This window comes from Zosterops lateralis, assembly GCF_965231275.1.
Source record: "Zosterops lateralis genome assembly, chromosome: 22".
In the NCBI taxonomy this organism is placed as follows: Eukaryota; Metazoa; Chordata; class Aves; order Passeriformes; family Zosteropidae; genus Zosterops; species Zosterops lateralis.
The window spans coordinates 2,537,108-2,679,744 of NC_139782.1; the positions used below are offsets into that span (position 1 = coordinate 2,537,108).

General features: G+C 43.5%; 6 protein-coding genes and 1 long non-coding RNA gene across 11 annotated transcripts; 3 read left to right on the top strand and 4 right to left on the bottom strand.

The window, feature by feature from the left end:
* Positions 1–2,657: 2,657 nt before the first annotated feature.
* On the bottom strand, positions 2,658–4,396 carry HIPK4 (homeodomain interacting protein kinase 4; the record flags this gene model as incomplete). Its single annotated transcript, XM_083876977.1, is given in 2 exon segments — positions 2,658–2,947; positions 2,950–4,396. Coding segments are annotated over 2 exon segments (1,737 nt in total).
* Positions 4,397–6,468: 2,072 nt separating this feature from the next.
* Positions 6,469–28,210, top strand: LOC310918108. Its single transcript, XR_014591589.1, has 3 exons — positions 6,469–6,770; positions 27,531–27,648; positions 28,097–28,210. It is a non-coding gene; the product is annotated as an uncharacterized lncRNA (long non-coding RNA).
* On the bottom strand, positions 17,568–22,982 carry SRM (spermidine synthase; the record flags this gene model as incomplete). Its single annotated transcript, XM_083876927.1, has 8 exons — positions 17,568–17,924; positions 18,512–18,634; positions 19,471–19,616; positions 19,925–20,008; positions 20,724–20,877; positions 22,318–22,410; positions 22,573–22,693; positions 22,837–22,982. The coding sequence occupies 8 exons, from the start codon at positions 22,980–22,982 to the stop codon at positions 17,907–17,909; spliced, it is 885 nt and encodes a 294-aa protein (XP_083733053.1). The 3' UTR covers positions 17,568–17,906.
* On the bottom strand, positions 24,659–39,580 carry EXOSC10 (exosome component 10; the record flags this gene model as incomplete). Its single annotated transcript, XM_083876880.1, has 25 exons — positions 24,659–25,336; positions 25,899–25,972; positions 26,628–26,689; positions 27,153–27,333; positions 27,886–27,959; positions 28,172–28,259; positions 28,691–28,765; positions 29,388–29,483; positions 29,793–29,914; positions 30,078–30,156; positions 30,703–30,753; positions 31,360–31,471; positions 32,208–32,258; positions 32,543–32,691; positions 33,267–33,423; positions 34,128–34,318; positions 34,632–34,775; positions 35,206–35,316; positions 35,454–35,529; positions 35,805–35,916; positions 36,664–36,829; positions 37,212–37,316; positions 37,761–37,884; positions 38,473–38,609; positions 39,452–39,580. The coding sequence occupies 25 exons, from the start codon at positions 39,578–39,580 to the stop codon at positions 25,306–25,308; spliced, it is 2,697 nt and encodes an 898-aa protein (XP_083733006.1). The 3' UTR covers positions 24,659–25,305.
* Positions 39,581–40,681: 1,101 nt separating this feature from the next.
* MTOR (mechanistic target of rapamycin kinase) lies at positions 40,682–104,880 on the bottom strand. Of its 2 annotated transcripts, XM_083876878.1 has the most exons (59): positions 104,830–104,880; positions 103,601–103,764; positions 103,135–103,243; positions 101,615–101,847; positions 101,062–101,262; positions 100,225–100,359; positions 99,522–99,797; positions 99,108–99,216; positions 98,105–98,291; positions 97,794–97,922; positions 96,729–96,973; positions 95,988–96,203; positions 95,138–95,343; positions 94,506–94,628; positions 94,101–94,190; positions 93,921–94,013; positions 93,291–93,425; positions 92,828–92,957; positions 92,389–92,639; positions 91,485–91,526; positions 90,330–90,416; positions 89,664–89,831; positions 88,753–88,865; positions 88,119–88,281; positions 87,766–87,858; positions 86,950–87,096; positions 85,991–86,133; positions 85,241–85,403; positions 84,988–85,133; positions 68,898–68,973; positions 66,882–67,021; positions 64,341–64,441; positions 63,427–63,542; positions 62,013–62,090; positions 61,523–61,630; positions 59,366–59,491; positions 58,592–58,723; positions 55,384–55,499; positions 54,012–54,129; positions 53,022–53,228; positions 52,437–52,537; positions 52,010–52,106; positions 51,286–51,384; positions 50,605–50,727; positions 49,813–49,995; positions 49,132–49,266; positions 48,670–48,844; positions 48,053–48,188; positions 47,245–47,392; positions 46,446–46,568; positions 45,920–46,002; positions 44,888–44,960; positions 44,312–44,386; positions 43,688–43,823; positions 43,315–43,380; positions 43,044–43,124; positions 42,684–42,764; positions 42,155–42,260; positions 40,682–41,667 (listed from the first exon to the last, which is right to left on the bottom strand). In XM_083876878.1, exons 2-59 carry the CDS (start codon positions 103,718–103,720, stop codon positions 41,652–41,654), a joined length of 7,608 nt encoding a protein of 2,535 aa, XP_083733004.1. In that variant the 5' UTR covers positions 103,721–103,764; positions 104,830–104,880; the 3' UTR covers positions 40,682–41,651. The 2 variants fall into 2 exon arrangements, with proteins under 2 accessions (XP_083733004.1, XP_083733005.1); XM_083876879.1 differs by lacking the exon at positions 91,485–91,526.
* On the top strand, positions 77,391–84,122 carry ANGPTL7 (angiopoietin like 7). Of its 2 annotated transcripts, none has more exons than XM_083877046.1 (5): positions 77,391–77,960; positions 79,616–79,719; positions 80,038–80,232; positions 81,402–81,600; positions 82,646–84,122. In XM_083877046.1, exons 1-5 carry the CDS (start codon positions 77,582–77,584, stop codon positions 82,813–82,815), a joined length of 1,047 nt encoding a protein of 348 aa, XP_083733172.1. In that variant the 5' UTR covers positions 77,391–77,581; the 3' UTR covers positions 82,816–84,122. The 2 variants fall into 2 exon arrangements, with proteins under 2 accessions (XP_083733172.1, XP_083733173.1); XM_083877047.1 differs by having other exon boundaries at positions 79,619–79,719.
* A 313-nt stretch (positions 104,881–105,193) lies between the features above and the next one.
* Positions 105,194–112,416, top strand: UBIAD1 (UbiA prenyltransferase domain containing 1). Of its 3 annotated transcripts, none has more exons than XM_083876729.1 (3): positions 105,194–105,548; positions 106,267–106,816; positions 108,339–112,416. In XM_083876729.1, exons 1-3 carry the CDS (start codon positions 105,498–105,500, stop codon positions 108,824–108,826), a joined length of 1,089 nt encoding a protein of 362 aa, XP_083732855.1. In that variant the 5' UTR covers positions 105,194–105,497; the 3' UTR covers positions 108,827–112,416. The 3 variants fall into 3 exon arrangements, with proteins under 3 accessions (XP_083732855.1, XP_083732857.1, XP_083732856.1); XM_083876731.1 differs by lacking the exon at positions 105,194–105,548 and adding an exon at positions 106,012–106,117; XM_083876730.1 differs by lacking the exon at positions 105,194–105,548 and adding an exon at positions 106,020–106,127.
* Positions 112,417–142,637: the final 30,221 nt, after the last annotated feature.

Consider the following 142,637-nt stretch of genomic DNA (forward strand, 5'->3'; position numbering starts at 1 on the left):
CTGCCTGGGCTGGCTGGGAGATATGCAGTGTGTCCAGGCTGGCCGGGAGGTGTGCAGTGTGTCCAGGAGGTGTGCAGTGTGTCCGGGACGGCCGGAGGTGTGTGCTGTATTCAGACTCTGCCTGGGGCATCCCTGTGGCGTCCGGAAGCTCAAGGGAGGAGGATGCAAGGATGAAGAAAGGGAACTCCAGAGAGGAGGAATAAAAAGTAGCAACAGCTGCAACATTGCAACAGTTACCTCGCTCTTTGCCAAACATTTCCAGTGCATGGCTTCTGCAGGGACCTGTTCAGTATTTGTCCCCAAGCTTGCCAGCATAACTGCCGGTGACCATCAAAGGCTGCAGACATCTCAGAAGAATGTTGACCATGAAACCTGACATTTACAATTGAAATAGTAAAACCATCAAACCAAACCCAGTCCCAAGTGGTGCTTCTGATTATTCTACAGAGAGTTCGACCATGCGAGGAACAACAGCAGTTGTGGTTTTTGTTTTTGTTTTTGGGTTTTGTTTTTTTTTTTTTTGTTGTTGTTGTTTTAATTTGTTTAACCCAAGACATCTTTTGTGAACACTCCCCTGTGATGCAGAAAGGTGGGAGCTTTGTAAACCTGTATTGAAAGAGCAGGCAGAGATCTCAGGGGGAAAAAAAATTCTCAGGAACAGTGTCCCCAGGGCTGCTGGATCAGAGGCTGAGCTCCCCTGTGTGTGGGTCATGTTCTCCCAAGTGCAACATCCAGGGAGAGATGTGTCTGCAGGAGAGACAGGGACAGCTGCAAACATGGACACTGACAATCCCCATCAACAGGGCTGTTTGCTTAAGCAGGTGTGTTTCCACTCTTTTTACTCCTTTTGGTGAAGAAATTGGTTTCCTGGCAGACTTGGGCAGTGGAGTTTGATTAAAAAACACAAAACAAACACAAACAGTGTTTGCTTGGGGGTCAGTGCCTGTCAGCACAGAAAGTCTAAAATTCTCAGTGACCAGGACCAGACCATGGGTGGTTGGTTATTGGGTTAAGAATAAAAATAATTTAGGTTTAATTTCTTAATTGGACAGTTTATCCTTAAAAGGCCTTGTAGAGAAAGAGAGAGAAAGAGATAGGGGCCGTTTTTAGTTTGGTAGCTTGAAGTGCTGCAGAACTCACGGCTTATGAAACTGTAATATAGATAAGAATTAATAAACATCTGAGTCTGAACAAGGAATACCATCACACACATTTAATCCCAACCCTGGCAAAGAGAAGATAAACACAACAGGTTCAGTGCTTCTGGGTGAGTCACCACCAGCAGCTGCTGGCAGTGCCTCTGGGGCTGTTCTTGGGTTGTTTTGTCCTTCACCAAAAATCTCCTTGCAGAGACATCCAGCCAGTCTTGGGACTACTTTGTGCAGGCAGCAAGCTCAGTGCAGGTGGTGAAGCTGAGGGAGAGTAGAGCTGCCCCTCCACGCCACCAGCACCACCCAAGAGCAGCCACAGTTTGCAGCTGTGAGCAGGAAACAAAATGCCAAGTGCTGGTGGAGCCTCTGCAGGTCCATTTGAGGCCAAGGAATACAGACCACCTGAGGAACAACTGGGTCAGGCTGTGCTGGATCTGGCTGCCCCCACTCCAGTTTGGGGAATGTCATAGGGTGAGTGAAAGCTTTAGACAAGCTCTGCCAGTTTAAATTTAAGAAATTACTCTAGCCCACAAGTTCTAAGGATAGCAGATTAGATCTATTTATAAAATGAGTTAGTAATTAAATGGACAGGAGATAACATGAAAGATTTTAATGCAAGTTACTTACTATTCAGTATAAAATTAAAGGAACTTCTAGTAGATTATATAGAACAGTGCATGATATCAAGGTACCTATATTAAAGCTAGCAAAAGAAATAGTACTGATAACTTATCATCTTAACAACCAAGATGATGATAATGTACACAGAGTTCTTTTACTTAACCTCCAGAGGAGTAATTGCAAAGCAGGCATCCCTGTTGTGGGGAGAAACTACACACATTTCCAGAAAAATGTGCAGAGGATTTTTGCTTTGTGAAAGTTTGGTGTAGTTTTTATAGTTTGTGAAGTGAGTTGTCTGTCAGTCAGAAATCCAGCTTATCTTGCCAAATTTCACTTCAACAGTGAGGTGTTCATTGGCAGCTGGGAGATGCCAGGCCTAATGCTAACCCCATGGCACCAAAATAATTCACACAAGACGGCTTGTCCTGTTTATCTGACCAGTTAACAAGCTACAGGTAAGTTTTTGTGGGGTGTGGAATGCCCTGATACAGGGGAAAAACCAGAAAACACAAATTTTCTGGGGTTTGTGTTGTTGTTGAGCCTGGAGGTGAGGTCCTCCATGCTGCAATGGTGGAAAGTGCCAAGCCTCTGCCAAGTGCTGTGCCAGCCCTGGGTGAGAAGCTGGGACACCCCTCAAGTCTTGGCAGTACCAAACTCCCTCAGCAAATAATCACTTGAAATGCTCATTTTTTGGCAGAACTATTTATTTGGGGTCAGTGTGAGAAGCAGAGCCTGTAGCATCTGGCACAGTATGTTGTGTTGCAGCCCTGGTCTCCACCAGCCAGGCGCTGGGTTTTGGCCGTTGGGTTGCTGGAGGGTGAGGAGGAGGAAGGTCTCTTGCAAACTCTGGGCTGCTGCAGTGTGTGCAAGGGTTGCTGTGGGCTCTCAGTGGTGCTGCTGGGAGTGCCACTGGCTCTGTGGCAGGAGGAGCATGCTGGGCACTGCACAGCCCAGCCTCCGGAGCCCATTCTCCCAATCCCTGGAGGCCTGGGGTTGCACCACATCACCAGAGCTCTCTGTGGTGGGGAACAGGGGGGAAAGCATGGGGAGGGGGTGAGTGTTGCCTCCTTTTTCTGGGCGCCTCGGGCACCTGCGGACATGTGGCACCAGGAAACCCAAGTATGTAAGGGACTCCAAGCACCCTTTGTCCCAGAGTGCCTGTGCCCAGGAACCCCTCCCTGTACCTTGGCATAGCTGTAGCATCTTCCAGGCTGTTCCATGATGCCACCAACAGCTGGGCTGCCACTGCAGTGGCTGTGCTGTTTCATTTTGCTGGGAGACCCCAGCACAGACAAGTGGCCGTCGGTGGGCTCCATCTGGGGACACCAGTTATGGTGACAGTACTGGCTTCCACAGTGGGTGAGGCCGGGGGCTTGACAGATGTCCTGCTGACGCTTGTCACCAGTGTCCCCAGCTGGCTCAGCCAGGCTGAGCCCATCCATCTGGGCAGTGGCCTTCTGGATGCCTCCCTGGCTGGCAGGGATGAAGGCACCTTTCTCTGTGCTGAGGAAGAACTTGGCCATGCTGGAATCCTTACAGGATGCCCTCAAGTCTTCCTGACTGAGCTGGTAGTACTGGGTGGCCTCAAAGCTGGCCTTCACCTCCTGCATGGAGATGAAGGGATGACGAAGGGCAGCACTGGGTGTAATTCTCTCGTGTGAATCCCAAGTGAGCATCCTCTTGAGCAGCTCCACCATCCTGTACAGATCACAGCGCTTGGCCAGCTCCTCCTGGTCAGGGTCAGGCATTGGGCACACATTCACCATTGCCAACTGATCCAGGGACGAAAAGATATGCTGCTTCCTCTCCATGGGCTTTGCCCTCACCTTCCCTGGTGGTTTGAGCTGCCAGGTACCAGTGGCACATGGCACACGTTGGAAGAAGGACCGTGTCTTCTGGGCAGCACAGAGCAGCTCGGCCCGGGGCAGCCCCAAGGTGGAGCAGATGTAGCACACTTGTTCATACTCATCATTGCCAGGGTAGAGTGGCCAGCCCAGATGGAGCTCAGCCATCACACAGCCCAAGGACCAGATGTCCACCTTCTCACAGAAGGGCAGCCCCAGCAAGATCTCGGGTGCCCGGTAGAAGCGGGTTTGAATGTAGGGCTCCTGCACATGGCAGACCTCAGGGAGGAGGATGGCCGAGCCAAAGTCAACGAGCTTGATGCGGAATGGATAACGTGCATGGTCCACCAGCATGATGTTCTCTGGCTTAAGATCAGCATGGATGATGGAGAGCTCCTTCAGCTTGACCAGTGCCACCAGCACCTGCGCCGCGATGGTGCGGATGTGCCGGACTGGCAGGGGTGAGAAGTTGTTCTGCTTTTGGAAGTCAAAGAGGTTTTGCTGCAGCAGCTCGAAGACCAGGTAGGTCCAGACCGTATCACTGAAGGACTCGAGGAAATGGATGATGTGAGAGTCCTTCGTGTTCCCCTCCCGCAGGGCCTGCAGCAGCCTCAGCTCATTCTTCACTATCTGGCCATTGTGATCACAGTTCTTCAGGATCTTGATAGCCACCATGTCCCCAGTGCTCCTGCAATGTCCCTGGATCACCTGTCCAAAGGTCCCCTTCCCCACCATGGCCATTATGTCATAGCACTCAGCACCTACCACTAATGTCACCATGGTGGGCTGTCTCCTCACCAGAGGCTCAGGATCCTCCAGGTCAGCACCCAGTGGGAACTGGAGACACCCAACTGTCCCAACCCAACTCAACCCAACCCAACCCAAGCCAACCTCACAACACTGTGGGTTCCAACATCCCCATGACAACACATAATGTCACAACAGAAGCAACCTGGGTGGAGGAACCCCCTGAAACCCAACAATGCCCCCCCCAGATCCAGCCCTGCCCTCCCCAAATCCATCCACAAACCCATGAACACATCCCTGGTCACCCCAAAATAGATCCCAGCCCTCTGAAAACTCATTTTCAACCTCCTAACCCCATCCACCTCATTTGGTCATACTCATCATTACCTCATCCACCAAAACCCATCCAAGTCCTCCATGATCCATACACAGACACAGTTAAATAATACTGGGCCCAGCAGTAAACCCTGGGGACACCATTAATTATAGTCTTCCAACCAGACCGTGTGATCATGATCCTCTGGGCTCTGCTCTGCAGCCAGTTCTCAGTCCCCATCACTGCCCTCTCATCCAACTCACACTGAGTTTTCCAGAAGGATGTTGTGAGAGACAGTGAAGAAAACTTTGATATGCACCATATAGAAAAGTCCTCCTTGTCTTCATGGCACAGGCTCAGGACTGACTTGATTTGAAACACTAAACCAGCTGAGACTTTCTCTCTACCATGGACCAGATTCTGTATCAGTTCTGTAGACACCCTGACAGACCTTCACAGGCTGTGTCCACTGATGTCATCTGTAGGAAAGGTTTCTTGTTTTCTCCTACTCATCTTGCTCAATTTCAAGGTCAATCTGGGTTTTCCAAAGAACCTGCAGAAGAGAAGTCTCTCCTTATGTTCACTATATCTTCAAGGAACTCAAGAGCTCACACTGAGATGATACCATTTAGGTTTTCTCCTTGGGATACAGGAGAAATCATGTTCCTGGATTTTCTATAATAACAATTCCCTTGTACACATTAGTGAAGAAAAACCAAACTGGGAAAATTGCATCTGATCCAAGCTCTTGAACAAGTAGAAAAATTCAACAGCATCAGCCTGTAAAAATCCAAGGACCTTTCAGTCTGTTAGCCAACACTGGCAGTGCTCTGCCAGAGGGAACTGTACAAAGACCAGCAGTGCACAAATGGTGTGCACCTATCTCAGGGGCACAGATCAAATGGATGTCATTTAATGCCAACAAAACCTACAAAATTGTACAGCTGTGATTCCAGACATGTTAGCTTTACAACAGCCATATTAACCTGGTCCCATACTGGATACTCCTGCATTCACTTGAGATTCTGGAGTTAAAGATGTTTAATTTGCTTACACCTCAGCCAAACATGCTGGTGGTATGTGAAAGTACTGAGCAGTTGCTCTTGAAACAAAGAAATTCACTCAACAGCAATGAATGTCACTGTTAAGCAGGCATTCTTTATTTACAGGGCTGGGGCTGAGTGCTCCCAACCACTGGATGAATTAATGCAGTTTATATTTACAAGGCTGTTACATATTCATTACCCAGAGAAAGAAATCAATAACATAAAACAAGTCTATTTTATAAAATAGTTAGACAAACCTGCGTTAACTATTCACGAGCTTTGCTGCCATCTACTGTCCTTTAGTAAGAACAGTCCCTCTTGTGGTCTGGTGATCATTCCATAATCTTCATCATTTGGCCTTTAATTGAACTTTCTGAATTGGTGCGTGCCCAGTCTCTGTTATTTTGTTTCCAAACAACAAAACTCGTTCTTTCCAGTGTTATTTCCTTATCATCCTTGATGGCTTCTCAGCCTTGAAGGCTGGTTGTTGATTGGCTGCTTATTTATTTTAAGTAATATTTATCCTCTCTACTTACAAAGACATTACTTATTTGGTTAAATTTTTCCTGAATGTTTTTTAGATCCTAGTTAAACATAATCTACAGATCCTGTTCTTCAACCTGGCTCCCTTTATCTTTGTTATGTGGTAGGGCAAAAGGTCTTAAAAACATTTTGTTAGTTAATTACAGATTTAGTCACTTATAATGAGAACCCAGCAACTGTCTTTCACTCTTAGCATTGAAACAAGAGTGGAAGTAGTAAAGAGGGAACAGAAGTACACGGGTGGGAGAGCTGGGAGCTGAATGCTGGCAGTAAGGGAGAAAGCAAGGATGTTGTGTGTTGATTCTTCTGCACTTTGGTGCCACACAGTGGGAAGCATTGGATTGGCAAGTGAATGGAGAAGAGGTTTGGCTCACTGGTTTCCCTGGAAATATCTGGAATTTTCCATTCTCTATTCTCTGGAATTTCTCCTGTGAGCAGGGACACCACCTTGGCAGCTACTCCCGTGGAGGTTAAAACTATGCACTTCATTGTCGTTTTGGTGGTAAGTTACATTTAATTCCTAATCAATAGTATTTATTTTGCTAGCTTTAATATAAGTACCTTGATATTGCACACTGTTTTATGTTAAGCTGTAATCTTATAAGGTTTTTTGTTAATTTTAGTAAATTTGGGTAGCAAGTAGCTGTTGGAACCCTGGAGGCTGGGAACTTTGGGCTTTCTGACCCTCAGGCAGGCACTACATTTGACCTGAGGCCTTGGAGAATGTTTCCAGAGTTGAGTGGTGGCACTGGGGTTATGAGTGTGTAGTTTGAATAGAAGTGTGTGATATCAGGGTGCAAAACTTAGAACTTAAGAGTTTAGAATACAGTAATATATATAAAGCAAGATGGAGGAATTGGGGTGTAGGCTAAGTCTTCTTTTTCTCCTTCTTCTTCATGGGTTTTGGTGGATGTTTTGTGGTTGGGTGGAGAAATCTGCATTGTGGACCATGGGTACTTGGTTGTTGGGTTGGAAGTAAAAATGGTATGGGTGTCATCTCATTATTGGACAGTTTGTGCTTGGGGGACCTTGGGAAGTGTTAGGAACAGAGCCAATTTCTGCCTTGTTAGCTAGAGCTCACAACTTGTGAGACTGTGCTATAGATAAGAATTAATAAACACTGAGTCTGAACATGAAACTGCATCTCCCAAGTATTAATCCCGGCTCTAACAGAAGAAAAGAAGATAAGAAACCCACAAGTAGCTTTGATTAGGATCTCTCACCTGTTATCTCCTGTTTGTTTACTGAGCACTGTTTATTGTCTGCATCATCATGGGTACAGCCTCGAATGTAGGGCAGGGACGAGAGCCAAAAATGGGCCAAGGATCCAGGGTTATCTACCTGATAAAAGGGTGTTTCTGAGGGTCAAGGTCCAACAGGGATAGGGAAATGCAGTGCAGAAGGGGTGGCCAGGAACTAATGGGGTTACAGGGGTGTGGTACTGGGGCAAAAATAACCCAATGGGGTCCAAGGGAAGGGAGAACATTCTAGGAGGTGTTCATATATGGGACCAGGGTGACATAAACCTAACAAACCAATGAAACAACAAAACCTAAGAAATATTAACATGTGTCTGCAAAGGCCCATGGGAGGAAAGTTCTTCTCACCCTAACCTAACGGAGTATTTCCAGAGTGTCAGGCTTTCTTCTCTGCATAAAAAAAAAGTCTTTCATGGCCAGGCACCCAGGGCCCAAAGTGGGATGCTGCCTCCTAAAATTGCAAATAGACAAGGATTGCTCCCCAAAGAAAGCTGCCAGGACCAGGAAGTCTGGCTGGCCTAATCTTCCCAGGGACCACCTCTTATCTACACTTGAGACACTGGAGCACCAGGATTTCCTTTCTCTGGACAAGCACTGTTCACTGTCCACTGTCCTGTCCTTCACAGCAAACACAGTGGAGGGAAGTGAGCTTCTGCTTCCTAAAACTTGAACATCAGAGGTTTGCTCCCAGAAAAAAAAGCTATCAGGGTCTGGATGGTCTTGGCCTCCCAGGGGCTGCCTCTCACACACACAGAAATGCCAAGATTTCCTTCCTGTGGGAAAGAACTCTCCTGTATGGGCAGGAGTTTGTTACCCAAAGTGGGATTCTGCCTGCTAAAACTGCAAACATCCAGAGACTGCTCCTAGTGAAAAACTGCAAAAATTGACAGGTCTGGCAGGCGTTGGCCTCATAGGAAGTATCTCACAGCTGAGTCTCCCTGAGTGTCTGGTGTCTCCCTGAGACACTGATGCACACAACTTTTTTTTTCTTTGGAAAAGTGTGGTCATTTTTGGCCAGGTGCCCATTGCACAAAGGGGGATTCCACCTCCTAAAATTGCCAACATCCAAGGACTCCTCCCAGAAAAAACCTGACCAGCAGTTCTGGCTGGCCTTGTCCTTCCAGGGCTGCCTCTCAGCTGCCCCTGACACACTGGAGCATCAGGTTTTCCTTCCTGCAGAAAAGAGCCATCCTTGACAGCATGAATCTGTGGAGGCAAGTGGGATTCTGCCTCCTTAAATTGCGACTGTCTGAGGATTGCACCCCAACAAAAACTGCCAGGGACCACAGGTTTGGCTGCTCTTTGCCTGCTGGGGATTGTCTCTCAGCTGCCCCTGACATACTGAAGTGAAGAGGTTTTTTTCGTGTGGAAAAGAGCCAGGCACCCAGGGGCAAAAGTGGGTTTACACGTCCTGAAGTTGTGAATGTTCAAGGATTGCTCCCAGATAAAAACTGCCAGGACCAACAGGTTTGGCTGGCCTTGGTCTCCTGGGGGCTGCCTCTCAGCTCACCCCAGGGCACAGGGGTGCTGAGTTTTATTCCTGTGGAAAAGAACCATCCATCATGGCCTGGAGACTGTGGACGAAAGTGGGATTCTGCCTCCTAAAATCCTGAACGTCCGAGGATGGATCCTAGGAGAAAGCCACCAGGACCAGCAGGTCTGGCTGGTGTTGGCCTCTTGTGGTCCAACTCTCAGCTGCCCCTGAGGCATTGGGCACAGGGCTTCTTATCCTGGGGAAAAGAGCCTTCCATCACCCATGGCCTAAAGTGGGATCTGCTTCCAAAATTCTGCACATGCCAGGATTGTTCCCAGAAGAAAGCTGCCAGGATCAGTGGATGTGGCTGGCCTTGGTTTCTCAGATCACCTGGTCACCTCTCAGCTGCCCCTCAGGCAACAGGAGGCCAGGCTTTCCTTCCTGTGGAAAAGGGATGTCCTCTGCTGCCAGGTGCCCATGGCTGGACTTTGGATTCCTCATCCTACAGCTGTGATGGTCTGAGGGCTGTTCTCAGATGGACCCTGACAGACCAACGGGTCTGCCTTGGCCTCCCAGGAGGCTGCTTCCATGACTCTATGGTGCCAGGAGTAATTTCCTGGGGAAAAGAGCCATTCTTCTTGTCCAGATGCCCATAGCCAAAACTGGGATGCCAGGATGGCATCCACTGTCACCTGCCTGGGAGATGCAGAGGCTGAGCTGATCTCATCACCAGCCCTTCCTCCAGAAGCATTCATCCCAAGGCAGGTGCTTCCCTGACCCCAACAACAAGTGACAGTCAAAAGGTAAATCATTATCCTAATTTAGCACCAAAAGAATCCCAAAACCAAAACCCAAAAAACTCCACCAAAACCCCATAAAAACAAAACAAAACAAAACAAAACAAACAAACAAACAAAAACCCCACCAAAACAAAACAAACCCCAAGAAAAAACCCAAACCAACAAACCTACAGAGAAGTGACTTGGCCAGGAGATGCTGTGGCAGAACTAAGAACAGAAGGCAGAAAAACCTGTTTGTCAGTTCTACCTCTTACCAGCATTACCGTTCCTGGAAACAGTATAATGGAAATTTGCCTGCAAATAATGCAGCTCCTATTGCCAGTTATACCACCCCAGATGCTCTTGAGGGAAAAGATTCTATCACTTCCCTGCATGCTGTAAAAGAAATGCCAGAATCTCTCATTGGAAGATAGAAAAAAACTGTTCTGAGTCAGAGTTTTGTGGGGACAAATAACATTCTAAGTTATTTCCAGATATGAATTTACCTCAGAAAACTTTGCAAACCTCCTTGTTTCTTCCTCTCTCCATGTGGGAGCTGCCTTCCATGCACCACATCCAGATAAAACATTAGCTGTTTCCTTTTAACCTGATGGTGCTGATTTATCAGGGTTGCTGTGCTAGCCCTGTGTAATGGATTCTGCCAAACACTGCCCACTCTGCGGCTGAGAAGAGCAGTGAAGCACCAGAGTCCAATGAGAAGACAAACCACAGGGTGTTTTGGGCTGTGATCCAGGATGTAACCAGGGGTGTGTACTCTGTTATCACCTGCTGAAACCAGGTAGGGAGATGTTAATGGGCAGCTGTTAAACCAGCTGGGGCAGTGTTCTTATCTCTCCCAGACCCATCCTTCCTCCAGGGGATCTCTGCTGTCCATGGGCCATCCAGGCTCACTGCAGGGCTGATACAATTCCATCATCCCATGGGGAGATGCTCCACCCAGGGGGAGGAGCCCAGCATTCCCACCTGGATCAAACCTGGCATTCAGAGCACCAGCACAGCCTGTTTGCACTGATTCCCAGAGGGAGAGCAGACCCATCTCAGCACCACTGGGCCCTTCTACAGGATCATCTCTGCTCCAACAGAACATCTGTTACTGCAGGAGGATTTACTTGCACTGGTCCCAACACCCTGACCAACAGGGTGTCAGATCATATTGTGACTCTGTCAGTTGTTTCTAGGATTTTTTTTTTTGTTTGCTTGTTTCTTTTTGTACTACTACATTTGTATTTTTAATATTCCTAGTAAAGAACTGTTATTCCTATTCTCATATCTTTTCCTGAAAGCCCCTTTAATTTCAAAATTATAATAATTTTATAATTTTGAGGGGCTTTACATTCTCCATTCCAAGGGAAGCTCTGGCTTTCCCTGGCAGACACCTGTCTTTCCAAACCAGGACACAGGGATATACCAAATGACCCACGGCCAATTTGATTCAGGAGAGGTGCAAGTGAGAGAAGACCAAAGGAGAAAGGACACCTGGCTGCTCAACAGGAATGAAGGGCAGGTGCCCCAGAGTGAGATGTGCCTGGGCTGACAGGGGTGTCCCACAGTGCAGGACTAACCCTCATGGCCCCAAAGGCAGGCAGACAGCTGGAGCAGTGCAGGCAGGTCTCCATGCTGGGGGCCATCTGCTTGTTCAACAAACAGCTCTGTCTGCCACTTGGAATGGGCTGTTTTCCATCGTGCTCCATGGAGCCAACAGGGTCACAAGTGTGACAATGCTCCTACCAAAAAGGAGATGATGTGCTGAGCCAGAGATCAGCTTTTAGGGAGACCCACAAAGGTGTAAATCAGGACCAGGCTGCTGTGAATCTGTCCTGGAATTAAAGGGCAGTAATAAAAATCACTGTTACCTTCAGATACAGCAGCACAAAGCCTGTGGCTCTGCTGACCAGCACAGCCAAAACCTGAACGTGTGGCCTGGGCAAGGCTGGGTGTCTCTTCCCAGCTGGGAGGGAGTGAACAGGGTCACATCAAAGCACTTCTATTCCAGTGCCCACAGAAGGAATGGATCTCTAAATTCAAACAAGTTCCCCCTGGCTTCTGCTACAGATTCTCTCAATACTGGGCACCTCTTTTCCAGATCCCTCCACATTCCCCAGTGCCCTTCCTTCCCTTTCCTCACATTCACTCTGCTGCTTCCCCTATGTTAGTCTGTCCTCCAGTCCCTTTGCAGATGCTGCTGACCACCTCCCCACCACAAGATGTAACACCATCTCCTCTAAAGGAAGTAAAATAACTCTCTGGGGATAAAACTTTCTCTTTTTTGTAATCAGATAGAGTTGAATGTACAGCACCAGGATTGTTCTTTATTGCTGCTGTTCCTATTCCATGTTCATTAGCTGTCTGACCTTTAAGAGGGCTTTTTTTTTTTTTTTTTTTTTTTTTTTTTTTTTTTTTTTTAATGCTAACCCTTAAACTCTTATGACCCTGTCCAGGAAATGGTAAAGGTCTTCCCTTGGAACAATGAACATTTCTGATTAGTCTTTCCTCTTACCAGTTTCTCTGTTATCTGACTCTCCTTTGGAAGTCATGTCCCTTAATGCTCTCCTGCCCTCACAGTTGCACATGGCCTGAGTGGATTTCTGGCACCTCTGAGGCATTTCTCTGCCCCTCAGAGAGGGCAGATCTCTCTGAAATCAGTACACCTGTGAACACAACCAGAGGAACCTGAGGTGGGCATGCTCCAGAAGGAATTTCTGCATTCAATAAGTAGAAAATGCTTGTCTCTCCAAGGATTTTGTCTCAGTTAGCATGGCTCCAGCAGAGATGCAGAGTGGGTTCAGGAGTACAGCAGAAAATGCTTCCACATTCACTTCAGAGAACTTCCATCTTTTTGTGATGAAGGCTGCACATACAACATGCAGCGGGAGAGGTTTTGTCATTCAAGAAAAAGCCTCTGATCTTTCCTCAGTATGTCTGTGACTGAGCAGCAGCAAAGACTGGGCACTCCAGGAACACAGGAGCTCACTGTGTCTGGCACCAAATGCCACACTAAGGAATGAGGTAATTTCTCAATTCTCTCCTCTGTGGCCTGGACGTTTGCTGTCTTTTGCCTGGTCTGGGTTCAGGTCACCATGTGTTGAAGCTCGTAGCAGAACCACACCAAACCTCCAGAAGTTTCTGGTTCCCAAAGGCAAGGCACTCAGCTGCAGCAGAAGGAGGAGTTAAAACACCTTCCTGTCATTGGAACCCTTGCTCTCTGCCCTCAGGTTACAAAGGCAAATGCAATAAATAAAGCAATAGTTAGCTGACAGTTGTAAGCCTTCCTGGAAAGGGAAACCAATTCGTTCACAGGCTTGAAATTACAGCTCATTAAAGACGCCAGGTTTGCAGTTTTGCCTGGCACTGTTCTCCCCAGGCCCTGGAGGAGAATGCAGAGGGCTGGTTCAGCCATGGCTTTTCATTGGCACTGATCTAACAAACCCAGGGAAGAGATGGCAAGAGCCACATCCCTGCTCAGAGCATGTGCAGGGAGGAGGAGGAGGAGGATGTCTGGGTTTGAGCAGGGGAGGAAGGACCATGGGGATGCTGTTATCACAGCACTACAAGCCTGTCACAGCTCTCTGGGGAGGGGGTTATGCTGCCTTCTCTGTCAACCCAAAGGGACTGCAGGAGGATGAGGGAAGGGCAAGAAAAATGCTCCACCTGTATGCTCAGAGCCTTCTGTTATTTGACTGCAGGCAGTGAAACATTTCAATTATTCCACCAAAAATCTTCATCAAAAATAACTACTCACCATGAAACACTTCAATTTAAGAATATATGCTTTCCACTGGAACATTTTGCCTGGCTCCACACAGGAGGCATTTCAGGCTGTGCAGTCTGGGATTATTGTCAGCTGCCATGCAGTCATGACCTCTGCTACACCAGACTTGTCCCACTGGTGGCAAGATGGGCTGGACAAGAGTTGGATAGAAACATTCCTTTCCCACCTGGATTACCAGAGGGATTGTTTATGCACTAACCTGGTGGGAATTCCAAGGCCTCACCAGGGGTGTTAACACATGAGACTGTGAGCACTAGAGAAGGCACTGCTTGGCTGGGAGAGCCTTAATCAGGGACTGCAGATAGTGTGGGGTTCTGGTTACTCCTCTCCTACAGCTTAAGGAGGCAAAACACATGCAGGGGCATGTTACACATCATCCTGTTCTTAACATAGAATTAGATTTGTTTAGAAAATTCCTTCCTGGAGGTGCCTGGCTGTGAGTAGCTGCAGCAGCCCTTAAGTACCAAGGAGAGGCCTCCTGTGGGGTCTCTGTGGGGTCCCTGCTTCAGCAGCCCTTGGCACTTCAAGCCCCACTAGCCATGGGGCTGTTGTCATTGAAAAGTCTGCACTGAGATCCCCAACATTTGCCATAATACCCTCATCTTTATCTGCTTCACACACCACTGTGCTATAACTGCAGTTTCATGGCTTCACTTTCCCATCTTCTGCACATTTTAAAAGCAATAAACTCCATCCAGTTTCCATGACTAGGAAAGAGCATTCCCCACACTTCTCAGTATTTAACTTTGTCAGATTTCTCATCTTTGTAACAGCATTTTGTCTGGCTCCTCTGCTAGACCTGAGCTGTTGTTTCATGGTGTCCACACTATTCCCTCTTCTTCCCCTTTTGACAAGGGAACTTTCCTCTACCTGACCCTGGTAGCACTTTGTAATACTCTTTGCCTGCTTGCTCACTGAGACTGCTGCTCTGATGAATGTCATTCTTCAGCAGCCTCTTGCTCCAGCCAAGCTCCATCAGTAACTCAGCCAGGCCTCAGTAACATCAGCTCAGGGTGAATATGACACTCATGCCAATTAACTGACTCAAAGGGCTCAAGAGATACAGGCAAGAGGTTTCTCTCAATTTTAAAAATTATCTTCTGAACTTCTTAAAATTGAGTTTGTTCAGTGAATAAAGCACGGAACAGCTTTGACACAGTTCAAAAGGTGCCAAGGAACTTAAGCAATGGATGGGCTAAAGCCCATCAGGCTCCATTCCCTTGCCTGTCTCCACCTGCTCTGACATTATATTTTACATTACCTGGGACAAAGCCTATCCCTGTTCTGTGCTCCTGGCTTAATGAGATGCTGGAACACGACTGCAGCATGTCTAGACAAACATCATCATCTTGGTGACTCTTTGCTTACGAGCAGTCTTGCTCAACCAGCCTCAGGCAAATGGCAGCCAAAACTCTGACAAAGGTTAATGTTTTAGCTGCCCACCTGGAGACACTGCAAAAGTGCTCAGTGCTCTACATGAGACCAGTTTCCTCTTGTAGAGGAATTTCCAGTGTCTCTTCAACCCCCAGTGTCCCTTGGCCACCACATCCTGCAGCAAAACAGCTCAGACACAGATTTGGGGAGGGGATGTTCAATGTGTAGACACAACTGCTTTGCAGCTGCCAAACACCATCCCAGCAGCTCACAGGGCAACAGACCTGAGGCAGGGATTAGCACAGGGGTGATTTTTAAGTCCTTAAGCTCAGAGCTGCTGAGGTGGAACCAGCTATAGCTGCACAAGCCCCTGCTCCCTCTCCTGCTGCATTCATTTAATGAGTGCCTGATTCAGGCACTGGATCTCTGCATCTTCACACTGAAGGCACTGAAGTGTTTGGAACAGTCTGTGGGGTACAGTGGCTTAGAATCACTCAGAAATTATATAGATATAGATAGATATATAGATATAGGGGCTTGTGGACAGAGTTTGTATGACTTGGATGGGAAAAAAGTCTTGTCTTCTGCTCCCATCACTGGCCACTTGCTGAACTCAGACATTTGGAGAGAGCTCAAAGAACCAGAAGGAATAATTTGCTGTGTGGAGGCCAACAACAGGTTTGAGGAAGCTCTTTCCCTCCTGGGCATTGTTGTACTCACCAAGGATGGGTGAAAGGCTTGAACTTGTTACCAGTTGGGTGCTGCTCTAAAGCCTTCCTGGACTATAATCCTGGTCTTGATTCCTGTTCTAGGGAAAGTGCCAGAGCTAATTTTCTGTCAAGGGTGAAGGGCTGAGTGAGGTTCAGGTCCCACAGGAATTGAAACAGGAGGAGCCTCCATTAGTGGTCTGCTTCTTATAAAAACACAAGAGTTGAGCAATGAAAATGCCTCATTAACCCAAACTAATTGTGTGAGATAGAAGACAGTCATCCAGACAATTGAGAGAAAAATAGGTGTTATCTTCTCAACACAAGAATACAGAGATCTGGACTCTGCACTCAGCAGTGCTTTGCAAACCCTTGAGACCACGAAGAAACTGTACCAATACTGGTGGTAGAAGGCTATACTGGGAAAGAAGTGCCAAGTCTCATCAGAAACAGGAGGAAGGACAGTACTGACCCCACAAATCCTGTGCTGTGGGCACACAGTGGCTGGATCACCTACACTGTTTGTAGGGTCACTGCTATGGCAAAGCTCAACTCCAACCCTTGCTAAAATCTGCTTTTTCTTGTTCTCTCTTACCAATCCAAAAAGCCTCTCAGAAGGAGCATTTTTGTCTTTTCCTTGTGCCTTTCTCCAGCCTACTCAGCTGGAGCTCAGGGGTTCAGCCCTCAAAGCCCCTGAGCCACCACACTTCTGCAGTGGGAGAGAGTGCAGCTCAGTGGGGCCAGGACTGACAGAACTGCTGACAGCAGCAGGGAGATGGGCACCTGGAAAACCACTTGGAAAACTGCAAAAGGCAGCATTCGAACTGGAGAACAGCTTGGAAAGCAGGTACTGAGTCTGCAGCACAAAGGATGGCAGAAGCTGGAGGAGCTACTGGGCAGCTACACTGCAATACAAAGGGATCACTCTTCAGAGCTTAATTTGGTAACTTGCCATCCCTGAAGGTAAGTGAGAGAGGAAGTCAGGCCAACTAGAGAGTGCACCTGGAAGCACAGCAAACCTTCAGGATCTCCTTCTCCCTGCCCCACTCTGTCCCCAGAGAACACTGACCCACACTGATGTCACCTTAACCAGAGCTGAGTGTTTAATTGAGTGCAAGGGAGTGACAGTGGCACAGTGGCTGTGCTGGGAGGGAGATTCCCACTGAGCAGGGGTATGGAATCCTCAGAACAGGAGTAAAGAAGTGAGGGCAGATCCACCTGACAGAGTACAACGAAAAACAACTTATGCTGCAGGGGCAGCATTGGAAATAATGATGCCTCCTAAGGATTTGCAAACACTCAGGCCTGAGGCATCTCAGCATGACTGAGGTGAGAGATTTGTCAGCACAACTGACTCCCCAACACCAGTACTGAGCATCAGGCAATGGAGCAAAGGTTTGCTCTATACATATATATATATGTATATGTGTGTGTATATATATATATGCCTATCACCACATTTATAAGCATTCTTTGGAACATCTCTGAATCTCTGAGGGCAGAGGTAAGAACAGGAGTCAGCCTGTTGGCACCTCAGCACTTCTGTTTCTAACCAATTAAAAAATTAACAATGAAAAAAAAATAAAAAAAAGCCAGAAGACTGCTGCCAGCCTGCCTGGCTGGTGTTTAATACTGCTACTCCATCAGGGTTGGAGGGAGACCTTTTGTGAATGGCAACAGTTTGCACTGTGACTTCTCCAGCTGTGCTGCAGAGCAGTGCAGGAGTCACAGCAGGGCAGTGGGACACAAAGGCTCAGACCTGTTACCAGTCCAAATGTGTCAGCAGCAGGGAGCTCCCATGAGGAGAGAGTGAGCTACCTGTGCACAAAGCTCTCTCTCTCTTTCTCTCTCTCTGTGCTTAAGGCTGAGTCAGGGACCCTTTGAACTCTTCCCAGACCACCAGACAGAAATACGTGTCAGTTATAAATACATCATGTTAGTTGGGGGGTGTGGAGTGTGGTTGGGATGGGAGAATTTAGATTGGGTGCAGGGAGGAGAGAAAGGAAAAAGACATCTTACATTTCCAGCACTGGAAAGAACAGTTTTGACCTCACGCAATAAAGTCACTGGACCTTTTCAATAGTCTGATCTGGCTTATGCCCCATCATCTTTAACACATCAGAGGGAATGTTGGCTGGCCAAGGGTTAAACAATCCCACACAGTGGAGAGCAAATCTGCAGTCTGCTGAGAAGATCCCAGCCACATCACTGATGATCTCAGAGTCCAACTCGAAGGAAGGAAGCAGCGTCTCATCTCACACGTCGCTCAGGGCCTGCAGAAAGCCACACACAGACTGTCAGGACGGGGCTGCCCCAGCACAAATGGGAATCACCACCTCTAAAATACACCTGTGCTATTTGCCTTCACCCCTACCACACTCTAAGGAGTTTTTTCTGGAACCTGCAGTTGCAGCTCAGTGTGGAGATAACAGAATAATGTGGAAATACAGACTATCCTTCAAAAAGCAAGACTGAACTGTGCTGGAGCATCCCTTCTTTACCCTCTGGTTTGCACTAGAAATCTGGTTTTCTGGTTTGCACTAGAAATCACAAGCACATTTTATCTGAGACTTTTGAAGCTTTCCAGTGGGAAACACCAGTTCTGCAGGCTCTTGGACCTGGCCTTGGCAGGTGAAGTAGGAGTGATCTGTCATCAAGGCATGGGACATCAGCCCAAAGAACAGCTCCTAAAGGAACTCCAGCCTTCCCTGACTGCCCCATACTCTGCTCTGTCATACAAAATGCTCTCCTGCTCTGACTTGCCCACAGCAGCCTTTGGGACTGCAGGAAACCCTCAGTGCTGTCTACTCCCACTCCTAACTCATCCTTCAGGGAGGTGTTGTGGCACAGCCTGCCTTACCTTCCGTGCAAACTCTGGCAGGATGAATGCTGCCCTGTGGATGTCAGAGTTGTAATATTTCAGACTCCTCTCCTCCACCTGCTGCTGCGAGAGCTGCTGCACAGGCTCCCGGAAATTCGTGTTCTGCAGAGACAAAGTCAGGTAACTCTGAGTGTTTGGGTCAGGAGCCAAAGGCTGTGTGACAGGCATCCTCTGCATGGCAGAGAACTGAGATGACTCACAGGAAAACAAATAACTTTCTGTTCTAGTAAAAGGTCAGAGGTTCTGCGCAGCCGCAGTACCAAGGGCTGGGGTTTATGCTCTGTAACTCCTGTGACCAGCACTTGAGCACAGATGTCAGTGCATGAGGTCACACTGCATGAGCCCCGTGCCAGATGAAGCTGTGAGGGTGCCTGAGCATCCAAGAAACAAGGCTTTGCTCCCCAAAGGAGAATTCACGTTTGTGCTAAGTTTGGCATGGTGCATGCTGCCAGCATCCCAGATTAATCACTTACAGCACCAGCAATGCTGGCACCCCAAACCCATCTGGCAATCACATTGAGGCAGACTGAGAACAGAGTAAACTTCAGTGGCCTGACAGAGTTACCAGCCCAGATCTTAACACCGACTGTCACCTGGAGGCCCCTGAGAGCAGATTACCAGCCACAGGCTGATTCTTAGCAGGTAACAGGTAACCTTTTAACAGTCAGCATCAATGAGCTTATCAAAGCCTTATCATGCTGTGGAAATCAGTAATGACTTCCTCCCTTTCAAGTTTATTGTACCAGACAGGAAACTATGACCATTTCCAAAGCACCTGGTCTACTCTGTCCTTCACTCAGCACTGAGGAGGCTGCACTGCAGAGCCTCAAGGCCCCACAGCTGGGAGAGTTCAGTGGCACAGCTCAGGCTCTGCAAGGGCCAGCCTCAGGCAGGCTTCTAGGGAATGGCAAAGGGCACCTGAGGTGGCTGAGACTCACGGGGTTCTTGCTGCAGAGCATGAAGCCGATCTGGCCGCTGGGGTACGTGGGGATGGTGCAATAGGCGTATTCCACCACCGGGAACAGCGACTTGCAGAACTGACGCATCTCCTTAATGAGATCCAGGTGCAGCCACTGGCACTCACCTACCAGGAGAAAGGAAGGTGCAAGGTGAGAGCTGCTCCCCTTCCCTGCACTGAGCTGTGCCAGGTTAACAGTGGTGCCAAGTCTCAACCTGCACAGCTCACGTAGTTTCCAAGACAAGACAAGACCCTTATGCCGGTTTTGCTAAGCCCAGTCCAATAATTAATGAGCTGACACAGACACATCAAAACCTCTGCTTTAGCTGGGAGAGGACAGGTTTCACTCCCTGCATCACATCTCCCCAAGAAGAGTCCCCTCTGTGGCTCACACTTGGTGTGAAAAGGTCTGGCATCAGGGACAGCAGCCTCACCTTGGCAGCAGAGAATCCCATCCTCTCGCAGGGCTGTCTTCATCAGCTGGTAATAAGATTCTTTGAACAAACTTTCTGCAGGACCTGGGAGAAAGGTGAATAAAGGAAGGTTTTGAGCCCAGGTGAACCCCAGCCTGCACCTAGCAGGGCAAAACAGTCAGGATTTTACCTTTGCTAAATAGCAAGCCCAGGTCCTCTATTAAACAAAGTCTAACAGCTGCCTCCTGCTTCATGGAGCATTTTCTAAGCAGAACTCCTGCTCCAAACTGCCTTTTAGAGATGCCTGTCTCTGTGTTGACTAGAGCAACACTGAAGGTGACTCAGACTCGTTGATGGGTTCCTAAAATGAGGTGCCATATCTACATTTGGTCCCTCCCTACCCCAGTTTCTCCCTTCAGAAATACAGCAGCCTCACCACAGCTTCTTCAGGGCAGGGGCTGCACCAACAGTGTGTGAGCCACTGCTTCACCAGCAGGTCTGTGTGCAAAGCTGCCCCTGCCAGCAATGGTGCTGCATCCCCCACGGGATTGCTGGACTCAGGGAACAGCTCTGCCAGAAGAAATAGTTGCTGGAGTTGAATTTTGAGGAGAGAAATGTAACAGCTGGCTTGAAGGGCTGCTAATACTATTTAATGGTTTCCATCCTTCCCTTTTCCTACTAAAAGAGCCAAGTAGGCAACAGTCTTTTCACTTGAAAGGCTCCTGAGCAGGCTGGCATAACTTCCAAGAGGTAGGCAGAAGAAAAAAAAAATGAAGGAGGTATATGGAAAGCAGTGCCCTTTTATGGCTAGAGCTCTTACCCATGGGGTCAGACGAGTCTGTGATAATCACATCAAAGGCTTCTTGATTCTGTTTCATGAACTCAAAGCCATCTCCCACATGCAAGGTCAGCTTAGCACTGGAGTACCCCACTGCCATCCCTGGGAGGTATTTTTTAGACACTTGGATCACATCCTGCAACACAGAGAGCACAAGTGGGTCAGAGGCTTCCAAGAAGCTGCTTCTCAGTCTGCTGTGCAGTTGTGACTGGAAGAGCAGCACAGTGAGTCATTTCCCTCCATACCTTCAGCTCAAGCCTGACTTGCCAGTGAAATCCACAAGAGCTGCCAGCACCATCAGCCAGCAAAGCTACTCTCAGCCTTTTCCTGCAGCCTCAGGGCCCAGTGACACTGCTGGTCTGTCCATGCTCACACCCCAACAATGACTCTCACTCAGCAAAAACCTGGAGCTTCAAAAGCTCCCTGAGGAACTGAGCAAATGTATCACAGCCAAGACTGCTCTGTGCTCCTTTTTCCTACAGAACATCACCTCCACAGGTGATCTCAGCTAAATCAATCTATTTTTCTTCCTAAGCAAAACCATGCCAGCAGGTTTCTGAACGTAAAATAAGAAATATCCCCATCTCTGCACTATAGCCATTTTATCAACCCCCCTGCAAGATAAGAGTTTTCTCTCTAAAATCATTAGTCAGCCACTGCCCTGGGCCCAGCAGTTGTACTGAACACTACCAGCCTCTCACAGCTGGCAAAACAAAAAATAATATGCTGGTTTCAGGCAGTGCTTGTTAAAACCAGGGACATTTGCCTCCTTAGCTGCAGACAGAGCACACAATCTCAAACATTAGTATCTCCTGTTCTTAACAGAACTTTAATCTCAGCAAAACTTTCTGAGAAAGTAAAATATCAGGCTGAGTAAAGTAAAGCAGAGTAAAGTAAAGTAAAATAAATAAGGAATGTAAAACTAGCTGAGAGGAGGGCTGGGAAAAGAGTAAATTCAGTGGTCTGACAGAGTTACCAGCCCACACCCTGACAGTGACCCTCAGAGGCCTCTGGAGCAGATCCCCAGTCCCAGGGGATTCCCAGCAGTGCCCACTTTGTACCAGTCAGCAACAACAGCCAAAGCCTCAACGTGCTCTGACTGGTTGTGATTTCCTCCCTCCCAAGTTTGTTGGACCAGACAGAAAATTACGACCCTTTCCAAAGCAACTGGCCCATCTATCACAGGAACAAATCCCCACTGCTTATTCCCTGATTTTGGTTGCACGAGACTGTTCACCAAAATCAGCCTCGGGCAGGAGCCAGGGGAACCTTGCCCGGCAGCGAGGGAGAGGGAAAGCAGCCCCTGCACAGAGCCAGGCCCTGCTCAGACCCCGCGCTTGGCCCGGTCTGCCCGAAGGGCCTCAATCGCCTGTGTGCGAAGGGAATCACATGGAGGAGCAGCCCCGGCTGCCACGTCGATGGCTCGTCAGGCAAAGAGGTGGCGCTGTCATTGTCACGCCAGCAGAGCCGGCAGCCAAGGCTCCCTCCCGGCGCTGACGAGACACGGCAGGTGAAAGCGGCTCGGGGATGCTGTGAGCTCTGCCCGCCCCGGGCCCGCGGCTCCCGCCCAACGCACCTCATCGATCTCGCACTGCACCACGGACTCCACGGTGGGGTGTTTGACCACCTCCCGCAGCACTCCGCCATCGCCGCCGCCGATGATCAGCACCTGCGGGGGAGGGCAGAGGGGGCTGTCAGCGGGCCCGGCGCGGGGGGTTCGCTCTGCGGCCGGGGGAGAACGGCGGGGACCGGCGGTGCCCAGAGCGGGGACGGAGCGCGGGGCCACGGCAGGGCCGGGCCGGGGCCGCAGAGCCCCCCGGGCACGACTCACCTTGCGGGGGTCGGGGTGGCTGCAGAGGGGCAGGTTGGCGATCATTTCCTGGTAGGAGAACTCGTCCCGCTCCGTGCACTGGATCACCCCGTCCAGGACCAGGACGTTGCCGTAGGTGGTGCTGGGCAGAGCGGGGAGCGGGGTTGGAGCCGGCTGGGGCCGCGCTCCCCGCCCCCTCCCCGCGCCGCCGGGCTCGGGCCCCATCGCGTGGCGCCGACCGGGCCCCGCCATCCCCCCGCCGCCCCGGGCCGCCCCTTCCCGCACCTGCGGAAGACGAGGATCTCCTGGTAGCGGGAGCGCTGGTGGTGCAGGAGCTCCTCCACCTGCAGCGACATGGCCTGGCCGGGCCAGAGGCGGCAGGTCTCGCGGAACCAGCCCTCGCGGATCAGCGCCGCCGCGCCGCGCTCCATCCCCGCCCCCGCCCCGCGCGGAGCGGCCGCTCCCGACCCGAACCCGCGCTGGGCTCGCGCCGCCGCCGCCGCCTGACCCCGCCGGCGCGCGAGCCGCGCGCACCGCCCCGCCCCCGCCGCCGCCCGCCGCCATTGGCCCGCGCCGCCAGTGACGTCGGCGCCACGTGAGCGAGGGGCGGGGCCGCCGCGCGGAAAGGGCGCGCCCGGCGCGAGGCCTCGCTGGGCTCCGCCCCGCCCCGAGAGAGAACGGGGAGAGAACGGGGAGCGCGGGGTGATGGGCCTGGGGCTTGTGTCGGGTTTCACAGCTGGGGAGAGCGTCAGTGAGAGAGCTGGGCCTGCTCAGCCTCCAGAAGAGCCGGGTGAGAGAGGGCGCCTCGTTAATGAGTGTGAATATCTAAAGGGAAAACGGCACGAAGAGGGAAGCAGCTCTGCACGGTGGTGCCGACCACTGGGACATCAGGAAACAGGCAGAAAGTGATGCACGTAAAGTCCCAGCTAAACATTAGGAAGAACTTTGCTGTGTGGGTGACCGAGGCCAGGGATGGATTGCCCAGAGAAGGTGTGAAGGGCTTTTCACTGGACGTATTCCAGACCCTTCTGGGCACAGTCCTGTGCCATGTGCTCTAAGATGACCCTGCCCGAGCAGGGAGAGTGGAGCAATGACTTGCTCTGGTCTCTACCAACCTCACCCATCCCGTGGTTCTGTGGGTCTCACAAAAGCAGACTCAGCTCTAGTCCTGGCAGGCCCAGCAAGGCTCAGCAGCCTTACACAATGTGGTGTGTGCTGGGAGGAACAGACTTTGGAGAAATGCACCAAGAGTAGTTCTCCAACCAGGTTACACAAACACCTCCAACAACTGCTGCACAACAGTAAAACAACCTCACAGTAGGGGCCTCCAATGCTACAACTCCACAGGCAAAACCAAATGAATAAGCATGTATGTAGTTGTTAGTCACTTCCATTAAGGAGATTTTTAAAACCTCTTGCTGCTCATAAAGGGAAAACAGAAAAGGACTAAAATTAGGATCATCCTTGAAATGTCACTTCCCTTGGAATTTTAAGTAGAGGATTTAATTTATTAAGTAGAGGATTTAAACCACAGAGATTTTAATATCCCCAGAGGCAATGGGGCTTTTGGTAACACTTACTTTGTTCTTCAAGTTAAAAAAGTAACAAGAACTGGTAAAGCTGACAAGGAAGGAATTGGCAGCCCCTGCAAATGCACTTGGAGACAATTGCTATTTAACAGCCTCTTTACAAAAACATTCTCCAATATTCAGCCATGCAAGCAGATTTTATAAGCAGAAACAGACTGTTCTGTCATTACAATGCTGCTTAGCTGGCACTGTTCACACTAAGATACCTGAGGAGGAAAACCCCTCCTCTGTTCCTTCCACTCTCTATTTCCCAGAGACTGAAATCAAACTAAATCTCAAGCCTCCTCAGTCTTTGTAAAATAAAGCTCTGTTAAAATGTCATGTTCCCTACCTCTCCACAGCAGAATTACCAGCTGTCAGAGGTCTACATGAGAATAAACTGTCACTGACCCATCAAATATTGGATAATGTTTCTGATATTCTTTCTACAAAGACTTAAAGATAACTCACTGTGGGTATTTAAAACTTGGACATGTTAGTTCAGCTGTAGAGATTCAGCTGCAGCACAGAACCCTCTGCCTTTCCCCACCACATCTCTGCCAATCCATGTTTTTCCCTTCTGCCTAAGGCTCTTGCTTTTACTCTGGAACTTTATGGTGAAAGCATTGGTCTCCTAAACATCTTTATTTATTAATTTTTTTTTTCTTCCTTAAAATACACAAACACTGAGAGGTAAACACACCCTTTTTCTGTATCACCTTGTCTTTGTGCAGTTCAATTTGTAAGCAAGGTCTACCATGAAAGACACTCTGGCCTCATTTTTTTCTCTGAACTGCTGGGGTTTGAGTCACATCTGCTGCATCTCTGTTATTTCTGTGCTACCTTTAGAGATGCCAAGAGATTCCTCCCATGCTCCAATGACATGCTGGTTCTGCAGCTCCAAGAAGTGACAAGTTTAGCCTAATTGTGTTTGAGGACACAGGATAAACTTTCAAAATTATAAACAAAGCAACACTGTGAGTATAATTAGAAAAAAAAAAAAAAGCAATATGAATATAATAAAAGTGACAACAATGAAGATGGTTTTCCCTTTTGGAAAAAAAGGATTTTAATGATTTTAAAAACTTTCCTGTACAAAAACTCATCAATGACTTGGCATTTTCTTTCCCATGGCAGCAACACTTCTTTTCATTCAGCATCAACTCCCACAGGTCCTGTAACAAAATTATCTCTTTGGCCAGTGGTGTGTGGAACCCCTGCAAAAGAGTTAAACAAACACCTTAACTCTTGCTCTAAATTCACTCAAGACTGAAAACTGATGATGTTACAATGATTCTATCACGAGAGGGTCCTGAGGCAGACAGCACCCTTCTCCCTCCAATGCTGCCCTCAGGTAGTGTTGCTCTTTTGTGACAAAGTAACACACAACAATCAAATCCTGCACTAAACACTAAGTATCTATTCAGAACAAGAATGTCCATACTGGCAGCACTGTTGTTCCTCCCAAGCTGGGCAGATGTTCTCCCCACTTCCACCTATCTCTGATCAAAGAAAGCAACACCCACACCCTTTAGCACAGCATTTTACCTCAGCATTTCAAACCTCCCACCCAGACTTGTCTTTGATTGCATTAATCCTAAATTGTTGGTGGAGTTTTTCTTTTTTTTTCCTTTAAACTGATGTCAGGGTGTGATGCAACCTCTTCCATTAAACATGTGCTAAAGCTCCCAGAGCAGCAGAGGACAATAGCTCTGCCCATGGCTCTGGGGCAGGGGTGTACAAACACTCCAGCTGGATAAAAGCAGACTAAAACCACACCTTTCAGCTTTCCCTGCCAGGTACGACATGCTCCGGTTTCCAGACTGGTGAAGTTTGTTAGCTCCAGCAAATTTCTGCACAAACAAATAAACAAAAAATCATCAGTGAGGTTCCTCCTAAGTATATTCCATGAGATTCATGTGCTGCCAAATCTTTCCAACCTCACAGAAATCTGCTCATTAACTTCCCTGCGTATGTATAAAAAAGCAGCAAAAAACATGTGTCTGTTCATCAACAAGCCATGATGTGATTGTTTATGGGTTCTTTTCTTCTTTTCAATCTCAATTAGCAGTAAGTTAAGCAAAAAAATCTCAGAGCAGAGACTGTTCCAAATAACACTACTTGGAGGAGTACAAGAGCAATGTGCAAGCCTGACATGTCCTGGTGTCAGGAATGCCTGTGATTTTTGAGAATTTAATTTGGTACTGGAATTTGTGGTGGCTTGCTGTAGTCCAAATGTACAGCTTGTGATGTAGAGAGGCAGAGGTGTGAGCAATGTATGAATAGGTGGGAAAAAACAAGAGAGTCTGAGGGACTCCAAGGAAGCTCCTCCCGAATGGGAAGAAATAATAATACAAAGCAGGAACTTGTGATTGGAAGCTGCATCTGAGCACCTGTTAGAGAACATTCTGCAGATGTAGGAGATGCCATGTGCCCTCCCAGAGAGCCCCTGGCTGGGTACACACAGTTGCCCACATTTCTGTTCCTCCTTTCATGGCAGGCCCATACCTTGCCTGTGTGAGCTTGCTTGGCAGGATCAAATTGCTGTGACTGTTTTGATTTGCTGCTTCCTAACAGAGAGAGGAGAGAAGATGTCACTAAAATTTTCTACAAAGAACAATGCATTCCACAGTGTTCCTCTGGTGATGTGGAGGCTTCACTGCAGTCTCCCACACAGTAAAATCCAGAACAATCTTTTAAGGGTGGGAGATATTTTTGAATAGGTGCTTTTTTTACAAAGGAGTCAAATCTCCTTTGCCTCTTAGTTCCAGGCTCCAATTAAACAGATAAGAGAAAATAAACATCTAAATGCACAACCCACTTGGCCAATTGTTTCAGGATTTTGTTTCCAAATCAGTAAAGGGATACTCAAGTGTACATTCATCAAGTCAATTTCTTGAAGAATTTCTGCACTACAAGGTAAGCATGTAACAGTCTGGATTGCATTGGCACCCACACTCACACAGCCTTCTCAAGGCTCAGCTGGTAACATTTTCCACAACTGCAGCACTCTAGCAAGGGATCAGATCTTACCTGCAAACACTTTGAAGTTGGAATTGCTGTAATCAAAGGGGGTAAACTGCCTGGGTGCTTCCAGCTCCTCTGGTTTCTGGGGGTTTTTTTGCCGTTTCTTTTCTTGTGTTGGCAACTCCGCCCCCGTTTCTGCTCCCACTTCACTTGTGTCTCTCTCCCTCTTCCTATTAGCTTGTTCCTGCTATGAAAACAACCCACAGAACAGGAAAAAGGGTAAGTGGAAGAAAGGAGAATAAAACATGTCATTGGGTAAATTAACTGCCCAGTGGAGCCAGGCTTCAGTGACTGCTCTTGCCTTTTGCAATTATAGCATGGGGAGAAAGCTCTGTGCTCTTCCTGGAGCCTAAACTATTATTTCTTTTCTTCTCCTCCCATTAGGGACTTTTATGAAAAGCCTGATTGTCATTTCACAGGATATGGGGAGCTGAGATCTGCTGTGGCCCCACTGGTGTATTTGGGGGAACCTATGCAGAACAACTGAGGAACTTTAAAGGAGGTGAGGAGCAGAGGTGCATCAGTGGCAAACATTTCCTACTGAACACATGGAGGGATGTGATGATGTGCTCAGCACAATTACCAGGAGCCTGTAGTTACACCTGGGCACCACAGAGAGAGACTACTAACAAAACCCTGTCACCCAGGTATGTCAGTTACAGGGCCCAGAGTTTTGTTCTGAACTATGTTTTAACAGTCAAGATGAGCAATGGCTGGAAGGAAGAATTCTGTGACATACCATGGCTTGCTGACGAAGAGATACAACGTTTTCTGCTGCCTTGTTATTCAACTTCTGTGCCTGGACATCGGCAGCTATGGAGACAAACAAGCATTACTGTAAAAAGCAGGAATAAGTTAGCCAGGGGCTTAGAAAAAGCAAGCAAAGCAGCTTGTATCAAGTCTCAAACTAAACAAGAGTACAAATGTCAACAAACAATGTCATTCCTCAGGAAATCCATCATCTACAGGAAGCCTTGGGAAAAGCATGCTGGCAGACACACCAAGGAAGGGAAGAAAGGCTGTACCTGGCTGCTGGGCTGCTTTCTTATTGGTTTCATTCTTGGACTTCTTCTGTACTGGTGCCTGACTCATCAACTTCCATCGATTGCTGATCTGCAAGGAAAAAATATGACCTGGAAACATTTTCTTTAAAGTTTTATGGAAAGAAGTTGTTTATAAACTTGCTAACACATGCTGGTCTTCATTAAGAGTACAAAAGATCAAATTCAACTGTAAAAGAGATTAAGATCTGCTGGGTGAACTAAACCCAAATGTCTTAAAAGTTGAAAGCTGCAAATAAGCCTTGAAAACAAATGCAGACACTTCAGTAGAGTTTTCAGCTTTGACAGACAGGGACTATACAGCAGAATATCCCCAATCCCTGGTTCTTCAAAGGATATGAATGTCACAGAAACATGTTAAGTTTCTCAAGAAGTACCCAAGGAGAAAAAAAAAATCTACATTGCTGAGGCTCCCAATGGAAAATAAACTACTTATTTGTTTCTTTTGTATTACTTGGCAGGAAACTTTAGCACCAGACTTACTTCATATATTTTTGATGATGGGTCAAACTTTGCAGATTGTGAGACGTAGGCAGAACTCTCCTCTGGAGGTAGATACTGTAGAAAGGAAAAACAAATTGCTTTAAACAGCATGTAATGTTTAGCTCATTGCTAAAATGCTACTTGTTGTAAATCATGAGTTCATTTGAAGAAATATTCTACAGATATAACACCTTGTGGGAAAAAAAGAAGTCACCACAGCTACTGCCAAGAGAAATACTGAAGAAAAAAAAGAAACAACTAAAACCCTCTCCCCACAAAACCAAAACACTCCCAACAGACCAACTGTCAACTGCACACCAGAAAAAATTTTGATCCTTTTTTCTAGCAATTTACCACTCCAAATGTATAACAGCATTCTATTGTTCTTGTGATTCATTACAAGAGTTGAATCAGCTCCCTAATCCTAGCCATAAAGGACAGATGGAAAACCTAAAACTAGCTTAAAATACCCCTGGTGAATGGTCTGTTTACTATGTAGAAAGACATATCCAAGAGGTATTTAAATGTGTTTTGAAAACAAGTCCACACATGTGTCTTTGCAGGAAGGACAATCCCTTGACTCCAGTCAGAGAGCAGCAGTTGATGCTCTGTCAAGCCTTTCTGATATGGCTGGAAAACCAGCTCAGAGCATCCTCTGCACTGGGTAATCTGAGTCCCACCATTGGGAGCTTTTTACCATTTTAAATGGATTTTCAAAGGACTCCATTATGAGCTGAGCTTTCCGCTGTGCAGTGGTTAAAGTCTTCTTATTTCCTTCATTTTCATCACATTCCTTAAAAGAAAGGGAAAAAATGAACAAATATTAACGAATATTCTTTGGGTTTGGCTACTGCCATTTCATGCCATGCTGCTTCTCACTCTGAAATCCCACTGACAGCAGTGACCCCCCAGAGACATGGAATTAACCCTGCTGGCCTCCCAACTCAGTTGTCTTGGTTAGGCCATATGCCTGTCAAAAGTCAGTACTGCTGCCACGAATTTCCACCTTATTTCTTTCAACACTTCCAACACAGTTTTATCAGATTATTAAGTCTGTTTTCTAATATTTCAATACTGACACTGTCACACACATACTGCTTACACTGAATATGCTGACAGTGGTAGTAGCAACAAGACATGTTGACTCTGGCTCACTGTCTTGAATATCCATTGTCCTCTCACTGTCTGAAAAGAGACAAACATCTTCCAAAACTGGTGCGGGGTCTGCATGAAAAGGAGACAAAATTTTTATTAGAGTCTTGAGTATTTTACTGCTCTTTTGTGTCATGAGGTTTTCCTGAAAGTTTTTTCAGGACTGCTGATTTCCCCCATGTCAAAGCTCCATCACTGCATTATTAGCACAGTTTTTAGATTAACTGTAAATTACCCAAGGCAGAATTATTCTGAAAATCATCCATAGGAATCCGTGAACTGTCATGTGGTCCAAAGAGGGCATTCTCCAGCTTCTGCAGAGAGATTCAAATGATAAACACCATTAATACACTACGAATCTATTATTTTCACATACTGCAGAGACACTTTAATGAAAATTCCAAAAAAAGGGATGGAATTCAGAGATGGAATATTCCTAGTGCAGCTCATGTGCCAGAGCACATTGCACCTGGCATCAAAAGGCTACCTGTGCAAACACCCACGAGCTAATGAGATGCTTTTCTTCATACACATGATTAGAGGGGACAAGTCAGCCTTAGAAACTCATCTGAAACCTCTCTTCTTACAGTTCAGTCAATATATTCCAACATACATTAAACTGTCCAGCAGCCAGAGTGTTTGCTGATGAACCCTTAAGTGCTGCTTTATGGTGGTTTGTAAAGTATCAGTTTACAGCTGGTAATATAATTATGAGTCTGGCACAGAAAAGCATCATTAAGCTAAAGCAGAGACTTGTAAAATGGAGGAGAAAAGCAATTTACTAGCAGGCAGAATTTTGATACATTTGTTTCCAAGTTAAAGGCTTGAGACACCAGGTAAAAATATAACACAAACAATACCTCAGGGTTGGGTAGAGATGCTCTCTTCTTGGCTGCTGAAGTAATTTCTGACTAGAATGGAGAGAAAGATAAGTCACTTAAAAGCCCTGATGCTTCTAGGCTGGCCACCTGATCAATGTTTTCAACACTTTATCACAAGCTAGCAGGTTAATAAAATTACTTTCTTCTTCTCCTGCACTTGGCTATACATTTAAACACCTCACACAGAATTTTTTTTTTTTTCACCACAGGATGAAAGCTGTATTAATAACCACATGCTGATGATATATTTTAACTAATGAACTTCTTACACCTAGGGCTGGGGTTTTTTTGCCTAACCATAGCTTTAAAACATTTATGAGTCCATTTACATGGCCAGCAAATTCTGCAAGGTGCAGTTCTTCCTCTCACAGGCAAATGTGATGTACAGGATAAGACAAACTGCATTCTGTTCAAGCAGTGTCTGTTTACTGCTCCAGTTTCCCAGGAAACTGCACTGTGTGTAAGGCACTGCACAGCAGACAGGCAGGCAGTGGCAACAAATCTTTCTGCTCTACTAAGGAACACTGCATTCAGTGCTCAAAAAGCAAACTTCAGCATACATCAGGTCACCATCCAGCTCCAGGCCCTTAGGGAATGCTAGGGATTAGTGTCCTGTGTGGTACAAGCCACTCCTACCTTGACAAGAGGCATCTCCCGGGCCTGCTGAATGAGGAGATGTAATTCATTGACCTGCTGGCGAACAAGGGGTGGGACGGGGTTGCAGCAAGCAATGATACCCTGGCATTCTCTGAAAAGAGAGGAGGAAAAGTCACTGTGCTGTATTTATGGCTGGTATCTTGGGCATTTGCATTCAAAGGATGTGCAACTGGATATAACCAATATCCTGACTGTGACAGAGCAAGGCAAGTCAGATTAATCTCTGTGATGAAATTCTGCACCAGGTTTGTGCAGATGAGGAGAAGCCATCAGGTCAGCTGTCCTCTCACATAACTCTTCCGTGGTCTGTCTGTCCTTATCATCATTTCATTCAGTCATTCATATTCACCTATGAAAGCTGAGCCCAGCAGTGGCCTTTAAAAATGTATTTTTACTCTTCTGAGGTATGGATGTTAGGTGATGAATGTCAAATGTTTGAGGAAAATATTGTATAAATTGGGTGTTTTAAGGGATCTGTCCCTTGCCCTCTCCACTCCTTCAGGAATTGCATTAAAAATCCAAGTAAGTTTTGGGGGCACTCACCCCTCTCTTGCTCTGTAAAAGTGAAGGAATCTCAGAGGAAATGTTGGACACAAAGCAATGCGGGGTTTTTTTAGTGCAATGCAATCCAAGTGATGTATCCCAGAAGTCTGGAGCCTTCTGAAGGAGTACTGCTATTTATTTCTCTTCCAAACTGAACTACTTTAGAGAAAAGCAGTAGTGACAGCTGGAAGGAAGGGACCCACTGCAGAAGTAATTACACACTTGGAAGTGACTTGCTGGATATTAAGATCAAGTAGGACTCCTTCAGTGTGAACAAAACTTACTTAGGCAGCTCCTCTGCAATCTTCATCAGCATATGATTTGGTAGCACATATCTACAACACAAAGAGGTGATATGAATGTAACAGAAAGTTAAAAACAATTAAAAACACCTTCAAAGTACACAGCTCTGCCCCTATTACAAGGTCAGAGACAATGAAATCAATTAAAAATAGAAGAAACATAACAGAACTTCTGTGTAACAAGCAGCCTGATGTAGTACAGTAATTTTTACTAATTACAAAGGTAACAAAGTAGTCCCATCTCAGGGGTGGAAGGGGCATAATCCAAGAGATTTACTGAAATATTATGCCAGTGTCCATAACAAGAGACTTCCTACCCTGTGCTCTCGTCCTCTTGACGTGCAATCTTGTCTCTCCATGCAAACAGCAGCCTAAATGCTGCCAGCTGCTGGGAGTCAAGGTGCTTTTTCTGCCTCCGGTAGAGATCAAGGTAGGATTCATCTGTAAAGAGGGGCTTGATGTATTTCTGGACAGGAAAAAAAGAAGCACTCATGAGCTTTCTGTTTTGCCCCTCTCTGACACAGAATCTCACATGGACATGGGGGGACTGAATATACTCTGGTACAACATGTCTTTGAGCTTTTTATCCTAAACTATTGGTAGGAGTCTGAAAAACACACATCTCATCCAGTGTTAGGGGAAATCCACCCTCACCAAATCCAGGAGCAGCTTTACTATCTTCAAGCTTTACTACATTACACAAAGCCTACTTTCATAGACAGTGTTTTCCACAGGCACAATATAATTGTCTCAGAAAGCAGCTTCAATGAGGCTTTGAACTTCTAGGAATATCCAGCAGAACCAGAAATGCAACATCTCTCTTAGAAAAGACACACCTGAATGTATTGTGAGGCCAAGGAATACTACCATCCAAAAAAGAACAGGAAGACATCTGAATCCAAGGATCTTAGCTAGTGAAAGTGACTGCAAAGGCTGAGTCAGAGTTTATACAGATGTTTTCAGACAAACAAAAAGGAAAAGATGTAGAATAGGCAAAGGACCTACTTCTGATCCAGGTAATCAAACCATGTGAAGCTTTACCTTCAGGCAGATGTCCCTGCTGCGCTGCCACACAACCTGCAGCTGTGTGGGCTGCTCCTTCCCTCTCTCCCACAGCAGCTCCCTCACTCTATCATAGATGTAGAGCAAGTAGTGAGTGTCGTCACGGGCATACCGGATCATTTCTTCTGGCAAAGGGCTAGAAAAAGAGCCACAATTACACAATTCAGTTGTCCTGCCAAACTGTCACATTTATCTTAAAAGGCATATTAGGGCAAAATGCATGAGGCATGCCAGGAACTAACATGGAACTAACATGGAAATTCTGTTTTCTCACTGAAGGACTGGCTGGGCAACAGCAGTAAAGTGCTGTGCACTCTCCAATTCAGATTCTTGTTTGTGTGCTGGAGAGCAGGAGTGCTGTGTAGCTAAGTCACATGGCAGAACTGCTTGCTGTGGTATTTGCCACAGCTCTCTTCTCTCTGCAGAGCCTACAAAACTAGACTTGAGATCTCTGTAGTGCGCAGGGTGCACCTGCAGGTCAAGATCATTGCTCCAACACCATCTACTCTACCTTGCACATGTGATTAAATGTTTTTGTGGGGGCACAAGAGGAGCAAATACTGTCTCTATAACACTGCAGTGATTAAGAACTGTGCCTAAGAAGTGGGCTTCCAGATTTTCATTACTTCATCTTCACAGATCTTTCCAAAAAGAACTTGTTTTCTAAAAACATGGGAAAATGTAACACTCAAAAAATTTGGGCACAGCCAGGTAAATGCTGTGCTCATTCACTTTGAGACTAACCTAAAAACTATTAGTCCTGCCAGTAGAAGCTCTAGCAATGCAAAAAAGGAGAAGTGCTACCTTGTAGCTCCAGCCCATTTAGGGGTCAGTTTTTACCGTATCCTCCAGTCAGCCAGCTGGTACTTCTTGTCAGCATCCACATTGCAATACAGCTTTAGCAAGTGGTCCAAAGAGTGTCTGCCAAGATTGAGGAGACGAGCAGCTTGGTGAGTATCAAACACATTCACCAAGTACAGACCAAAGTCTCTTTGCAGCCATTCCACATCTGAATCAGCACCATGCAGGACCTTGAAAAGCATAAAAATTTGGGAATGCTATGAAGAACAATTCTACTCCAGGCTGATTGTGCTGTGCTTTCACACTCATGTGTTGAGGACCAGATTTCTCTTCTCTGTTTTTTACTGTAAAGTCTAGAACTACTAAATAAATGCATTTGGCAAGCAATTCACCATTAATATCAAGGAAAACAGGCTCTTGAACAAATTATAGTGAAAGCAGAATCAAGTGACCAAGACAGAGCACACAGTGTGATTTTGACTATAAGAAAGCTTAAACTAAAACAACAATTTTAAAAACAATCTGGTGAATTTGGCAGCTGACCTTCACAATTGCAGGGTCTGTGAAGGTCTCGTTGAGGATGTTCATGTCACTGCGCAGTTCCAGTGTATCAATAATGAAATCTTCTGTCCGGGTGGAAATCTGCATCAGACACGTCAAGCCCAAGAAGCTCCTGTAGGAGTGGTGCTGAAAACAGGGGAGAGAGATGTGAGCTAGAATTAATTACTGAAACAATACTACAAAACAAACAGCAGTCCAAGTGAGGGAAAGAAGAGCAAAAAGGACTTCTTTGAGAAAAAAAGGACAATTGGACGAGCAAACTTTCTCTTTGCAGTCAGTGAGAAGACATTAAAAAAAACAGGATTAATTGAAAGAAGATCAAATTCACTAAGAAGTGCGCAGCCAGCCCCACCATTGGAAAACTTCTAATATTGACACAGTTTAATTCAACCTTATAGATGATATCTGACAGATCAGAGGTCAGGAACTGTCTTTTCATGTCAGGGAATACAAAAACCTCCCACCCTTCTCTCCCCACAAAGAATATAATGGTCTCCTAGTTCCTAAAAGTACATCTACATGTGTAACTCTTAAGTAGAAATGGCAACTGGATTACCTCTAAGTCCAAGGCAAATTCTTTACAAGTCATAAGCTTTTCATTTAGTTCTACCAACTCATCCAGTGTGGTGATAAAATGAAAGGGTGTTTCCTCAATGGGCCTGAACATCTGGAAGAGCAAATGAATTAGGCATGTCATATTCACTGTCAACTCCCAATCCCAACCTCCACCCTCAAACCTGAAATTTGTCACGTATGGCTGTAAATGTACTGCATCTGTAGTTTAAAATTAGAGTGGGCACCAACCTGGAGTTCAGGTTTCTCGAGAACTCCATCTGGTGGAGAAAAATGCTCCAGTTCATACTGGTAAGGGTGAGCAAACCTGCAGAAATTAGGAAGAGACAAGCACAGACTAACTTCCATTCCTCTTTATGAGGACAGATCACAGAGGCTTTGAGAGCTATGGCAGTTTCCCTATTCTGTCTGTTTTTAAGCAGAGGTTTAACGTAAGTGCAGAGGTCTAAAGCAAATCACACACAATGTAGTGTGGACACAAACACATGCAGAACTGTTAGACATGATGAGCACCAGCATAATTCGACCACACAGGTTCACCCAGGGGACTCCAAGCACCTGGCTGTCAGGTTAGTTTCTTACATGTCTTGCTCAGTTTTCTGCGTCCTCTGCTGATGTATGAAGTCTGCCAAAGCAGCTGGCACATCCAAGTCCTCAGGGCGCTCCTTTCTCTGTCGTCCACTTTTTGTGAGGGCTGAACAACCAATATGGAATAACTGGACTGGGTCCCCCACATAACATGCTCTCAGCCTACTACTATCTCCCTCTCCACCCACCACAAGAGTTTATGAAGTATCAAAAATCTTAACAATTTAGTGCTGCTGCTTTTGCTTTTGTCATTTTGTACCTCAAATAACAACTCAATTACTTGGCTGTTTTTAGGCAAGACACGAAGTGGTTTTGCTCAAAGCTTGGATGGAAATTGAAAAATCTTCAGAAAAATTTTTCAATCATTCCTGGTCACTGAAAGTACAACTGCATCAGTGCAGAATACAGATGAACTGGCAGCAGCAGAACGTGTTACTGAGACAGGATGTTACTGGAAGTTTTGATAAAGCACCAAAACCAAAGGTAGGTCTCCCCAAACACCAACTGCAGCTCACTCATCTGAAAGAATATCTGTAAAGCCAACTAGACTAGTTAAGACTTCTCATGCAAAAGTGACTCTCATGTATATTCAAGGTGGTAGAAAGCAGCAGCAGATTATCTGTTTGAAACAGATTATTTGCTGTATGGCAGCAAGAAGATGCTGTTTGCTGACCTACCCTGACATCACACATATGGAAACAATAGTGTCACCAAGATCACTACACTCAAATGTTCAACATCTCCTACTATTTGTTTTTACAGTCAGTGATTTCTCCTCTAGAGTGTGAGGACAGGTTTGTGTCAAATGCTTGTAACAAATTACCTCCCACCCAAAAAAACATAAACCCCTTACCTTCAGGCAAAGGCTTCAAAGCATTGGGTTTGATAAAAAGTTTAGGTACAAAGGGAGTGTTGGAATTGTCAATCTTTTCACGAAACTTAAGCTGTGGTCGAGAAATATTCTTGGCATGAAGCAGCCGGAATGTTTCAGACTGAGCTCTCTTGTGGAATTCTCCTGCCTATTTAAAAAATCAACATGACTTATCAGACATTCAGAGTTTCTTTTACTCAGCCTGATCCAACATTCAGAGGAAGAGTTATACCCCACACTTAAAACTGAGCAACTTTTTTCAGTGAGGAATAAAAGTGTTGGGACTCAAGATCCTGAATTCATAAGCACAGGAAAGGCTGTTGAGCACATGAAACAGAAATGGCAACTGAAAGCACACAGATTTCAGAATCAAGCTTGAATGAACAGGAAAAAGAAATAAAGGGAGAGGTACTTAGAATGTGTGAAAAAACATGAGAGAACATTTAACTACTCAACTCCACTGGAGAACTGGTAGTGCAATGGCTGGGAGAGCACTGAGCTAACACAGCAAACTGAGCACGGGGCCTCACCTTGCGGTTCCAGCTGGAAACGATCATCTGTGGGGGCTGTAACCCAGCTGGCAGCACTGGCTGCTGGTTTCTGTTCACTCCTGAGGCTTCGTCCAATAAAATACTCTAAAATCCAGAAAAACAGTGTGAAACACCTCTTCAATCACCACACTCAGACACTCCAATCAAACTGAGTAAAGGAAGTCACACAGGTAGGTACCTCCATAGCCACCTCCCCCAAATTCTGTGCAATACAAGACAGACAAACATGGGAAGAGTATGTTGAACATCAGGGGTGGGAAGAATTTCTTCAGAGAAGTCTAAAATGTACAGACATGTTCTCAGGCTGTGAGGATTTTATGTCAAACTGTATTCAGCTTCCTCACACATCCTATATTACCTTCCCTCCCTCTGGCCCAGCATTTGGAAGTTTTTAAAATAAAAAGGGAATACATCAGACTGAGGAAATGAGTGACTAATTGTGCAAGAACTAGAGTTCTTGCAATGAAAAAGAAAACTTGTGCCAACTGAACACTTTATAAGAACCACATCCAGAAACAATTTGCTTACCACTCTCTCAAGAATGGCGTCATTGGAGTCAACCAGCATATCAAATTTATCTTCCAGGCCTGTCACTTTGCTGGAATCTTTCATGAGGCCCCGGCAGCCATGGTACTGCATCACCTGGCTCATGCTTGCAAGAGAACAGCACAGCTGTCAGCAATCTGAAAGCAGGCAATCTAAACACTAAAACATCCTATTCTCTTTGACTTTCTACACTTCAAAGTCTAAAATTAAATCGAATTATAGATACAACCACATGAGCAGGAAATAGAAAAAACACCTATACAGTATTAAGTGTTAGAATTAATTTCTCATAAACGTGACTTTTAAAATGGACAGCCTAATGTGCTCCTCTCTGCACAGCTCCTCATGGAAAACACTATGAAAAGTCTGAAAATAAATCAAATTGAGCAGGAAATAGAAAAAGCATCTATACAGTAGTAAGTGTTAGAATTGGTTTCTCACAAGCATGACTTTTAAAATGGACAGCTTAATGTGCTCCTCTCTGCACAGCTCCTCATGGCAACCACTATGAAAAGCCCTCCTCAAGCTTGTCACTTCAGCTGCCAACTGCTACAGAAGCAGCTAAAATCAGATGTGTGAAAACAAACCACCTTTTTACCTATGGCAAAAGTCTGGAGCTGCCTAAAAAGGGGGCTACCTTCTGTGTTTGGCTGTAGAGCTGTCCCCCACACCCGGGGAGGCAAAGGGCCCTTACCAGCGGAGCAGGCGCTCGCCCTGCGTGCTGCAGAAGGCGCGGAACCCGGGGAAGCTGCAGTAGAAATCGTACTCATCTCCAGGCTGGGGGAGGCCGTTGGATGCCTTTGTTGCAGCCACCACCGTGCCCAGAGCGTGCTGTGCAGGAACACCAGAGTTATCAGCGTTTTGGTTTTGTTTACTCAGGGTACTCTTTGATAGAAACGCCCTTTGACTGGCTGGTTGGAACTGCGTGGTTTTAGTGTGTGGTGGTGTGGGGCTTTGTGCCAGGAGAAACTTCACATGGCTCATTTAGACAGCTTTAAATGATGGAAGTATAAAAACTGGTGATCAGACACTGACCAGGCTCCCTAGGGAATGGCCACGTCCCCAGGGCTGCCAGAGCTCCAAGAGCATTAGGACAACGTTCTCAGGCACCAGGTGGGATCGTGGGGGTGTCTGTGCAGAACCAGGAGCTGGACCCAATGATCCTTGTGGGAGCCTCCCAGCTCAGAATATTCTACAATTCTAAATCAGCAGGAACGCAGGTAATTACTTTATTACTTCAACAAACCACCCCAAATCCCTGCAATGCTTCCTATTTGGGATCTGGCAGTCATCCCTCTCTGGAAGCAGCATCGTGCACAGGTAAAACACACGGGGGCTGACTCATAACGCCGGGGCAATTCCCATCGCGACAGGACCTCACCAGGGCCCCGATTCCTTGGCATTTCCAGGAATCCCCGGTGGCTGACAGGGCCAGGGCCCCACTCAGGCCGGTAACAGGCCCCGATACACCCCTCTGGTCCCCGCACTCGCCGGCCCGGCCCACACCCTCCCTCTCGCACTGGGGGACATCCCACGGGTGTCATCATCTCAGGCTGGGGTCTCCACGCGGCCCCCGCGGGACGGAACTACAGCTCCCGGCATGGCCCGAGCGCACACAGCACGCCGGGAGCGGTAGTGCCCGCCCCGCTCCCCCTGCCCCTCTCCGACCGCACCTTGACGAAGGCGTCGGGGCTGTCGAAGCCGGGCAGGGACGACATGGCGCTGGTCCCCTCGGTGTCCGCGGGCGCCCCGGAGCCGCCCGCCCGCTCCGCCGGGCTCCCCTCACGGGCGGCGGCCGCCATGTTGATGCGCGGTGCTATCGCGAGAGTCGCGCGCTGCTGCGAGAACGCGGCGCTGGCGGCGGGAGGGGAGCGGAGGGGCCGCGGCGCCCCCAGCGGCGGGAACGGGGCACGGCAAGCGCTCTGTGGGCTGTGGGCTCTCCCTGAGGGGAGCTCGGGCGGCCGCTCACCCGGCGGGGCTTCGGGGTGGCCACTCGGCCTTTTCCCCCACAAACACCCACCAGTGGGACTCACAGAAGGTCCTGCGGGGGAAGAGACGCAGAGGGCGTCCAGCTCTTGGTCCTGCACAGGACACCCCAACAAACTCCACCTTGTATCTGAGAGCGTTGTCCAAATGCTCCTGGAGGTCCGGCAGTTTTGGGCTGTGACCACTCCCTGGGGAGCCTGGGCAGTGCCCCATCGCCCTATGGGCAAAAAACCTTTACCTGATATCCAGCCTTAACTTCCCCTGACACAGCTCCAGCCATTCCCTGGGTCCTGTTGCTGGTGTCAGCACAAAGCAAAGATCAACACCTGCCCATCTCTTCCCCTCAGAGCAAGCTGTAGACAGCAATCCGTGTCCCCTCAGTCTCCTCCAGGCTGGACAGACCAAGTGCCCTCAGTGGCTCCTCTTCCCCATCCTCATGTTCCCTTCTCTGGACACTCTCTAGCAGCTTAATAATCTTTCTTATATTGTGGTGCCCCTTGACAGCCACACCAATGCCCAGAAAAGGCTAGAGCCAATACACAAATCGTGATTGCCACCTCCCCATTTCTCATTTTTGGAGTGCAGCATTTGCACAAGCCCAGGGAATCCTGTCCAACACCCTATGCTGTGCCTGGAGCTGTGGCTGTGACCCTGAGCCCAAGGAAGCTGATGTTCTTATCTCACAGATGACATCACATCTCCTGGAAAATAAAAAAATTAGGGGTGGCATAGTCACAGTTTTTTATACAACTGACAGACTTCATTCACCTGCCATCAGAAGGGAAATAAAGCCAATGACCTGAAACGACGCCCAAAAGACAAACCAATGGCAAGAGAAACCTTTAAAAAAATTGTAATCTGCTTCCCTTTCCCTGCCTAAGAAAGACTCAGGAAAAAACAGAAACTCAGCCAAAGTGTTTACATTTTGATGTAATTTATTGGCACAAAAATATGCAAATACAACATGGCATCTAAACATGGCTACTCTGTTGTATTTTGTGCATTGTTTTTAATATTTTTAATTCATAAATCATAACTTTATCTTCAACCTCATGTTTAATACCCATTATTTTCTGTTTCAAGTTACAACCAGTTCCCCCCCCCATCTGCCTCCTGTGCCAAACCCTAACTTTCCCTAGTTATTTCCCTCCCAACACTGCTTTTTAACCCAGACACTGCAGGAGGCTCCCAAGTGGTATTTATTTGTACCCTGCATCCAGTTTGCCACCGACCACTCTGCACAGAGGCACCCTGACTTTGCTCAGCTCAAGGTTTTCAAATCTTGGATGTGGTCAAAACCCTGATCTAGTCAGAACCACAAATTCTGAACTAGTGTAATGAGCAAATAGACAATTTCCAATTTGGGGCAAGAATCGAGTTTGGAAACAAGGTACAGGAGGAAACAATGGTAAAATTCTACTTTTCTTTCTTTCCAGTTATGCAGCTCCACCCAAACCTAAATGAAGCCTCCTGGACAAGCACATTTAGCTCACTGCATCCATATCAACAGGAATGACCAGGGCAATAATTAATCTGCAAGTTACTTAGTTACATTGCAAAGTGAGTGAAAAACCCGTATAGTTATTTTCAATGGATCTCCAGTTCCCCAAAGACAAAGTGGAACCATAGACATCTATGGTACAGTCAGTCTTCACTGTCCTGGAAACCCAAATCAAGTGTTGTGTTTCAGACAGCTTGTTTTTCCAACAGCAGCTATACATTGGCTTACACCAACTTTTAATATACAATAACTCTTTTCATTTACATTTAAAAATATTTGACAAAGGCTGTATTTCAGTCCAACGTTCAGTTTGTGTTTGCAGAAGAGCAAGTTTGGAGCGAAAAAGCCTCCAGAATAAAAGGCTGTGCACACTCTGGAATCTCCTGTTACCAGAAAGGACACCTAAAGAAAATAAAGATATTGTCATCATGTTGACTTGCATGTAGTTTCACAAAGGCAACAAACACTGAGAAGGATTGAGATTCCATACAGACTAGGCACCATTTGAGCAGAGGCAAAGTTGCCAGGTGATCTTTATCACTTTTAAATATTAGCAGGAAAGAGATCTATTTCCTTAAGTATAGTTCTAAGTTATCTAACTGTCAAAATTACACTAAATTGTCTTTGTTTTGTTCTTCAGTGTAAAGCACTGACCACCACATTCCTTATTTCAAACACTTAAAATGTAAAATCCTTGTCACTACTTATAACAGCAATTTTCCTAGAGAACTGTCTATGGCTTTGCCATGGGCTTACAAAATCCACCAGATCAGATGCAGTATGTGATAAAGCTCCTACAAAAAACTATGCAAGTGAGGGTTTCTTTAGCAGTTCCCTGCTCAGACTGTTCCAGAAGGGTTTTGCCAGGTTAGCTGAGTGACAAACTCACCATCCAATGTAGCACTGGCACAGGTTCTCATGAGAAGTTGCTTGTTTTATGAGCAGTTCTACTTGTGTGGGTACATCAAGAGTTTCATCATGAGAGAAATCTCGACCTTTGAAATTAAAGGATGAAAAAAAACCATTAAAGGAGTCACAAATCCTGGTCCTAATTCCTTCAAGTACATTATCTGGCAGGTGGGGATTGGCTTCTTATAAACTTTAGAAGTGTAAAATTTTGCAACTAAATGCTGCAAACTATGAAGCCAGGACAGTAGAAATTCAGCTGCCACTAACAAGCTAATATATGCAAAACATTAAGTCTTTGTAGTTACAAACACCTCTGTACTTTTCAAATCGTACTAATTTGTATCTAAATGCAGGCACAGTACCTAGGTTTTGGACAAAACCAGGAAAATGGCCTCATCCACTTAATCAGAATACCTTAAATTAAAGGATTAACACAAAATACAAACACTAAGGACAGTGCTGATCCATCAGATTTTATCTTTCTTTTATAAACATAACTTCACACTCACCAGTGAGTTTATCTCGAACCCTGTTGATGATCTGAATTGCCTTCTTATTTAGAGCTTCTGGCTTCACCAGACCATCTCCTACTGAAAGACAGAAATAGGACACAGAATTAAACCTTCATCTGAACAATAAAAGCATTTGTATTGCTGTTAGATATGTCGTTTCCAAATACCACACTGAGAGCAAACCTAGATGCATTTGCTATAGACACAACTCTTTGCGGGAGTAGAGAACATACATAATTTTTATGTTGACAAGAGACTGTATCTGTTCCATCTCATATAATTGCATTTGGATCATGATGAAATTTTCTGATCTAAGAACAGTTTCTGGATCAGTATAGAAACAACAATGAAACTTACTGAAGGAATGGATGGATTCAGGCACTGTGGTTCCAGTTTTTTTATGGGCTGTCTCACCCAATTCCACACTGTCCAACATTTCTGTTGAAAAAAAGATGAAAACACAAAAACATTAAAAAAACAAAAACAAACAAACAAACAAACAAAAAAACCCAAACCCACATTAAAAAAAAATAAATCAGGTGAAACATTCTTCTGGAAACATTAGCAAGATGGTTAATCAGCTAATTTGAAAAGCATATTTGTGACATCTACCATCTTTTCTACTCACCTACTGACTGACTGGCTGAGTAAGAGTCTGTTCTTGTTCGTGAGCGCTTATTGCCCTTTGTATTTGCTGCAAGAAAACAAGGAGTTGGAAAGCATGAGATGCAGTTTCACTCTTTCAGAGCAAATTTGTCCACAAACAATACAGATTTGGCTGCCTTTCTCCTTCTCCAGATTTGATGTCACCTGAAAATAATTTCAATCTCCTGATCACTGCTGTAATTCCATATTAAAATCCCTAAAATGGTGTGCACACAGAAATAGCACAAGCAAACTAACAGTTTAATCAGATTGTTTGAAAACACACTGGATTTCAGGCTTCTGGATTTCTTGTATGAATACTCCCTTGCTGTCACTATTTTATCAGAACCACTTACTGTCCATCAATCTCCAGTTCAATAAGGGATCATACACAAAGGCTTCCAGCACAGCCATGACACTGTCCTTGTGTTCACGCAGCACTTCCATCACTGTGTGACAGGTGATTCTGTAGTTCCCATCAAGGCCTGTCACCTTTGGAAGAAAAAAAAGTGAATCAACCACTGCTTTGTTCACTCTGCAACTCCAACCTCAACACTCAGGGAGCAGGAAGTAGCTTTGAACTGGAATTCACTACACTTTGTTCATTAAGAGAACAAGACACACATTAATTACAAACTAAGAAGTTCTCTTCTCCATGAAGATGATCTTTGTAAACTACTACCATGCAACTGACTGTGTCTGGTTGATATAAACAGCTATTTGAAATGGGGAAACTAAGGAAGGCCTAAGAAATTGGAGGAATTTCATGGTCGTTTATTTTCTAACTAAAAAGTTGCTTTCCACTGTAATGTACCGCAGATATCATAGGAGATGTTTTAGCTCACAGGAAATTAAGCTGAAATATTAACACCTCTGGTTCTTAAGGAGTGGTAAAGTTTAGCCACAACAAAAAAATACAGGAGAAACTGAGAAATGGTTGCCATAGGAACAGTCCCCTCCAAATCAGAGGGAATGCTTACCTCCATAGCATTTGTCAGCATCCTTGTTAACCTAAATGGAATCTTCTCAGGGAACTTTTCTCTTGTCATTGCAACCTAAACACATGATGATGGAGAATAAGTAAATTAATAGCTAACTTACTTTTTAGAAGTTATTAAGTACTGGGATCTTTTTGCTATAATCTTGAAGATTTTATTCCAAACAGGAAATAAAGTCACAGCTTTATGTTCCTCAGTTTTCACAAATTACTGGGAGAAGCTAGGTGATTAACTTGATAACAAAGGGAAAACTGAAGCATGTGCCCAGCACACAGACTGTCTATCAGCAGCTTAAATTGCTCCAAGAAATTTCATGGAAGTGATGTTAACACTTCTTTGCCTGTTCCAATGGTCAGCTAATCCCCAAGACATGCTTCTGAGATAAAGTGTCTATTATTTTCATCTTGCCTGTAGGTAAAGGAAGGCTCAAAAGAGAAGCAAAGGGTTTGCCCAGGATCAGACTCCAAGGTCAGTTTGTCCTGGTTTACAGATTAATTTCTTTTCCACCAGAATATGTGATATATTACTGAAAATGTCAGTCCAAATATAAAGACTTACCTCAAAACAATCCCCAAAGTCGATATGCAGGATCTTTCCACTCAGCCTGTCTAACATCAGATTGGAAGGGTGTCTTTGGTGAAGGAGTGGGAGAAAAAACAGACCATTGGTGACAGACCATTACAAAACCCTAAAGTAAATCACAACAGCTCCTGTCTGAAAATATATTTATTTTCATGAACAAGAACAGCCAGTGATAGCTTGCTTGTCTGAGATCTTCAATCTCAGGATGAACAGGAAACCCTCCTGGCAGTGCATCTGTCATATTACTTTTGTAATTACCTCTCATGAGTTAGAGATCTTCTCACCTTGGAAGATAAATAACCTCCTGGACAAGAACTCCCAGTACATTTCTTGGATATGAATGTTTATTTTTCAGTTAGGATAATTTTTTTCCATTTGTTTTATGCTTTTTCATTTTTTTTTAGTGTAGGAATATGTAATGCATTATGCTGCACTTGAAGTAACACAACTCATTTTACCACCAACGAAGAAAATCAATCCAGACTAGCAAGACTACAGTGCTGTATTCAAGCTTACATCTTCCAATTGTGTTTAAAATTCAATTTTCAGAGGTTTATAATTTCATGTTAGAGACTTTAAAGCTCAGAAATAAGAGCTCTTGTTATTAAAATATTTAAGGGTTTAGCTCTTTTTGCATTACACATTTTAAATCTAATATACATTGTCTTCAAAAGTATTTTGGAAGTTAAATTGTTAAGAAAATGGATGGAGAAAGATTTCCCATTCTGTGAAAGGGCAAAATTAGAACTTGTTGTCCTCAATGTAGTTCCATGTGTATTCATTTCAAAAAGGAAGAAAGTCTTATTTGTACTCAAGATACAAAACCTGCATCTCACACCTGCAGTGCTGAGAAGAACAGCAGCATAATTGTGACCTAAGATGGTATCACTACAACTCAGCAGTAACCACAATGGAAGATGTTATCACAAAAACAGATTCAAGGAAGGAACTGAGAGGCCTTCACAGTCTGTGCTTTTAAATAAAAGAAACCTTTATAGTTTTACTTACCTGTCCCCAAGGCCCAAAATGTAGCCAACCATTGACATCACAGCGAGTGAACGGGTGTAATTTGTTCTTCTGTCAAACCACACCTACAAGTGGAGACAAAACAGAAAAAGCCAGGCAGGTATGTAGCATGTTTCAGTATATATTATAATTGATGCATTAACCAGAACTGTGATATGCTTAGGTTGAGTACTCTGTAAGTTTGGGGGGGGTTCAAACACCCTGTGCCCTTGAATTAGAGTCTAAGTCATTAAGAGAATATATTCTGAGGCTTCTGCTTTTCTCTCCCCTGCAGAGTATAGAGAGACTAAAATCTCCAGCCTTATGCTTTGCACTTCACTTGTGCTCTGAGCCTTGTAAGGGGATACACATGGGGGATACATGTGTAGATACATGTTATGCAGTGATTTAGCCAGGGTTTAGGGAAAATCAACTCCATCTCTCACTCATTCTGCAGAGAAGATAATTGTTTTATTTAATTAGACTCCTATCTAATTAAATACTCTGCCAGTACTTGTGTTGAACTCACCTCTGAGCTTGGACTTTTCAGCCACAGCAGTTTGGCAAGATCATCCCCAGCTGTGTTATTGACAGCATGTTCAAATACTTCTACTTTCTGCATCAGAGTCAGGTGGTCATAGTCTGGAGCCATCTGTAATTCAGAAGTGACATTCAGCAAATTAAAAAGTCACCTCCAGTAGCCTCTGGTTGTACTGTGAGAAACGCAGTAATCATAAATAATTTCATAACAAGTTTATACTTAAATTATTTGTAGATTGACCTGTATGTTTCAAACACAGCCAGATAATCACACAACAGTGAAGAATTCTTTTTAAATGGGATAGCAAATGATTTAGTATCCATGAAGTTAGTAGCCCACAGCCTTATTTAACTAAAAAACTGCGAAGGTAAGTATTTTTCAAAAACCATTATCCAAATAAGTCTTCTGGGCTGGCAAACACTTTCCTTTTTGGCAGGAAAATCCAAATTTTCTAGTAGTGTTCAGTTTCTCCAGCCTGCCTAATTTTGGCCCTGCTGCTTAGACACAAGGTTTGCAATGGCAGCAGCATGGCACCTTGTGTGAGACACATCACAGTCGTGCAAAATTCCAAACACAGTCACCAGATGGCAACAACTTGTGGTCACTGCCAAAACTGGAATGGAGAAACCAATAAACATATGGCAAACTATAACTCTTACCTAATATATTTTATTTATTGTAACAATCAGAAAAGAGGCAGAGGAAGAAGCCTTGCACCATTTTCCTTCATTCAGACACTGGTGTCCTAAAGGGATGCACCAAAACCTGTGCCAGCTTTGCCCCTTACCCTGAGCATGATGCGATGCTCGATGTTGAGCAGGATCTTTTTCTTCTCCCTGTAGTCTCGGATGAGAGCGTGCAGTGTGTCACAGTGGGGCACCCAGCCAATCAAGCCTGAATTTGTAGACAGTGGAATAACAGCGTATCTCTGGATGCTGTGGGAAAAAATGGAGAATCACAGCTTGAATTGTACATTCTAACTCACTACATTTTGAGATGCTTCAAACAACCACTGTTAAATCTGATTCTGGTCCAAATTGTCTTGTCAATAGTTGCTGTGCTTGTCTTTTCAAACAGACTTCAAACACCCATTTTGCACAGACTGTTGCCAGATAATCTACAGACAAGCTCAAAGTTGATGTGATTTTCATAGGCTGTTTTCAGAAGGTACATGTTATGTCACCCACGATGATCTGTTATTTGCACATGATATTTGATGTGTTCTTGCTTGAAAGACACTGCAGAATTGCACTCAGTGACTCCTGACCAAGCTATTTAGTAACTATAAAAAAAAGCCTTTAGTAAAAACCCATTCTCAAGCTCCTAAGGCAGTGCTCAAGCTGTCTTGAAACAGGCATTGCTTCAAAGACCACAACAATTTACAAGATAAGACTCTAATTAAACAAAACAAACAGTCCTCTCAGATACATTTCCTCTATGCTTGAATTCTACGGATGCTGTTTTTCTTTTTAATTAACTTAGTTCCAAGACTAGCCACTTCTTCACAAAACAACTACTTGTGCCAAGGCTTACTTGCAAAGCTGCACCTGTGTGAGGAGTCACAAGCACTTTCAGTGATTACCCAGAGCACACACCTGAGGTTCTTACGAAGAGAAGTTGGGTCATTTGCCAGCAGAGTGTTGACCAACCCAAAAAGCTGCATCACCCTTTCATCTTGGCGAAGGTCTTCGTGACCTTTCAGAAGGAATACAAACTCATGCCCATTGCTTCCTGCAAAACAATTAGTGCACAGAAGTTTATTCTCATTGAACAAACAGACAAGAGTAAACACACATGCACCCAAAAAACTGGAAAGTGTAGCAGTCAGACTAACTAAGAAAAACCTCACCTGAAAGGAAAGGTTGGACAAGTTTTACTAGGTAAACATATAGTTTATATAGTAAACATATTTACTATATAAATATATTGATTTCTATATAGTAAATAGTATATATATAAATAAATAAAAATATATATACTATATATAGTATATATAGTAAATATATAAAAATAAATAGTAATATATGGTAAATATTCTATAATATATAGTAAATATATAAATATATATAGTAATATAACCCAATGTAATGTAATGTAACGTAATGTACTTAAGGTAAGGTAAGGTAAGATAACATCATATATAGTAAATATATAGTTTGACCTAAGAACAACTGTTTAAACACTGGAATAGCCAAGTGAAAACTGCTCTTACCCATCAGTGTCAGCTTCCTGGGGCGCTGCTTGGAGGTGATGACCTGCAGTGAGGGTGCGATGGACTGAATCCGGATGATGGGCTGGTTGGGATCGTACGTCCCCGGCACTGCCAATTCCAGATCCCGGCACATTAAGAGTTTTGGTGACACATACTGTAGTTCCAAAGAAGTGAGCTACCAAAACCAGAAGAAATACAACACCTTAGAATTTCAGCTCAATCTCACAGAAGTATCTGAAGAGTTTATGCTGTCAAGGGACCTAAAATAATTCAGGCAGTCACCAATACTTCAGGTACTTGCAGGAAGTACCTGCATAAACACCAAAATTGCAGCAAACCCTATGCAGTTATTTCCAGAATACTGAATTAGTATGTTTTGAATAACCAGAAAACATAAAGCAAAGGTTGGTATTGATAACTTGCACTTTAAGACACACAACAGATCTGAATCTCCTCCCTCACCTGTGGCAGCTGCTTTGAGATACGTCGGAAGACGTGATAATAGAGATCCCAGGCCTGAGTTAGGTCTTTGACATTTCCTGACTTCATGTACTTTCTGCACCACTCTTGAGCTTCCATGAGATCTCTGCCATAGGCCTGGGGATTAAAACATCAGAAAAAAGAATTTGATCAGACTGTAGTGTAACATGTGGAGACCACTTAACACCTACAAAGAGCATCAGAGTCTCTCTTCAAATTGCACTACAAATACTTGATCTCACATTTTTATGGCAATCAGAATTACAGATCTGCATTGAATTTATCAAACAACATTGCTCACAAGTAAACTTCATTATAGGAGACAACTTTAACAGTAGGCTTACAAGCTCAGTTAATTCTCTGTTATCTGTGCTAGTGCTTACTGTGAACAAAGCAGAATGATTAACTGCAGAGCAGTTGCTGTTTTCCAGTCCCCATCAGACATCCTGCCAATACAAGACTCCAGGCCAATTTGGACTACCATGGCCTCTTATGGTCACCAAAAGTGACACAGAGCTGAAGACAAACACCAGTAATGAAATCTGCAAGTAACATAATGAGTCCCAAGACGTTCACTTTTTGTGTTAAATGGCAAAGGTTCTTGTAACACATCTAGGGCAGGTGGCTGCCCTGAAGAACAGCCTCTTGGCCATTTGCTGATACCTGATTGAAGGAGGTCTCCTTTAAAGTCTGAGGGCCTCGCTCCATCATTGCATGAAGTGGTTCCAGCACCTCAAACATTCCCTTTACATTTCTTTCTCCAAAATACAGACGAGATGCCTCTTCCAGCCCTTCATGCCACATCTCGTGCCAGAGGATGGCCACACGAATTAGCTCCTCACTCACCTGTTTCAGGACAGAAAAAAAAGATTAAACACCTAAAGAAATCCCTGGGCTATGTGTCCTGACATAAAATTGCAAAACTCCCTTCTTCTCTAATGTTATGAAATATTTGTTCCTGGCAGCCAGAGGGAGCCACAAGAACTACCACAGTGACAGCACATTTTTTTCTGTAAGAAGCTGACTGGGCTTTTTTCACCTTATTTGTTACCTTTGAAATTTTCTATGTGCTTGTGCAGCTTGGCCTGAAAGCATTATTTTTCACTTATTCATAAAAATCTTTATCAAATTAATTTCATTACTCTTCCCATGTTATGCTCAGTAAGTTTTGTTTCTACTTTCCATTAAGCAAAAATACCTCCTTATGGAATAAAGGTTTTTCATGTATTTCTTCTCTAAATTTATTCATAAGGAAACACAAAAACTCAGTGTGTAAATTATTTTAAAATGAAAGCATTCCCTGGAAATTACACTAATAATATAACTTCTACCAGTTGCAAACACCTCAAATCAATTGCACCTGAACAGAATCAACAATGAATAATCATTTTGTGTTATTATAACTGACATCCATCCATCCAACATAACACACTTAATGCTACACTGAGCACTCACCATCATTGCCTGCTGCACCAGGGTGTTGCTGTGCTCACACATGTTTTTCAAGATCTTATTTGCAGCATTGTGCCGAGCTGTGGTCGTAGATTTAGAAGCCACAGTCAAAGGATAGATCAAAGCCTGCAAGGGACAGCAACCAATAATAATTTAGAACCTCATAGAAGAGCTACATAAATTTAAATAATTAGCAAAGCATTAACAAACAGCAGCCTTAGGGATAAACAGAAGGAAGCAAACTCTCTTCTGTAAAGTGGTGGTAGGAAATTACTACTGAGAGTCTTCTGATCCAAAAGGCTGTCAAGACTTTAATTCACTGAATAGCAGAATGACATTGAGAGTCTCTTTCAAACTGGGAGAACAAAAATAGGTTTTAGGATTTTGTGATATTCCACACTCTGGAAGAAATTTAACTAAAACCTGTGAGGTAGGTTCTTAGTAGTCACGTAAAGACATTTAAGGTGATTTGCACTACCCAGCAGAACCTTAAATTACATTAGACAAAGAGTTCTTCCCAGGCTGCATGGCTCATTCACCTCATTCTATTTTTATGTGAACAGTGCTGAGTTGAAAGCAGCAGCAGCAACAGCAATTGCCCCCATCCTCACTGCCATCCCTTGCTGTGACTGACTGTGCAGGCATCTGACACCAGTGAAAACTGCCCCTCCAAGCTGCCCTCACCTGGGGGTGGTACCGCCCAATGTCTGTCAGCAGCTGGTGGATGAGACGCCCGACCAGTGGCCGAGGGGTGTCAATCCTGGCAATGAGCTGAGGGATAACCTAGTGAGTAGTAAGGATAAGGAAAATAAACACTCCTGTCATCTCATGTGTTCAGTGCACCAGCTGTTCTGCCCTCTCCTAGAGACCTCACGGCCTCTGAAGGAGACAGGGAAGCTCACCACTCATTTTTGAGTTGGCCAGAGGGTAACACAAGGTTTCAAACAGAAATGTACAACAGCTCAATGAGATCACAATGTTCTGTGCAAAACTGTTACAGGATCCTACTATGGAAAGATGCATCTTGAAGTATAATGTTTAAATAAGAAATAAAGTATTTTTAAATTTTATTACAAGAATCATTCTACAAGGCAATCCTGAAACAGATGGTGAACTGCATCACAGCATGACAGTGATGTTTTATACTTGATCACCACTGAATTAATGCATGTCATCTTTCATTTAAGAATTTTTATTCTTTCTCATTAATATGCACTAATCTGCATATAAATACAGAAACATTTCTCATTTTTTTGTTCAAGATGCTTGTTAAATTAGTTACAGACTGTACTGCACACTGCTCTGAGCACTCACCTACAGAGGATCGTTTAGCAAGGGATCATAATGGATATCATGCAGCAAATCCCAAACTACTCCCAGAACTGGGATTTCCCTTTGGGTTATTTACCTGCAGCCAAGTGTCTATTTGGATTGCCTTGACTCCTTCTACCAAAGCCTCATTCACATCAGGCCAATGACCATAGTCAAACCACAGAGTAAGGACTCTGACAAAGAGAAATACTTTTGTTAGGAACAAACGAACAAATGCACAACCAAAACAAAACAAAAACCACCAACCAACAAACAAATAAAACCCCACCACAAAACAAACAAACAAACAAACAAACAAACTCCAACCCAAAACCCATTTGCAAGCAACTTTTCTTCCCAGAACCCTCAGATAGCAGGGATAATCCATCTAACAAAAATTAGCCTGCACTGAAGCATTCACTTAATTCAGCCATAACAAAAAAGAGCAGAAATGTGTTCTATCTAATCTGAAACCATGTGCTCTTATCAACTGGATTTCATTTACTATGTGCTTTATTATGTACCTTAGAGTGTCTTGTAGGTTGTTTCCTCGAGACAGAGAAATGGATCGGAAGAAACCCTGGACAGCAGGGACTGTGTACATCAAGAGGGTCTTGGATAAATCCTTTTGGAATGAAAATTGCTGCATTAGTTCTATGCAAGCACATCAGCACAAATGAATCCTAAACTCAAGAAGGTGAAAGAGGAAGAAATATGTGGAAATATAGACCTAATCCCCTTCATAGCTCACTTCTGCTCCTACTTTTCACAGGACACGTTGCTCCTAAAATTTTATGTTTTGCTTGACTACACAAAAGTCAGCCTAGCAGGGAAAATGCTGTGAAGTGGTTTTATACTTCACTTTGTTTGCAAAGCAGCCTAAAAACTACCACCTTACTGTAACTGGTAAATGAAAGAGATTCCTCAGAGTCTTCCATGAAGGGCCTGAACAGCAGAATTTGTTAATGCACTGTATCACCTATGACACTTCAGGTCCCACTTCAGGTCACAACTAATAATCACCTGGATCAATTCAGCCCCATAAAATTCTTCTGTGTCTAAGCAGTAAGTACTAATCTCTCAACACGAAGAGGGAGGAAGGAGGGTACCTCAGTGACTTTTTTCTGCACTGGGGATGGGATGGGGCTGTTCTCGGTGCTCTCGGCGTCACTCTCGCTGTTGCTGCCCTCAGTGTTGGCGCTGGTGATGCTGGCCCCGCTCGCGTGGCGGAGCTTCTTCTTCTCATCCCTGGCCTGGTTCTGATGTTTGTAGTGAAGCACTGCTTCAAAGTTCATCACTGCCCAGGCATGCCAGGCCTGCCAACAGCAGAGAACAGAAGATGACTCCTTTCTGCAACAGGCACTTTCTAATTGTTAGATATAATCCAACGTTTCTGTGTCTGCAAACACAGCAGTAAGTCATACCCTGCAGACAACACAACACTTTGATTTCTCTAATTGCTTGTAATTTGAACTGTCTTATTATCTTAAATAATATCATGTTGAGTTCATGGCCTGGAGCTCCCTTTTGAATATTAAAGCAAACGAGCTCTGTACCAAAAACGAAATTATATTTCCATATACTTTAATTTTTCAAATTAAAAAATTCAAAATAAAAATTACTAAATTGAAAATTAGTATGTTAGGACTTGAGGATGTGTAATAGGAAAAAAATACAGCAGATGGCTGCCCCAGAGAAGATCAGCCATCAAATATTAATTGAAATATTACAAGCCTGAAATCAAATGCTCTTTGGAGAATTAACAACAGGGTTGCTTTCCTTGTTCAAGTATACTGACTAAAAACAAGTTAAATTTATCCATTTTCTTTCTCCTTGACCACTAACTGACACAGGAGAGAGTCTCAAAAGCAAGAATAGAAACTGAATTGTGGCCTAGTTTTACCAACGAGATAAAATTCTGAACAAGAATCTCATGGTTGCCTTGGGCCACTTTCTCTGTTTTTTAGCTCTGTTTTGGTTTTTTTTAATTCTACTGGCAGTACCAAGGCAGACAGTCATAGGAGATCTTCCAATGAACACCTTCCTTTCTTGTAGTATGGGATTTAATAAAATTTATCTAGAAACTTTTCTGCAATGACCTTGTACCAGTTTCGATCGTGCTCCGTTGCAGCACTGTAGTATTGCAGGACTTTGGGGATGGTGCTCTCATTGATGCCTTGCAGGTTCAGCTGCCACTCACCCAGTTTCAGGAAACACCTAGTGAAGCAAAGGGATTATTGATTCAAAACCTAGAATGAAAACAAAGCCTCTGGATGAAAAGGTAACCTTGCTATCTGGAGTCTAAAAGACATTCCATGTGGTGAATCCAGCCAGGAAGCCTCTCCTGAAGGCTGGATGCAAGATTCAAAATATCTCTATCTTGCTTGTAGTGTGGAACTAACTAGTTGAAGGTTTAATTTAAAGGTGGGGATCAAACTTTTTCCCCCATCTGTATGAGTTATAAAATAAATCTAAGAAGTAGTTAACAGCAACATCAAAAGACTTCATCAGTCTGTGCTGATAAAATGCACACACTTGTGCTGGTGAGCTGTAATGAGCTCAATGAATGAGCCTTCTGGGGAGAACACTGACAGACAAACAATGGAAACACAGAGGAACTGTTCTTCCCCCAGCCAGAACCCCATTAAGTCATTCCCTCCTAGAGGAAAGGAAAAACATATTTTTACTGCAGCAGGGTGGGGTTGTCAAGCTTTGTGCAAAATTTAATACTTTGCTCCCTCAGCAGGCTTTAAATGCCACAGTTACATGGCTGTCCTTTCTATATTTTGAGTTTTCCACAAAGCATTGTGCAAGACTTGTATGCAAATCATTACTAATTTGTACAGTAATGAAAAAATAAGACAATGATGTTACCAAGGGTTCCCATCCTCATAAAAGCAAATTGAGTGCACACCTCCCTTCAAAAAAAGCAAACGTTCAATAGAAGGCACTATGCAAGTTTTAATTTAAACTGAAAAAACCAGATCTGGCACCTACAGATCCACAGAGAAAAATGGAGAAAGGGTTTTTTAATGCAACAGTATTATAAAAGACCATCACATGCTGGGCACCTACTGCCCAAAGCACTGCTGGTTGTGCTTGACAGCCTGTGTGCTTCACACAGATGTGCCAGGTGTGTGGGAAGTGTTTCCTTCCTAGTGACTGAATCTCCTGAAAAGCAAAGAAACAGACATGCTGAGAGCTCTGCCTTCTGCCAGTGAGCCACAGTGCTGGAAAAGTACAACCAGGCACCAGCAACAAATACAAGCTTGTTTGGGCTGATGTGTCCCAGTAACATTTACTGAACATTACAAGGTAGATGAGAATGTAATACCAAAGCAGCTAAATAAGAAATCCCCTTCTTTTCATCAAAGCATGAGCTTTGTCTGAAATGTGTAGGGATCTTGCACCTCAGGAAAGGCTTCTGCTTTGAGTCTAGAGCTAAAAGGTGGCCCAGGGCCCCGTGCTGACCGTGCCATGAGCTTGTGGAGCTCCTGTTTGTGCTGCTGGTCCTCGGTGGCGATGGCGTGCTGAGCCTGCTGCTGCATGGTCTGCACAAAGTGCTGCATGTGCTGGAACGCTTCGATCTGCAAAGGGATGGTGGAGACAGTGAGGCCACAGGGCTTAAATACAACTTCTCAAGGGAGAAAGGCAATGTAGAAATGATTTTCAGAAATAAAAAATATATGGTTTTGTTTTCTTTCAAAGCTTTTCAGCCACTGACATGCCTTCAAAGTCACTTTACACTTTAATTATCTCCAAATAAATGAAGAGGTTAGAAATTTTTGTTATCTCTGAAATTGCTAAACTGAGGAACAAATAACTGCATCCTTCCAATGCCAGGCACACCTTTCCTGACATACAGAGAGTCAGTGATATGACTGACCATAATACAAGTTAACACTGTGCTCTGATGTGCAAGAACTCAACTCTGCCAAAGCAACAAGGTCACCTGTACAGGGAGAAAACTTCAACAGCAGAGAATGTCCTGTTACTGCCCACACAGTGGGAGATACAGAGATATCTAGTTTGCACTGTATGAACTAAGTCTGGCAATTGCAACAATCAAATGTTTATAGCTTACAAATTGTATCTGATCAGGAAAGTACTGAACGGACAGGATCACAAATCCAGAGAAGCCTACCTATAATGTGCTATGGCCAGATAAAACAAATAAAAACAAAAAAAAGACAAAAACGATAAAAAAAGAAGACAATTTAAGAAAATTATGCCTGAAGAAAAACTTGCAGCTTCCTGATCTTCTCTCCTAACCTTTCAGGTCTGGCTAGGCTTGAAGTACACACCATGGAACATTAACTTGGAGTTGTTCCAACAAATTGAAGTCTACATTTCTCCTAAGGTTATTAAAGAAGTACAAATGTGCATTACCCCATTGCCAGAATATTACACAGGGCAGTAGTGTTAAAGCAACTTGCACTACCAAATTCTGAGTGAAAAAAAAAACCTTTTTAAAATTCCTTGGAAAGAATTCTAGGGTAGGAAAACCCAAGGATAAAGATTTAAGAAAAAAGTATGCACGCTTCACTGGAAAGAATTAGGAGTAAAGCTCCTGCAATCTGCAAGGTCATTTCAGGTTAGGAGCTGCAGAATATGCTGTTGGAAGCCTAATTTACTTATGTGTATCTATAGCAATGAGCTGTGCTAGAGACAAGAACCACCTGAACCCAAAATGCCTCATCTATCCTGTTCAAATGTCAGCATGCACAACTCAGTGGTGAGGAAAAAGGCTATTAGCCCAGGGTGAAATAAAAGAAAGGCTCATACTTTTAACATTAATGTGGTGCATTCCACAGCTGGTAACCCAGACAGAAGGGACTGGAGTGGTAGGTAAATAACAATCTTATAAATAGTTTTATAAAAATGTAATACCATACTTATAATGGATATTACCCATTATAAATAGACAAAATATATTGCCAAACCATACCAGTACAGAATGTTACCTTTTTATTATGTACTCCTTTCATATCTAGACACACCCAACAATCTGCTCTTCAGTTTCCATTAATATTGAAAACTGATCACCATAATCTGACAGACAGAGCACTGAAGACTGAAAGCAGTAAGTTTTCCAGAACAACTGAATTCCTAAGGTTGTGTGCATCCTTTTTACGGGATATGGTTTAGAATGCAGCTGCTGGCAAAGATCCTTGTTAGAAGAAATGTAATAGGGTTTACTCATCATTTTTTATCTGTTGTTTAAAAAAAGACTGTTGTGGAGCTCTGCAAATGCTGTATGGCTGGTTTCCTTCTAGGTGCCAGCTTTTTTCCTGCTGGATTTGACAAGTGTCAGAACGGCAGTACTGAAAATATTTTAGGTCAACAAAGGAACCTTGAACTGCTGAGCTAGAAAAAATGGTCATTTCCCACCATACCAGCCCATATCTGCAGCTTATTATTTAGGATACCAAATCAAGTGAACACACATAATTACATAAAACTACAAACATCACCAGGTGTAAGTATCTATTATTTATCTATCAGGTAGTCTGACTCATGATTAGCACTCATTGTAGATGACAGGGGAGTGAGCAATGTCCTCTGTGTTAAACATGGAGCAATCTATTTTGGTATCAGTTTTTCCCATCTTCATGGGCTCCACTTATTCTTGCATCAGTTAATTTTAGACCTGTTCTCCCACCCCCTCAGTCTTTGTGCCTTCTCTCATTCTGCTTTCCACCACTGCACCATTTTTCTGCACCACGTCCATCTATTTCCTTACCACAATTCAAGCACCACAAAACACAGTTTCCCTCACAGAGACAGGCAGAGACCCCACATTCTTCTGGGGTCATTTACTGAAGACTGTAAGAGGCAATTTCACTGTTTTACAGAGCAAACAGAACAGGGTTTCGGCAACAGCTCCTTCTGCCTTTTTAATTCAAATAAGGAATAGTTAGTTGTGGCAATGTTCCCACAGCAATGGCTCTGCTCCAGTGCTGGCAATCCCAAAGGCAGAAAAAATAAAAAAGATGTGACAGAATATGAGGATAAATGGAGGCATTAATGTATATTAAAAAAAAAGATAACTTATCCAGTCTGGAGTTTATTGGATTTGATTATGTAAGTTCTCCCTGTGTTGCCATGTCAAAAACATTCACCCTGGGCTCTCTGGAGCCAAATTGTTCCCATGACAAAACTCCATGAATTTTTCAGCTTTCTTTCAGTTAGAAATTTCCAATAACCTCTTTAGTAAAAATCAGTTCTGTTCAGCAACTAAGTGCAAACTGTTCAGGACACCTCTAAAACTGGTAATAAACCCCCCCTTTACTGCCCTCTTTCAGCATGTAACCCTGAGCACAGGTACAGTGTAGAGACCCGGCAATCAAAACAGTGGATGAAAAGTCAAGTAACAAACCTACACAGGACAAAAGAGTTACTATTGACCATTAATCTTGGCTGCATCCTTTGGGTACCAGCTACTGGTGCAGCAAAAATAATCTTTCCATATATGAAATAAAATCAGGGTCAGGTTTTTTCTGCCTTACAGAGTTTTAAAGGAAATATAAAAGGAATTCGTTACTCTCTTTTAGGGGAGCAAAAATAAAATTTTGCCTTGCCATTCAGCCTCGCCTTGGTTCTGTGGGGAACATGAAGAGCCAATGTACAAACTGCACAAACCCTGAGCAGTGAAACACAGCCCAGTGCTCTCCTGTACCTTACGGGCGCTCTTCCACATGTGTTTCATGTAGGCGTAGGTCACTTGGGGATGGACTGTGGGCAGTGGGTGATCCAGCTGTCGAGACGGATCCACTCCCAACAGCAGGACAAGGGTCTTATGGGCCAAAGCCTGGAGAAGTGGCAAAGAAAAAAAAAAAAACAGGTTAAAACAAGCTCATTGTTAGCTGGAGGTCATATTGCTTCAGAATTGCCCAACACTAAAAAATTACATCTGACCTTCCAGATACAACACAGACACAGCAGACTCCCTGGACTCATGAGAACACCACATGATAAACCATATGTCTTCCTTTGGATCAGAGCATTAGATTCTCATTTCAAAAGCCAGTAGAAAGTGTAAAGTCTCTGTTTCAAGTACTTGGTGGTAATTTTCGTGGTGAATATTAAAATAGGACTGTAATGTTCAACAGTAACATCACATTCTAGATTTGACTCTCTGCTCTAGCAGAGAGAGCTATCATTAATAATGTCCACTACTGCATAAAACCTTTCGGTTATAGCATGCAATGAAAATTGGTCCAGGGGCTCTCAGGTATAATATCAGTCCCACAAAAATAAGCTTGGCTACAAGCATGAACTCTATGCTGGTTACAATTCAAGCATTTCACCAATTTCTGACAGTTTCTTCCTCAGAGGAGAACCCACCCTACATGGGCAATGAAAGCATTTAGGAGGGCTCAAGGCTGAAGCAGCACAGCAAAGCAAATCATCTGAAAACCTGCTGAAGAGGACAGAGCCTGACAATGCTCACCAGCCTCCCACTCTTGCCACACAAGCTGGCATACTTGAGCCAAGTTCTCATGTCCTCATGAGGATTCACAACAAGAGATCGGACCATCAGTATTCTTTGCCAGTCCTCCACGATTCGCTGACAGCCCTGAGAGGGAGAGAAGGGAGAACTTGTTAGTGTTTGGTCTCCAGTGCACTGTAAAGAGCCTTGATTCAGAACCTGAAGGGACTTCCATCAAGACAGAGACTTCTGTGCCCATAATTCACGGCAGACTGACATTAGGAACTATTTCTTTAACACTGCAGTGCATGCAGAACGTTCAGTCCCTGACTCTCACAATGTGCAGGCAGCTCAGTGCTTGCAGTCTAATGATACCCTCTAATGGAAAGAGGAGAAAACCTCCTAGAGCTGAAACACATCCAAGAATTACATAAACTCTTCATACAATTCAAAGTGAGTCAAAGTGCCTTCTCCACCTATTCTTGGTTAAAATCTCAACATGGAAGTGGTAGAAAACCAAATTGGCTGCAAAGATATTTTTGTTATTGCCCTTTTTCTTTTCCTTGCATGTATTGCTTTGGGAGGCTGGCACCTCTAAACTGTTTTTTTGCCAGAAAACCACTGCCACTGGTTTTCTGCAGCACCAACTGCTGTGCTGCTTGTGCAAGCATTGTCTGGTTCTTGTCTGTCTGATGGCAGAGGCACAACACTGTCAGAAGAGGACGGGTCTGTGTTTCAAACATTCAAGGATACTACAGAGCTGCAGAATTGTGGAAGGGACCATAACAACTAAATCCACGGTGCTGGATATAGTGGCCAAGTACAGGGTACCAGTGATGAAATTTCTATTCAGCCAGAGACTACTTGATTTTGAGGTAAACAAAAGATTTTCCAATGGCAGCAAGGACCTTCGCACTAAAGAAGTTATTTTTTCCCTTTTTCTTTCCTCCCAAGTTGAGGACTGGGAAGTGAGGCAAAGCTTGTTCCCTAACATCCAAATAAACTTCTTCCACTAGGCATTTAAAAACTATTAAAAAACACCTATAAAACATTCAGGAACTGTATGTACTGCTTTCAGGACTATAAAAAGCTGTATTCAGACATTACACTTCCTGCCACTTCAGTTTCTCTACCCCAGTGGAATGGTCCTGAGCTTTTCCAGACAGGAATGCAGAAGGGAGACTAAAAGCTTTGTCACAGTTTCCCAAACAGCTAAAAAACATACAGCAGGCTTTCATAAGGTGGCAGATTATAGCAGTGTCAGTGAAGAACTCTGCACAGGGAAAAGTTCTTCCTTCAGGCAGCATTTCACCTTAGTTATGCCCTTTTTTTCCTTTTATCCCCTTCTCTTGCAGGAATCACCCACGTCTTTAAATAGTATTCCTGTATGTACTACTGCATCTGAGGACATTCACTTTCACTGCAGGGATGCCTCTTGTAGGGAAATAATGTCAAATATTTGTCTGATTTAAATTTTCAGAGGTGCTTTGGATTTTTGGTGTTTAGAGTAAGAAAGGCACAAAGTTCTCTTTCAATACAGGAAAATCAACATTGCTAAAAGTCTCTTCTGAAAGGTCAAGGTTAATCATAGCATCATTTAGATTGGAAAAGACCTTTATGATTATAAAGTCCAACCACAAACCTAACACTGCCAATTCCATCACTAAGTAATGTCCCTAAATGTTACCAATCAGCTGGAAATGTTCTTGTAAGAGATCCAAAAGGAACAGGATAATCTTTAATTTTACAAGCATGTGAATTCTCTGACCAGTTTTCCAATACTTGGAGAGAATTCACTTCTTAAAATGCAACCAGCCAGGTAAGAAGCTCAAACCAGCCTGATCTAAACCAGTATTTCCAGATGTAATCCAATATTGAAATAAGCAGCCTTGGGGATGTTACTGGTGTCTCTCTTCTGTACACATCTATTTCAAGGCTTAGTTCACCCTTTTCAAGTGTCATATGAGCAGAGACCTCAGGAACATTAACCTGACAAAAAATAAAAGCCCAAACCAAAACCCCAGGCAACCAGGACAAGCACAAAGGAGATGGAGCACACAGCCATGTGGGCATGGGAAGAGACATGGAGAGATTTGCTGAGCCACCAGAGTGACTCAAAAGGAAGCTGTCCATGCCAGCCCAGCAGCATCTCCATCCCTGACCTTCACATGGATGTACCTGCAGTCTTTCCCACCAGATCTGGCGGATGATCTCACGGCGCTCCGGTACAAGTTTATACTGGATAACCTCTTCCAGCTCTGACAGCATCTGGCAGGATACCATGGCCTGAGGGGAAAAAATCACATTCCATCCCAATCACTACAGAACGAATCTATAATTAAGGAACAGTATTTTGGCATTGAAATCTTCAGTATATAGGCTGCCCAATAGATAAGTACCAACTGCTATATACTGGTACCTAGAGGACCTGCTGATTCAAACTCCCTAAAAGTCAATTTTTATTTCTTTTGGGGCAGGGGTGGACCTCACTTTACTTTTAGTTTGTCCCAAAGCTCCTCCTGCAAAATTTTATTTCTTATCTAACAAAACCCATTTAGCTTGTGGGCCTACACAGGTCTTATGCTTGAGACAAGCACTACTCTGGAGTTTAATGTAACTTTTAGAGAAAATCTGAAGCAGCAATGAAGGGAATGAAAGCTAAACTTACCCCATAGGCTCGGCTGTAACTCTCTCCTGCCATGGCAGTCAGCTCAGCATCGAGCAGGTCTCTGGCTTTGTCAATGCACTGAAATAGAACAAGATATTGGGGCAAAGGTAGTGGGCTTTATCCAGAGCCAACTGTTGAAGCTGCTGTTCAGCTGTTCCATCTCATGAACAAAGCTGGCATTGTTCTCACTCTCCAACAAGAACTAGGAAAGGATCTTAGAATGATTTGGCAGGAAAACAGTGTTCAGGGCATATATAAGGGAAGTCAGGGGAGCTTCATTGATCATCACCTGCATAGTATGAAGTTTGTCTTCCTAGAAAATCAAAGTTTGCAGTATTTCTAATCGTACTGTGGTTTGTAGAGATTATAATTAACAACATTTGTAGAGGAAAAGTTCACATTCTAGTGCAAGAGAGTTGGTTATAAATAAGAGCCTCGAGAAACATCTCTCAGTACCACAGAATGAAAGAAAATAGCTTTCACTGTTTTATATAACCCAACAGGATTTTATGAATTTTACAGGACAGCAAATTCCATTTCTCATCCTCAAACTAAGACAGGCTCTTCAAGCATGAAATAAATCCTGCTCTAGTTCTAGTCATTATATAATCTCTCACCTATAGCTTTTCCTGTTCAAAATGTTAAAGGTTAATCACAAACTCTACCCTTTTGAATGCCTGGTTAATTTTACTGTGCACATCATCTAAAAATCTATGTACGGGTTTTGACAGCACAGATTGAATTACTCCTTTATCTAAGCTGGCAAGCCAGCACAGAATTCTCAGAAATAGGACTTGAGTTTCCTTGGAAAGTAAACAACACGTTTTACATCTACAGAGTCACTCTGCAAATCTCCTCTGTGAAAAACAAACACAAAATACAGCTCTATTTAATAGACTCATTCTTTGCCTTGCTATCTCAATCTAAGATCTGAGATTTATCAGTGCTACCAGAAAAACAAAGATTATTGTACATGATATATATGAGCACTTCACTGGAAAAGCTGTAAGAGACAGAAGTGCACCAAAAATCCATTAGGAATCTTACAGGTGTCTCAGGCATTCCCAATGATTTACAATCAATGCCTTGTAAAACAGAACCTCTGCTGAGATAATCCCTGTGCCCTGCCTGTCTAGAAAAGAGGCACAGAAGTAAAAATAGCCAAAAAATGACTAAGGCATTCTTATGTTCTACAGCACTAGACCACTACTATCTGTCAATACATTCACTGTTGTGTTTCTGGAAATACAAGGTAACATCCATCACCCACATCGAATGTATCCATGGAAAAAACATTATTGGGCAATTCATAGCTTACAGCTAACTGCTTTACTACAGCCTGTTTTTCCATGAAACTCTGTAGCCTAGAACATCTTAAACCAGGTTTTAGGATACCAACAAGGAAGATAATTACTTGCTGAGCTAGTGAGAAAAGGTCTTGATGCAGTGCCAGTACAGCCCTGTAGAAAGCACCATCGTGGGTGTCCCTGGGGATCATGCAGGTATATTCCTCCATGCTGTCCCACTGACCTGCAGAGAGACACAGATATCCTCAGTAACACAACAGCCTTCTCTGCAATGTGGGAACACAACACAACTGTGATGTGGTGCTTAGACATCAGTGTCCAGGCCTGAGTGCTGTGTGGTACTTCTGCATTTAAGTCAGCTCTGTCTTTGGCAGGGACACTATTATATACATAAACATACACAGAGCTACAGACAAGAAAAACATAGGCGTTTTTCTTCTAGACAAATTGTTATCTTTGTGGAAAAGGTTTTTTTCATTCTTTGTGATGAAACAATTAAAATTCTGACACTTCCAGAACATTTGAATGGATTAGTGCCCTACAAAGCAAAAGACAAATTTCTCTCAGCAAAGGCTGGCAGAGAGCAAGTGATTCATCAGCTTCTCTAGTAAATATTATCTCACTAACAACACAAATGGATATTTGGACCATTATTATTCCACTTAAGATTGTCTACTCAGCAGACACAGCCTCTAAAATGCTCAACAAACACTGGTCTTGTTGTAAATAAAAGTCTGCCACAAATCTGAGAAAGTTTTCCTATCTCATTTCCAGCCTGAGCTCTGTTCAGTGTAAAACCATGCAAAAGTGAGCATTTAAGCAACTCATCATCTGCACAGACCACACTGATGTAAATGCAGATTTTCCAAAAGACTTCAATATGCAATGACAGTTATTGCATTTCCCAATGTCAATAATGTGGTTCCTTGATGTGGCTGTTTCCTGTAGTTCTGAACTAAGTGAAAACTATCTGTGCTTGCACCTCATGGCTGTCACACACCAGCACAGGAGGATACATTACCTAGACCCCAAGCAGCAGCAGCAGCCATCCTGGCCATCTTAGCTTGAGTTTCATCATTCACCTGGGTCCACTTTTCACAGCATTGCTGGTGGAGCTGCCCCCTAAGAAGAATCCACAATTTCTGATCAGCAAAAAGCCTCTTCCAAGAATTCTGCCTCATTAAACAACCACTTACCACTGATAAGACAACAACCAGCCCCATCACTCTTTTTATACTGAGTGGAGAACAGGATTTGACTCCTTTGGCCAACTCAAGCATGCTAGTCTGATAACAAATATCATATATTTTATATATATATACAAATATTATAATATATTTTTCATCAGAAAATAATTTTAAGGCACACTGTGTTTTGAAAATACACATCCAAAGAGATGCTTGCCTTTGTTCCTCAGCAGGTATTAATGTCTACTTTAAAACTGGACTGATAATGCCTGTCTACAAATACAGACAGAAAAATTCTCAAGAAAATAAACAAACCACCACCAAAAAAAAGGATGCTTTAAATTTTTGCAAGTGTCAGCAGAAGAAACATATGATCTGGATAGCTTGGGCATGGCTCCTTCTAGCAAACATTTTGAACTAACACATCAAGTCTGAAGACAAAGACTGCAGAATGAATGTTGCTGTAACCTCATAGGAAGACTTGTCATGGCAAGATCTCAGAGGGCATCTGAATCTTTCATCTCCAGTGGAGAGGAAGCATCAGGACTTTTCATATTATTTCTTTCAAATCAACTGTGAACGCTGCACTAATCAAACCAATTACCCTGGGTGTTGCAGTTCCAGGACTTCTCAGGCTGGATACTCTGTAGCAGTGAAACAGCTGCCAACTGGGAGGGAGAACAACTTGCCTTCCCTACTGTCATTCTCCCCCTTCCCAAAAAAGGAACAGGAGTTAGTCAAACAGAACCAATGCTGCCACAGGCAAGATAGTCATTCTGACAGCTTAATGGCCCAGGAGGAAAGAAAAAAAAACAAAGCAAATGAAAAACCAAGCCAAACCTAGCAACAGCAGTAAATCAGGACCTCATAGATGCTGGTAAAACACTGTGGGTCCTACAGGAATAACTACAGGAGGAGACAAATGGCTAAGAATGTTTTGGGTGTACTCTCAAAATATCAAAGCAGAACACTGAAATAGTGATGCTACACAATATAATTCCAGATTATCTGCCTTATCCTGTCAAGCAGACTCCAGCAGCACCATCAGTCAAGTTGAACGTTACTGAAGAGTATCAGCAGCCAAACTATGGAACCCTCAGCCTCAGGATGACATCTCCAGAGTCAGCTGCAAGGCAGCAGACAGCACTTCACAAAAGCACTTCTGAATCATAAAAACACCTGCACAGAGCTGGAGCCCAGTTCCACAAAAGAACTTGGAGGTTCTGATTGCTCTCGTCACTACAGACTATCAATAGATCCACCATATCTCGCTCCAATTGAAGAAAATTGTCCTTTTGTTGTTCCATAGATTTGTTGCTGATACATGAATAAGTAGGAGAAAGGACACTTAACACAAATACACATCCTGCAGGAGGGAAAAATTCTTCAAATCTCTGATGAGAACTGCCTACTCGTATAAAAGCTGATTGAGGAATGCTCAGTAAGAGATCTATTTTCCCTACTGGAAAAACTACACCCTATATGTTTCACCCTCCTTTAGAAACAAAAAAGGGCAGAAAAATGCTGCCAGAAGTAGAAACAGAACTGTTTCTAGCAGTAAAATGACTTTAGTGAAGAGGAACCTCCTTGCTGTGTTGCCATCCCCTGGGTTCACGTCAGGACCCATCAGGACAGAGCTTGTCACACGCAAAGTTAAGTAGAAAGGCGGAACCTGGACGAACCCACACCTGCCCCTGGGTAGGACTGCACGCCACAGTGAGCAGGTGCCTTCTCCAATTATCTTCTTGTAACTGAACAGCCAGAAAAAACAGAAGCCCCCAGTTCAGTAGCAAGCTGTAAGACACCAGCAGCTCGCCCTCTCACAAACACTGACTGGAATCAGTTGTGCGTTGACAACGTTTGACACAAAAGCTTGAAATATTAAATGTCCACAAAGACAAGGCTTAAGAAATGCTTAAGAAATAAGAAATGCTGAAAAAGACTAATAAGGAAAACCTCATCCTTCTACAAGGCATAGGTCTGACATTGAATAAATACAGCAATCCCTCATGTTTTAATCAGAGTTTAAAAAGAAGGGTCACAATGAGCTCCTTTTATAACTGTTTCTGACAAGTTCTGATCAGTTAATGTTTCCTCTATCTACAATGTCCTTCTCTGTTACAAATGGGGTTGACCTGATTATACAATTGCAGATTCTCTTCCAGAGAGACCTTAACTCACCACATGGCCAGTTCCAAAAGGCTTAGAGATGTTATTACCAATTCTGACTTCCATGAACAAAGTGAGATGCCACACAAATGCTCAAAGTGAGCAGGAGTAAATAGGAATTCAGGCAACAAATTTGCACCTAAATGACAGCATCCAGAGAACAGAGAGACACCATTTTCCTCAGCCTTCAGGCATTCCCCTCTTACCATTCACCAAGTGCTTCCAAGCAACGCATCCGTCCCAGCATCAGCTCAGGATCATCTTTGTTTGTGTCCATCTTCTTGTCATAGGCCACCAGAGCATCCTCCCATTCATGAAGCTTTTCATACCAGGTAGCTTGAATCTCCTAAGGGAAGGGAAAGAGAAGTAAAAATAAAAAGCTCGATTAACATTGATCATTCTATATTAACTACCACAGCTTTTCCTAAAAAATTCTGTGTCTATGCTGGTCACTTCACCCTTTTATCATTTTCAATATCCTCATGGTCTTCTGTGATACAGAGAAGAGCCTTGAGCTACTGTGAAAACTGGAATGCTGGCACTGCTCCACCTGCCCAGAAATGAACTCAGGTTTACCAGAGGGATTAGTCCAACATCACCCCCTTACTCAGAGCCACTGAAGTACCAGCTCAGCAGCTGGTGCTTTTCTTTTTTGAGAGGCAGAGTGAGTGGAACAGGAAAAAGGGTAAATCTGTAACATATTCCACTTCCCGTTGTTGCACATACTTGCATTCAAACAAGAAAAACAGCCTTGTGTTCAGGAATGGAATGACTAACTAGGAAAAAAAGCCCCAAGTTTGCATCTGGCTACTGCTAGGCAATTATTTAATACAGCAGCAGTATGAAGCTGGGGCTCAATCACACCCTTCACAAGGGAAGGCAATGGTTTGTAACAAAACCACTAAGCCACAAAGCCATTAGCCAAGCAGGGATTCTTTTCAACTAAACACTTTTCTTCAATCTTTCTAGATTTTGTTTCTCATTTTTAAGAAATAAAATGCCTTATTATATTTCCATCCTTTTCTCTGCCAGTGTTTTCCTGCTCAGTCCTTGGCAGCTCCTGTCTTGACTTAGGCTGCAGAGCAGATTCTTTTCCCAGACCTGTGGGCAGGGTCAATATAAACCATGCTTTGAATGCCAGGTCTTCCACTTAGCCCTTTAACTTCTCAACTAAGTCATATTTGAATTAAGTCCCTGAAAGTAGAGCTCACAGCTCCTCTTAATTTCCCTACATTGCCAATTCTGGCAAACTCTGTGCTTTGAACTGCATTTATTGCTAGACTGTATTGCTGCTAAAGAGTGAAGTCAGAATTAGGTAATGCAGAGCTTTGCTCAATCCACCCAAGGAATTACAAGAAGCTGCAAAGATGTTCTGAAGTCTGTACTTCTCCCAGAAAGGACTTATTTTCCAGTCTAGGTCAAAACCACACATAATCCTACACTAGAGGATTTCCACCATTTTGTGCTTATACCTGGTTCCCACTTTCTAGTGGTTACTGCTTAAAGAGGTTGGTCTGCTGTGCTTCCATGGCTGCCTTCCCTTCCCTAATCATCCTAAAACACTGCAACAATCACCACTGCAAAATCATCTTTTTACCAACAGAACTGTCAGGAGAGCATAGGTGCTTTGGTCCTTGAACACAAATTAAATGACTCATAAAATGAGAAGAAATAATAAAAGGTACATCATTCTGAGAAAGACACAGAACAAATACATAATGAGGTTATTTGATTTTGGTGACCAGTCTAAACTGTAAGGGACTGGTTAACTTGCTATTCTAAATAATACCTGTGAACACTTTTGAGAGAGACTAGAGGTTAACTTCCATTAGATCCTTACCTGGAAGGTGTTGATGCAGTTTCTCAAATCCTTCAAGCTTAGAACAGGAACTTACTCCCTCCCTTCCCAGCTTATCCTAAATAAAAGGACTTATGTTGTCAAGTTGCTTGTTGCTCACAGCTGCATTTAGTATCAACAGCAGCTGCAAAATTCTCCTCCAAATCAGGTTCTTGCAGCCCTCCCTGTGCCCAGTATCTGCTGCAAAGTGCCCACTGAACATCCCTGTAGGCAGCAAGGCCCTTCTTTATGAACAATCAGGTATTATAAGCAGGGATAGAACCTCGAGGTGATTGATTTAGAAAACACACCACCACCCATCAAAGAACTACAGAAACCATCAAAACACAAGACACAAAGAAGCAGATTACCCAGCAGGACTCACCAGCTCCCCAAAGTGCTTCATGGCATATTCCAGCACCCCAGCTGCTGCTTCTGGCTGTTGGAGTTTGTTGTTAATGCTGGAAAGGCAGGGAAAGAAAGATGGTTTAAAACAATTGGCATATTAGGGGTTGGTAGAAGTTTCTACTTGATAATACCAAGCTCTATCATTTAGAAATACCAAATACACTCTTTTTGTTTAGTCTTCCACATCAACAATTAAACTATATAAGGTACACAATGACCATATATTTTCAAAACAATAGGTGCACTATTTATAATTCTCTGCACCTAATCTGAAGACTTGTTACACAAATAGAGATGGTATATGATTATCAATTCTGTGTAACAGCCTGCATAGCAAGAATAGTTGTCAATAATTTTAAAGGCATGTTTTTTCAAACAGCTGTACTTGAGAGCTTTACAGTCTTAATTTTTTTCTCCCCATTCTCTTAAACAGACCACCAGCTCCTCTAAAATAATCAGAGCAGAGATTTTAATGATGCAGGAAACAGTCTATATCATTACAACAGCTGACAAATGTCACCAGGAAATTACCTAAAAGGTGTGCAACCCTAATTTCAGTTTCGCATCTCATACAAAGCCTCTGCACTGGTACTAAGCAGCACTGGCACTTTTCTTTTGCTGGTTTTCAAGAACATGCCAGAAACTGCTGCCATCACAACCAATCCTCAGTCTGTACCAGGAAGGCACTTGTTTTGCAAGGCCAGCTGAATTTTATAAAGCACAAGCAAACAGGCTACTCTTGAACTTGATTCTCTAGTTCATGATGTAGAGCTATTCTCTTCAATAATTTCTACTTCACATTGGTTTTCTTATTTTACTATCAGAAGTGGAGTACTCAGTGAGCAGCACTACTCCTAACCCCCAATTTAAGGAGGAAATTACCTTTTTATTAGGTTTCTGCTGTTTTATGAAGCTTGTTTATGAACAGCCTCTGGTTCACTGCCCTCCTCTTTCCCTACTGACTCTGAAGAACCAGAAGTGCAAATTGTTCAAAGCCACATCACAACACCTGAGCACCTACAACACATCCTACAGCCCAATATTGACATTAGTTAATGTTTGGAATGGAAACAGCATAATTAACAAAACAAAACATGGCAACAGAGAGCAGTGCAAAGAGACTCTCAGTGGTGTTTGAACAGGATCACAGACACAGGCAGCTCTCAGAAATGCTCTTTCTTGCCTGCCATCATCAGAATGGCTGTTCCATTAAGGGGAAATGATTTCCCCCTCAAAAGAGGGCAGAGGATCAGTAAGAGAAGCAAATCTGATGTATTGAAGGGAGTAATACACAGACAAAACAAAGGGAAATTTTTCAAATGAATGCTACATTTCTTCTGTCTCTAGAAGCCTCCTTTCCTGACAAGTAAAGAATCAAGCTCCCAGACATACTCTGGATACCTGTGAAGGTTAAGTAAAACACTCTTGGATAATGGGTTGAGCTAAAATCAGATTTAGCCAGACTAAGAATACCCCATAATCACAGTTCAATATGACTGGCCCCCAACAATGGAAGCACATGAAACAAACCCATGTTATTTTTTTTTAACAAGATAGTCAAAGATTGCACTATCTCCAGTAGCTTCCCAAGGCAAAGCTTGGCAGCAACTATAAAAGTGATAAATGGATGTCACGTTTCATGACCTGATGATTTAAAGAGCCATTGGCAGACACATTCCAGTATGTCACACAGTTAATTTCTTACAAGTTATCGTTCTTGACAACACTTCCTGACAAAACTCCCCATTTTCTTTAATTATCTGACAATTAGCACTGCTCTTCTGTCACTCTCTGGTGCACTTAATGACTCCTTTTGTTTCTTACTTTCTTGGCTGTCCAAAGCAGAATTAAGTGTCTCAAATCTGCTTATGGTTAGGTTTAAGCAATGGGAAGGAAAAGATGGGGAGGGAAAGAAGAAAGACTTTGATTTACAAGAATACACAGCAGTAGTTGTTAATAATCATAAATTACTATCCTGTAACAAATGATCTGGAACACAGTGAGCTGTGACAGGTAATTCTGTGGACTAGGATGAGCCTCTGACTGGGATAAGCCTCTCCTGGCAGCTGCTTTTCCCCGTGCTCAGGACCATTTCTGCGAAAGCAGTAAATGTTGTGGCTCCCTGCTCCCAGCCCATCCTGTGTACACACTATTTTAACCTGGTACATCCAAAACACACATTAAGAAAATACAATATTTTGTGCTTTCCTTCTCTTTCACCTTCCTGCCACGAAGGCACTGCTCCTCTCCCTGCAGACCTGAGGGGTCTGTGCTCAGACAGAATCTCCCTAAATGTTATAACACTCTTCAAAGCACTACAGAGGTATTTTTTAGCCACCATGCTGGAGACTGAACAGAAACAAAAACACTCCAGAAAAGCATCCAGACACTCAGAAGAGGCCCTCAGGGCTAATATTCCAGCCAGGTAGAGTTGCCAGGGGTTTTTAGCCACAGTGTTGCTGCTGGAAATCAGGGCAGTTTACTGGATTAGAGTCGAGAGGATGGATTTCTCCTTCTATCTCGAAAAAGGTATTTACAAAATCTCTCTGGATTAAAGGTAGGAAAACATCTCAAGATATGAGAGCCAAAGCTGTTGGCTAACTTACTGGATTGTAACTTAAATCTTTGTTTACTGGCAGATACCCTTGCAATTATTCCTAGTTCAGAATAATGTTAAATTTAATATTAAAGGAAAAGATCAATTGTTCTCCCTATCCACTTAGGGAAGAATATATTCATCAGTTCATTTTTGTTAAAAAGTGAGGAAAAACCTCACCACTATCTCCTACTTGAAGACTTGGCAGGAGGGCATAAAAACATTTTTTAGGGCATTTGGAACATTTTACAAGTTTTTAGGTATAGGCTTGGTAGGTCACAGGTAATATCTCATCTCTCAGGAAAGGCCCAAGTATTCAGCTCTACTGTCTGCTATGGGCTGGCAGAGCCTTCTAGTACTAATGCTGAAGGAAAAGATTTCAAAATTATGTGTTTTCAATGCTAACATACTTATCTAAAATATTCTAAAGCTATTTCAAGACAGAGCTGTCCCGTGTTTGCAAGTGGGAGACCACAGAAATAACAAGATTTCTTAAGTCATATCAACTAGACTTTTATATAATTTGATCTAATGCACTAATTTCAGTGATTAACATCCACCATTTTGTTTCACATTTTGTTCAATAAACAAAGTGATTAACAAAACAACAACAATAAAAAATCCTTAGACTTTCCCTCTAAATGAGCATAAATCAGTTCCAAATCTAATTCTTATCAATAAAGTTTGGTATGAGTTCAGCCCACCTGGGCTCACTGTTTAATTAGATTATGCAGAACAATGTAATTTAAATTTTCCCCCGTTTATTAAACAGTATCTCTACTGTAGCCAGAATAATGTCCAACCCTGACCTATTTGGAGCACTTGATCATGATGAGTGGGATATTAAAATGTAAACAAGCCTTCTGATGAAAAACATTTCCCAGTTGCCATGTCAGTCTGTCCCTACAAAAAGTGACACAGCAATTTGTAGGGACAGGGTGACATAGCAATTGCATGTCATTGGCAAACTTCCTAATATAAAAACCTTGGTCAAAAATCTGAAATCTTTGAATTTTATTAGTAGTGAAAGGCTACATAAACCTACTGCTTGATTATTAAGATATCAAAACTGTAGGTTTTACATGTACACTGAGCTAGAATCACAAAAAGAACTATATTTAAGAGAAATATACTCCTATTGCTTGTATATTTTAAAGGTTATTTAAACGGAAACCAGGCATGAACTGGGAATCAAAACCAACTTTCTGTCTCCAGTGGGAAGAGAACTCAGATGATGGACTTTTCTCCCCTACAAACCCAAGGCATAAATGTGTAATGTTTACTAGAAATATCCTTTTTTTAATACAGTCCTGGGAGCTTTCCAGTGTTCCATTATTTTTGATATTGACAATATTCTCTGTCACTCAGAATATATTAAATTTTCAAGAACTCAGAAGCAACCAGATTTTCTCCATCTTCTCATAAAAATTATTAAAAGAAAACCCTTTATTTTAATAGATTCTTTTCAAGCAGTCCCAAACCTATCCATGAGGGAACACAAACATTTCCTATTGCCAGAATACATCCCAAAACATAATAGAGACACTTTATTTTTGCAATAAAGTAGCTTGTATGCAGAATCTAGACAAATTCTTCTTTTTTTCAGCCTCCTCAAGTTTGTTTAGAAACATTCTCTACATGACAGATTTTACCAACCTCAGCCAAGCTTGTTTTTCCTTCTGAAGAAATGCTGAGAGCAGCTTCTGGGATTGGAAGGCACTTCTACTTTGTGGAGACTTGGGGGAACAGATAATCCTCTGGCAAAAGGAATTGGCTCTGATGGCCACTTTCCCCAATTCTATGATTTATTTGCCTTCAGGCATCTCCCAACCCTTGACTCAAGAAATCTCAGAAAACAACCCACAGTCCCCAAAACAGCTCAGAAAACCAATGGTTGTCCATTGTGCCACTATAAATTATTCCCATTCCAGGAACAAATATGTTTGGGAAACTGATACCAGGAAAGAACTGTTTTCAATAAAGAGTTGTGATGGTTGAGTGTTTCCAAGCCAGAGCAGCTCCTCCAGCTTCCAGCAAGGACACATCACATTGCTCACAGGCATCAAAACTGGCCAAATTCCCAATCTTGATATAAATGCTTGCAAATCAAATAAAAACATTCATCAGTTTTGAAAGAAAAATCAGTGAAAAATCTTAAAACAAATTTCTTAGCCAGCCCTGCTGCTTAGACTGCAAAAGGTTTTGTATCACCTATTTTTTATTAACCAGAAAGCAGAGAAGAAAAAAAATTGTTAAGCAGGAAATTTAGCAAAAAAAGGTGAAACACAGAAGCAGTCTTTGTGTATTGGTTATCCAAGAGGGGATGTCTTAAATAAAAAATCACAAATGACAGCAAGAAGCCACAGTGTTTTGTTTCTCATTCCTGTTCCACCTGTCCCATACAAGTTCATAGATTTACAATACAATCCTGAGCATAAAGCTGTAGCACAGTGAATACTGGAGCATTTATGAGCATCTCCAAAGTCAAAGGGGAACAGTTTCACACTTCCTGGGAGGGAGAAGCTGTATTTCAGAGCTCCAACACAGTGAGGACTCCACAATGGGCCAGCTGAGAGCTGCTGAGAGCCTTTGCCACCTCGGCAAGCACCAGGAATGCCAGATTCTCAGCACTTGCCAGATGCACATTAAGGGGTTTGCAATGAATGGCTACCAAATAAATAGCCACAGGGCACTGAGCTTTTCTTCTTGTCTCAGCTTTGCATGCACCTGCCAGAACAGCTTCCCAGAGAAGGCAATCATTTAAATTCACCTCTAATTTAATCTGGCCCTCCAGGGACAGGAGATAACTGGTTCTAATCAAGTAATACTAATATATTTGAATTTAGTAACATCAATCAACATTATAAACATATGGCACATACAAATTGAAACCATGTTTAGCCTCAGTTCTCCCAACCACTTCAGAACTACATAATGAATGGAGTCAAAAAGGATTTGTCTCATGTTCTTGACTTTGTGATCTTATCTTTTTAGCTATCATGTACCACAGTATTTCACATACAAAATACAATGGAGGAAAACCAGGGTGATGGATTTCAGGCCAAATGATGCTCATTTTCTCCATCAGTACTGGGGAAAGAACAGGACCTTCTGAGTAATCACAGAACTCATTCTCCCCAGCTATGCCCCAAACTTTACCTCTTTACAAAATGTACCAGGATCCTGAATTCAAACCATAAGTAGAACAGTACAAAACAGCAGAACAGCTTCTGTCAGCTCCAACTACTGACCTAACCTGGCAATGACTACCATCTGTAGCTACTGCTGCTTCAGTGACCACATTGAGTTCTCCATGAAACTGGGAAAGACCCATCTTTCCAATACTCATAAAGAAGTCAAATTCCACTAAGGCTGCTATCTCTGCCAAGGGATGTCTCTGCCCAAATCTCTTTTAATGTTTTCTCAAAAGTAATGACAGATGGGAAGATTTGTGCTTTTCCATTCCTGCATAATATGTCTGTTGTCATATTATGACACAACAAAGTCTTCTGTTTTAAAACAGGTAAATCAAAGTACCCAGAAGGAAGATGGTTTGCATTTGGACAGACAAATTAAAAGCTGAATCCAAAATAAAACCCTGGCTGTCTCATTTCCAATTAAATATTCCAGTTTAGAGAAGGGATTTGGAGGCCTTTTTGTGGTGTTTTGTAATATGTGTGTTCAATTGCATCCTGGATCTTTTCAGAACTTGTATAAAGAGGGAATGCATGGACCTGTAAGTGGCTCCCCTCTTCCACACCTGCCCTAGACAGGTGAGCTATGGTGAGTGGGAGCAGCAGCAGAATGCACTGAAGTCCTGTGTAACACAATGGGGGTGTTAGCAGGGTGGCTTTTTGGGGCAGAGAAGCAGAGTCTGGCCTGTCTTAGTCTCTGTTCCAACTTTGACAAAAACATGTTTCTCATCACAGGAAGCCAGAGAAGAATTTGCCCCTGGGAATGACAGAAGCTCCAGCTGGAAGAGGGCTCAGACAGGATTAGAGGCAGAACAAAAAGGTCAGGCTTTCATCTGTGTGCAGTAGCACTTTCTGGTCTGAAGTTTAAAAAGCAATTTTGCTATGGAAGGTTTCTGGAATGTCCATGGCAAAAATTAACTCAAGCCTATGGTCTGCTATGGAGGTGCCCTCTGTGCTTTAAACAAATTGTACTTGTATATCTCTGGCAATATCTCAGCTCACCAATCCCACACAGTGGCCTTGCCAGCTGACATGACAGACCCAGTGGTTTTCTCTTGAGCACAGCACACAGGCTGTGTCACCCACAAGACAACTGCTTGTTTGGAGAGCTCTAATTCTGACCTCCTCCTAAAGACTCCCTCCTCCTTCTCTACGAAAATTCAGTTTTACAAGACACCTGTATTCATATTCCAACTTTGATAATTTCATCTCCCAAAATCTTCACACTCTTGTGGGTCTGTTTTGGAGAAAAACTATCAGCCAGCCCCAGCACAAATCAGAGGCAATAACAAAGCATCAAGCAACAAGTGTATCAGAACTGAGGAGGGAGAGAAACTGCAGCAACAAACAATTGTGCTTTCTATTTCTTTAAAAGCAAATGTCAGGTCAGCAAGGCTTTTCTAATGGTTCCTAATCAAGCAGAAATCCTGCAGCCACTTTGGATCAGCAAAAGAAGCCAAGATGGGAAAGTGTGTGTCAGTTGGGTTTGTCCTAATGTCCTTTTTAAGAGGTGTAAGATTAGCTTTCTTTTGTTTCCTTGGACACCAAGAAGCTTTCACAGCCTTTATGCAAGGTGCAGATACATGAGGCATTTAACACTTTATTTCATCTTATTTCTGCCCACTACCATAATCAGAAATTTTGCAGGAAGATGCAAGAACCCACATGTTAGGCAATTGCAGAGCAGCTGGCCTGAGGAGAAACAACTTATCCCGAAAGATCTAGAACTAAGCCTGCAAAAGGCTGCACCTTTGCTGAAATGGTTTTATTTGTAGATCAAACTGCTGTAATAAAATTCTGAACTGTTAAAAGATATAAAAGAGGAGAGGAAGTTGCCATCTCAGCCAGCTGAGACTGGACTAATACTCTGAATGTCCAAAAATTAAAGATTTACTCTAAAATCTACTCTTTATGTAACTATGGATGTTTAATTACCCATAGATTTTCCTCTCAAAATCCTATTAACAAACTAGCCTCCCTAACACTGGATTTAGATCACATTGTCTGTAAAAACAACCACTCTGTGTCAATTTTACAGATTCTCACCATTACTTAATGTCCTTTTACTTGTCTACTATGAATAAACAGAGGAGTGAGTTTTTACTTCCACATTCTACAGATTTCATTTCACCTCACCCTCAGATATCCCATTTCTAAAAGAATAGCTGTGGATTTTACAACATTAATAGTGCAGAGACCCTAGTACCCAGAGAGAAGAGGATTAGATGCCTAACTAACTAATTTGATAAAATACTGTCTAAATTAAGAAATAATGCAATCATAGAGTTACCCCCTACAACTTCTGGGGCTGCAGTAGGATGTGTAGCAGCCAGGACTACCTTCCTTGAACTTCTATAAACTCACCCATTCTGAACAGCCTTTTCACATTCTGGATCTCTAATGCTCTCATGTTATTTATGTGCCAGAACTAGTCACCAAAAGGGCTCCAATCCAATAGGCAATAACTGCTGGAAATTCTCCTCATTTCCTAACCCTCTCCTACACCCCTTCAAGACAGAACTGAGGGAAGTCTCTCCTGCTCTCCCCAACCTTTCCTGGCTGAAACCTGTTCCAATTTCACCCTGTAAACACCTGATATGAACTGGGAGGGGCCAGCAAGCTCTTCATAGTTTCAGGGGGGGGTGGAGGTAAATAGAAAAATAGTATATAAGATGCTTTGAGACAGACTTCCCAAGTGCATCTACTCCTACAGGAGGGGTCTGAAAAAAAGCCACTTTAGGCTCCACCTTCAGAGACTCACTTCATTGGAAGCAAGGAAGGTACCAGGCAGCTGCAGGAAATTTCATACCTACCCCAGCTGCATTCAGACTCCTGCAGTCAGCTGGAAGGTTTCTGTTGCTGTAAGCAAAAATGCCAGCAAGAGCCACGGCTCAGCTGGCATGGCTCTGCATTGTCACCGTGTGTGTGGCAATCTACCCAGCCCTGCTGCAGAAACCTCCCAAGAGGAGAATGATCTACGGGAACGCGCAGCCCAAGATGCCAGGCTGCTGCGAGGAGATCAAGGAGCTCAAGCTGCAGGTGGCCAACCTGAGCAGAATGCTGCAGGAGCTGAGCAAGAAGCAGGAGGGGGACTGGGTGAACGTGGTGATGCAGGTGATGGAGCTGGAAGGGAGCACCAAGCAGATGGAGTCCCGGCTCATCGACGCCGAGAGCAAATACTCGGAGATGAACAACCAGATCGACATCATGCAGCTGCAGGCAGCCCAGACAGTGACACAAACATCAGCTGGTAAGGAAGGGGTCACCAAGCTCCTAGATACCCTCCTTAATGCACAATTAATGATTAGTTCCTAGGGCTGGCATGTCCTGCTAACGAGGCTAGCAAGCATGCACACTGAATACTGTGCTTCGGCAGGGACTCTGAGAAAACTAGTTTGAATTTCTTCATCTGTATTTTTGTATCTATGTCTGTTTTTAAGAAGTGTAGAAACTGAACAGGTACTGCACTTCTACAGTCTAATTACTTTATTCCTAATATTTCATTTTATATTCCTAATATTTCATTTTCTGAGCACTTTTCTGAGTACCAATCCTAAAAGAATGAAAGCTGGCTTGGTAAGGGAATGGCTCTGGCAGCAATAACCTCTGAGTTCACGGTGCTGACAGGAGACTGGAAATTGTTAAAACAATTAGAAGTGCTCTCCAGGAACTACTACAGATTTGTAATTGTATCTTTATGACTATCTCTAAACCAGAGTAAAAAAAGAGTGATCCATTATTTTGGAATGATAATTCTTAAAAATACAAGGCTGTAGATGCAAGATACAAACTGTGATATATACCTAGCCAGACCACAGTTAAATTCTTCAAAATTCTGTTCCCTGAGGGAAAATTTCACTGCACACAGTGATTGCACAGGCCTGTACTAAATGTGGAATGCAGGTGCATTTTAAGGTCAGCTACCTGTAAAAGCACTTCTAGAAGAAAGCATCCTCTTTGTTGACTTTTCTCTTTGAGAATTTTAAGCCCTTTGCAGTGAATTTCATTTAATCTCAACTGGGTTAGCCAAAAGACTTCATTTGGATTTTTTTTAACATTAAGGAAAAACTGCTACTTACTTCATTCTTCCTCTAAAATACTTCTTTTCTTCCTTTAAATAGTACATTCTTCCTTTAAAAATAGTTCCACCTGGTCAGTTTTGACACATCACTATTTACAGTAGACCTTAAAAAAGCTACACCATAACAAGTCTCTTTGAAGCTGGAGAAAAAACAGTTACACATAGCACAAACTGGCCCAGAAGGTATTTAAAACAGATGTGTCTCACCTCAGTAGGCAAGAGACATTTTTTGAAAACTGTCAGACATTATAAAGCCTTGCTTCAGCTCATTTGCCCTTCTCAGAATAGCTGCGCATTTTACCAGCTTCAAGTCAGTTCCTGCACCAGGAGGAAAAGAGGCTTTCACAGACTGACTGACAGCAGCTAAAAGGCACCTTCTCTGTCACAGACACCAGAGCAGAAAAGGCTGAATAAATATCCCTCATCCACAAACTTGGCCAACCTGTTCACACACTCAGAACAGACACCTGGCACCAAGCCTGGCCATCCCACTGGATGAGTCTTTATTACTTAGGAGGGGGTCAGCAAATATACTTTCCAGCACAGACACACAGCAGCAACATGACAAGAAAGCAGAGCTGTCTTTATGCATAGCAAAAATTAAAAAAAAAATTCAAATAAATCAATAAAAATCACAAAATCCCAGTGTTACGACACCTTTTGTCAATGCACACACTACTCAAAACAAAGCCATTTCAGGAAAAATTAGACTTATGGAAAGCCTTCTTCATTGCTACTTGTATTACAAATTAAACTTTGCAAAACGTTTTCACAGAAGAGGAGTTTTTGCTGCTCAGATTCTCACTTTCTGGTTCTGATTCAAGTAGATGCTGTTTATGACTGCTCATCACTCTACCAGAGGAACTACCGAATTTCTGGTGTTTACAAGTTACCTCCTGATGAATTTTTGGGAATTCCAGATCTGGAGGTAAGGCTATGGAGTACACAATGTATATTACATGCCTTTTAAAATATAATCAAGAAATACTTCTTTCCATCAAGAGATGAAAAGAGCACACACTAAGTTGTGGTACCCCACACTTGCCATCAGCATCTTTATGTAGGCAAACTTCAAGGATGGAAAGAGTGTATATTTAAGAGAGAAAATAGAAAAAGGGTTTATCTAATGATTTTTTGCCATAGAAATTTCTTCAGGTTGTGAAATCTGGAACAATGTCTTGTGTTAAGAGAACTGAACCTTCCTAAGTCTACTGACAAGTAACCACTGCCTTTTTTCCTATTCCAGGTGTTCTGTGACATGGAGACAGACGGAGGGGGCTGGACTGTCATCCAAAGACGTAAAGTTGGTTTGACATCATTCAACAGGGACTGGAAACAATACAGGGAAGGATTTGGCAACATTAGGGGAGATTTTTGGCTGGGAAATGAAAATATCTACCGACTTTCAAGACGTCCCACTGTTCTGCGAGTAGAGTTGGAGGTAATTAATAAACTTTTAATTTCAGCAGCAAAAAGCTTTTTGATTTTCCAGTACCAGATACCATCTCCTATCTCTATAGGAGGCCCAAAGAATTTGCATGCTTTAATGACAGGAGAAGGAAGTAGGATCAACCTAGGAATACATTCAAACACAAGACAGGAGTATGTTCTCCCTGTGCAAAGTCAGTGGAACAACCTTCTGTCTGCACACACATGGTGTCTTCAGAACAAGTGGGGTTCTTGGAAATCCTGCAGAAGCCACTGCAGACAGAGATCAAACTACTGATCACATTTAAAAATTCAAAAGGAGATGTCCCGTAAAGTTTGCAAGCCTCTGAGTCTTTTCATTTTGCAGCACTTCCTTCCAGCCTGGGTACAAGAGTTTGTATTATATTGCCCTCAATTTCTTCAGTCTGTTAAAGGCTTGGGTTTGAGTTAGACTAGTTTATCGTTGGTACAACAGCTTTGAGGGATGGGATATGTATAAACTGAAAGGCTTAATATCTAAAAGCCACTGTTTCAGAGAGGAAAAAAAGTACTTGAGGCAGCACACTGACACAAGGATATTGAATGCAAGAGCTGCACATCAGGTTTCCTACACATTGTACAATACCAGTGCAAGTAAGACTTGAAAGCTTCTTGCTCTGCTCTGAAAAGTTCCTTTGCTTGAGCAAAGCAGTTTATGCAGTCTGAGACAGTAAAAAAAATTGTTGTATTGCACTAATTAGTTTGTTTTGTTATATTGCACTGGGTGTTTCTCTGTTGCACTTTCCCATGAACCTTTAGACTCCCTTGACCTGATACCCCCTTTCTTTCCCCTCCCCTTCACCTGACATCCCCTGTATCTCCCCTCCCCTGGGTCAGTCCCTGTTTGCCAACAGACCCCCTTCCCCTTTTCCCTAGGGATTAAAACTCCCCACATGGGGAGTCTGGCCCACTTTCTCTTCCTGGGCTCCAAGGTGTGGGTTCTGCATTAAAGCTGTGAAGATTAAGAAGCACCCTTTGTCTTTTATCTTTGTCCTAGCCCAGATTTCCCCCTGTAGTCCATAGCTAGCCTGGGCTGGACCGCAGGAGAGAGAGAAAATTCAGGGGAGCATATCATCATGGATATTGGAGTCTTTTTCATAACAGTTCTAACAGGACTAATTTCTTGTCCCCTGCTCTGTGCAGGACTGGGAAGGCAACACTCGCTATGCCCAGTACCAGCAGTTCACCCTGAGCAATGAGATCAACAGCTACCGGCTGTTTGTGGGGAACTACAGCGGGAACACGGCTCGGGACTCCCTGCGCTACCACAACAACACGGCCTTCAGCACAAAGGACAAGGACAACGACAAGTGTGTGGATGACTGCGCCCAGTTCCGGAAAGGTACAGCACACACACCCCCTCCTGTCCCTGCAGAGCTGCTTGGGCCACCTGTACAGAGCCCAAGGCGCCCTCTTTCCATGCAGATAGTAACATCTGAATGGCAAAGCAAGGGAGAGGTGAGCAATTCTGGAAAATACACTTACATGGGAAATCTGGCAGTTAAAGCTGATTTACAAAGAGACAGACTGTGCATTGCAGACATCAGTACTCTTAATTAACTGTGTGCTCTCACCTACACACAGTTACCCAGTCCATTATAGCATCTGCCAGACTGTCTCACATGCTGATACAATACAGTGATACAGGAAGTTATTCCTTAGTATCTATCAGGTTCTTATTTTTTCTTATATTTTTGTAAGATTTTCTTATATTTTTGTAAGTTTTCAAGTCCTAGTATTAGACACCTGTAATTCTTCTCCTGTATTCACCTCCACATTCAGCTTGACTTGTGTTCTTTATTCCTATACTATTACAAGCCTCTAATAAGGTTATTATCTTAATTTAATTTATTATCTTTATTTGAGTTCTGTCAAAGATAATTATCTTTACTGCATCTTGCTCCTTAATTTCCCCGTTGTGTCCCGCACAAAACACAAATGAAACTGTTGGTCTCAGTCTCAATAAATACTCACAGAGTTCAGGAACTTTTTAACCACCTTAAGATGCTCTAGCGAATTACCCAGATTCATTTCCTATGCTTATGTACTGAGTCAGAAACTTGTCAAGGAAATACTCTAAAAGGAACGAGCAACAAAATGAAAAGCTACTGGACCAATTTGACTATAAAGCTGTAATGCCTTTAAGTTCCTAAATATCTGTGTTAAGTTTCAAATTTGCTTGCAACCTCAACTATCAGGGCCATAGGCTCCAGGGATTAAAGTCCTAAATACCTATGTTAAGTTTTAAATTTGCTTGCAACCTCAACCATCAGAGCCATAGGCTCCAGGGATTAAATGCTGCATTTTGCTTGCTGTCCTCCAGAAAAAGTAGCAATCATTAATATAAAATGACTCACTAGGAATCTATCAATCTGTTTCCTGCCAAGGTGGATACTGGTACAACTGCTGCACAGACTCCAACCTGAATGGAGTTTACTACCGCAAAGGAGAGCACACCAAGAACATGGATGGCATCACCTGGTACGGCTGGCATGGATCCACCTACTCCCTCAAAAGAGTGGAGATGAAGATCCGGCCAGAGGATTTCAAACCTTAGATGGAATCAATGTTTGATTGTACAGCTACACCATGTCACCACACAGAAGGTGGGCAATGAACAGCCAAATCGTTTTTCATTTCATCCAATATGTGCAACAGCTATGTACTGGTGATGTACACAAACACTGAGACACCAGCCACAGCCACCAGTATTATCAGGGCTCAGGCTTATTTCCTCCTCTTCAGGCTCTTTCCAAAGGGAAAAATACTGTGTTAGAGTAGGTTAGAACTGAATGCACTTATAGCACCTTCAGAAAACCTATGGGTGTGTTTTCACTAGCAATGTGATTACTGGGTTGCCTTAGTATTATTAACCAGATAGGCAGGGACTGAAAAGCAAAAGCCTCTTGGCTTCCTTTCCTTCAGTGTCTGGAGCAAGCACTGCTGAGCAACTCCTCTCGAGAAATACTCAAACCACAAAAGTTATAGACTCATTTCAAGCCAGAGGAATCAATCAGAAGTGTCCCTGATGCACCTTTCTTTAGTGGCTTCCTTTCCTACAGAAGAAAGAACAAAGCTCAAAAGGGTCATGTCAATTAGCATTGTCCACATCCTTCCTTGAAGTTTTACTGCCATCTCCTGCTGCTGCCTCAAATAATCCCCACCGAAGGCTGCCCTAAGAGGCAGTAATGGAGGAGGAGGATTTGTCTGGTGGACCCTCTGATGTTTATTTCTATCCACACAGATCATCTAAATGCTGATAAACTAGAAAAGCAACTTTCTGGGCTGTCCCCAAATTATGTTCAGGTTAGAACACAAACATGCTGTATGAGTATCATAACATACATCAGTAAGGCTGAGAGTGAACAGCAGGTTAGCCAAAAAAGTCTAGACCCAGCCAAAGAACTCAACTCCAACACTTAAAACCACTGTATTCATGAGCAGAACACTAGTCCACACCAGAGAATCCCTAAGTGCCAAAAGTTATTTCAATGTAAGGGAATATTTCCTACATAGCAAACTGAGGAGTATCAAAATCTGTTTTGAAAACTACCGCAGCTGGAAGTTACCTAGAGACAGTCTGTCAAAAATAGTACACTTCTCCCTCACATACCATAGTGTTAAAGGTAACAGCTAAAAAAGAATGAGACTTGTCCTATAGCCCTACCATTGTTTGAATATGTTGGAAAAGATTGTTATCATTAATATATCTATTTTTATTCACCTTGAAGAGAGTTTGAATCTAGATTAGGTTGTTCAGATCTGTGTGAAATGGAAGATGGAAGTGTCTTGGGAATTTACATACATTCAAATATTCATACTGCAAATTTCAACTGTGTGGAACTATAGTTGGAACTATTTTATCTGTGGTCTATGATGGATTTTTAAAGGTTTCTAAAACTTTTTCATTTCTAATAAATTGTTTCATTTTTAAGTGTGCTTTATGTCAATTCTTTGCTCCTTAACTTGCTTTTTGATACACAAAAAAAACCTGCATGAGCAACTGAGACCAAGAAAAAAATACACTGAATTCTGTATTTTCCTCAATAACATGAGGCAGAATAAAGGGTGAAAAAATAAGAGAGAAAAAAAAAATCAGAAAATACAATTTCAAGAAGTTGGAGGGTTGAAAAATTCACTGTATAAAGACAAAGTTAAGTTTTTGCTCAACCAAAATCAATTTGTACATCTCAAATAGCTGAGCTAACATTTCTGTGATATGGAACAGAGATTCACATTTTAAAACACGTAGTTTAGCACTAAATCCTGTGCAGGTATTTCACGCTAACACCTGTGTTACTGACAAAGCTCAGAAACAACACACACTTTATAATATCTTCTATTGGACATATGAGCAATGAGACCTGTCTAAGCTAAATCAGTAGAATGTGACGAGAAATTTTAATTAAGAACTTCAACTTTTCTGACTTATTTATATGTAGAAATTTGTCTCATTTAACCTGCAGCCATTTCATGACATTCCATAGTGAACTTGAAGGGTGAGAGAGGGAAACCAGAACTTTTTCCTGCAAAACTTCCCTGGGATTCTACCACAGTTTTAACCACACAGTAGAAGGACAAACTCAGCAGTTAAAATGGCACAGTTGCAAGTAGTTTAACAACATCTTGTGACAGAGTAAAGTCCTAAGAATTGCCTAGATTAATCCTTAAATGGTATCTTAAATTGTAGCTACTGCAAAAGCAGAAACCTCACCAGTTGTGGTCCTACCTGATGAGAGACTCCAGAATAGCTGGGGTGGGACCCTTTTGAAATTCCAGCTCTTTGTAGTGAAGGGCCTTGGCATATGCTCGACATTTGGCAGCTCTTTCCCCCAGAAGGACAATGCCATTGTCATCTCTCAAAGGCAGGGGGCCCTGGGAAGGAGCACACACATCAAAAGCAGGATGAGGATCACAAAGTAGCCATGAACTCCACACAGTGGCCACCAGCACCAGGTGGAGCTGCCCAAGAGCATCTCTACCTTGTCACTATGCTCCATGAATTCTGCCAAGTTCAGGAGAGTCTGAGTGACTTCTGCAATATCCTGAGAGGTCAAGGCCAACTCAATGCTCCGGATCAGCTCATCCTGCTGGTCCTCATTCAGCTCAGACCAGCATGAAACAAAAGCAGCATTGAAGAGGTCCCTGGGGAGGAACACAAAAGACAGTGTGAAGTGGGGGTTCATGAGAAAAGGTCCGTTTGACAGTCACCTTCTTACTCAGAGAAAGAGAGCTAAAAAATATACTTACATTCCTACCTGCCAAAAATGGTGATTAGTTTTTATAAAGGTAACTTTCATGAATTCTTCATTTAAAAAATATAGAATAGGTTGGTATACTACAGTAATAGAAATGTTGTACTATCATATGCTATCAAAGTTTCTCCAAACATGTTGGTTGCAAAAAAGCACTGCAGTTTATTCCACTCAGAGCCATTTTTATTCCCCATGGTAAATACTCAAAACTATTTCATATTCTGTTTTTCCAGCTCCACTTATGTTATTTCTAGACTAATATGCAGAATTTCAATAAAAGATTTTGTGCACATCACGGGGCAGCCAACTAGGAAGGCTGGAAATGAAATCAAGCTGTTGGCTCTTTCATTTATGCCAAAGCAGAAACCATCTCTGTTTATGAAACCTAAGAGCTTCTAAACAACCTTCTTTTTTTCCTTATAATATCTGGCTTCCATCTGCCATTTCAAGTGAGACAAAAGTCCAGGAATACTGTACCGAGCCATGGGATTATAGGCCTGAGCCAGGGCCCAACACGAGCGCAGGGATGGGGAGGAAGAATCTTTGAGCAGCTCCAAACTCAGTCTCCTTAACCATTCCAACCAGTCATCTTTGGAAACTCTTCTTGCTGCTCCCCAGGCCTGCAGTACAAAGGAAGACAATTCACCTACCAAACAAAGCACTACCCAAAAGCAGAAGAAATCCATCAGAGGCAGCATTAGTTCTGTACAGCTCCAGACCACATGCTGAGAATTCCTTTTCAATTTTCTGAAATCCATTACCTTTACCAGATAATCTGCAGTACTTAAGTCTCACATTTAAGAAATTTTCCCTAAATGTATTCCTGTCATGACATGTCAAGTATTTAACATGAACAATCCTTTCTCTACAAAAATCCATGTAGAGCTGAAGCCATTGTTGAAACATCAGCTTAAAAATCCTTAATACATTTAGAATTACATTTTTAAGTCCAGCATTTTCAAACCAAGCTATCCCATTACTGAACTATGTGCTGCATGCATGTACTGTTCAAACTAGCCAGTGCTTACCTACTAAGTTCTGCCTTCAAGAAAATATAAAACTAAGATATAAGCGGAGCAAAAGCAAAAATATGAAAAAAGGCAGAGGCTCTGAAATAGATGTCTCTAATAGTGAGAGATTATTCACTGTGATCTTGAAAGTCTTGTTCATATTTTAAACAGCAAGCAAGTGTAAAGATTACTTCACAGCTATTAATAGTCTAATAGTTCAAGGTCTCCTATATTTAAAGTTGCTCAACACCTTCTAATGTTAAAGAGTCTCAGACACTACTTTGACCTCAGTTTTGTACAAAGTAGAAAAGCAATATAAAAGCAGTATAATTAAATGTAGTTCAGGTGCACCAGACAAAACTCCTTCAGTGTGACACATTAACTCCCTTCAGTAGCCAATTCATGCTGTGAAGGCTCCAGCCTTACCTTCTGCAGGTTGATGGTGCTCACATGTAATTTCTTCATGGGACCTGTTTCCACAGGACCACTGGCCAAAGTTTCTCCCTGGTTGCTTCTCAACATTCGATGCTGATAAATCAGGGGATCCTCCTCTTCATCAGCAAGAGTGTAACCCTACAAAAATTGGTGTACAGTGAAGATCACATCCACACACACATGAAAGCAATTCTCAACAAGCCAAAAAAGTCAGAGCACTTGCAGCAAAATCTTACAGCAAAATCTGTCAAGCAAATAACCATGTTTCATTACAATGATTACACCTTGTAAGCCAGAGCCCTCTTTGCTACTCAAGGTAACTGTCAAGAAGTCTTGGCTCCTAGTATAAAAAGATAAAATAATGTACATTAAAACAAGCACTCTTGCTTATTTGATGTGCTAGTTGCTTGTTCCACACAAATTGGAAGCCAGTTACTAAATTTTTAAAATGTAACACATTCCATAGAAAGTACTGAGATAACAAGGTCTCCTCAAGTCCTGAAACCATGGTAAGAATAGGATAAATCCACATTTAAGAACTACCAAGTAAAAGAATAGTAATGGCACTGGCTACAAGTCTAAATTCTTCCCTAGAACTTGCCATGATTTTTCTATAGGAAATATTTAATACCAGTAGACAAAACATTTCCCAATGCAAACTTCAAAGTCACCTTAGAAAGCTGCATTTAACACAGAGCAACAACCACTCCTCATTTTATGAGTAAATCCAAGTGAAGGTTCCAGCCACATCAGTTTCAACTGAGGAACATCCCAAAAGTACAAACAACTGTAAACTTGTCAGCTTACCTTTACAATCCTGCAGATGAGAACATCATAGCGTTGGTGGTTAATTCTGTGTCGCACCAGGACTTTGTTCACCATTGGGATAAAAATCTGGTACTGTAAAAGGGAATGCAATCATAAACTTGTTACTCAGCGGTACCAAGAGCAGTAAAATTCCATCACATTGCTTCATTGATGAGAAACCAATTCTGACAGTTAGATCTCAGTAACTCTCAATTCCAGAAACAACTAAGAGAAGAAAAATCAGTTCTCTTGGAAATCCACTAGTGTATTACAAAACTTCAACTTTAAACTTCAACTTGATCTTTGGGACAGTCACACCTTCTGTGAGCTTTCAAGCCAAAGAACAATATTACCTTCTTTCCCAGCTGGAACACCAGAGAGGAGAGGGTGTCCATTGCAGTTGTTCGTAGCTCAGGGCTCTGATCTAGTGTCCGTACGATGGGATGGATAATCCGAGACGCGTAATCTGTGAAATCCAGGGACTCTGTCAAGCGGTCCACTGTTTCTAGAGCAGCTCTAAAGGCAGAGCAAAAAGAGGGAAGAACTTATCTCTCAGAGTGTTAAGAAAGAAGAAATGAGACTGTAAAATGCTTTAGTGCTCAGTCCTCCTAGGATTAATAATAATAGGAAAAACAGGCCACCAGAACTCTGTAAATGCAGCTAGTACGTGCAGGACAGTTCACAAGTGACTAAAGTACTGGCAGGTGAGAATCAGAAATTTTTAAAAACCCCAAAGAAACAACAACAACAACAAAAACCAAAACAAACAAACTAACAAAAAATCCCAACCAAAACCCACCGACAAACCCAAAAAGCTAGTAAGGCTGCTGTGATGTCCAAACAAAAATAACCTTCCATAATGATTTAACACAGAAAAGCTGAGGAAGGGACTAAGTGGTATTTCATTGTAAACGTTCAGCCACTGCAGGACTTGGATATCACAGGTAAAACTGCAAAGGGAGAGACTGGAAAGCCACCAGCACTTACTTGCGAGCTACCAAAGGGACATCTGGGGCATCAAATAGCTTTACAATGGGAGGTAGTAACAAATGCAGGTAGTCATCCAGGTTAGCTCCAAAGAGCTGGATTGCATTAAGGAGCTGGGAAGAAAAATCATAGAAGAGTAGAATGTCAAGGGGTTTGAACAAATCTTAAAGATCAGCTAGTCAAATCCCCCCCTGCCATGGGCTGGGACACCTTCCACTAAACCAGGTTGCTCGAGGCCATATCTAGCCTGACTCTGAACCCTGCCAAGGTTGGGGCATCCACAGCTTCTACATATAACCTGTTCCAGTGTCTCACCACCCTTGCAGTAAAGAATTTCTTTTTAATATCTAACCTAAATTTCCCCTCTTTCCATTTGTACCTGTTACTCCTTTTCCTGTCACTTCAGTTCCTGACAAAGGGTCTCCCTCTGGCTGCCCTGTAGCTCCTTTCATATGGTGGCTCTCTACACAATCTTTTCTTCTCCAGGCTGAAGAGCCCCAACTTTCTCAGCCTGTCTTCATAGGGGAGGTGCTCCAGTTCTCTTATCAACTTTGTGGCCTTCTCTGGACCTGCTCCAACAGTTTCATGTCCTTCTTATATTGAGGACACCAGAACTGTACATAATGCTCCAAGTGGGGTCTCACAAGAGTAGAACAGAGGGGGAGAATCACATCCTTCAACCAAAAGGACCCACTGTGACTCAAAGTCATAGACAAGATCCATTTTAAACAAGTCAATATACAAGAAGTTTCTTCAACCCTGCATCATTTCACGCCAAGCCACTGAACTGTACCTGCCCTATTTGATTGTGTGACACACGAGCAAAGGAGCCCTGCTGAGCATGGCATAGTGGGCACACACCTGCCCTGGCAGTGCCCAAAGCACAGCAGCTGCTGCAGCCCCACACTCACCTTCACAGAAACAATGCGACCCTGACTGTTGTCGTGCATGAAGACCCGTAACATGTGAGGAATGAGCTGAGGCAGGTAAAGCTTGAATTCGCCTCCCAGAGCTACCACAATCTGCTCAATGAGCAGGATAATTGTGCTCTGTATAGAGTTGTTCATAACCCAGAAGTCCTACAGAAGAAAGAAAAAAAGGGAAAAAAAATCCAGCAGTTCTTCAGCTGAGCTGTACTAATTACAAGAAAAACAAACTGTAAGAGACAGCCTGTAGATAAATTCAAGATTGTAGGGGGAATATACTTTCTGTTTTTAAAACACTCTGCACCTCCAGTACATTTATTGTTGTTGAAAACAAGCTCTGGAAAACTGCTTTTTCCTTACCCTTCTACAAGTTTACAAACATTTAGTGAAAATGATGTGAAGTGACACCTACTTATGAACTCCAGATACCTCTTGCTAAAACTATGTTTCTGAAAGTAGTAAGTGCACAAAATCCAAGCACTGAAATAACTTAGTCACTATCAGAACCTGAAGCTACACTTACTCCAGTTACTACCAATAATGTATATTGTAAATTCAAATAAATAATTTCAAAATACAATTAATACTTCAAATATATGCACTGTCCACCTTTCTGTGACAGTAAAGTACTGGCTTAAAGATTGCACTCACTCTCATCAGGGTGACAATTTCATCCATATAGGGCCGAATATGACTCCTCACAAAGGACACCAACATTCCCAGCTGCTGGAACAGGAACTGGAAGGGAAGAAATGTGTAATAATCACTGTAGCTTATCCAAATATCAAAGCCACTGGGTGAAGAGTTTCACAGGCAATTGCAAGCTCATTTACCAAACAAATAGCATGCACAGCTCCTACGTGCTCAAAATCTGGGGCTAAATTCTTGGCAGCTTCAGCTCAGCAGTTTGAGTTTTGTAGGGTTTTGGTTAATTTTTATTGTTGTTGTTTTTTAAGAGGGGAGAGAGGAAGAAAAGTGATTTTGGGTTTATTGGCTGAGTTTCTCCCCAGCTTGACAAAAAAAAAATTGTGAGCTCAAAGCCTCAGACACTCAAGCATACAAATGGGTTCATGAAGTGTCAGCAAATCTATAATGTCAGAACAGACTTGCAAGCACAGACACCTCAATTACAGAGCATTGTAATTTAGATTTGAAGGATGCTTCCAAAAATTTAGCCCCTGGCCTTTTCCCCCTGCCTGAAAACTGACACACATTTTAAGATAGTCCTGTACTCTTTCCCATCCCCACCAAGATATATTGGTGAAAAGTTACTGGGGAAGGCAGTTAGGTCCTTGCCAGAAACACCACATTTTTTAAAAAGATGGTTGATTACACCATCCATTCTTCACCACCAAGAAGAATTTTGACTTAGACAATTTTATTTGGATGCACTATGATTGTTTTGCAATTCCTTTCACCACAATACAATCTTAAACATTCAATTGTGACAATGAATGTTAAAGTGGTATGAAATCACGTGGGTTAAATAGCTTTGATGTAGATAGTCTGTTTTCTCTTCAAAAAATAGGGAATTGTAAGTTATCATCTATTAAATGTCATTTCTTCATGCAGTTTTTGAAGACTACAGTGACAAAATACAACATGGAGCTCATAAAAAGAGAATATTTTCATGAGTAGTAAATAAGAAATAATCTCAGCGTCTTTAGTGAGAACAGTACACATACATTTACCAAAAATGAACTCTGAGCTCCTCCTGTACTGTGCCTGTTTTTTGGTGTAGTGAGAGAATGCTTACATACAGGACAAGGACCTTCCTCTTTTAGGCTTTATGTCACGCATACCCACCTCAGCTCTTCTCCCCAGTACACTTTCACCATCTTCTTTTACCTGAAAATTTTTAAACAGAGTGGGCACAACTGCATAGCTTTCAAGCAAGTTAGATCAGTCAGGTCTAGAACCTCAGCCAACCCAGACGTGAGATGTTCTCCTTAAAATCTCAGCAGTAGTTCAGGCTGGGAGAAAACAGCAGGTCTAGAGCAGAGTTGGGATTCTGCTAAGGGAGCACCCTTCCCACCTATAAAACACAGCAGCAGCAACAAGTACAAAGTGCCCTTCACACCCCAGAGCATTTGGCTGCCTGAAGAAAAGCCTTGGCAAACAGCAGCCATCTCTGGTTAGGTGCACCTTAAGCCCATCATCATCTTCACACAATTCTCATTTCCTTCTGTAACTGTAACTTAAGCGGGAAGGAAGAGAAAGCACTGCTGTGGAATCACCACCCATGCTGCTGTAAATGTTAGCAGACTGTATCAAATTGAGTTTTCCTTTTCAGAGATGAGCCAAAATACATGACTGCACCAGAAATTTGAATAATCTACCCTTATATTATTTAATAATACCATTTGCCACAGAGTATTAACACAGAGATCACTGAAAGATCTGCAAGCTGCACAGGTGTTTTCCTAAACAAGAACAGCTTGATGAAAGCACAAAATCAAATACTGGCCTTCCAAGGATTATGCTCAGAAGCAGCTGTTTCAATAAAAAGCAAAAATCTTGTTTGCACTGGACATTCCAGCAAATGCTCACAGAAGGGAAAAAGCAAAGCTGAACCTCACTTCTGCAGCATGCTTAGCATATCAACACATAGCACAGCAATGCCCAAAGCCAGTCACAGTCTCTTCAAGGAAATGGATTCTTAATTTCACACAGTGGGACAGGAAGAAGGAGTGGTCCCATGCACACTCACCTCTCGGATGGCACCATCACACACCCGAATTACATTAAGGAACGTTGGCATGACCTGGGGCAGGAACTGCACACACTTCAGTCCAAGGGATTTGAAAATAAAGGTGATGGCCTGAACTACCATAGTGTGGTGCTGGGACAGGGACTGGTCTCGGAAAATTCTCATCAGGGCCACCATAGAGACAGCTGGATAGAACTCATCCAGAGGGAGGTTGCCCATGTTCACCAACATCTCACTGGTGCTGTAGTCAGCTAGGATAAAGAAGGCAGTGTCATGAATTAGTTATTAAATAGTCTTGAATATGGGTTCAGGAACATCTAAGTCTAAGTTGAAAACATATACACTAACGATTCTTTAAAAAGAGGAGACAAACCAGTAACAGTCAAGATCTGTTTGTAGATCATAAAGCTGTCTATCTGAAAGAAATTGAGATGCTTACAAGAATCCTGGCTGGATTTGGACTCCGAGAGGCTCACAGCTGAAGCATCTCGTGACTGATCGATCATGCCAATGTTCACTTTGTGTTTGTAAGGGTCCAAAGCACCCAGCAGCCCTAACACACGAATAGCCTGAAATGACACAAAGAAAATTCACCAGAACTTCATCACTAAGGCCAAAGACAACACTCAACCCCCCATATTTGAAAAGATCTTGATGATTTAAGAGGGAAGATCTTGAACCGAAGTGACTGCTTGGAAAAAACAATGATTTCCATCCAGCTTCTGGAAGCCATTTCACTGACTTAACACATACATTCTCTTAATTCTGCTTATTGTATTTTGCTCAACCACAACAATGATCTCTCCCTCTCTGCCTCAAATCTATGCAGGTACATTTATTTCGCAGTTCTCTCTTCCCAAAAAGCTTTTCTAAGTGGTTGTGTGATAGTTTCATGTTCATACCTCTCTGCGGGTGCCCTGGTTCTGCTCAGTCTTCAGGAAGTTCAGAAGCACCTCCAGCAAAGTTGGGTACTTCCTGTATGGTTCTACCACATAACCAGTGCTGGCCACAAGCTGCCCCAGTGTCCAAAGAGCCACCTACAGAGATAAAGCCAGAGAAAATTAATTTTGACCAGGGAATTTATTATGCCTTCAGATACATCAGTCACTCAACTTCTGTAAAGCTTCTTTGAGCATTTTAGGATCATACAGAAAACCACAGTCCATGGTTGGAAAGCCTCTATAAAGTACATTTTTCTATAAGCAATAGCAAAGAAAGTAATAATCAACAATATCTTAGGCTGTCACAATTGCTTTCACTTAGTGGTACAATTCAAATAAACATTCAATTCAGTGAGTCCAAGCCTTCCAATAAAACCAGCTTTTTTTTCCTTCTTGTTTTTCCTCCAACAGCTCTGAACTATGTCACAACAGGCACTGTAACCCCTCACCTCCGTACTGTGAATGTAACTCCACTAGAGAGACTTGAGGGGTTTAAAGGTTCACTTTAGCAGCTATGATGGGATGTGTGGGTATTTTGTTACAGCCCTTGTCACAGCAGCTGTCAAACTTAGTACAATTGTAAACTCTTACTTGTCTTTTAGCCAGCAGGGAGGAGTCCTGTAGCATGTCCATAATTATAATGAAGAGCTCATCCACCCACTTCCTCATCTCCAGCCCACTGACCTATTGAAAGACAAAAATTCAGCCTTCATCCAGCATTCCCAAAACTTCAACAAGCCCAGCAAAGAGGTGTCTGCAGTATATCCCTACCTGTGCAAGCTCCCCTATGGTAGCTAGGACATTGTTAATCACACCTGGATTGGGATCTGGATCAGGATCTTTCAGTTTCACAATCAGTGCCTGGTGAGTGACAGTGGGACAAATTAGAACATGTTTAAAGAGTACTCAAAATTCTCTTTCCTTTTGTTAACACCTGAAATTGACCCCACAATCATAGTAAGAATTTCAAAGCAAAAGAAACTTGGGTGTCACAAATATTATACAAATCTGGAATTGAATTAGGCTAAACTGTCCCCTATGTGCATTTCTGTGTGTAACACCTACACCAATTTGGGGTTTTTTCTTGCTATGATGAAGCAAAAGAACTGCAGCTTCTGAGGACCATGTAACCACTTGCTGTGTCATTCAAGTCACCGGGAAATGCAGAGACTCTACCTTAAGGATAGGCTCCATGTAGGGACGGATGAGGCGTGGGGCATTAGAAACCAGGTGACCCAACATTCTGGCACTTTGCTCTTTAATTCTGCCAACACCACTGTGCTCCAGCTCTGTTAGAATCTGTACAAGAGAAAATGGGAGCAAGCAAACAAGGAAAATAAAGGTAAGGTAAAAATTCTTTGCATTTCCTTCTGTCACAACTCAGCACTTGTAAAGGTTGTTCTACAATTCACTCCACTATAATATATCTTAAATTAAGCTAAAATTAATTAGCATGAAAGGGATGGCTCCAAAATCTGTGTTGATAAAGAGGTACCATGTATTCACCTAAAAGCACCACAGAACTTTCTTCTTCAACAGAGATGGAAAGCACTCTGGCATGATGACTAGAGATGAAACACAACTGCCATCCTTCCTTTCCCTTCTAATACATCCACAGAGCTTCAGTCCAAACATCCATCATGAGGAAGATCTGCTGAAACCCACTAAGCTAGGCAATAACTATTTTCCAAAAGAGACTGATTACCCCACTCTCCATGCATTTACAGCTGGATAGCCCAGTTCTTTACCACCAGCTTAGTCTGAACACCAAATATTCTGTTTTCCCTGCAGGCATCCCTCCTTCTTACCTGGATTAACATCTTTCTAAGGAAAGGCATGACAAAGGCAGGGTTCATGCTGCTCAGGCGCCCCACAGTGCAGATGGCCAGCTCTCGGATTTCAAACACTTGATCATTCAGGGCCACAAAAAGAGCTTGCAAGTTTTCAGCCTGGGCAAGGTGAGCATCGAACCGCTCATCCAGAGAGGCCAACACGCAGAAACGTATATCAGGGTCTGCAAGAATACATTTATTTCTCTTTAAACGCACTAAATTCCTGCTCCTTTTTTTTTGCCTTTGTCCACAAAACAGCCTCAAAAATTCTTTACAAGAGCTTCCTCAGACAAGACAGTGTATCAGGGTTTCACACACAAAAAACAGGACAGGTCAGCCCAGAAATCTCTGCACCACTCAGCAGGCCCCAATAACCAAGTCACTACAGTGCCAAGCTCTTGCACCTGCAAGTGTCACTTTTGGATGCTATGTGGCAACCTGAGAGAAGTTCAAGTGAAAGAATAAAAAAAATCAAGTATGAAGTTTCAACAAGAAATTCCCAATTCCTTCCCAAACTACAAAATTTAAGGCTGTGACTCAGAACAGCAGCAAAAGGGGTCTCAGTGTTCTACTTAGTTCAAAGGATTACCAAGGGCACAGCTGGAGCATTTTTCACTTGTGTTCTATTAATACCTCAATATTCAAAATATGGAAAAAGAAATTGAGAGACTTTTTTTTCTAACTTACCAAGTGACAGCTTAATTTTAGTGGCAAATATGTTCAAATTCTATTACGAATTCTATTTCTATTCTTAAAATCATCACCTGCTTACATGATAAAATTAACAGGGGGTAGGAGAACCCTTTTCTCTGAATCCCACACTAACCTGGGTCAGTTATTCCAACTACAAGCAGCTTGCTGAGGACATCAGCCACAACCTGCACTGCTGTCTGACTGACCACATGGGCATGGCCACTGATCAAGTGGATGGAGGGTGTGAGCAGGCGAGAGCAGGTGCGGGCGGCCTCCATGCGGATCTCCTTGTGCTCGCTGTTCAGGAAGTGATCGGCGCAGTGCCGGACAAACTGAGTCAGGGAGTGGCCTGGAAAGAGGAAGATGGGTGGTCAGACACAAGTTTACACCTCAAGTACCAGTTTTACCATGGAACAGGAGTTTAAAGAACATGCTGCCAGAATTTTCCTGTGATCTGTACTTTACTCCAATGTGCCAGCTGTTTATATCCCGTATACCCTTGTGTCGTTGTAGGACACTAAAGAAAGATGAGAGACTCCAAATATTTCAGAAGGCAAAGAGCATAGAAAAGAAGGCTTCACTGTCTAATTCTTACTGCCTTTTACAAGGTGTTCTGATACAGACTTAACATGATTGGTGAATAGGAAAGATATCTCTCTGATCCCATTGGTTAAACCAGAGAAACAGCTAAACACCACCTGGAGAAAGATTGTTTAGAGAAAGAATAATTGTTTGCCAAGACTGTTTGGAGAAGAAGCTTTCTTGAGAAATTTTTCCCTGGGAAAAAGTTAGCAGCTGCTAGCAGGCTAAAATCTCTCAGACCCAGAAATATCAGGCCCACACCCTTGCACCCTGTTTCCTTATTCCATCTTACCTTCAAACTCAAAGCTACCAAGTGTACGAAGGGCAAGGGTGATGCTCCCCACATCACTGGCCTCTGGGATGTTGGTGAGGCTGGGGGAGGCCAGCTGGTGGGCAAGGCCCTTTGGCATGCCTGGATGTCGCAGAGGCTTGTGCATCAGAACAAGAGAGAGCATTTTCAGCAGCCCATCCTGGATATCCTTCTTCAGCTGTGGGATCTGACGGCTCAGGTCATACAGCACAGCTGTTAGAGCAGGGCTGAGAGCAAGAAGCAAGAAAAAGTCATTAGAAAAGAAACAATGATGTGCATATTTCACCTTTTGTTTATTTATGCCTTTGCCTATCAGAATGTAATTGTGGGCATTTGCACATGAGGGCAGCACCTGCAAGCAGAGCACAGGGTCCTTGTGTGAACTGAGGCATGAAATCACCTTCCTGGATAAACCTGGTGAGAAAAGTCCCAGGACTGCTGCACACATCACTACATTAGCCAATGTTGCTATAATACTGTTACAAATCTAAATGATTTCTTGCACTTATACTCTTTAAACAAAAAAGCAACTAAATTAACTTCCAGGTGACAATATAATTTAAACAGCCTTGTGCTACCTGAAAATTTTCTCCACACATTCCATACTTAATTCCATGATTAATTCCTCCAATAAGAACTGTCAGCTACAAAGGTGAAAAGCCAGGAGCAAACACTCAGCATTTCAGCCCTCCTTCTCTGCCAGTCTGATATGACATGAGTCTGCTGGCTGTCAGATGCTTTTGAAAATTTTGCAGGTTGCTGCCAAATGTGTTTGAATAGTGGAAAATAAAGGAGACTGCTTTTGGACTAGTTGTTCTACAACAGGATCTCATTACTGAGGTATGAATGCTCTTAAATAACTCAACAGACCAGTTAACAGTTAAAACATACCATTCTTCTGAAACAGCTATAGTGATCTTCTGAAAGATCACTTATGCCAACTTAAAAGCAATAATCTCCCTTCTCAATCTGAAAACTTCAAAGATCTCACTCTGTATGGCTGACAATGCCATCCTGCAGCTAACAGCAAAAGAGGTTTATGCTTACCTCAGGCCCACAGCCAGCATTGGTTCCAAAAGCTCTTTGATGTCCTGCTGGATACTGGGTCCCATGGCTCGTGCCAGCATACTAATGCAGGTGAAGACTGTGGCATCAACCTGCACAGATTTCTGTCTCCTGGAAAGGGACCAAATAATTATGAGGAGCTGCTATTTTGCAAATATCTTTCCTCATCCTACTTCTGTGGTATCCGTCTAACAGAAACATTTCTGATTTTAATACAAGAATTTGATCCCACATTCCAAAGTTATACAAAGAGCAAGTGTTTCCATTTCTTCCTCTAACTTTCACACACTTACTTGTGGGCAAAGTCCTTTGGGGGAAGAGCTGCTTTTATGATTTCAAGGACTTTTGGTAGGTAAGCTTGAAATTCAGACCTCACAGCCACAGAAAGCAAACCCAGGGCCTGGAAGGCTGCTGTTCTCTCCTTCTCCTTCTTCACACAACTGAGAACATGATTCATGGTGTCTGGAAGATACTGATCAGCTGCCCACAAGACAAAACAATAGAGATATTAGAGTTCATTTAGGTTTATACAGTTGCATAACATTTCCAACTAAACCTTTACAAGAAAGCAGACCTTCTCTACTAGAAAACAGACACAGTCATATTAAATTTGATGACATGATCAGCAGCAAACAAGTCACCATACAATAAAAATTTCAAACTATAGAAGGCTTTGTTTTTAAAAAGAAAAATCACTAGAATGAAAGAGCTATAAAACGTTCCCACTGCAACAGGTTTTATGCACATGTAAGATCCAAGCATCTTGGTTTCATGATTGATTGGAAATTTGGAATAATTACACAAAAATTGTTCTAACCCACTAAGAGCAGCTTGATGACTTGTCTCCAACTCTGATACTCTCCTAAATTTGCTTGATAAATCAACAAAACTGTTTAAAGTTGACGGGTATTTCCTAGCACATGCAACAGAGAAAAAGGAAGAGAACTCTAATAATACATGGGATATACTGAGTCAGAGCAAGAGAGAATTCTCCTCTAAGTCTGACATACTGAGGAGAAAACAAAAATGGAGGGGTTTATGTCTTATGATATTGATCACCAAGTTGTGACAATAGGTTTCAATCTATTTTCTTCATCAGAGCAACATTTTGGCATCAGTTATCAAGTCACACTTATTGAAAAAAAAAAGACTGTCCTCCCACAGAGAAATGTGCTCATCAAACAAGCACCACATTTGGTGCACTGCTTGCACAAGTTCATCTGGACCAAAGAGAGCTGGATAACTTCCAGCCCAAATTCAGCAACATTTCCAACATCCAACCATCTGCCTTGTCACCTGTGAATGCTGAAGGACGGAAAGCTGCCAACCGCGGAAGCAGATTGAGAACCGTCATCTGGATCAGAGAATTTTTGCTGGTTCTGCACTTGAGAACCCACTGGCAGACCTGGAAGGAAGGTTTTAAAGGATGCCAATTAATGCACAAATATTTATTATCTGTGTGCTTTTAAGTATTCTACTGACATTTCACAGTCCATCAAAGAAAAGGATAATCAGGACTGCTTCCAAAGGAAGTAAAACATTTGCCCCGAGACAGACAATGACAAAGCCATGACACATGTAAATTTTGAGTTTTGAAGGCTCAGTTCAATACTAACCAGTATTGCCAGCTAAGTAAAAACAAAAGGACAATTTCTCTGCAAGAAGAGATGCTGAGAATGTTCCTCAAATTGTCTCCCAACAAACACATACCTGATCAAATTTCTCTTCCATTAGATCCCTGCAGCATCGACTTTCTACCAAAGTAGATTTTGCTGGGACAGGGGAGGTTGCAAAGCCCATAATTCCCTGGTGAGCACTGTACCCCAGGAGACCAGCCAAAGCATTTGACTGAGATGGCTGAAGAGACTGGAAGCTCGTGAAGGGAGTAATGTGGCGAGGCTTGGTACTGAAGCCCATCAGGTCTTTGCAGTACTTGTCATGCACAAGCTGCTGCTGAGTGATCTCTTCCATCTCCTCTCTAAGGCGCTGGACAAAGTAGAGAAGCATTAAAAAATAAAAAGTAATTGAGTAAGATACTGCCAGTACAGTGTTACCCAAGTCTCCTGAATAGCATCCTGTATAATTAATATCCAAATGGCTGCGAAACATCAACTGAGTAAAATTTAGCAAAAATATTTGAGTATCTAACATGCAACAGAGTCCTCACTCCATAGAAAAAATCTTTTTCGTTGTATTTAATTCAGTTAATAGCCTTTCCCTTGGAGCTTATTACCTCCTCAGCCCAAACTTGTCCCTTTTATTTCTCTGACACACTTAAATGCTCAACTCCATGTTCAGACGAGTTTTCTACCCAACAACCCCATTGCAACACTACGGGATATTTCCATAGACTGCAGAGTTGCTATACATTCTCAATCAATCCCCAAAATCTCCACCTTGCTGCTTTGCTCACCTCTCCCTCCATACTGCTGATTCTCACTAGCTCATTGAGGATCAGTAAGGCACCGTGGATTCGGTCATCACGATTCATTCCTTTCTCTTTGGCCAAAGTCTCATCAAAGCCCTTCTCAGCCTCTTCGTATGTATGCTTGGGGGAAAGAAAAAAAATCTCACTGACAATGCAGAAATAAAGCCTGTGGAAATGAAGAGTAACTGACGTTCTGAATTTTCCAAGAGTAGCCACAAACCTCAACTGAATAATAATAGAAGTATAACACAACAAACTTCTGATTCACCCAAAAGTTGTGGACTCTGCTGCAGAGCATGTTCAACAGCACTAATCAAACAGCACAGTATCAGCTTCAACACTATCTGCAGCACTTATATGATTACAAGAAATCCAAGGTCACAACATTTGACTGCACTCTCCAAAACTTATTTGATATCACAAAGCTTGAATTCATGTGACAATGGTGGCAAGCGAAGGTTCAGACAAAAGAATTCTTATCTTTCTCACTTATGTCTAATCTACACTAATAAAACCCTCTACAAGCAAGAGATGACTCTAGATAATTGCATGGCTATAAAACTAGGTCAAGTCCAACAGCTGGAGATGAGATAGAACAATGGATTCTTGAAGGAGTTAAGTCTTGCTTACTTTTACAGTAACAGGCTAAAGGAACTACTCACTTTGGAAGCCATTATATTTTCAACCCTTTTCAAGGAGAGGCAGTTTTTTACTGACAAAAGTGACACAGGTCCTTAGCTTAGCCAGCTCTTCTGAAAACTGGCACTTCAACATCTGCATTGCACTATGAGGGGCTGCTTCAAAACAAAGTTATTTTCTTACTCTGTACCACTGGGGCTTCTGCATCTCTTTTGGCTCCCGTTGCGTGGTGAGGATAAGGCAGGCTCTTAAGGCAGAGACAGCTCCCTCTCGGATGGCCTGTTTGGGATCCCACACAGCCACAAATATATTGTCAAAGAATGGCTGCACTTGTTGGAAGAAGAAGGTAGGCACGCTGATTGCCAGCTCACGCAAGACGAGAACCTGGAGGTGGGGAGGGAAACAGTAACAATCTGGAAGATGAGCACACAGAGACAAACCTCCTAACTTTTGCAGTGTAGTCCCACTTGTTTAGACTGTCAATGTCTGTGAGCTGTTTCCATCCCCACACTCTGACAATTCCCAGCATAACAGTGTCTTGGTCCTCATTAGTCACTGGGCTAATGGAGAAGCAATGAAGCAGCACTGTCTGCCATGAGAGCATTACAGACTCTCAGACATGCACTGGCAGCCATTCCCATCCTGACCAAAGCTTCCCTGCAGATTTCTGTGCACATTTCCTCCCACTGCTCACTAACCCCAACTACCCCACGACAACAAAAAAGGCATCACTTACAGCTGCATGTCTACGACCTTCATTCCTGTCAGCTCCCAGCCACTCCAGAGCTCGTTTTACCTCAAACTCCACATACTCAGCTGTGAAGGTGTCCCCAGCCATTGCCAGCCTCCCGATGGCCTTGGAAGCCATTTCCATAACAACGGGGTCATTGGATGGCAGGAGGTTCCTCAGGTAGTTGGCAAACCTGCCGATACGGGTGGCATTGCCTCCTTCCACACCGATGAGGCTCGCTGCAGAAAGAGGGAGCAAGGCTGCAGTTCTCCCCAACAGCCAGTGAGCAGACAGCAGGCAACCCCTGGATGAGCTAGTATTACCTGCACATTCCCTAAAGATTCCCATTAAGTCCTCCTAAACTGCAAATCCACAGGAAAAAAAAATAATCAAGCAACAGGAAAGGGCTATCATTCTTTTGAGCCTGAACTTTTTAAGTGAGTGGGAAAATGCATCTGGTAGCCTCATATTTTCTCCATTTTTAGTTTTAAAAGAGAAAAAAATAATTCACCCTGGGAGCACAGAGCTATTCCTTAATAGAAAGACATCCATCTGCATCCAACTATCTGACTATAGCTAGTCCACCTCACAAGAAAAGTCAAGGACTGAATGGACCAAGGAAATGCTCTCCTCTCAGCCCTAGAGACAGTCTCTCCTGGCCAGGGTGGAGGCACTTCATCAGGCACCAGCATGGCAGAAAGCTTTCATTGCCAGTGCCAGGGTTGTACCTGCTCTGTAGATAATAAGGCCATCAGTGTCCAGGGTTGTCAAGTTGGCACCTTTCAACATCACTAAATTCACAAAACAATTTGAAAGTGTTACTGTCAGCTTAAGATCTGACATTATCAATAAGGATTTCTCTAAGGCATTTACACTGCCTTCAAACACATTGGGACTGGATGATTATGTCTATAAGCCTAAACCAACATCTCTTAGGTTATTTGAGAAGTAACTGCTACAATATAGGCCACTCTCCTGGAAGGCAAAGTATTTACCCAAGCTGACTTCCCCAGGAGTGGGGATTGACAGCTCTGTAACCTCACAGAGAACACACAGCCAGAGCCACTAATGGAGAGGCTGATCAGACTCAAAGCAGAAGTTATCTGAGCCCCTCCTGGGGATGGAAGTTGCTGTTATGGAGCCAGGTTAAGTAGACATAACAAGAACCAATCTCCCCAGATGGAAGACAGTTGAGAAAGTCAGCCTGATACAAATAAAGGGGCAGCACAAAGTGTTCTCAGCTGAGCTCCAGAACAGAATTTTCATGTGCTCAGTATTCACATTTGATGTTCAACTCCCAGAAGAGCTCAGGGCCCATTAAGCACCAGGTTTTCAGCCACTCTAAGTAGCTCCCATGCTGACATTTCACACAGATTTTCAGAACCCAGCAACTAGAACACACCCAGTGTACTGAGCTGTCAGACATCAGGCCTCAAGCATAAAAGCTCATTCCTTTCGAAAATCTGTCCTTAAAGATAGTTGCATGAAGAGAAAACTCAGCAGAAGCATCATGCACTTTCACTCACCTATAGCCAGAATGCCACCCTTCCTTTCATTTGCATCAGAACTAGAGACCAGCTCAAATATGTGATGGTTCAGCTGATCGTAAAACCTGGTAGATTCTTCCTGACTCATCTGTAAAAGCAAAAACAAATTCAAATCAACTTCCAGCATTCTCTCCCTCCCTCCTGCTCCAAAACCTCCATAAAGACAATGTTTCTTATGCCACTTAAACAGAAAGAAATTAAATCAAATAAATTAAAATAGTTTCTCTTATTTGTGCCCTATATGCAGCAAGTTTACTTACTCTGGTACTTGACTACCTGTTTGTGTCTCACCTCTCCTACATGCCAGGGGGCAAAGACAAGCTCCCTGCTGTGCTCCACCTCCTCTCCAAGATCAGCTTCCACATTCCAAAAACTCCCACTGCCAAGGCACCCAGCCCATACCCCACACTCACACTCACTGAACAATCCCACTTGCAGCACTCACCTCACGCAGCTCCATGGTGACATAATGCTGCAGGTCCTTGGCAGCCTTTGCCCTGGTCTCCTCACTGCGGCTCTTCAGGCCATTGGCAAATTGCTGGAGGATGGACACGGTGCCCGACATGGTGGGGACAGGCTGGGCCTCAGGGGCATCAAGTCCTATAAATTCTTCAGGGAGACGTGTTTTTTTTACTGCTTGAATTGAAATCTCTGAGCTTCTTTTTTAATGCTGCCCCTCCTGACTGTTCCCAAAATACAGATGAAGATGCTGTGTTGGTAGACCATAAAATGACCAGCAATGACTAAACTCCTTAGGCATTACACTCTGTGATAAAACTGTACCACCACATATCTTGACCCTATTTGCTCTCTAGTTCCTCAAATACCAAAATACATCCAGCAGGCCCTATGGTGATCCAATCCTAAATTAAGGGCCATGCAACAGTTGAAAAACAGCAGGGTCAGACTAGGCTTTGTAAGTATCTAGACTAAGTAAGTACAACCATTCCCAGGATTATATCACCATCATATCTGACTCCTCCCTGAACACTTTCACCCAAGTTTCTCCGCAGAAACCTCAGTGTTACACCAGTATAAGGAAGACTGAGCACTAGCAAGTGTTACATCCTCCAACAGATATTCAGAGATGGGAAGTCCAGTTATAGCAACACCAGATCACTGCAACAGGGGGTTTCCCAGCATAACACACAAACAAACTTTCTCAGGAGCCTTTCTTTATGTCGGAAACATTTCAGATGCTTGACGCCCCCCCCCCCTCCCCCGATATTCAGATTACGTAAGACCAAAGCAAGCACTGACACTGGAACTTCAACTGCTTCTCCCCAAATGCTCCACACGCAGTCACAAACACCCAGCGGGACCACGGGTGAGGTGGAGCCAGGAGAGGCTCCCTGGCTCAAAGAGCAGCCGGGAGCTGCTGACATCGCCCCATGCCGGTGTCAGCTCCCTCAGGGGATTCCCTCAGGGCCACAGAACCTGGCGGACGGGCCCGGCAGGGCCGAGCCCAGGGGCAGCTCTGCAGGCCGGGAGTGAGGGAGGGGTGAGGCGGGGAAAGGCGGGCACGGCCCCGGGGCCGCAGGCGGCAGCGCTGCGCGGCCGGGGCTCGAGCAGGTCGGCCCGGGCAGGAGGCGGGAAGTGAGGGGAAGAGGAGCCGGTGATGAGGAGAGGCACCGCCGCTCTCGCTCTCGCTCACTCACTTATTCACTCACTCACCCGCCGCCGCCGCCGGCTCCCCTATTCCGGGCCCCGGGCCCCGTGCCCGCCCCGCCGCCGCGCCTGCGGCGCCGGCCAGTCCCTGCTGGCCAATAGGCTCCCAGAAACGCCGTGATCGGCATCACATCTGACCAATAGAAAAAGAGGAAGGGGAAGAGGCACTCAAATCTCCGCCCTTTCCCCGAGGAACGGCGAAGGCTGTCGCGTTCTGACCAATCATCAAAGCAGTCATGATTGAGTGACAGTACATCTGACCAATAGAATGGCTGGGATTGCTCAGTAGCCCCACCTTCCCGATGCCGGCTTCCGCTCTTCCGGGAGGCGCGGGCTATGGCCGGGCTGCAGCATGGGCGGGCAGGGTGGAACAGCCGGCAGGGTCTGCTGGGGCTTGTGCCGAGCGCTCGGCCCTGTTCTGCGTGACATCCTGGTCTCTCAGCTGAGGAGACGTGGATTTGATGGATGGGCCACTCGGTGGATAAAGAATTAGCTGGATAGCCGCGCGTAAAGAGTTGCGGTCAGCGGCGCATTGTCCACATGGAGCCCAGGGACGAGTGGTGTCCCTCAGGGGTGGTACCGGGGCTAATAGTGTTCACCAGCCCTGTCGGCGACATAGACAATGGGGTTGAGGCATCGTCAGCTGGTGACACCGAGCGGTGTGGTGCTGTTACATGGAGAGACGGGATGAGGACTGGAGCATCTCCTCTGTGGAAGGAGAGAAGGTCGTGTGGACATCTCAGAGCAGCCTTCCAGTATCTGGAGGGGCCCACAAGGAGGGACTCTACACCAGGAACAAGGGCGAATGGGTTCAGACTAAAAGAGAGGAAATTTAGTTTAGATGTTAGGAACATATTCTTCCCTGTAAGGGTGGGGAGGTCCTGGCAAAGGTTGTCCAGAGAAGCTGTGGCTGCCCCATCCCTGGAAGTGTCCAAGGCCAGGCTGGACAGGGCTCGGAGCACCCTGGGACAGTGAAGGTGTCCCTGCCCGTGGCCGGGGTGACACTGGATGATCTTTAAGGTCCTTCCAGCTCCAGCCGCGCTGCGGGTACAGCCCTGTGCACACTGCGCATGCGCACAGGGAGCGGGGCGCTGCCGTGCCCGGTGTGCACCGCCGAAATGTGTCCGGCCGGCCGTGACAGCAGCGCAGTCGGCTGTGTCTGCGCCGGCCTTCGGGCTCTCCGTGCAGCAATGACATGAATCGTGGTGCCGGCGCGTGCTGCGGGGTGACCCCCTCGCCACCGCGCGTGACACCGTGGGCCGCTTAATTTTCCTTTTAATTTGTTCACCGGGAGGTACCGGCGGGTGCGGAACCCCTCGCGCGGGGCCGCGGGGGCGGGGAGGCCGGGCGGGCTGGCGGTGGCGGTAGGGCGGGTAATGGGGGTGTCCCTCGCTCCCCCCCGGGCCCCGCCGCCCCATTAACGCGCGGCACTTCCCCTTCTAGGTGCTGCTGCCAGACGGCGGGGCCAGCATGGGACCAGCAGAGCCGGTGCAGAAGATCAGTATCAGCGCCGAGAGCCCCCGCGGGAGCGAGAGGAACGGCGGCGGCTCGGCGCTGGCGGGCGCGGACGGGGCCGCCGGCGGCGGCTGGAGACACAAGTGCGCGGCCTATGTGCTGGCGCTCCGGCCCTGGAGCTTCAGTGCCTCGCTGACCCCCGTGGCGCTGGGCAGCGCACTGGCCTACCGGGCCGAGGGAACGCTGGACCCGGGGCTGCTGCTGGGGAGCGCCGTGACCGTCCTGGCGGTGCACGGGGCCGGCAACTTGGTCAATACCTACTATGACTTTTCTAAAGGCATCGATCACAAGAAGAGCGATGACAGGACTTTGGTGGACCAGATTTTGGAGCCGCAGGACGTGGTCCGGTTTGGAGTGTTTCTCTACACCGTGGGCTGTCTCTGCGCCGCGGGGCTCTATTCTGTCTCCACGCTCAAGCTGGAGCACCTGGCCCTGATTTACTTTGGAGGACTTTCCAGCTCCTTCCTTTATACCGGAGGTAAATGCTGTGTCCTGTTTGTTATGAATCTGAATGTAGGAGTGATAGAATCAGCTGAATTGTCAAAGGTTTCTAGAAGACACACGTGGTCTGTCTAGTGCACTGCCATAAAATATTTGTGGTGTTTCCTGACGTGCTGGTACATAAACTTGTATTCTATGCAATTGAATGTTGTGGGAAGAGTCATACTAAGATATTCAGTGGTGTTGAGGCATTATTATTTACATATATGGCTTTAAATGCTTATCAGAACTATTGCTGAGTCTTTTTGTGATGTTTATTTCATATCTTTTAGCATTGTAGGCAATGGCTTATTTTATTTTCTTTGGTGAGAGTGTTACTTTGTTTTGGAATGTTTTGTTGTTATTCTTTAGCTGGAGCTTCACTGAGAATGCTGTACAGTTTGTGATTCTTCTTAACAAGACAAGGATATTTTAGTGTCTTCCTGTGTTGGATGGATACATCATTACTAGGAGAAGAAAAAATAACTTAGTTTCAAACTGCCAGACTTTCCGTTATGTGAGTTTCCCTGAAAGAGTCTCGTCAGTTTTGCCTTTGTTCTGAGCATTTTCTGTGTTTCTTCAGGATCAGGTTCTAGTTTGCATGATCACACTGAAAAGTACCTTATTCCTATAGATTTCTGCAGAGACAGGTACTCCTAGATGGTTCTAAACTGGCCCTTAGTTTTTGTTACATTGTTTGTCTGGAGAAACCCTTATCTTAAAAAAGGAAAAAAAGAGATAACATGTTTCTTGTCCACAGCTGAGTGTGCTTTGGTTGTTTCGCAATATTCCTATGGGAAAGGGCTGTCACTAGATGGATACAAAAAAAACTGCACTGACCTGTCAGTTTGTGAAAAGGAGAAAGAAGGGAAGTTATTTTTGGGATCTCGACTTACATAGTTTTTGGAGTTTGATCAGGGATTGGGGGATGAGGTTAACACCTCTCTGACCCCACTGGTCAACCTAGAAGTCCCTCAATTTGTCCTTTCCCTTGGAAGGGAATGCTCAATTTATAAACATCACAATTTGTGAGAAAGCTCCAGTCCAAGCATGTAAAGATCAGAAGGTTGAAAAATCAGGGCCACAAAGGGCTGATGATGTTATGTCATCCATTCTCTTCTGTCATCTGAATCATTTAATGATACTTGATTTCATTCTTGTATCTTGCCACAGGGATTCGATTTAAATATGTTGTGCTTGGCGATGTGGTGATCCTGAATCTTTTAATGATTCATTTCATTCTTGTGTCTTGCTGCAGTGGTTGGATTTGAATGTGTTGTGCTTGGTGACGTGGTGATCCTGAATCATTTAATGATACTTGATTTTATTGTTGTCTTGCCACAGGGATTGGATTTAAATATGTTGTGCTTGGTGACGTGGTGATCTTGAATTTTTAAATGATGTTTCATTTCATTCTTGTGTCTTGCTGCAGGGGTTGGACTTGAATATGTTGAGCTTGGGGATGTGGCGATCCTGAACTTTTTAATGATCCTTGATTTCATTCTTGTGTCTTGCCACAGGGATCGGGTTTAAGTATGTGGCTCTGGGCGATGTGGTGATCCTGATCACGTTTGGGCCGCTGGCTGTGATGTTTGCCCACGCCGTGCAGGTGGGGTACCTGTCAGTGTCCCCCCTGCTGTACGCCGTGCCCCTGGCGCTCAGCACCGAGGCCATCCTGCACAGCAACAACACGCGGGACATGGAGTCGGACCGGCAGGCGGGGATCGTCACCCTGGCCATCCTCATCGGCCCCACCTTCTCCTACATCCTCTACACCGTGCTGCTCTTCCTGCCCTACCTGATCTTCTGTGTGCTGGCCACACGTTACACCATCAGCATGGCACTGCCCCTGCTCACCATCCCCATGGCCTTTTCGCTGGAAAGGCAGTTCCGCAGCCGGAGCTTCTGCAAAATCCCTCAGCGGACAGCCAAGCTCAACCTGCTGCTGGGGCTTTTCTATGTCTTTGGCATTACCTTGGCACCAGCTGGAGGTCTGCCCAAACTGTGAAAAGAGCTGTGGGGTCAGGCCTCGTAATTCACTGTTCATGCCAATGGACAGTGGGTGTGATGAGTAAATGACCCGTTATGGACAGTGAGAAGAATGGGAAGACCACTTTGCACTCTTGATAGTGAATGTTGTGATTTCTGGTTTTGGACAGCTTATACAACAGACTTCAAAAAAGTGATTTGTCAGTTCTTCAGAAGGGGAGGACTGTGTGGCTTTGCTTTGAGGAGCAAGGTGACATAAGGTCAAGGAAACGTTTAAAGAACCTCATCCTTCTGCCACCTATTTTTTTCATTGTCAGTTCAATGAAAGACAGAGCCTCAAATCACACTCTCTGTTCACTTCGCAAGCACAATGGTTGCTCTTGTCACTTCTTTTCTTACAGTGGTGAAAGAGTCCAGTGACTCCCATGTGGGAATCAGAAAACACTGCCAAATGTTTAGCATCACAACCTAGGTGCCATTAATTCACTCCTTTGTAAGTGTATTTCATCTTCATCTGCTGTATGTTTTAATTTTTGTTTTGCTTTTCCTAGCCAAATTTCGAGCTTTTCTTTCCAAGCTCCCTGAAATGCACTAGATACTGATTCATGAACTATTCCTTCTGCTTGTCCCATATAGTCTAGAAATTTCAGAGTTATAAATCTCTGTGGGTTGTGGTGCTAAAATGGAGCACAAATAACCCACTGCACAAACTTTAGGCCATAACCAGTAAATCTGTATTCTGCTACAAAAGCTGAAGCTGTAAATGCAAACCATGCAACTGGAAAGCCCTCAATGGGTAGAAAAACAAACGGTTTCCATTTTTATATTTGCTTAGAGTTTACTCTCTGAAATGACAGTTTTTGAGTTAAGGGGGAGCTGATACAGTGCCAGATTTCTCTCAAGAGCTATGGTTTAATGGATACATAGGTAGAAAACAAATTCTTTATTTAAAAAAGCAATTTTTTTCATTTGTTTTTCTCTGTTTATTTAAACTATTATTCACACTATTATAGTGAAATGTCTCATTATAAGAAGCCCAGTTCAGCAAAGAAGAAAGATATAGTGTTATCAAAAAACAAATCTGGATTATTGCATTGGCTCTGCATAAAAATTAGGACTTCAAACAGGAAAAAACACAATTTTGTTAACAAGATTTTTCCTAATGGAGCCCAGAGCTTGTGTCACTGAATCACAATTAAGTGATCTCTGAAGAAAAGTTCCCCACCTCTTTTCCCCACTCTATATCTTACAGTGTTGCTTTGTTTCCTCCTGCAGACCTGGCCACTTGCTGTTCACGTGGCCCTTTGGAGAGCTGATTGTTTCAGCAGTTATGTAGCTGTGTGAAAAACATGCCAAACATAATGGGGAAAACATGTGCCTTCCAGTGCAAAGGTGGATTTGATCCATAACACATTACCAGTGGCAACTGAATTCTCTTCTGTGTTATTTAGTCCTGTTTTCATTAAAAGCTTGTTTGCAGGAGCTGTGGAAAGCTCAGAGGAATTGACAGAGGTGTTGAACTGGAGCTCCTGGGGCCAGGTCACTGCCTGGCTTCTGAACAAGTGTGTGTGTATTGAACCACTGTGTGAAGGGCTTTACACACAAGCAATAAACCAGCAATAAACTCACATGGTGTTACCTGCATCTGTCATAGGTAACTTCTGCCCTTGTGTTAATCCGAAAGAGCTAAATGCCCCATTAGTGGGTTGTACTGACAGCAGGAAAGCTGAGTTGGTGGTACCAGATTACATCTTACAGTTATTTGGAGACTGGTTTTACAGCTTCATGTTATCCAGTGTTACCCAGCAGTTGTATCTGAGCTGAAGTTAATGGAAAGGAGTCTTTGCAGGCCTATTTAATGAGCCACAGTTTCATCCTTTATTTATTAAAATGGGCAAATGATCTCTCTGTTCTGGCTAGGCACAGGACAAGAAAAGATGGACTTTAGCAACTGCTTTCTACAGCAAAATACTTGTTAGGACTAAAAACACGAGGAGAAAATGCAGAAGTTCAGCTCAGATGGATGGAGGGAGCTGTCCAGCAGGTTTTGGAAACTGTCTTCAATGCAGATATACACAACAGAATTTCTACTCTAGATTCTTTGAAGACAGAATGAAGAAGAGCCTGGCTCCAATACCCATTTCACGTTTCTGCAAACCAAAAGCTTTTGTGGGGATGAGTAAGGGCTGAACTGACAAATCTGTTAACCTTGCACTAGGGGATATGCAGGTTTATTGGGTTAATCCTGCCCTTTGTAGCAGCTGTGTGCTTCATTTTAGGATAGCTTGGTTTTGAGTAGCTTTCAGTTTCAAAGAATGGTTAGTTATCTTTTCTCTACTTCTTTTACACAAAACTACAGTACTCCAGCTAAATTCCTCAAACTAACTTGGCTTGTATCTTTGATAACTGTAATAATGGGCAGATCATTGGTGCCCTGAGTATATAACTCTTGCTGTACCTTGACTACCCTTTCCTGGGTAGGATGTCTCCTTAGGGCTGGAAAGGACCAGTGCTTTTTGTTACTAAGATGAAACAGCTCATTAGTGCAAAAATATGTGTGTGGAACACCTTCTGAGGTAGGGGGGATTCAAAGTATTTTAATAGTAAAACTGAGATGAAAATTTGAAAATTCCTTACCAGCAGATGCTGGTTGCCTCCAATTCCCTCTCTCTGAAAAACAGTGTCATTCCAGGTTCTTAAGGATATTAGCTAACACATTCTGTGTAATAGCTAACACATTCTTCACCATGGTTTTGAGGAAATTATTTAACTTCTCTGTGTCTCAGAAAACAGCTAATTTTTGCCTACCTTATAGGGATGCTGAGCTGACATCATTGTCATAGAGAGCTTTGAAAGTAAAAAGTGCTTTATCTCTGTGTGCTTTCCAAAGAGCTTGTTAGTACTAGGAAGCATTTTAGATACAAAATAACACAAAGGGTGACTTAACCAATGTAATTAGGTCAAAATAATCTGCACATATAATCAGTGAGTAGTAAGAGGTTCATTTATTGGTTTGCTTTGTGATGAAGATGGTGGCTCTCTTCCTCTACCCCACTTTTCCCTGTCCCATGTTACTTTCCCTGAATACAAACTCCAGAAACTTCTTTCAGGTCACTCTTGATGAGCTGTGTTGCAGTGTGATGAGTGTGCACTGGTAGATGAACAGATCTATAGCCCATCCGTTAATGTGTCCTAAAGCACCTCCTGGCCTTTCTTCTTACCCAATAAACTGTCTGAATGTTACCCAGTTAATTATGCTATGTTTGATTCTTTTCTATTACTCAAGCTGTATTTTTGCACATGGATTAAAACATGGTCACAAAAGAAAGAGGGTCTTCATCTGCCATGCTTATAGTATAAGTGCCTGAAAAATCTCCTTTTTTTGTGTGTAAAAGTCCTTTTGTGAATCCAGTAGCCCTGTCCTTCCCTATCACAAGGCAAACAGTTCTGTAGCAGTGATCATTTCCTACTCATGGCAGACTTAGAATAGTTCTGGTATATTAATCAATGTGCAGAATTTTCTCTGATGCAGTTTTCTATGCCATGTACTGTTCAGTTTTTGTAAGGAGGTTTCAGCAGAATTTTAATACCTTCAATAAAGATGAACTTTCTCATCCTCACCACTATATTCCGCCAGATTTGCAGTGCTGTGGTCACTGCTCCATAGAACTATGACAGCCTAATGCCTCTCCCATGTGTGTCATAAATGAGCATAAAGCATGGTTTGAACTTTTCCTGCCCTGGCCAGTGGCACAGTGTGCTCCACAAACTCATTTGAAGATAGTTATAAAGGATAAAATGCAGGACAGCATGACATCTCTGCATGGGCTGATCTTTGCAAATGAGGAGGCTTCAATCCCCAGTGTCTGCAGATGGCAGCATTGCTCTTCCATTGCTGCTGCAGCACCTTTTCTCTACAGAAACCTCTGAGCTGTGTTTGCAAAGCAGTTTTTAGTCTTTGGTTGTATCTCATTGGGTCTCTGGTGTAAGGGCACTTGAAAGATAAGTGTCTGCAGATGAATTTCTCCTGTGCAGATTATGACTGGACAGATGCTCCTGGCCTAGGCAGGTGCTGGCAGAAACGGGCATTTGAAGAAAGCCCATCAGCTCTTAAATTTAAAAGCCTTTTCTGATGGCTTAGTAAGCTCTCTCTGGTCAGATGCTGAGTGCTGAGCTTTCAGAAGAGTGAAGCTATGTCTGAGGGGCAGTACACTTGTGGGGGGAAGAATGCAGTGTCTGCACACTCTGTGAGATGTACTTCTATTCAGTCAATTGCTTTTAACACATCTTGAATCCCAAGTGAAAAATCTTAATGCTTTTATAGTGCTTTTAGGAGCTTGGACTCTATTCTCTCCATTACTTGGGTGAGTATACTGAAACACTGCTGCTTACTCAAGGTGATGCTCCTTGGAGGAGAGTACTTGATAGTTCTTCTTTCCAGTCTGAAACCTTAACAATTAGGCCGTTCCCCTCACATCTTGCTTTGTCTGGTCATGGGTAGATTATTTTTATTTGAATCACCTTCAGTCACTTTATACTTTGAGTTTGAGCCTCCTTAATTATGTTTAAGAAATGAAATGCTGCTCTGGCTTCTTAAGGCTATTTTTCATTTTAAGGTGGAGGTAAATATCCAGCCAAGATAAAATCAGTGGCTCTCAGCATTGCCTAAAAATTAGTAACTTTCAATAAAGCTCAGCAGGGCTGGATTATTGCAGCTGTTCGTCTGAAGGAAACAGACCCACTACTGGACAGCATCATGTCCATGTTTTATTGTCTGAAACAAGGTCTTTGTGCTTTTCTGAACTCAGAGTAAGACCCAAAATGAGCAAATTTGTCAAGGGATTTTTTTACAGTCTTCTGATGATAACTCTCAATGCTGTCAGTGTTTATTCTTGCTACATCTTGAGGAAAACCCATGTTCTAATCCAGATGTTTCAGTGGCCCACAAGGATTTGTATTAATGACAAAAACTTGAAGGACATAGTTAAGCATTCCTTTGGGATCAGCTGAGAGACTGTGACTTGCTCCAACATTTATCTCACTGATCTGCAGAACTGTGGGCTGTCAGCCAAGTTTATCCATCCCCTTAGAAAGAAACCTGTGTTTGTGCATCTTTCCCAGGCTTCATGCATGCACTGTCCTGAGTGAGAAGTTCCCACACCAGAGTTCACAACCTCTCCTCGTGAAGACCCAAATGCTTTTTAAAAGCAGAACAAATCCAAATGAAATTATAACCCCTGACTGTCCTCTGCTGAATCCTCATTGGCTTGCCAGGACCTGAATGATCTGAAGAATTGAAAATGTATGGCACCTTCAAGTTACTTCATCATGAAATGGCAAGGAGGAGAAGCTGCTCATTAAGGAGATTTGTCAGGAAGCAAGGAAAGCAGCGAACCTCACTAAAACACTGGATCTGAAATGCTGCTCCAGGAGCTTGGAAGTGTAGAGAGCTTAGAAACAAGAGGTTAGTGTCTGCCTCCTCCAATCTGCCTCCTGGTTGGCACTTTTCAGATATCTTCTCCTAGGCTGGAGTAGCACTGGGCAGGTCTGCTACTCTGGCAGTTATTTTAGGTGCTAAATGAGGTGGGAGATCCTGACACCTGCTCTTTGTTCTAGTACTAGGTCCATGACCAGTTTGTTAACTGGGAAATGCAGAGCAGTCAGCAATTTTAATAAAGCCTAGAGTCTTCTTTAGAATGGACAGAATGGAAAGTTCTTTTAGGGAGTAGTTTGGTTTGTGTGCCCTGTCACTGATGTAGCACAAAGAATAAAGATGATGCACACCTATAGGTGTGCCATCATGCCAAAAAACAAAGTCTGTGCCCCAAATGGGCTGGCATACTTGTAAGGGAATAAACCAAATGCTGGTTTGATACAAGGGGCAAAATCAGGCAGTTTACATCACACACAGTGTTTGCAAATACATCTGCACAAATACTCATGCTGTGGGAATTAAGCAGCCTCTCAGACTTTGACCTAATGCAAAGAGAGTCTAATAAACATCTTCCCAGTCTCGTTAGCTGTTGGCACAGAGGTTGTTGAAATGACTTCAGATGGATTATAAATTACTTTCTGTATGACATGAGGCCACTGTATGCCACAGTTAGGTCATATTTTAACCTGTGGGGGATAGCTATAAACCTTAGATCCAGTCAATATAAATAAAAGAGAATTTGGGAATAACACTCTAGAGATTCATGTGTTTCTGTGTGCTTTTGTGTGTGTGTGTTCTAGAGCTCAATAAAGCCTTAAGAGTATACTTGGTGCTGTGCCATGCCATTCTTTATCTGGTCTTTCTTCTCCCTTAAATTAGTCCTTAAGTAGAATTTAATTAGCCACCAAGAAACACAAAGCTGCCTCCCCAGTGATGTGTTGTGGGCTTTCTGTAAAGCTCCTTTCTGAATGAATCCTCTGCAGCATCTCTACTTCTTTAAATCATTGTAGCTGAGGTTTCCAGGAAAAGGTGGAACGACATTTGCACATGAATGGGGAGAGGAGGATTAAAGGCAAACATCAAGAAGAGAGCTGGAGAGGACAGCTATATATTAATGAACTTCAGAAGCTGAAATTCTGGTTATTTTGTGTCAAAAGATTTTTCTTTTTTTCCCCCTAGCTCACATGGCAGGAATCACCTGTGAGCAATAGTGGGCCTCCTTTCAGCTGTGATAGCATGGATTTTAAAATTCATATCCCAAGCTACCTAGTTTTCAAAGTTATTGGATCCCAGGAATTTAACTTGCTCAAATTCAAGAGAAAGGATGAGCTGGGGAAGCTGAATCTAAACAACTGCAGGTTTAGCAGTGGCTCTGTCAGTATCCCTGCACTATCACTGATGGTGGAGACAGGAATGCAACATAAAAGTGTCTGTCATGGCCAAATACACAATTATTTGTGCAGCTAAGCTATAGACCTGCTATAGCTGCCACACTGCATAATTCACAGAAATTCAGGTGTTCTAGAGAAAAAAAGTATTTCTTATATGTAGGGAATTTTAACTTTGTTATATAGTGCTGCTTTATCCAGAGATATTCAGCAGTTTCGTGGAGCTGATGGTGTAGTTCTTAGACTGAAGAGCCTGGGATTTGGAGAGGTGAGATGACTTGGCTCGATTTATGAATTTCTTATCTGCCTCTGAGATTGCAAGTCCTGTGCATCTGGCTACTGTCCTTCTCCTTGTCTTCTGAAGAGCTGTGTCCTGGGAAACCCTTAAGCAGAAAATTGGTCTGTTTCCAGTGTGTGTGTATAGGAATCTTCTGTTTTCAAGAATGTTCAGGGCTAGAAACAGCCATGTCCTAAATTCCTATCACAGAAGAGTGTTGGGCTGGGAAGGGTTGAGTGCAAGTACATCCATGAGTGATGCATATTCCTACTAAGGGTTAACTCATCTCCAGATGGTGAAGAAACAAATCCAAGTAATTTAGGAGCCCTGCACGTCTCCTGAGGATTGAGACATAAAAAGAAGACTATCAATCTCTAACTCACAGGAGGGGGAAAAAAGGGTTGTTTTCTAGAGATCCGTATGTTTTTTGCATGTGGGAGAGAATATGTGTTGCATTCTGACTTGTCTAAAAAGCACTTTCTGGAAGAAAATTTGAAGGGAAGAAATGTTTTCCTCATTTACTGAAGTAAGGCTTTGTACTTTCTAGGGAAAACGGGATTTGACGTAGATTCTTTCTCTTACTCAAGACCTCATCATCCTCATCACCATTCTCCTGCTAACACTTCTGGGGAGAAAACTGAAATCCTGTGGACCCCTGTCTGTGTGTGTGGAAAGGGACAGGGAATAATTTGGATCACAGGGAAATATTGCAGTAGAAATATTGCAGTCTGTGCTGCAATGGGAATAGTGGAAATCGACTGTTCAATTTTCATCTGCCAAACGAGAGCCTTAACAGTAAAATTGACCCAAACTCTCAGGCTAAGGACGTGCATACAGAAATGTGGCATTTGGAACTTATGTAGCTTTAAGCAGTTTGTCTGAAATAAGTGTCATAAAACACCTTGGGGCTGGGGCTGACATTGATCGAAAGGGTGCCAATGGTGGAAAATGGAAAGGGTGATCAAATAGTGCCAATCCAGGTGTGAATGTCAGAATCTGGTTTCTGTGGCAGGAAGGTTGTTCACAATACTAGCACAGGCATTTGTAAAATGTCAGTGGCCAAGCATAGCCTGTGCTCCATTTTTTTGTCCTTGACAAAATGTCTTGTGTTTCCTGACATGAGACAGTTGTCCAAAGAGACTGTGGTGTTCCATATTTTCAGCAGGCACTGCTTCCCCTTTCCTGGGGTGACAACCCTTCTGAATAGAAAAGGACATTTGAGTGCTGGGAGCTTTGAGCTCTGCCTGTGGCACCTGTCTGTAAGGGATGCAAGCAGCTGTGATAATGAACTGGGAGGAGTCATTCACGATAACAAACTGATGTGGGTGGGCACAGGCTGTTGTGGTTTGAAAGCAAAATGAGTGAGAAGCTCTGGGTCAGAAATACAATTTAATAAGAAGAAAGGTAAAAAGGAAAATAAAATAAAATAAACTAAAATAAAATAAAATAAAATAAAATACAAAAGACCACTGGCAGAGTCAGAACACAACCTGAGCACGGTGGTGGGAGCAGTCCAGGTGAGGGGCTCTTCCTGAAGCAGTGATCCCACAGAAAGGTCTGGGAGCTCTGCTCCTCTGGGAATCCAGTGGGTCAGGGCTGCTTGTCCTGTCCCAAATCCCAGATTCTCTCCAGGTGGGAATGCTTGGCTCCTCCCCCTGGGCATTGGGAGCATCTCCCAATGGGATGAGGAGTCGTGCAGTGGCTCCTTGATGGCCCATTAAACAGAGAGGGCTCCTGGAGGGAGTTCCCTGTGAGTCCTGGGCAAGGCATTGATGGGCCATGAGCAGAAGAGCCCAAAGGAGGGGCCTGGGAAAACACTGCCCCACCTGGTTCCAACAGCTCATGGGGATGGGGATGGAATAAATACTTTGTGTACATCCTACACTATAACCCAGGACACAGGCATAAAGATGAAGGCAGTGCCTGGTGAAAATCTAACCATCTTCCAATGCATTTCCAGAACCCATTCCTGTCTGCAGTTTTACAGGTGGCAGCTGAATTAGAGGTGGAAATGAAATAGTTTCATTATCAAGTCCTTACCCTTCAATCTGATATAAATTGTTCAGTCACTGCCAAGTGAAGAGAGGTCCCCAGACTTGATGCCCAGCAGTGAATTTGGTTTCAGTCAGTGCTCACCATTCATGCCCATCCTGGATGGGCAGGACAGCCTGGACAGGTGGTTACAAGGCAGGAGTGAAGGGAGCTGGAAGAGCTGTATGTGAGGAACCAGGACTGGACATGGAACGTGGCTGAGGGGATCTGGCAGAGCTTTGTACAGCCTGGCAGAGCTGCCAAGCACTGGCTGGGATGTGTTGGAGTCCTGGCTGTCAGCAGCCTGCTGTGCTCACCTCTGATCCCAGGAACCTCACAGCATCACTACTGGCCCTGAGCTTTGTCCTTTGTCTGTGGTGGTGTTGGAACTTGTCTTATTACCCCACCAACTGGGATTTTGTGCTTGGGCTATAAAAATCTGTTCAAGTCTGAATTCTACCATAAAGTTTGTTACACATGAATGGATGTATTTACCAGGCTGCATGGGGAATTAAGCTCAGCCTTTGATGAAGGAGAAATCTTGGTTTCTGACAGTTTTTTGCTTTGTTTTAGTTCCAGTATAGCCTTAAAAAGTTTCCATAATTTCCTTTTATAAGCTGTTAGCATATTTAGAAAAAAGTGCCCACCTTTGTGGTCTGCAGTGAAAAAAAAAGGACAACAAAATGTCATCCCTGAGACAGCACTGGTGTGTGAGAGGATTCAGATGAGATCCTTGGCTGCTCAAGAGGTCTACTTAAGAACTTACAAAATCATCTGGGTACAATAAGCCTTACCCGTATTAACAAATTAATGGGTTTGATTTATTTCCAGAATCTACAAGGGTTGAATTTTCTTTCTGCAATGCTCCATGTGCTGACACAGCCACTTTAGGTACCTGGAAGGTGACATCATTTTGTCTCATTGTCCATGATCTTTATTCCTCTTTTAGCACCAGTTTTTGTCTAGTGTCTCATTCAGAAAGGAGCAGTTCCTTGAGCATGTTTTCTTTTTCAGAGACACATTCCTTCTCCTTATTCATTGGCAGAGTCTTTGTGTTACCCTTGCCTTTAGAGGGGCAACACGTTGTGACGTGGGAGTGGACCTTGACAGAGGACAGCAGGCAGCAGCTTGGTGAAACATGGAAAGCTCTTTATTATCTGACTCCAAAGGCTTATATACATTTTGTACAGAGGGCCAAGATTGGCCCAAGGAGGTTACAACCTCCTGACTCCATTGGTCAATATGACCATCAGTCAAGTTCTCTCTCAGAGAACAAGAATGCAAAACATAGAGATAATTTCTAAGAATATAATATTGTTTACATGAAGCAGCGTGAGAAACTGCTGCAAAGACTCAAACACTTTGAAACCAAGAAATTCAGGGACGACATCTTTGCATGAAGCATTCAGTGGTTGTTGACTGCACTAATAGTACTAAGAGCACACCAGGTATGATCTGGAGTATGACCTTCATGAATTTCTGTGAGGTGATGCTTACACACATTGCTGACTTTAGCTCCTGATGTTTTGGGTTGGTTTGGGGGTTTTTTTATTGTTATTGTTATTTAGGACTAGATTTAAGCCCATTGGTAGTTCCTGTAAACTCCCTACAGGAATGGGAAGAGTGTGTTTAACTTCCTCTGTGCTTTGTTCTGCATTTGTGAAGATTATTTACAAGAAGTTGGTTCCACTGTATTTATGAGCTCCTTTGTGCTGTAGCCAAACACTTCACGGTCATTGAGAGATTATTTTGTGATTTAATATGGGTTTGCTACAAAGAAGAGAGCACTTCCCCTTCCTCCTTGCTTTTCTGCTAATGCTCTTGCCTTTCACTGCCATAACCTTGAGAAAAAGCTGACAACACAGAGCAATTCTACCCAGCCAAGGTGGGCTGCCAGGTCTGGGCTGTACAAGTTTGTGATATGGGAAACATATATGTCCATGAAAATTCAGAATTTTAGAAGCATATAATGTGCTTAAGCAGGTGAAGGGAATACAGAAATATATGGCTTATTTAGCAATTCTGTAAGAGTGGAGAAACAACTTGTACCAGAACACACAGGAATGTAACTTGTTAGGTAGAAACAATTAACAGAACACATGGGAATTTAGTTGCTGGGTAAAGGCCATAGAGATAAGATGTATATTGCTAAAACTCAGTAAAGAAGTCAAGACCTGATAAAGCCAAACCAGTTGATTAAGAAACAGCAAGAACCAGGCTCCTGGTTTTGTCCAGGAAAAACTGACCTGGGAATTAGTCAAACCTTCACTGTGCCTGCTCAGAGACGGAGGGAGACTTGTTACATCATCAGAAGACCCCTGTCTGTGACCACCAGCAGACATGGAACCACAAAAGATTAATTATAATATGAAGTGCCAGGAGGTGGAGAATGGGCAGAGAATGGGTGGGCAAAGAGGTGTGGGTTTGTGGGATCAGTGTGTATTTAAACCTAGGAGCTGTGGATTTGTGCGATCAGTGTGTATTTAAACCTGGAACTTGTCTCGACCAGGTATAATGCATGGTGGAAAATCCCCCATGCATCCCAGCTGGAAATAAAACATACTTGCTTTACAATTTTTAATTGTAAAGTCCTTATTCCACAACTCATTTGTATTTAGCCCTGCTTAGACAGGAGCAGGCACTTCCATACAAGCCAGTCTACAGCACCCTTTGGAAAATGGACTTTATTATCCTTTGTGTTTGTGTTTGTTATGAGCTGTTGTTTTACAGTATCTGGGAGAAAGGTGTATCCCACTCTTCTCCCAGTGGGAACACAAGACAGAGCTGGTCTATCAGAGCCTGACTTCCTTGTACCAGCAAAATCTTTATTTTTTCCCCTGAGATGATTTACAAGTTGTTACCTTGCAGGCAATGCCAAAGCCTGTGCTGAATCATGTAATAAAAGACTAATTGGGCACCTTCTATCTCAGCACAGTAAACTGAGATCATGGCCTTTTAGGGATTAGGAATCCAATTATCTGGAGAAACAGTTCCAGATTGAAATACCCTTCTAACCTCTTATTGCTTAGTATTCCAAATCTGTACTGGAAATTTCAAAAGTCACCTAATAAAAAAGGTTGGCGTTACCCTTAAACAGCTTCCATAAAGGTTATTATTATCTAGTGATAATTCCACCTCTGAGCCTGTTTTGGGTACTTTCTGGATCCAGATGAGCCAAAGAGAAGTGATGATTTTAAAAGATTACACTTATTTACAGCCTCTCTAAGGTGAGCTTGAGGGACTAACTGCATTTGGCAGAGAGCCTGTGGAACTAACTGCATTTCAGATGCCTGAATTTGCTTCTTTCAAGAAGCAAACACCCTATAAATTGTTTTCTTTAAGTTCTTAAAGCAAAACAGAGGTGTGGGTGTTTATTTTGTTTGCAAGACAGGAAATATTAACACAGCAGGCAGTGCAAAATCAGTTGTTCCTTGATCTGGCCACTGCTGGTTCTCTACAGGATATTGGTACATAGTGGGAAGTTTACCACCAAAGGAGGTAGGAACATACAGAGTTTGTTTTTGTCTGAGGCTTGAGTCCAGATGCTGCTATGACTGTTGTTTTTTATTAGTTTAACATATGTTGAAGTCTGCAAATATATGCTGAGACCCAGGTGGGACAGATGAGATGTGACAAAGTTCTTGGATGATTGATAATGAGTGGGGAAAATCAATTGTGGTAATTTCTGGCTTGTCACTGGGATGGAGAATTAATGAGAAAGTCCCTCCAACTTAATGGTATTTGCACATTCTACAGACTGTGATGAAATGGTCTTCAGGCACTGCTTGGCATCACAATTATGGGATTATTGTAGATCTAGAGACAGGAACAGAAATCCACAAGCACAAAAACTCCTTTCACAAACAGCCACCAAGCGAAGACACAGACCAGCCAAGAGAGCTGAAGAGAAAACAAAGAGATATCATCTTTTCCTTCTTGTACTGTTCATTTAGGAACATATTGTAGGGTCTGTGGCATTGGTGTGTGATGATTCATGTTGTGAGTGGTGCTGTGCTATTGATAAACACTGTGTCCTATGGGAATCCTTCCCTCCAGGGGTCCTACAGCACTCTGCAGGCAGCAGGGAGGCTACTCACAGTGCAGTGGTTTCTAGAAAGCTGTTGAAAACACTTGAAAGATTTTAGTCTCCATCCTCCTCTGAGCTCAGGATGGTTGGCAATTATGCTCACTGAGCATGAAGTTTGTGCCAGACCAGCAACAGTGCTATGGCACAGAGGGTGAACCAGTGGTGCCAGTTCCCCTGCACTGACCTGCCAAACAAACCAGGTGGGGAAGCAGCAGATGGCCAAGGGACCTCTGGGGCAGTTTGTGATGCTCTCAGTAACTCCTCTGCAGAACTGAGCACACATGTGCCTGCTTGGACCAGGGGGGAATGCTGGTCTTGATCATGACTGACAGAAAAGCAGATCCATCTCTCCAGATGCCTCCTGTCTGCCAGGAGTTCACCCAGCTGAGACAGCAGCAGTGTAATTGATGGTATACTCCTGGATAAGTAATCCATAAAACTTGTGTACTCAGAGCACCTGCATCCCTCTTGGCTTTTCTTGTCAACCTCCCTGTCCTTGCTGCTGTACTTCACATGCCCTCCCATTCTCCAATCCACACTGAAGTATGCTGAGTGCTTAAAATCCCAGAAGCTCCCAGGGCTGTCAAAAATGGAATAAAAGGAGATGCTCTATAGAGAGTGACACTAAATTTGTTTAGTGTTTTCTCTCTAAAGATTTGGTGCGAGTTCTTTTCTTTCCATCTCAACACGTCAAGGTTTTAGTTGTGATGGAAAGTTTTGGAAGAAAATGATTAAAAGTTTCCCTTTCTGACAGGCAGACAAACAACTACCAAGGTTAAGAGTTAGAGGAAAATGCACTGAGAAATCTCTAAGCCCAAAAGTGTTTGCTGCTGTATTGTTCTTATTGCTTGGAATTCCTCACAAAGGAAGCAGCTGTCCAGGGTTGCTCTGAACATCTGGCCAAGGTGCTATGGATTTAAGGGAAGCATGTTGTATCCCCCTGGGGATGTAATTGAATTCAACCCTGACAAAGCCAAATGAGGCAGCCACTGTGGCTGCCAACTGTAATTACAGAATACTCTGAGGAAAAAGAAAGTGAAATCCCAAGTGTTCTTAGTTCTTAGGATTTCTTACAAGTCTGTGGAAAGCTGGTTTCCTAATCCCCAGTGTGTATTCTGCTTGGAGTCCCCCTGTTTCCATGAGCCCCTGCTCTGCCTGTGTCATACAAACATCAGACAGGGAGATCAGTGAGCAGGCTGTGCTGTGCTTGCATGCTCTGACATTACAGATGTGCTGCCTCACAGTGCTTCACTATGTGTTTGGATGGCCCCAGACTGGATCACTTGGGTGGGGTGAAGACAGGAATGGTGAGGCTGTGAGATCCATCAGTATTGGTGCATGTTCTGCTGGGCTCATGCTCTGAGTGCTGCTGCCACTATCAGTGAAAACTACACTGATAAGTTGTGGGACAGGATTGTCAGCACTGAAAGCCTCTAAAAGCAAAACTCAGTGGAGGTCTATGGCCACTGCATGTCCTGGGAAGAGGGACAGTGTTATTGAGGGAGAGAAAGACTTGCTCCATACTGAGGTTTCAGAGATAAATTATAGAAGCAGCTAGTGGCTAAGACATTAGTCTACAGTTTGCAGGCTCATGTTAATTCTTGGCTCAGGTTTTGTGTATAATAGTGGGTTCATGTTCCCCTTTCGGTCTCAGTTCCAGATGTGTAAAATAGGGATAATGGTTCTCAGCTTGGCAGAGCACTGTCCTGACACATCTGTTAATACTCTGAGGGACACAGACACTGTTGGGATGAAAACTTCTGTCAGTAATTAAGTTTACAGTTCAGATGTTTTCCTGGGTGATCTCCCCACACCTGGTTCTGGGGAAGGACTTGCTGACAAGAGGCTGAATCAGGAATTCCTTTCTCTTGTTCTGCTCTTGCTTGCAGGAGAATTCTGCCTTCTTCTGTCTGGGGCCTAATCACTGGAAATGCTGCAGTGCATGATAAGACTGTGAAGAAAAAGAGATAAAAAAGCGAAAGGATTAATATCTAAAGGGCTCATCCACTGTGTGTTCTAGAGAATCTGCTCAAACTGAAGCTTCTTGGAGATGGCACATAGATCTCTATTAGTTCTGACAAGGAGCACATCTCTGTATATCCAAGGTTCAGCAGCTGTGCTCCTGGACACTGGACAGCACTTCCTTTCTTCAGACCATGGCCTGGAGGGAACATTGAAGATATGGCATGGAAAGCTGGAAACTTAAACTGGAAAATCTAGGTCATAGGTAATAGAGTATATTTGATAGAGTTAACTTTGTTTTATTTTTTTGGGAAGCCATGACAAGATTTCCTTTGATTTTTTTTTTGTTTGTTTGTTTTGTTTTGTTTTGTTTTTGTTTTGTTTTAAAAAGATCTTAAATATTGTGGACTGATCATAAGCCTGTCTTGTGACATACTGCAGGCAGCTCCACCCTTCTCATACCAGCTCTCCTTTGGGAAGTGAGCAGAACTAAGTGCTGCATCTCAGCTCTGAGAGTCTGCAGGGGGAAACCCTGTGGTCTGCCAAGCATGGAGTCTGTGCTTGATTCATGGTCATTGAAAGATTTCCTTGAAATTAATAGTATGAATTGCTTAGGAATGGAGAATGAGTGGTGACAGGAGGAAAGGAAACCATGGAAATACGTTGAGGAAGAAAATCTTGTGTTAAAGAGTAGTCAGGAGTCAAATCTCAGCATTCTTTTTGCTGTACAGGATTTATACTTGAGTGAGTCCTCAATTCAGCCTTATCTGGCAGAACTGAATGCTGACAGTGTATCAGCAAGTAATTAGTGGCGATAATAGTCCTGAATTTACTTTCAGGAAAAGCTGCCTTTGCTTAGTTCTTGAAGGGCTGGAGAACTTGTAGAGATTCATTATCTGGTTTCAGAGGTTCCCTTCATCCAACTCGACTCCTGTCTTAACAAGGGATTAATGTGTCATCTGCCTGGCTTCTAAGTTATGATGGGAAAGTGGAAAATGATGAATATGAGGGAGTAGGAAAACTTCATGAAGCAGATATTAAAATTCTTCAACACAAAAAAAATCTATGCTTTAAAAGTCTGAACTGGATGAGGGTTGATCAGATGTAACAATAGGAATAAGGGGAATTTTTATTAGCAATATCCCAGGAACTCAGAGTAGCTGAATAACTCATAAATCTTTCATGAATTTTACAAAAATGAGGGATGAAATCCTAAACACTGTAGATAGATACAGAGAGATATATTTCTTTTGCTTCCTAGTATCTTGGTAAATTATTACCTCTTGAAATTAAGAAACTATCTGCTTTGGGTTTATATTATTTTCCTGCAGTCTGAGAATCTTTTGAACACTTTGTCTCAGAGTACTGTGATCTCCCTCAATAGAAGGAGTGGGGATGGAGAACATTTTAAATACTAAACAACAGATTGGGCTGTGCAATTGTTATTCTGAAGTGGAAATGGGATAAAGCAGGTAAACAGCATTGCACTCCAATTTACTGTGGAATCTCTGTGATTTCAGCTTGCAGTAAATAATGTGTTTTGTACCCCTTATTCCCTGCTGATGTCCCAGTAAAGTGTCTCCAGGAAGTCAAATTTGCCTCCCAAAAAGGGAGAAACAGAGGGAGAGCAGCTGGAGCATACCTAAATGTGCATTTCCCTTTCTATCTGCATTCTTATGTTACAGTTGCCATTGCAAAGGGGTCTGAACCAGATCTCTCAGAAGTCCAGGCTCAGAACTGAGTCCTCCTGACCAAAAAGAGAGAGGACAGGCAATGAGGCAGGAGAGGATAAGTGAATGGAAACCACAGGCTGAGGGTTTGGTGGGGAATGTCCATTGAGGAAAGGAGGCCAGTTGGAGATAGGCAGGCCTAAGGAAAGTCTTGTTCCAAGTTGCTGTGCTTCATCCCCTCCTGGGAACCTGATCCACCTGGATCTTCAGAGCTTTGCCTGTGATTCCAAACATGTGTCAGCCTCAAAGCACCTTCTTAGTAGGGTGTGGGGGCAAGCGTTCAAAAGTCAGTATGAAATGCAGAACAGCAGCCCTGTGGTGCCCACAACAGTTTTAGAACTTCCACCAAATCCTGGTCACACTGGAACTGTCCTGTCCTTATGGTGCTGAACTTTTCACATCAGTGTTACATGCAGTTGTGAAGGGAGCCAGATATCCAGGGGAAAAAACTGCTTTATTCTTCTCTGACATCTTTTTAGTGGCCTCAGATGCCCAATTTTAACAAGTTCTGATTGTGTTTCAGATTTCTTTCTGCTTTGAAAGATTTGTGCTGGCAGCAGAGGAAGCCCAAGTGCTCTGCTCCTACAGGTGATGGGAAATCAGTTTCCCTCATGCTGCTCTGTCATTGTGGTTCAACCAAATCCATGAGATCCTTTCTGCAACACCAGGAGACCAGCCCATTCTGTGTGTGAATGCTGAAAAGGCACTTCTCCAGAGGGATTAACTCCTGATAGATGCATCAGGAAGCTACATTTGGGGTGGGGGATGCGTCTCACTGCAGCTGCCAGGACCTGTCCAGGATGGATATGGAGTCAGTCCTCTCTGAAGCTGCTGGGCCATGTTCCCCTGTTTTCCTCCAGCCTCCTGCCTGGCCCCCCAGCTGGCTGCACTGCCTGTGCCACACAGCAGCTCTTAAGTTACTGATCTCTTTAAAAAAATTCCAATAGGCAGAAAGGCCTTTTATCCAAGTGTTTTTCAATCCCAGACCCCTTGTGTCTAGCACTAAATACTTAGTGTGCACTGTGAGGATTGGCTGGAGATAAGGCTTCAGTTACATCACCAGATGGAGCTCACAACATAAGAAATACTTGACTTAGAAGAGCCAAATGTTATTGACTAAATGGTCTGATTTAGAAGGAGCCGGTGTGAGAGAGTGGCAAATTAATGTATGGGGAAAAGATGGAATGTGAAGTGACTGCAGTGGAGCATTGTGAAAAACGAGGTTCACTTTTTGGTAATTTTTAAAGAAATATGTTTATTAAAAAATTAAGACATTCAGGAGATAAAAAAGCCAAGTATGGCTGGCTGGGTGACTTGGCATTCAGTCAAGTCCACAACTTGCTATATCAGAGACATTCGTTAAATACCCTTTCTATTGTATTAGTTTATGAATATTCATATATTTCCATAAACTAGTTTCCATATTCCAGGAACTGCTTTGCATGGTCCCTCCTTGGGTCTGTCTGCCTTTTTAGAGCCTGTGTGTTTCATGGTTGTGTCTTCATTATCACCTCCAGCTCAGGCTTTGTTCTGTGCTTTCTTCAGGTGGTAGATGCTAATAGTTGGTGATAAAAATAAAAATTAGAAATGTTAAAGATTTGAAGAGTTGAAACCCTTGATTGCCATAGAATAAGTGTATAAACATTTTAAATGTAATAATCTTAAATTGTAATGTAACAGTAAAGAGCCACCTCCGTGGTCCCCCTGAGGGGAGCAGTGAGGGGGGAGGCTGCTTGGTCGCTGGAGGCTGCCTGCAGGCCCCCTCTCCGACACCAGAGTGGACTGCCCACCACCTTAAAAAAACCTGCACAGACCCCGGAGCGAGCTCACCTGTCGCTTCAGAGAAGCCTCCAACCCCCGCGAAATGCCGGCTGCCCGCGCCTTCCCCAGGCCGCCGCTGGACCGCCGCTGCTGGTGGCGTGGCTCTACCGACGGGACGGCCCACCCCACCCCGGCCCGGCTCCCAGAGCCCGTAAAAGCACGGCCATCCCGGGCAGCCGCAGCCACTGCTGCCGTGGCATGTCTCTACTGACAGGACGCCCCAGCCCGGCCCGGCCCGCTCCAAAAAAACCCGCTCCCTGAGCCGCAGCGGATCGCCGCCGAAGCACCACCACTGGCACCTCCTCCCCCACCATCGAGCCCGCGGGACCTCCAGGACACCCCCTCTCCATGGAGCGCGGCCATCTCGCTGATGCTTGTTGCGAAATGCCATGAGGCTGCTGCAGCCCCTGCGCCACCGGGGCGACCCCGTAGAACATGTAGATTAGAAATCCCAAATGCATTCTGAGACCCTTTTTAACACCAAAAACCCCCTATAAAGATAAATCTAAGTAAGATTTAAACCCACAAAAACCAGTACTAAGCTGTATATACCCTAGAGCATCAATAGAGCTAATTAATCCAATTTTTGTAACTCACTGTAACCTAAAAATACCAAAGGAAAGGTGAGACCCTGAAGCAAACAAACAGAATTCAGAACTCCTTGGAGACTCCCAACGAGGGAAGAGTTCTCCAGCTCTGCGGAAACTTCCTGCTGCAGAGCTGACCAGGACCCTCCTCCTCAAGGGCGAACCCGGTTGCAAGATCCCTTGAGCCACCCTTGTAAGAGCTGATTAATAAAGGCATTTTAAGGAGAAAAATATTATCTCCGCCAATTTTTAACAGTTGGTGTATCAATAGCAGAGTCTTCTTTACATGTTCACTGGATGTTATCCTGACCAAACAGACAGTTTAAGCATACTACATCAGTTACTACCACTATGCCTAATTTTCTAAAAGCAGAAATAAAAAAATTTATATTCTATATCCTTACCACAACATTATTAACCATATAGCACACATCTTGTGGAAAGCCAACTCTATAATATATATATATATAACAAGCATGGAGGGTTCTAAAGGAAGCACAGAGTTGAGAGCTGTTATGTTGCTGTGTGCATTTTGAGTTTTCTATAGTTCTGTATGATTTTTGTTATTGAGTTTCTGTAATGGTTCATTCCTACCCCCATCCTCTTTCCTTAATCCCTGTCATTATCCCCCCAATAGGCCTCTCTCTCCCCATTGTGCCCCCTCAATAGCCCTCTCTCAGTGTATTGTACCTTCTGTTATATCTCATCCGTTGACACCCCTGGTACTTGATGGCCCTGGCAAAGCCAGATGGCTCAGCCAAGGCTTCAGGTATCCCCCCACCCCTCTTGTCCCAAAATGGCCATGTCAATGCCCCCTGTACCTAAATCACTCCCCCTCATTTCCAGCAGTAACGCCCCTGTACTTGAGGGGAGGTAAGAGCTCAAATCCGGGCTGATCCTCACTCACACAGGGGCCATCTTGCTGAATAAACACCTTCCTGATTACCACCAAGTGTGAGTCCTCTCCTTTTCTTCCAAGCAAGATTACGTCTCAGTCTGGAATCTGGATAAAGATAAAACTCATTCATATGGTATCTGAAGAGCTGGAGATCAGCTCGGAAGACCCATATTGTTACTTTGGGATTGCTATTCAGTGAGACACTGCTCTGAGGATCTGCTCTATCCCATATTTCTGGGCAGTTTGGGCACCTGTCCTAAGAGCGTGCTGTGGGACTATTACTGGTAAGGACAGCTGCTACAGGGCAATGACATCTTATCAAGCACAGGTGTATGTGAGCACATTGTCTCATATGCCCATCACAGAATAAACAGAAAAATTGTCATCTGTTTGCATCAGTTTATTTTGGCCTTTCTTGCACTCCAGGCAAGATGTGCCACTGACATTGTGAGGAACATTCTTTATGAGGGAGGCATTCAGATTGATTCTTTTTTGTCCACTTTCTGTAACATTCATAACATCCAGTCATACTAGGCAGGAGGAAAAGAAGTATTATATTCTATTTCTGTCAGTATCAACATCAGAATCCCTCAGAGAACTCATCATTTGTCAAGTCATGGAGCAAAAAATAATTCCAAATGACAATTGTAACTAAGCAACCCAGCGTGACTAGTGAGCAGGAATGAAAATGAAATTAGTGAAACATTTTAGTAACTGATTACAATTAACAAACCTGGTAGGTAGAAAAAAATCTCCCTCTCTCCAGAGACATTTTGCAAAAGAAGAAAGAGAAACTTGCTGAAAGTCACCTGTGATTTGGATGGCCAGTAAACTCTTTGTGGCAGGGACCATCAGGGGCCTCATTTTCTATGGTTGCATTGCCTGGAGCACATGGACTGCCCTCTGCCATTATGACTATGCATAAAAATACATTCAACCAAATAAAAAATGGTCTACAGCCAGATTAAGGTATTGCACAAACATCTTAGCATGCTCAGAGTCTCAGTATTATATGTTAGGGTTTGGTATAAGGCACTTGTATCATGATAAATGTTTAGCAAAATCTCCCACTCACTTATTAGTGGATAGATCTTTAATGGTAACACATTATTAGTGCATTTCCAATAGAAATGGTGAGGAAATGTTGATGGGAGCAGCACCAGGACAATTGTGCCAGAGCTCAGCATCCTGATGGACTCTGCACAAAACCTGGCCCATGCCTGGGGATATGTGACTGGAGTTGGCTTCACATTTGAATAATACTGTCTTTGCCAGGCATAAATCAAGATGGAAACCTCACAGACCAAAATCATTTTTGTCATGCTTGAAATGACTCAAGCAGAACCATATGAAAGATGACTTTGTTCTTTTCTGCCATCTCTCAGCATTCCAGGGGCTTTAAAGCCAACAGGGGAGAGATGGTATCTCTTGCTCCTCTCATATCTCTTCTGAGTTGGCATCTTTCTTAAGCCTTGGGCATTAACATCCTCCTCCACAGGCAGACACTGACAGCAAGCAGCATGTAGTGGCTGTAGCATCATTCTTTAGTTTCTTGTGCAGAATATAATCACTGGCTCTGTTATCATATCACTGACACAGAGCATTACTAATTATGATGATTAATGGGTTTAATTTACTTAGAAAGAATCATGTGTAATAATTCCACTGTCAAAGCTGAAAATCTGGAGTTCCAGCTTCAGATCCTGTCAGTGCTGTTGTTACAAACCCTTTTGTGCTAGGCAAAAGTCATTCAGAGATGTTATTTCCCATATGTTTTAGAATACAAGCTGCCTCAGGAATTTTCCTTTCCACTGATAAGCCTCCTCTGCCATGAAAAAGGCTTTTAGCAAAATCCTGCCTTGCTTTTTCTTTACTGTGCTTAAAGTTTTTTTATAATGATACTTTTATAAACAATGAGAAATATTTATTATCTATTATCTGTGTGGAAGTAAAGGAGTCTGCTGGGTTTTTTTGTAGTGGTAGTTGAGAGACAGCTCTTGGTGGTATAGAATATGAATGGTAGAGGTTCATTTGAGGCTGGACAGCCCTGCAGTGCTTTGTTTTCTGGCCCCCAGGCTACTTGGGACTCCCTAATGAAGGTCTACCTGTCTTCTAAGCTTGAAGGAGCAATATTGGAAGGAATTCTTACACCAGGAGAGTTTCATGCTCTCCCTGTTGATGTCCAGTTTGGAAAAAATCATTACAATTGCTTGTAGTATCAAAATCTCTAAAGATGGTTTGGGCTCCAGCTGAGCTGTCTCAGAGGTGGAATAGTCCCTGTACACCTCATATCTCTCTAGGACACCCTGGCTGCTTTTCCAGTTTCTGCTTGTGACAGCTACAGATTGTCTGTAGCTGCACAAAGAATTTGGCCATGACAGAAGCTTAGCCCACTAGGGAATCAAGAAAAACAATCCCCAGGTATGGAAGTGACTGGCTGAACTCAAGCCCAAATGGGACAGTTGCACTGCACCAGGTGTGTGTTTTCTATATGAGGAAAAGTGTTCCAGTTTCACCTTCGGACTTTAAAGGGAAAAACACTGGAAGTTTCTTTGCTCTCCTGGCAGTAACTGGCTCAATGCCAAGACAAAACCACTGATAGGTCTCTTTACCTGTTCCTCAGAAATGTACTTATTCTCTATTGGGCTGTTTACCAAAAACCCCACCTAAATCATTCAATATTTAAGGAAAAGCATGAGGCTTCTCAGCACATTTTCCAGGGGTTGTAACAGGTGTGTGGGACCTGTCCCTATACTGTGTGTGGCTTTATTCTTTTGTTTTTGTATTATTTTCTTCTTCAATAAAAATCTTTTTGCTTTTTCAAGACACACTTGATCATGCCATCTCACTAACTATTTTAAGCCATTTTCTGTGAGGTGCTGGACACCCTCAGAGTGTGTTGGACCCTTGTGGAGCTAAAAACACCTGTCTTGGTGAGAATTCCAATAGGGGACCCCAGCCAATCCCTTTAAACCAAAGATCCACCCACATCACCAGCCAGGGAGCTGGGCGGAGTTGAGATCTTTACCCAATTGGGTGTGTAGGAGCAGGAAATTCAAAACTCCTATAAAAAGGGGCAGCTGACAATAAAATCTGTCTGTTGCTGAATGATCTCGATGTGTGCTTGTCTCATTCCAGTCTCCACCATCAGTGACATTTCTCACTGCCTGGGTTTGGCTGGCTGTGCTTTCCATGCACCAGTGAAGTTTCTTAGATCAGCAAGATCAGTTCTTTGCTCAGTGACTGAGGCAGAAGAGGTTAGATACAATGCAGCATTTTCTGTGATTCAGGAATCTTTATGACTTTGTTGATTTAATTATGTCTTCTTGTGAGCAAGAAACATTCACCAGAGGTAAAATAATAAAAAAAATTTCTACATTTCCTTTCCCAGCTGTCATTCTGAGATCCAGGGACTCAGCGCTCACAGCAGCTATAAATAAGCTGTACTTAAATTCTAGGGATTGTTGTGATCTGGTGAGTCACAGAGTCAACACAGCTTTAATCTGTGTATCTCTGCTTCTCCAGGATCACATTTTGTGATCTATGCTCATGTCAGTACTTTGCCTCAGGCTCTGGCAAAGAAATAGCTCACTGTCTGTTAAGCCTTAATGATGCTGAAGCACTAACAAATTAATTGTTCTGCAATTGAAGGGAAATTTAGGCAGAGAAATGGTATCCAAGGCTTCCCAACTGATTGTTGACAGGAATAGCAGCATGGCCCCCTCAGGCATTGAATGAAGCTTTCTAGTTTAAGCCTTGTCTAATCTGTGCTGCACATGACATAGGAGTCTGACCTTTCTTCCAAAATCTCCTCATAAACTGCTGTCCAGAGCAGTTGCCCTTCAATACTAATGCACATGAAGGTCACAGTTGCTTGATCATGATCCTTGATAGGAAGATGGTATTTTTCAGGTACACTTGAGGAAGGAAAACAGAGTTATTTAAAATATTTAACAAGCAGTTGTCAGAAATCTCTGAGTTTTTCAGCCAAGCCCAAGTCACACTGAAGCCTCTACTTAGATTTTTCTGGCTTCAACAAGAGTTGTATGAAGTTGTTTTGCTGCCAGCTGTGGTGTGGTGAGGTGTTTATTGCATTTAAATATTTTACATTTCTCCCCACTTCCTACCTGTTGACAGACCAGTACCAGAGGCTTGTTGAGGTGAGGGCTCTGTATCAGTCAGGTCCCTGATGTCCTCTGGAAGGCACTTCTACATTTTTTCTCTGTTTTTAGTAAAGTCTCTGAGGTGTTGATACAGAAGGAGCACAGTGCTGCAAGGTCCTGGCTTAATTTGAGATCTTTATGAATGCTGTAATATTCAAGGGGATATTTAATGGCAGAAAAGAGGATGATATTGAACTCTAGGTGATGACCTGCTGGCTCAGCTCTTATTCAAGTATCCATTACATCTGTCTCCCCTCAAATAAAGCAGAATCTTCATCCTTTCCCTCATGCTCCACTGAAAGAGTTAATAGATAATGTTCCTGTTTATAGTCCTGCCAGGATGTTTTTAATTACCTGCATTGTTTTATTGCATAATGGTGATATTTGCTCTGTTAGGCTATTGGCATCTTTGCAGGAAGCAAACAAACCTACTGGCATCCATCAGGCTGAGTAATTACAGAGAGTTTGTTTATTTTTTACAGGTTTCCTAATCAATACTGGCACCGTCTCTGCAGACTGGGCTCCAAGCCTGGCTGCTCATGCAGCCAACTTATCCTGCTGCCTTAGCAGTCAGATGATGAGGGTTTGATCATCCTGAAAAAACAGGAGTGGGAGAGATAAATGCTATAGGATCATCCCCAAGAGCCTAGGTGCAGGCAATGAATACCCAGACTGTGCCCTGATCTCTCCCTGGAGGATTTTACAGCTCATGGAATCTTGTATTTTGTACCACAGGGGGCTGGGAGGTGCCTTTGGCTGGTTGTGTTTATTGGTGTCTGTGGGTCCCTATTCAGTGAAGCCTCCTGGGTGTTTCATGTGTGTCCCCATTATAGGAATCCAGGTCCACTCACCCAGCTCCTGCCTTTCAGGTCTATGTTTAGGAAAAAAACCTGAAAAATGAGAGCCTAAGTGTATTTCCCTTCATCTCCTCAGCTTCACATGGCCAAGTATACTTGTCCCAATCATGTGTGAAATGCTGCCTAGCAGAAGGGAAGCTTTTTGTGCTGTAGTAGCAGTAAGGTGCAAAGTGAGAACAGCCTAATGCAAGGCATGGATGCAATGTCACTCTGTTTTTCAATCCTTGCAGTGCATTGCTGAGGATTTGTGCCAGCCATCCATCTTTAGCCATGAAATACTTCAATGACAGACCAATTGCATCCTTAGGAGCAGAAGAGATAAGACATAAGAAGAGATAAGACATCATCCTGGTAGAAGTGGCATCTCATGAAAAGCACTCCTTTCATGGCTTGTTCATACACATGTTCCAGAGTGGGTGACTGCTGGGCTGTGCAAACAGAAGACCCTATCAGGAGATGGAAGAGGCTAGGGACAGCAGAAGTGTAGTGAGGATAGAAAGGGAAAGAAAGGACCAGACATTGAACTAAGTGGTTTCCATGGTAGAAAGAAACAACTTCTGTGTGCAGAGACAGAACCTCTTCCATCTGTGTTAGAGTTTAACTGGGAGGTCTTGGATTGTGCAGCCTGACCCTCAGCCAGAATGTGTTCATTGCAGGAGAGCACAGTGTCATCACTGTTTGAGCAGAGAGATGTGGTCTAGCCTAACAACCATAATTTCCTGGAGAGAAAGAAAGATGCAGTGAGCTCTGAAAGGAGGTTGGGAGACTGAGCAAGGATGGCAAAGGAGGAGAATAATTCATATAAATGACAGTGCTTTAACCCTCCTCTCCAGGGTGTGATGAGGCTGATGCCCTGATACAGGAACATGTCTGTGGAAATAACTATGAAAAGTCATATATTCCCCCTCTCAGTGGCTGCCTCCTTTCCTCCCCATAATGAGAGCCTGTGGGAAGGGGAACAAGGTGCTGACTTGCTGTTGATCTGAAAAGTGCTGTGTCTTGGATAGTTAGAGCAAAGGTTCATAAATTAATCCAGAAGGTGCAGAAATCCAGCTTGAAGGCTGATTGGTATTCAGTTCTGATGCAAAGTGCTTAAGAAAAAACTTACTAATTTCTCCTTCCACAAAGAGCAGGAGTGCAACAGTAATCACAGTATCGAGTCATAAAAATAATAATAAAAAAAAATCTCCATGAAAATAGATGTTAAGACTGGAGGGCTGAGCAGGGGAAGATTGCATTAAGATAAAGTAGATTATAACACTAGTGGACATTAAACGTTATCATTGTACGGTAAATCGTATCAGGAAGTTGCTATAGCTGCTCTTTACACAGCCAGGGATAGAACACTGATATAGCACTTGATTTATTTTCTGTCCCTGTTACACCCTCTCCAGCACACACTCAGGTATAAAGAGGAGAGGAAGAAGGGAGAGACTTGCAAGCTGGGCTGGATTCCTGAGCTGTGGTTTGGAGGAAATTGGGTGGGATGGGGTGTTGCCAGACACATCCTTCCCTTCCCCTTCTGCCAGGAGCTGGGGCTCTGCACATGTCCTGCATTGCAGAACCATGGATTGAAGCTTTCCCCAAAACACTCCTCTCCTGTGGGGTGGTAGCAATGACCTGAGTAGGATCCACATGTCCCACAGGGAGCATCTTGTGCTCCCCTCACTGATGGAGACTGCCAGCTGGGCTCCACCCTGCAGACTGTCCCATTGTTCCCACAAAGACAACATCCCAAATATGTGCACATCCAGCCTGGAACATTCCCCAACCCAATCCATAGCACCCCAAAAGTGTCCCAAGCATAGCTACAGAACTTCTCAGCTGTCCAAACACTTTTGAAACTTGCCCTCTCCCTTCTCTGCCCAAAGTAAATTGCAGAAATCTCTTTATTCTTTGCTTAGAAGTTACAATCCAATTCAAGAAGCTATTTAAATCTGCCAGACATCTCCTGATGGCACTTTACACATTACATAGCTTGAGCAAAGTCTTTTCACTGTTGGAAGTGCCTTGGTAAAAGGGCAAGACAAGGGCTACCATCTCTCTCCTCCCTGGCCAATGCTTTATGTGCATCTTCCCAGGAGGGCGACCCAATTCTGTCTCAGAAATGGATTAAACTAATGCCAAAAATCACCTCCATTCCCATTTTGCAGCTGAGTGCTTTCAAACTCCTGCTTATCACAGTTCCATATCCTTGACAGATATGCAGCTGAAAGTCACTTTGTATTCTGCCCCAGATCTAAAGTGTTTACCAGATAGCCTTACCAGCAAGAGGTGGGAAAAATCACAGACAAATCCTTTGATTTTCTTTTGTACAGACACTACTGACACCGGCAAAAAGGTCTTTTGCTAGTGCAGCTTCTGTGGCTTTTGCAGATGGTTTAAGTGTAGCAGCACTGAATTCCTCCTAATGGTCAGGGAAGCACTGTACCCTCCAGGAGCCCTGGGAAATATTGGAGCACTGTTGTCTTCCTTGCACATGGGCAGTGACCTGCTCTGTCACCATCAGAAATGTCCTGGACACACAAAGTATTGTCTATTAAATTCCATGACTGACAGCAAGGTCTGTTAGAATCTCAAACTGATCCTCAAGTGAGGTAACAGCATAACAGCCTTGGCTTTTTTTGGGGTGCAGCTGCATCAAAAACTTTCCCCAAAACACCATTTTTGTTTTCATCTTGATTTTTCAGATCATCAAATGTTTTCACAGTTCTCTCTCCTAACATTATTTGGTGTGGAAAGCTGTATGGAAGCTGTACCTCTCCATCTTTGCTAAATTTGCACAAATCTCTCTTGTATGAATGCACTTCTACAACTAAAATGTATGTTTTTTTCTGGTCTTGGCACCCTCCTCTCTCTAGTTCCAAGGGAAGAGTCAGTGTGCTGGTTTCCTTAGTGTTTCTGAGAATTATGATCCTGAGAATTGAAGGTGAAGGCATATAAAAAATAATAGACTTTTGCTGAGATGAAATGTTACTTTGTGTAGATTAACCCAGTAAATTCTTTCTCTGCCTAATATGCACATTTAGAAACAATTTCAGAGTGTGGAAACATTTAAAAGGAATGCTAATTTCAAGCTGAAGGAAGTATGTTTGTTTAGAGAATAACAAAGCCAGGACTGACCAGGTAAGAAGTGAACTGAGTCAATTCTGATTCTTTTGGTTCAGCTGCAATACTCTGTTTGTTAAAGTATTTAAGATATTTTGCCCGTTGTGCTGCTTTCTGAGCTCTCATGTGGTGGAGGGGGAAGAGAAATAAGACCCAACTTTCCTAAAGGATGTCAGGGGACATAACAAGAAGAACAGAATAAAAGCTGAGCAACAGCCAAAGAGCTGGGATGAGGATAGAATAGCAAACTACATATTGCAAACAAGTCACTACGTTTAAACTGCATGATTTCAGCTAAAATTGTGCCAAAATCATACTGCCCCTCCTGTCAGAAGCAGAAGAATGTTAGGGAAAACCTGACTCTCAGTTTGCCCTGATACTCCTTTTCATAAACATTTAAATAGGTGCATTTTGCTGGTACAGAAATTTCTTGAAGTAATTTGAAGCTTCATGCACAAGCACTCAGAGAAGTCAACATGAACAGCTACACACTTCTGTGCCCTTCAACTGAAACTCTTATATGTGACTTATGTGGCCAACAGCAAATGAATAACTGCTCAAGCCTGTGAATTTCTATCAAAATTTTATGTCCAGTACAGATAAACTCAGTAAACAGCTCTGAATAATGACTACACTTATGGAAACTCTGTTTACCATCATGGTAGCATCACAACTTGTGTATATTTATTCTCATACAACTCTGTGAAATGTGGCAGTGCCCAGAAATTCCATCTGGTTTATACAAAGGAAGCTAAAGAGGTGAACTTGATCACAGTCTGTAAGTACAAGGAAAATATTTCTGATAATAGAAAACTCATTAATCTAGCAGACAGTGGGCACAGTGAGATCCAGTGCCTGGAAACTGAATAGCTGGAAGTGTATGTATCCTGATTCATGCTGGGAATAAAATAAATGAGGAGATTATTAGGTACTAGAGCAATTTCCCTCAGATTGTGGTAGATTGTCTCTTATTAGGAGTCTTTGAATCAGGCTAGGGGTTCTTCCAGAAAATGTATGATCTCTCAGGTGGCCTGGCTTGCTGAAGGAATGTGGTGGTCTTTCAGCTGTAGCAGCCGGGAGCCTTGGGTTTGTTTCCACATCACCTCTGCCTTCTTCTGGCATTACACAGGGTGTTATAGAGGGGCTGTGGGTAACATCCAGCAATGTCCTTGAAATCACTGGTGGGTTGGCCATCAGTCTCAAAGGGATCAGGATTTTACTTCTTATTTTATTGGTGAGTTGAGTTCTCCAGCCTCTGCCTATGGCAGGATGGTCCTGACAGGAGAGCTGTGCCTTGTGTCCTTGTACTCTCCTGCTGGCTGGGTAGGGACTGGTCTTCACCTGTGTGAAAATCACATCTAAGCTTGCAGCTAATGAGACTCTTTCCATGCAACTGCAGTGTGTCCCTAACTGGACTCTGGTTATCCATTACGGTTCTGGTTGTCTGTGAATATTTTTACTAGAAATAGCAGAGAAGCTTCAGGTCAAAATCCTAGGGCAAGAAGAGAAGAGTTATAGTCTAGAATAGAATATCCATAAGTGGCTCTTTTGAAGTTTCCCAGACAAAAGTGAGCTCTGTATGCTTTCCTGACATTGGGAAGCTGAAGAAACTGTCTAGTCTAGGTTATCTCTATCTGCTTAATGCAAACTATTTTCCAGTTTTCTGAGCATTCTGCCTTGCTCCCTCAGGGGGATTCCTACATGATTTTCATAGGAAATTCCCCTCTGAATCTTGTGCCAGACCTGTACTCCTCCCATGCTGGGAAGTATAGCAAACCCAGCCCAAAACTGCATTTGCAAACAAAATCATCAGGCTGTATGTTTGAGGCCTGAGTTCCATCCTCTGCTGTTGTCAGGAGCCTAATGAGCTGTGTTATTAAATGGCTCTACACTGTTACCTTGTCCTGGTGATGAACATGGCCAGTGGGCAGAGAGGAGCTAAGCCTCCCAATGGTATTGATTTCCTCTGTGCTCACAGATCTGGATTGCATTGCCGACAGGTTTAGCACTTTAGTGTCTGCCCAGACTTCAGTGCCTGCCCCTTCAGTGACTTTAGTGACTCATCCCACCCAGGGAAGGCAAGTGTGACTACAAAGATTGCTGATAATTAGACAAAGGAAGAAGCTCAGCACATCTGCCTTAGAGACAATGTGTTCTGTGTGTTTTGAATCCAGCCTGAGATCTCCCTAAGGTGGCAAATTTCTCTGGAGATGCTCTCCTTGCTCAGGGCAGGTTCCTGCTCCGTTGGACACTAAGAGACAGATGTGCTCCCCAGAGTGTGTGGTTCAGGTAGGGAGGACCAGCAGTGGAGAGGTGGAGAAACAAAGCTGTGCACTGACTTGTTTGTCCATTTCATCTCACCTTGGGTGGCCGGAGGGTGTTAATTCCAGCTCAGCTGTTGCACATTATATTGTTAAGCTGCAGCTCATGACATGTCTGAATGCCAGGGTGTGCTGCCAGGCAGAGACTGAGAACCTGAGGCTGATGAGGTGCTCATAATAACACTCCATGAACCTGATTATTGCAGCCCTCCTAAGAACTAGCCATGAAAGGGACATGTCAGATCCTGCTCAGAGGGCAGTAGGTGTGAGTCAGCACTTGGAAACAGAAAAACTAACAGAGTTGGCCTCATTTGCTACTCAGTAGTAAGTTTTTGATAACTCCCATTCCTGATGTCATCTGAGGGAATGAGGCAGTGTCCAAGTATTTCCTTCTTCCATGTCCAGTTTTGATTTAGGAGGAAGGAGCAGGAAATAACAGCAGCGTGAGAGACAGGTAGTGCCATTATGATGATTTAAAACTAACAACAGGCACATCCTGAGTGACAGAATGAGGCTCAGTTGTGTCTGGAGAGTAGCAGAATGGTGCCTAACTTTCCATTTGCCTCCCTTGCCTCGTAGTGGGATGTACTCTAGGGAGCTGGAGCACCAGCAAGTGGGTGACAGGTCTGGGAAGGAAATAAATGTACCTGTACAGAGTGCTGCCCCTGGGAATGCCTGGCTATTAATAACAGTAATAATATATGCCAGGATGTGGAAGAGGAATCTTTTGTAAAGTGCTGATCACTGCCACTATCTGGGGTAGAAACAAATTGAAAAAAAAACCCCAGTTTCATTATTTTATAATGCACAGTAATGCCACCTTGGTTTTTTAAATTGTTTCCTTGTGTTTAAATCTTGTGTGTAGGAGAACTGTTTGTTTTAGGTAGGCCATGGTGCAGACTGGCAGGTAAATCAGGGTGCTGTGTGCAGGAGGGTGCTCAGCAGCTCCAGACAGCCATCACTAGAGTCAGCCAGAACAGAAAGATCCCAGAAACTTGCTGCTCTGGAATCTCACCCACTGAAACATGTCACAGTCAACTTGTCCTCCCTCTGCCCCAGTTACACTGCAGAAGGAACAGTTTGGAATGCAGCCCAAATCCTACTGGAACAATTGGGATGCAGATGGAGAGGGAAGCTGAAGGCTATTTCCTCCTCCCCTTCTGCTCTGCTAAATAGAAATGGTGCAAAGACAAAAACTTTCCCTATACACAGGAAAGAGGAACAGGGGAAGAGAGATTGCAGAATTCAGGCAGTTCTTGGTCTCTTCAAATGGATATTTGGGAGCAAACTTGGGTCTGAGGGAAGGGTAAGTGCCAGTGCTTCATTTCTCTTGACCCATCATTTAATCTTTATGGTTATGAGCCAGACTTCCCCTTGTCCTTGCAGTGCACTGTTAAGAGGGAGAACAAGGCCATCCAGCCTCAGTGCCTCTGTCTCATTCTATTTCTCTAAGCTGTGAGCAGCATGGGACTTCGTGTAAGGGCTTAATGATGCCCAAGCAAAGGCTGACTTAAAAAATTCCTTTGTGATCTGTGCTGTACATGGAGCAACAAATGGATAATGAAAGGGCTGGAGACTGAAGGCAAATCCTCCTCTTAGATTAAGGGAAATTATATCCCTTGGGGGGATGTGTGATGTATGAGGCTTCATCATTCTTCTTGGGACAAGCAGTGTATCATCCCTTGGTCAGAGAGATAAAAGGATCATAAACTCAGATGGCTCCACATAGTCTGTGTGACTCAGATGGGACCAGAGAATGTGCTGGAGGCAACTAGATACAGCTCAACCTGCCCCGTGCTGTGAAAACAATTCCTGTTACACTGGAAATCATATTGTCCCCACACTGCCCTGTGTTCTCAGGGCAGGGGGGTATCCTCTGTCTGCATGGATGGCTTAGGTAGGTAGAGGGTCTTCTGGGGGCAAGTCAGGGGCCCCAGAAGAGACACATACCAGAAATAAAACTGGGTCAGGAGGTCTGTGACCTCTTCTTCCCAGTCTCAGGTACTCACTCTTCTCTTGGGAAGTCATTCCAGCTGTTCCAGCTCATGCCCACCTCTGCTTCCCACAGATGCCCTGACCCTCACCCCCATTTCTCTTGTATCTACTGAGTCATATCCACCTTGTGATGTACAAATACATTTGTTGTCTCTGCTTCCAGCTTCTGAATCCTTTTGTTCATTTGATATTTCTTTTTTGCCAAATTTTCTGCTTTCTGAGGTGTCCCAACACATCCTCCATCTGTCCTGAGCTTTGGGAGCCCATGCTTAACCTGTAATCATCATGACTCAAAATAACAAGTGTCTGGCCATGAGGCAAAAGAAATAATGTCCTTTGTTCTGCTGCTCCCTATTCAAAGATAAATTGCCTTTCTTTCCTCTAAGAGCAGAAGCTCATTTCTTTATTTTACCTCTCTCCCTGGTGCCTAACATAGATTTAGGACAAATCACATTCCCTGGGTTTTTTAGAGAGTTTGGAATGGAGAGAAGTTGTGTTACTGGGGACCCAGATGTATCTCCTATCACTGAGTTGTAGACCAAAGACAGACAATGTTCACTCTTGTATTCATACTGGCACTGCACAGAGGAGTGTGTGTCTGCATCTTCTACGTTTCTGCCATACCTGGAGATTCCAGACACACCTAATCTCTGTGTTTGCCCCTTCTCTTTGTGTATGCTGACCTGCTGCACAGGTATTTTTCTGAACTTGGGTGTCTCTGTAGGCTTTGTGTAAGGTCTTATGTGGTCTTGTGTCCTTGTTGGTCTGGGGTACCTGTATCTATGCACCTGCATTTTTTGTAGGAACAGCTTGGCTCTTGCTGAGGTGTCAGCTTTAGGTCAGAGTACAAACTCCAGTGCTGTATAGTGACATGCTGCAGCTTGTTTTATATTTCTTGAACTTCAGGGCATCACCCTTCTCCTCTGTAGTGGAGCTAGGCTTGATTCTTTCTGCCATTATCAGCTTCTGAACAATGAAATATCCTTGCCTTCAAAACCATGCAGTTGTCCTGGAAGTGAGTAACACCCACCACAAAGACAGCCAATGGGAAAGCAATTCCTGAATACTGCCTGACACTAGAAAGCCCTGCTCAGCTGTGTGAGGCACAACTGTAATTTGTGGCTTTGACGCAGGACCACCTCAATTACTAAATGACCCAAAAAACATGCCT

What these genes read in the sequence shown, in the direction of transcription:
- ANGPTL7 (XM_083877046.1), top strand. Translation starts at nt 77,582, where the DNA reads ATGCCAGCAAGAGCCACGGCTCAGCTGGCATGGCTCTGCATTGTCACC. An exon ending in TTCTGCGAGTAGAGTTGGAG is followed by an intron (nt 80,233 to 81,401) that starts GTAATTAATAAA and finishes TGCTCTGTGCAG; the next exon opens with GACTGGGAAGGCAACACTCG. An exon ending in CTGCGCCCAGTTCCGGAAAG is followed by an intron (nt 81,601 to 82,645) that starts GTACAGCACACA and finishes TTTCCTGCCAAG; the next exon opens with GTGGATACTGGTACAACTGC.
- MTOR (XM_083876878.1), bottom strand. Translation starts at nt 103,720, where the DNA reads ATGTCGGGCACCGTGTCCATCCTCCAGCAATTTGCCAATGGCCTGAAG. An exon ending in ATTCTGGAGTCTCTCATCAG is followed by an intron (nt 68,974 to 84,987) that starts GTAGGACCACAA and finishes CTGCCTTTCCAG; the next exon opens with CATTAACAACAAACTCCAAC. An exon ending in GAACTGGAGATTGATGGACA is followed by an intron (nt 43,381 to 43,687) that starts GTAAGTGGTTCT and finishes GTTTTCTTGCAG; the next exon opens with CAAATACAAAGGGCAATAAG.
- UBIAD1 (XM_083876729.1), top strand. Translation starts at nt 105,498, where the DNA reads ATGGAGAGACGGGATGAGGACTGGAGCATCTCCTCTGTGGAAGGAGAG. An exon ending in CCTCTGTGGAAGGAGAGAAG is followed by an intron (nt 105,549 to 106,266) that starts GTCGTGTGGACA and finishes TTCCCCTTCTAG; the next exon opens with GTGCTGCTGCCAGACGGCGG. An exon ending in CTCCTTCCTTTATACCGGAG is followed by an intron (nt 106,817 to 108,338) that starts GTAAATGCTGTG and finishes GTCTTGCCACAG; the next exon opens with GGATCGGGTTTAAGTATGTG.